The sequence below is a fragment of the Dromiciops gliroides genome, chromosome 2, assembly GCF_019393635.1.
Source record: "Dromiciops gliroides isolate mDroGli1 chromosome 2, mDroGli1.pri, whole genome shotgun sequence".
NCBI lineage: Eukaryota > Metazoa > Chordata > Mammalia > Microbiotheria > Microbiotheriidae > Dromiciops > Dromiciops gliroides.
This window is the reverse complement of record NC_057862.1, coordinates 357,476,563-357,598,458: the sequence shown is the minus strand read 5'-3', so window position 1 is coordinate 357,598,458 and position 121,896 is coordinate 357,476,563. Positions and strand designations below refer to the sequence as shown.

The window sequence follows — 121,896 nt, the reverse complement described above, 5'->3', positions numbered from 1 at the left end:
GGAGAATAACCTGAATAAGGGAAAAGAAATTAATTTCATGTTTTATAGCTGACATCTTTAAAAGTATAGCAGTGGTGTTTTGTTATTATCATTGTCATTGTTCTTAGGTGGTCGAATCTGTCGGTGGAGCTTGGCTAAGCTGTTGCAAAGTTTTAAGTTCAATTAGATTAAAAACACAGTGGGAACCTCCTCACTTTATTAAGTCACACAAAACCCAAATCCAAAGCAAGGGAAGTTGGTTGAACTTTTTTTTTTGGACTTGCAGAAAGATCTGAGCTTTAAACAAACATCAAACACCCTCTTATCTTACTGAGCCTATACCAGACCCAGTCCTGGGTGGGTTTGATCATCTTCAAACAGAGATTGAATGCCTTTGATTCATTTGATGGAATGTCCTTCCTCCCCATCTCTGCCTCTTGGAATCCCTAGTCTCTTTCCTTCAAAGCTCAACTGTAGCCCACAATCATCTTTGACATTAAAGTTTCTGGATCCTCCCAGTTTCCAGAACCTCCCCAACCCCCACTTCCTCCAAATGACCTTGTGGTTATTTTCTATATACTTACTTATACACATCTTTTCTTCTGATAAAACTGAAGGCCTTTGAGGGTAAGAACTGTGTACCCTCAGAGCCTAGCATAATGTCTGGTCCATGTTGTTGTTCAGTCATTTCAGATTCTTCATGACCTCATTTGGGGTTTTCTTGGCATAGATAGAGTGGTCTGCCATTTCCTTCTCCAGCTCATTTGACAGATGAGGAAACTGAGGCAAGCAGGGTTAAGTCACTTGCCCAGGGTCACACAGCTAATCTAATCTGAGGCCAGATTAGAACTCAGGTCTTCCTGACTCCGGGCCTGGTGCTCTATCCACTATGCCATCTAGCTGACCATCATTAATTAATTAAGCAGGTGCTTCATTAATGCTTGTTGATTGACTGACATACACACTCAACAAGATTAGTCAGTCCTTCCTTATTCCCATCATCCCTCTATCATTTATTCTGGCCAAGTTAGACATGGCAGGATCCTGCTAGATAATCATGTTCATGACATGCACATTTAGAGGTAAACATATACCAATGATACATACATAGGGAATGGTAGAAAAAGTAACAAGGACATACATTGCTTGCAAAGGACTCAGTCTGGTCTTGAGGCAAGATCAAGGGATACCAGATGGAAAGCTGGCATGCTGCACTGTACTTATGAAATATTAAATGAATCAGGGGAAAGCCTCCAGTGCATTGAATTGAGTCTCTTTGGAGAGTGGGAGCTGAGAAAGAAGAGAAGCTGTGGAAGGGGCAGGCTCCGGGCCCCCTTTTCAGGCTTCTTACACCTGAGGCCCCAGCATGTACTCTGGGATACATCAACACTGACCTTTGCTTTTCTAGGCACTGTCTCTGACTGTCTCCAGTGTCAGGAGTGCTCTCCCTCCTCATCTCTGTCTCTTGACTTCCTTCAATCCTACCTTCTACACAAGCTGATTTCGAACCCCTTAATTCTCCTTCCTTCCCTCTGTTGATTATTTCCAATTTGTCATATATCTCTATTTCTGGATCTTTTTGTACATATTTGTGTTCACATTGTCCACCCCATTAGACTATGAGCTCCTTGAGAAAAGGGACTGATTTTTGTCTTTCTTTGTATTCCTAGCAGTGCCTGGCACATAGTAGATACTATGTAAATATTTATTGACTGACTGACTAACTACTCTTGCAGAAGGAATGCCTACTTCATGAAATTAGGGATTTGGAGGGGAGAGGGAAAGGAAATAAGCCTTTATATAGTGGCTTTTCCCAGTCCTCATTCTCCTTAGCCTCTCTGCAGTCTCTGACACTGTTGAGCATTCTCTTCTTTTTGATACTCTCTTCTCTCTAGATTTTCAGAATACTGGTCTCTCCTGGTTTTCCTCCTACCTCTCTGACTGTTCCTTCTGAGTCTCCTTTGCTGGACCCTCTTCCAGGTCATGCCCTCTAACTGTAGTGTTCTGCTCTAGACCTTCTTCTCTTTTCTCTCTACTACTTTACTTGATCTCATTAGCTCTCAGGGATTTAATGATCCCATATATACTGATGCTTCTCATATCTACCCATACTGCTCAAACCTTTCTCTGATCTTTAATCTCACATCTCTAACTGCCTTTTCAGACATCTTGGAATAAATGTTCAAGTAGACATCTTAAATTCAGCTTACACATAACTGAACTCATTATCTTCCCCCCTAAACCTTTCCCCATCCTACCTTCTATATTCCTGCTGAGTGAAATACCATTTTCTCAGTCCCTTGGCCTTAAAACCTGGGTGTCTTCCATGACTATCCCTCACCTCCCACATCCAATCTGTTTCCAAGGCCTGTTGATTTCACCTTTGCAATGCCTCTCAAATACATCCCCTTCCCTTTCTTGATACTGCCACCACCCTAGTGCAGGCCCTCATCCCTTGATGCCTCAAGTCTCTCCCTACTCCAATCCATTCTCCATTCAGTAACCAAAATGATTTTCTTAAAGTCTGACCAAGTCACACCCTTACTCAATAAACTCCAGTGGCTTTCTATTGTCTCTAGGATCCAATATAAATTCCTCTGTTGGGCAATTCAAAGCCCTTTATAACCCAGCCATCCCACCTTTCCAGTCTTCTTATGGCTTCTCTCCCTCCCCTCCCCCAACCTGCATGCCTTGATCCAGGTCTTGGCATTTGGTTCCTCAAACGAGACTCTCCATCTTTCAGCTTCACGCGTGTTCTCAGCCTGTTTCCCATTCCTGAAATGCTCCCCCTCTTCACCTCCCCCTCTTGGCTTCTCTGACTTCCTTCAAGGCCTGAATAAACTCCTGTCTTCTACAGGAAGCCTTTCCCAATCCCTCTTAATTTTGATGCTTTTCCTCCTTTAATCACTTCCTATTTTTCCTGTATTATAAAGCGTTTTTGTATGTGTTTGCTTGCTATGTCCCATATTAGGTTGTGAGATCTTTGAAGCTACCCCTTGCCTCTTTTTTAATCCCCAGCACTTAGTCCAGTGCCTGGTATGGGTCAGAAGCTGACTGTCTATTCTCTGAGGAAGTGCCTAGCTTAAGTTGGCATTTTCAAATTTTAATTGACTTTTTAAAAGTTTTGAACTTAAACACAAAAAGAACATTTCCACCCACATAGAAGAACATACATAAAAAGAGGATTCTATGTGAAACTATGGAACCTGGAGTTTGGAGAAGCTCATCAACAACAAGAAAAGAGAGAATCAGGTCTGGAAGTCTTGAAACTCATGGTCTCCTTCATGACTTCCCATTGCCTTGGGCCTAGGTTGGATGAATACTTGGAAACCAAGGAAAACAGGCTCTCCTCCAACAAACCTGGGCCCTCTGCCTGCCCACATCTAGGATTCAGCCTCCCACCTTCCTCCCCATTCTGACCCTAACACGAAGGCTTCCCCTTCAGAGATGGACGTGAAGTCTCTGTAAGGGGAGGGTTGAAGCAAACTCTTCCCTCTGGGAAATCATGACCATAGAATCAAAAGTCTTGGGCTAGAGTTTCTTTGGCTTTCTAATGGACCTTGTGGACCAGTTAGCTGTTATCCTGGAAGCTTTTCCTTCCAGCCTCGGACCTCAGTTCCTTGACCCAGGCTTAGACTACTGCATCACAAGTATGATGCCTAGTCAGACCCAGTAATCTTGGCCAGCCCAACCACACCCTGGGTATACTGTACCCTTGCCCTGATGGGCACCAGGAAAGGTGCCCAGGACAGGGCAACCTCTCCTTTGCAAACCCAATAGCACTTTTCTCCTACTGGATCTGGTGCAAAATTTACTTTCTAGGGGCGGCTAGGTGGCGCAGTGGATAAAGCACCGGCCCCGGATTCAGGAGTACCTGAGTTCAAATCCGGCCTCAGACACTTGACACTTACTAGCTGTGTGACCCTGGGCAAGTCACTTAACCCCCATTGCCCCACAAAAACAAAACAAAACAAAACAAAACAAAATTTACTTTCCCTGGGAAACCAACCTGGGAAAAAAACCCATGGCACTCAGGTTGGCCTCACAGACATTGTAAAACCTGGGAACCTTAATTTTTATTTTAGGGGCAATGAGGGTTAAGTGACTTGCCCAGGGTCACACAGCTAGTAAGTGTCAAGTGTCTGAGGCTGGATTTGAACTCAGGTCCTCCTGAATCCAAGGCCAGTGCTTTATCCACTGTGCCACCTAGCCGCCCCCTGGGACCTTAATTTAAAAGGTAAGTTCTTCATCTTGATGTGTATCTTGTCACTGGACCCAGATGGCTCTGGGGGAGAGAGTAAGGTTGGTGACCTTGCACAGCCCTCCCTCACTTAAATCCAATTCACCTCCTGATGTCATGGTCCTCTTTGGGAATGAAGGACTCAAGTGGTGCCACACCCTTCAAGATGTTTTTCCTAACTCCTTCCATTTTAAGTGCATCCTCCCCCCATACTAAGTGGACTTATCTTTGAGCATGTAGTATCTTCCTATATAGATATTAAGAAAGTTACATATGGAAAGAAACATAGAAAGTAAGCATCTTAAGGTCAGGGACTGTCACTTTTGTATTTGTATCCATAGCACTTAGAATTGTGCTTAAGAAATGCTTGCTTGATTATTGGTGGAGTTGTGAACTGATCCAACTATTCTGAAGAACAATTTGAACTATGCCCAAAGAGACACTACTAGGTCTATATCCCAAAGAAATCATAAAAAAGGGGAAAAGACTCACACGCACAAAATATTTATAGCCACTCTTTTTGTGGTGACAAAGAATTGGAAATTGAGGTGATGCCCATCAATTGGGGAATGGCTAAATAAACTGTGGTATATTCCATATGGAATACTATTGTGCTATAAGAAATGATCAGCAGGAAGATTTCAGAAAAAACCTGGAAAGACTTACATGAACCGATGCTGAGTTAAGTGAGTAGAACCAGGAGAACATTATACATAGTAACAGCAACACTGTGCGATGATCAGTTATGATAGAATTAGCTCTTCTCATCCTTATGATGATCCAAAATAATTCCAAAGGACTCATGATGGAAAATGCTATCCACATCCAGAGAAAGATCTATGGAGTCTGAACGCATATTGAGACATACTATTTTCACTTTTTTTGTGTTTTGTTTTTTCTTTGATTCTAATGGACCTTCTGTTGATTCTTCTCTTACAACATGACTAATGTGGAAATATATTGAATATGGCTGTAATGTATAACCTGTATCAGATTGCTTGCTGTCTTAGGGAGGGGGGAGGGAAGAGAGGAAGGGAGAAAAATTTGGAACTCAAAATCTTATAAAAACGAATGCTGAAAATTATCTTTACATGTAATTGGGAAAAATAAAATATTACGTGAAAAAAATTGTTAAAAAATTCTTGCTTGCTTGTTTCTAGTTCTGTTCTTTGAGGACAAACAGAATTAGTCTACTCCCTATCCCACATGATAACTTGTAAGTATTTGAAATCATTCCTGTGATGTCCCCTCCCCCATGACATCCATTATATCTAAAATCAGGCCAATCCATCTCTAGCAACTGAATATGGCAGTCATCTGCCACCTTCCTGGTACAGTTCTCAGGAGTACTGAAGGGTATACTCAGGATGTAGAGATGGATGGGATGGGATGAATCCAGATGGGAATCCCCTTGAAAATAAGAGTATAGAGAACCTGGAGGCCTGACATTTATATTACTGAGGGGTAGGCAGTTGAATCCTAAAAACCAACAAGATTTTAAACCTTTCAGTCCTCTTGGGGCAGGGATTCAGTTTGTTTTGTGCTCCATGCCCCCTTCTCAGTGCCTGTCAATCCCTAATGAATAAATTTCAGATGTAATGGGCTGCCTATTAGCCAACACGTCTAGATTCAGGACTTCAAAGCTTCGTCTTCTGTGCTTCTGCTGAACCATTCTGTATCCAAGGCAGGCCTATGTGGCCCAGGCTGCAGAAAGGCAGGGAAATGTCTGGAGACAGTGTTCTTTTTTGTAATGCAATGTGTGTTTAACATTTTTATTTACTTGAGTAAGTATCACATGCACGTCAGGGGTGATTATATTGAGCAAAAGACTGACATTTCTATTTTACTCCAGACTTTGATTTAGAATGAGTAAGACCCTTTAGAATGAGTAAGGCTGGTTTTAAATCATAAGGGCTTTCTTGATCTTTGCTTCCCTATTCCCAGCTGATAGTCCCTCCTCCCACTTTTAACCCCTCAACTACTCAAAAATTATCTTCTATTTACTTTGTATACATATTGGAAAATATATTTGTTGGTGTAATGGATAGAGAACTGGCCTCAGGGTTAGGAAGACCTGTCTTTGACACATACTGTGTGACCCTGGGCAAGTCACTTAACTTCCAAGTTATCTTGCAAAAACTATAAATTGCAGAACAGGTATATACCTGTATTGGTAGAGGGAGTTTCCTCACCATGAGTTCTCTGTACTGATGAAATCACAGATTTGTTGATGTCCCTGCTCCCAAGTATTTTGTTTATTCCTATATGTATCCATGTTGTTTCACTGAATAGAAAGCAAGCTTCTTGAGGACAGGGACTGCTCTTTGTCTTTGTATGTCCAGTGCCTGTCACACAGTAGGTGCTCTGTAAATACTTTTTGTTCATCGTGATGGTTGATTATTGTTAGTTGAATACACTTAGGACTTTCAAAAATAGATGTTTGTATAAAGGTGATTCTTTCCCCCCACCCCCATCCCCACTTAGTACATTCTTGTGAATGTAAGTAGAAGAGGAGCTAACACCAAAAGGCAGCAAGCATGCCTTTAATATGTGTTTTGGAGAAGAAGGTCATCATGTCATTTTACCCACAAATCATCAGTGTCACTAAACAGAGAAAAGCTGTGCTTCCATTCCAGCAAACCCTGACTGTGATTAAAAAATGTCGTTTGTTGGGCCAATCCAAAGGTTGCCAATGAGTGTCAAAAACATACAGACAATGAGGGTTATAGACTCAGAATAAATGTATTCGATGTATTATAAAGTAAAAATATAATCTGGAAGAAGGATATCAGATATAACAAAACCCTTAGTTCTATACACAGAAGCCTGTCCTGCAAGCACTCATTATGGCATGGAGATTATGGGAGGGTAAGGGGAATATCTTCTGATAGGGAATGTTCTGGGATTCCAGGTGGGAAAAGACAAAGTGACAGTGGAGGAGATGAAAGAAAACCTGCAGAGTGTTTGTTCTCAAGGTCTCTCTGTGAATGGTCCTGGTGTGCTTCTGTAAAACCATTTTGTGATGGTTTCCTTGGTTCATAGGGAGATGAAGGGGAAAGGAGATAAGAAAGAGGTTGGGGAGAGAGAGGGGAGAAGAGTCTTGGTTCTCAGGATGGCTTTCAGAGACCTCTCAAGTTTCACTGGTTTCAGATTCCTCAAAAGAGCATCACCTTTCTGAACACCATACTGGACGGAGCTCAAGACATCATCCATAGGAAATGAGGCCAGAAGCTTGGCTGGGGCCTCTGCCAGTGAGGGATAACTTTGGGAAGTTCTTATTGGTATCCTGACTGCTAGGACAGATTCTTTCACAACAAACTCTGGAGTCTTTTGTTGTACTGAAATTTTGTTACACCCAGGATTACAATTTTTTTTTACATTAGAATCCTTTTCATTAGAAACTTTCATGTTGTAATGGGATTCGATGTTTTGTTTCTGAGTTGTAATAGCTCTTTAGATTCAGACATGCTTTTCCAGGCTCCATTTCTGCTCTGAAGTTCATTGAAAGGAAGCTCTTGGTTTTGTCCCTAAATTTGCACATGCAAAATTCCATCTCTGTGGATGGGATCTGTCTTCTTTCCAGCCAACATTTGTGACAAGTTAATGCAGTCTCAATTTAGCTGACTCTCTTTAATAACAGATTTGTCACTGCCAAGATGACTGTCCGGGTGGTAATGGGATGGCCGGTTGTGATATGAGTTAGCAGGGAGAACAGAGAACAAATCCCAAATATCCTAATTTGTCATTTTAAGATAGCAACGAAGATAGCCATGTCTCCTGTAAGGCAGTATCTCCTCATGAGAAGCAGTTCGGGTCATATACAAAAAGGATATTATGCTGGAGAAGTGGCTGGTGAATTTCAGAAGGCTTGGCTTATTTTACTGGATCCTAGAAAGGTCCCTGGTTTTCCTTGTCTGCTTGAACACTGTGGTGTCTGTTTGGGTTGTGGACATGCTATGTCAGTGCTGCCGTCTCAGAGAGTTTCTGGTTTGATTGTTTTCTGTTTTGCTGAGCAAAAATGACTCCCAGAGGGGAGTAATTGAAAAATTCAAGGAAACATTCCATCAGGAAGAACTCTAAGACAGAAAGGTTTGGCAGTGATGAGGTCTTTGCTCAGACTGCCTCCAAAGACTCCTCTCTCTTGTTCCATCTATTAGGAAGTCAAATAGTTCAATCTTAAGCATTTCTCCTCCCTCCACTGCCATTGCCTTCCTCACCCCGCTTCCCCCCCAACACACCCCCAGGTGTCTCTGTGGTCTGAGCTCTTCTTTAATACTGATCTGAGAAGAAGGAGGCTTGGAGGACTTGCGGACTGGCTGCCTCTCCTGGAGGGGTAGAGCTGCCATCCTCCGAGGGTTCTGACAGGTCCCCATATTCACTGTTATAAAATGTCTGACCGGCAGTTGGCGTCTGGTAGGATGGCTGACATCTGCCTCTCAGGGCTAATCTCTTCCCTGATTGATCCGTGTTTCTGCCAGAGCCTTTACAGCTGCAAAAGAAAGAAAAGAGGAGTTTAGGACTTGACTGATTGGTTCAGATTCATCTAAGTCTCTTGGATTCAAAGGGTAAGACACTAGAGTGAAGGGAATGGGCCTCTCTGTCTTCTCCCATCCATTCTTCATGGCAGCCAGTTTAATGTGACCACATTCCTTAAGACATCTGCTCAAAAGAACCCCCAAACTCCTTAGTGGCCCAGTACCTAGTACAGGAAAATGTCCCAGCTCCTTAGTCTACTTATTATCGCAGTGTCTTTTTTTTTTTTAAAGAAACTCTTTAGAAGGTGCTGCTATCTTGTGTTTACATTACCTTAATTTCTCATTTTCCCCCTTCCTGATCTCCTACCCAGAGTCATCCCTTATAATAAAGAATGAAAGAGAAAGGGAGAAAAAGTTCACAATACATCAACTGTACATGTGGTATAATATTCCATACCCATAGTCCCCCATCTCTGCAAAGAAGGAAGGGAACTGTATTTTCTCATTTCTCCTCTGATGTCAAGCTTGGTCATTGTTAGCACAAAGTGTCATTTCCCCTTTTTTCTCTTTCTCTATTCGCATAGCTGCTATCATTGAATTTCATAGGCTCTTAGATTTAGAGCTAAAAGGGATATTAAAGGCCATCGAATGTAAACCCTTAATTTTATCAGTGAAGAAACTGAGGCCCAGAGAGGTCAAGTGATGTGCCTACTATTACACAGTTAGTATCTCTTGTCCTGGTTTTTTCCTCTGTTTTTTTTTTTTAAACCACTGGTTTTTTTATGTGTTTTTTTTTTTTTTGTGAGACAATGAGGTTTAAGTGACTTGCCCAGGGTCACACAGATAGTAAGTGTCAAGTGTCTGAAGTAGAATTTGAATTCGGGTCCTCCTGAATCCAGGGCTGGTGCTTTATCCACTGCACCACCTAGCTGCCCCTTAAACCAGTATTGCAGACACTACAGATCAACAAATCCATTGTATTGATCTGAGTAAAGGGGAAAAATAATGAAGATCCTGGAAACAATGAAGCATACTTTCTTTCATATATTAGGTAGACAGAAGACTACTGGGATAAAATATTGGCCATCTGTGGTAGATGTTTTGCTTACTTGTTTTTATTACAGGGAAGGATGATTTGATTTTCCCAGTAGGGAATGACCATGATGAAAAGACAAAAAGCATAAGACTTAATTTTTAAAAAATTGTTGAGCTGAATTGAGTTACTCTCTTTATACAGTTGGAGAGAGGACCCCCATGCTCAGTAGATCCTTTGTAGTTCAGACTTGGAAGTCTATTACTCACTGTGATGTAGACAAAGAAGGACACATTCAGGGCTTGTGAATTGTACTTACCTGAATCCACCTTCTTTTCTGTGTCTGTTTTCTATCCTCTCAAATTCTTCAGAAGCCAAGACCATTCCACTATCAGTTTGGTTTTCCTATAGGAAAAGAGGAAGCAAGCTTCATTCTTCTCAGAGGTTTTGGTCCTCAAACACCTCTACATAGAAGTACAAGTGGGGAAGAAAGGCAAGGAACACCCATCCCATGAAAGGATCAGGGAATCACAGATCCACTGCTGGAGGGGCCTCAGAGGCCACACAGTCCAATTCCCTCATTTTATAGATGGGAAAACTGAGGCCCAGGCAGCTGTAGTGACTTTCCCAAAGTTAAAAACAGGGATAATAAGTATCAGAAGTGATATCTGAACTGTCTGTTGACTCCACAGTGTTCATTGATTTCTTGGGTCAGTCAGTCAATCAGTCAATCAGTCAACAAGCATTAAGTACTAAATAACAAGGCATTATGTTAAGATACAGAGAAAGACAAAAATCACCCGGCACTGTCAAATGACTGGACTTCGGAAACGGGTATAGTTTTTATCAATGTAGATGGTATAAAGATGCATTACCATCTGCTTTGCTGCCACACTTTAAGCACCATAGGACTTTTCCATTTGACTTGCAGCTGAACGCTACTATATATGAATTGTCCCTTTATTAGAAAGGGAACTCCTAGAAAACAGGGTTTGTCTTGATTTTCTATCTGTATCCTCATCAATTAGCACAGTACCTAGTAAGTACTTAATGAATGCTTCCCTCCCTCTCTCCCTCCAGGCCTCCCTTACTCCTTCCCTTTTTCCTTCTTCCTTCCTTCCTTCCTTCCTTCCTTCCTTCTTTCCTTCCTTCCTTCCTTCCTTCCTTCCTTCCTTCCTTCCTTCCTTCCTTCCTTCCTTCCTTCCTTCCTCCCTCCCTTCCTTCCTTCCTCCCTCCCTCCCTCCCTCCCTTCCTTCCTTCCTCCCTTTCTTTCCTGGACTATTGCAGAATCCTGCTGGTTACTCTTTCTGCCTCAACTCTGTCTCCAGGATCAAGTATAAAATACCCTATATGGCTTTTAAAGCCCTTCATAATTGGCCCCCTCCTACGTTTCTAATCTTATACGTAATAATACATGAGCTCTGTGCTTGAATGGTCCTGTCCATCTTGCTATTCCTCACATAATCCTCACTACATTTCCCAGCTGGGGCATTTTCTCTGGCTGTTATGCATGCCTGGAAGACGTTTTCTCTTCCTCTCTTCCTCTCAGCTTCCCTGGTGTTGTTCAGGTCTCAGCTAAAGTCTCACCTTTTACAGGAAGGCTTTCCTGATCTCTCTTAAAGCTAGTGCCTTCCCTCTCTCCCCTAAGATTGACCCCAAATTTTCCTCTCTGTGGATTGTTTGTAGATGGCTCTTTGAATGTTGTTTCCTTTGTTAGATTGTGAGCTCCTTGAGGACAGGGACTGTCTTTTGCCTTTCTTTGTTTTTTTAATCATAAAAGTATTTTATTATTTTCCAGTTACACGTAAAAATAATTTTTAACATTTGTTTTCATAAGATTTTTAGTTCCAAGTTTTTCTCCCTCCCTCCCTTCCCTTTCCCCTCCCCAAGACAGAAAGCAATCTGATATATATAAAATTTTTTTTTTGCAGGGCAATGAGGGTTAAGTGACTTGCCCAGGGTCACACAGCTAGCAAGTGTCAAGTGTCTGAGGCCAGATTTGAGCTCAGGTCCTCCTGAATCCAGGACCACTGTGCCACCTAGCTGCCCCATATCTGATATATTTTACCATTTCTTTGTATCCCTAGCACTTAGCACAAAGTCTGGCACAAAGTAGGCATTTAATAAATGCTTATTGACTTTACTTGATTCAGAAAGCTTCACCAAATCCCAGGTTCTGAAATAGTTTGGTGGTAACATAAGGGAAGGAGCTATTCAAAGGCTTAGGAACTCATCTCCCAAATGTAGCTGAACAAAAGCTTTTTCTGAGACAGACAGAGACACTTTCTGTCATAACAGCCTACATTTCTTTCCTCACAATCACTCTATGAATTAGGTAGTACACATATTATCTTTCCATTTTACAGAGGAAATGACTTGTCCCTAGCTAATAAGCTTTAGTGGGCTCTAACCCAGGTCTTCCGACGCCAAGGCCTCTGCTAGCTCCAACTAGATCCTCTGCCCTTCCCCTCTCTGCTGCCCTTATTTGTTAATACAGAAATGTCTCTTTGCCTCCCCTATCTAAGGATGTAATTCATCGTGGTGGAAGGAAATGGCTTTCCAAGACTGAGTTCTGATCTGAATGAGCCATTAGACTCCATCCTGGGAGTGTCTGGGATGATCATTTGAACTAAAGGCATCTTTAGAAATGAAGATTAGGACACTTAGTCACCAGTAGACTCCATTAGTGGGGCGAGGATGAGATACCCTCTCTGCAGGAAGAGAAGGCCACAGGGACAGGTTGAAAGACTGTTGTTTCCAGGGGGTTGCTTCTGTTGGGGCTCAGAGTACTCCAGAGAGACTAAGAGCTGGTGACATTGACCTTGTAATTCCTGACCTCCACAGCAGAAGAGGGTGCAGGCCTTTTGTAAATAGAAATCACCCGGCATAGCAGATCTGGGAACTCTGTTGGCAGTACTGTTTCCTTACTGCTATTTGGGACTTAAATCTTTATTTCCAAATTCTGAGACACTTGTTTGCTAGGAAAGACCTTATCTCTGTTCCCAAATAGGCATTTCCTGACCTTTCATAAATCTAAATCCCAATTTCTCCCCTTTCCGCCTTCACTTACCGGATGTGCTTTAGATGATGTATGAGTCATTGGAAATTCTTCAAAGGTTTTTATTCTGGATGGACACCTGATTTGATTCCCTCCAGTCAAACAACTCGGAAATGATACACAATTATAGTATCTGTTTAAAACAAAAATACATTCTCTTGGGCCAAAGACACTATTGCAAAACCCAAGTTGACCACAATACTTAATGCTCCCCCCCAAAAACCCTCCCATTTTTTTCCTTGCCCATCTGTGGGTAAGCCCCTGGCAGCTAAAGAGTTGTGCAGCTGGAGGAAGACAAGGGGGGGGCAGCAGCCCAGAGAGGAATAATAGGGGAATACCTTCCTTGGGGTCACTTTTCCATCCTCACAGTAGAAGGCAGAGCGTTTCTGCTCCTGGAATAATTTCTTCTTTCTCTCTGTGCATGTGTGTGTGAATTGGGGTTAAGTGACTTGCCCAGGGTCACACAGCTAGTAAGTTGTCAAGTGTCTGAGGCCAAATTCGAACTCAGGTTCTCCTGATTCCAGGGCTGGTGCTCTATCCACTGCACCACCTAGCTGCTCCAGGAATAATTTCTAAACAAACAGATTGTGTTCACTGTCCTGGCAGGCAGGATTAAAAGGTGAAGGATGGATGGTGATCTCTTTGGTGGACTTGGAGATGTCTTTGTTGGACTTAGGATGGTGGGATTTTAAAGATGGAATGTACCTTAGAGGTCATCCAACCCACCTATTTAATTTTATATGAAGATGAACATTTCTTGAGAAAGTTTTTTGGGGGGAACTTATTCAAGTTTGGGTTGAATTAGACACTCTTCAAGGCTTCTTTCTTCCAACTCTAAGATCCTGTGATTCCGACTCTTTGACTTGCCCAAGGTTGGAGAGATAACAAGTGGCAGAGGTGGGAGTCCGACCTGTGTCCACTGTCTGTAAAGCCCAGTGCTTAGCACAGTGCCTAGTATACAGTAAGAACTTAAGAAAAAATAATGCTCAAATGCCAAATGTTCCCTGATACTGACTGATTAAGCCCTTGGAACTAGAAGCATGTGAGGACCTGTCAAAACCCAAGAAATTGTCGTTATTCTCCAGGGTTTTATTAAAACATGTGTCCTCTTTTTAGACTCTTGCCATTTCTCACCCCATCCCATCCCCCTCATCCCTAGAGAGAGAACTGACCTTGCTGCTAAACTATGGCAATGCAGTCTCAGGTCATATTCTTCTGCATCCAAGTTGTGATGGGCAGCAGATGGTCCCTGAGAGAAGCCATCATCCTCTGAGCTCTGTGAGTCATTCAGGGGAATGTAGTCCTTTCCCTCCTGAAGAGAATGTATAGGGTTATGTCAAGGATGTGAGCCCATTGTCTGTCCTGATCCACAGACCAAAGCAAATGAAAGCCCTAGGCCAATACTATAGAAAGACTCTCAAGAAGTCAGTTAGCCTAGGGCTCTCTCAATGCCTGGGAGTTACCGACACATCCTCCTTGCTTCTTCTTTGCCTTTGGTCTAACTGTCCAATACCCCTTGGTAGTAGCACATTCTCAGGGGCAGTTTTATTTTGGTCTTTGTAACCTCAGTACCTAGGACAGTGCTCTGCACAAAGCAGGTAGTGCTTAATAAATGCTTGTTGATTGATTTCTGTGCTGAAATCTTTCACTTAGTACCAGAGCAAATGCTAAGCAAATGCTACTTGAATTGATGGTCTGAGGGATAGATAGCAGGCATCAGGAAAGGAGAGAGAAAAGGGAAAGCATTTAATGTGATCCTTGTAAAAAAAAAAAGCTGCCTCCCTTTCTAGATAAAGGTAGATTATTGGCCATCTCTCGATAGGCAATATAGAAGGAAACACATTCTTCTATATACATGCACATCCACACAATGACCTAAATATATACCAAGCCACTTATACAACACATGCACACACATGCACACTGATCAGAAAGTACATTTTCATCAATATGTATACTGTACAAAGGCACAAAGACATGCATATGTGTATATGTGCACAACACATGTACAAAGTATCCATTGATGAGCACATACATTTACATCAACATGCACATTCACTGACAGATTAAAGGTACACAGACTCTTCTTCCTTCTGAGAAAGTGGAAAAAAGTAGTATGTGTTGGGTGAAAACAGGATTCATCTCAGAAAACAGTCCCTAGGCAAGCAGGGTCCAGCAGGTCCAGGTATGGAGAAAAATATGCATTCACCTGCTGTACATTTTCCTGAAGCAGATCTCCCAGGATCTCAACCAGGTCAGAGAATGCTGGCCTCTCCTTGGGGTCTCCTGACCAGCAACTCAGCATGATGTGGCGACTGTCAAAGAGAAATCAGACATGTTTCCCCCATGTTTCTTGCCCTTGTTTCAGTGTGTGGCTAAATGCTCCAGAAAATGGGGATAAGCCTTGGGGCGGAGGTGGGAAACTCACATTTCTGCTGTGGCGTACTCTGGAGCTCTCATCCGCGTGCCATCCTTAAGCCTTTGGCAGAATTCTTCATTGATCTGCACACCAGGGTAGGGAGAAGCCCCTAGGTGGTCCCACACAAAGGTGGTTGGGAAGAGGAAGAGCAATCAAAACACAAGAATATTCTAGAAGCTTCCTCTCTAGATCAGTGGGCATTAAGCGACTCTCTTTTGCTCTGGGGGACTTGCTGCCACCCCCTCTTCCTCCTTGCCATCAGAACTCCTCCCATCCCACGTCATGGTGCTTCTGCCTCCCAAGCAATTCTGAGGTACCAAGAGAACTCAGACCCACCTCACTAACTTGGATTAACAAGGGATAAGTCAGAGAAGTCTGAATTATAATTTTTTCTAAAAACACTGCTCACATTTTCTGCCTTTCCTGACAAAGTTCATTCATTCAGACTGTGACCTAGAAAGGCCATTGTGGAGATGCTCTAATCAGGAGACCGCTTCATTACTACAACATCATTAGTTTTATGTAAATGAAGGCTTGGTGATATATGATGATTTCCTTTGTAACCTTGTTAATCATAGATTCATAGGTTTAGGGCTGGAAGGGACTTTGGAGATCACCTATTCCGACTTCCTCATATTATAGTTGAGAAAACTGAGGCCCAGAGAAGGTAAGTGTCTTGCCTAAAATCACATAGGTAGTAGGTGGCAGAGTCTGGATTCAAATGTTGCGTAAACTTTGCTTCAAATCCAGAACAATCTATACTTTATCATGCTGCCTTCCAATAATTCTATTAAAACTCCCATAGACTATATTCTTCTCACCAATGCAATGGTACAGAAGAGTTCCAGGGAACTCATGATAGAAGAGGATCTCCAAATCCATGAAAAAAAAAAAAAAGAACTGTGGAGTATAGATGCTGAATGAACCATACTATTTCTTTTGTTTTTGGTGCTGATGTTTTTCTATTTTGAGGTTTTTCATCATTGCTCTGATTTTTCTCTTATAACATGACTAATGCAGAAATATGTTTAATATTATTATGTGTATATATATATATATAAAACCTATATCAGATTACCTGCTGTCTAGGGGAGGAGGGAGGGAGGGGAGGGAGGGAGAAAAACCTGAAATTGGAAAGCTTGTATAAACAAAAGTTGAGAACTATCTTTACATGTAATGGGAAAAAATAAATAAAATCCTTTATTAATAAAAAAACAAAAAAAACCCCTCCCATAGCAGGGAAAGGGCTGGGTTGAGACTTAGGTTCTAGTTGTAGGATCATAGATTTATAACTAGCAGGATCATAGAGTCATAGATTTAGACCCAGAAGAGACCTTAGAGGATTCAAGTGCACTCAAACCCCTCGTTTCACAGAAGAATTGGAAGCCAAGAGAAGTAACTAAAGTGATTCGCCCAAGCTCACAATGCTCTTTCCACTCCGCATGTGACCCAGTTTCCACTATAATGCTATGAGACAGACTTTGTTTCCTCCTTTGTAAAATGAACAGGTTGGACTAGATGGTCTATGGGATCTCTTCCAGGTGTTTGTTTTTTTTTTTTTTTTGCAGGGCAATGAGGGTTAAGTGACTTGCCCAGGGTCACACAGCTAGTAAGTGTCAAGTGTCTGAGGCTGGATTTGAACTCAGGTCCTCCTGAATCCAGGGCTGGTGCTCTATCCACTGCACCATCTAGCTGCCCCCTCTTCCAGTTTTAACCTTCTACTTTCCATGTTCTGTCAATGGAGGAAGGGTTGATACTAAGGGTCAGGCCATACATTCCATGACTGTTGTCTGAATTCATGAGCTTTAGCTATTATTATATTAGCCTTAAATTCACTCTGGGTCTCTTGCTGTGTGACCCTGGACAAGGCACTTAACCTCTTTCTACCTCAGTTTCCTCACTTGTAAAATGGGGATAATAATAGCACTTAGTCTCAGTTTGTTGTGAGGGTCAAATGAGATAACCTATGTAAACCTTTGTAAATCTTAAAGCTCTCTAGAAGTGCTAGTTATTATGATTAAAGGCTTAGGCCTGTGGCCACACAATCCACATGATTGTAAGTCTGAACGAACAAGATTTAGCCATATCCTCCTTAAGCTTGGCCTCTTGGTTTCTTCCTTGAGGACTTTGGGTACTCACCCAGCCTTTGATACTTACCTAAGGAAAAGATCTCCCAGAGCAAGACTCCAAAGGACCAGACGTCACTTTGGGTGGTATAGACCTTGTCAAAGATGCTTTCTGGTGCCATCCACTTTAGAGGGAGCCGGGCCTGTGATGTAAAGGGACCAACCCTTAAGCAGGTAGGACTTAAGTTCATAAACTCAGAAGGGAGCAGAGGGCAGGGGGAAATCCCTCTCTTCTGACTGGATGATGCAAAGGTGAGGAGGGAGATGTTCTCCACATCTCTCAATATGTCCCTCTCTCTCCTCACAAAGCTACCACTTAGTTCCAGTTCCCCATCACCTCTCACCTTGGCTACAAAAGCCTCTTAATTGGCCTTCATCTCTCAAGACTCTCCCTTTTGTAATGCACCACATAGCTGTCCAAATTATTTACCTAAAGCCTGGGTCTGATCATGTTGCTCCTATCTTCTTTCTCCCCCTACTATCATAAACTCAAGTGACTCCCTATTTCCACTAGGATCAATTATAAACTCCTCTGTTTGGCATTTAAAAGTCTTCATGGCCCTCGCCTACTTTTTCACCCTTATTACATATTAATCTTTATGGGACCTCTATGGTGCAGCCATACTGACTTACTCACACACAATGCTTACTCTCCTGACTGTGCTTTTGCACTGGCTATCTCCACAGCTGGAGTGCTTCCCCTCCTCACCTCTGCCTCTTTCCTCCAAGTCTCAAGCACCCCCTTCTGTGTGAAGCCTGTCTGGTCCCTCAGCCTCTAGTGCCTTCCCCCACAAGGTTCCCCTGCATTTGTTCTTTGTGTTTCGTATCTATCTATCTATATGTGGACATGTAATCTGTACAGAAGCATGTCTAAATAGGCATCTGTGTATGAGTATATCCATCAAAATGTCAGCTCTTTGAGAGCAGAGATTGTTTCATGCTGATTTTTGTGTCCTCAGTGCCTAGCACAGAGCTTGGCAAACAGTAGGTACTTGCTAAATGCTTGTTGGTTGATTGACTGGTAAAAAACCAGACTTATAGTATAGTGAGCCTATAGAGCCTGTTCCAGGAGGAGCCTGCCCTTGGGGATGTTATTGTCCACACTGTCAGCAAGATTGCTCCTTTCCTGAAAAGGGCTGGCAGTGCTCCTGTCCAGGTACGGAGAAGGTGAGATGCACCGCAACCTTCTCCCAGTTTTGTCCTCCAGGGGCATCGTGCCTTTGTGCATTCCCAACTTTCATGTACCCTCCAGGCTTTGCTGCAAAGCCTGACTTTATTATCTTTGGGTGTGTTGATCCCCAAGCCTCACACTCACACTGCCCTTCCTGACATAGTCAGGGTCTTTGTAGATGTCCCGGGCCAGTCCAAAGTCACAGATCTTCACCACATTGTTCTCTGACAACAAGATGTTTCGAGCAGCCAGGTCTCTGTGAATGCACTGGGGAAGGAAAGGAGAGTGAGAGATCAGACTGACTCTCTGGTCAACGAAGTCTTCCTGATGGTGGGTGGGGCCGGTCATTGCCAGCTCAGGGCACAGAGGAAGCTGGCAGACAGAACTCAGGGGAGTTTTATGTTTGGGAGGGCATACACCAACTCTCTGAGTCCATTAATTGTCTTCCCAGCATTTATGGACCTTGTGACCCCATGACCAAACCCACCTCCCAACATAGCTCGGGCTGTATACCACATGCATTTGCAAAAACTTGTTGTACTTTCCCCATGTCCTAAACTTGTTCTGTGACATTAAGACCAAAAACGTAGAGGTTTGGGGGGAAGAGAGAGAAAGAGAGAGAGAGAGAGAGAGAGAGAGAGAGAGAGAGAGAGAGAGAGAGAATCATTTCATGGAAACATTGTCATAGATAGGCGATCAACTGGGGTTTTATATTTTAGTGGGGTTCGATGTTATAATGTATCATATGGTTACAGTTTGCCAATTATGATATTGCAAAAGAACATGGGTTTCGGCAGTGTTATACAGGGTGGGCCAGGCTGGGCTGTTGGCTGACAGCCAACTCTTCCTCTGTGACCATGGGCAAGACACCCTTTGTGGGCCTCAGTTTCCACAATTGAAAAATGAGCTTTTGGATCCAGATTTAAGACTCAAAAATCTAGGGTATTCTTCCATTCATTAAGAGCACTCAATGAATCTCTCAGCATCAGGGAATCAGTAAAGTCATAGAGCCATGCACTATGTCATTGCTCCTGCCCCTGCCCCTGCCAACTAGATTCTGAATTTGCCCATGGGGGAATGTGAGGCCGGTTTTTTTTTGGACTGGAAGGCTTAGCATAGTGGACAGAGCACTGGATTTAGATAATAGGTCATAAGGCTTTCACCTGGAAGGGATCTTAGAGATCAATTACTCTAAAACCCCAATTAGTCTAATGATTAGATTGTGAGCTCCTTGAAGGCAGAGAATGTCTTATACCTCTTTTTTTTTGTATCCTCAGTGCTTACTTAACACAGTGACTGGCATACAGCAGGAGCTTAATAAATTAATTTAATTATAAATTAAATATTAATAAACTTCAAAAACCCTCTATTTTATACATAAGGAAACTAAGGCCCATGGAAGGAAAATGTTTTTTGATTTGCCCACAAGGTCATACAACTAGTGAGTAGCAGAGCCAGAATTCAAACTCAAGGCTTCTGATTTCAAATCCACTGCTTTCTACTAGTCCCTACTTTTATGCCTAGGAGACTTAGGTTCATATTCCTGAATTACTCTGGAAGATTTTTTTTCCCTGTGTAAGTACTAAGGGGAACCCAGAGCTCCAACAGTTGACTAGGTGGCCTTGAATAAGTCATTTCACTTCTCTAAGCCTCAGTTTCCCATGTGCCCAAATAGATAATACTTGTCCTATCTCCCGCAGAGGACTACTATGAGGACAGTGAATATAAAAGACTTTGTACTGGAAAGAAGCAAACAGACTCCATCCAACATTATTAATTGGGTCCATGAAAACACAGCCCTAGGCACAATGACATCACAGTGGGCAACTGGGTTCACAGGAGTTGTCATTTTGTATGATTGGTTTAGTGGAGGGAGCAGCGCTGGAGTCAAAGAATCTAGATTTATATATTGCTTTGTGCACTTCCTAGCTGGGTGGGCTTGGACCAGTCATTTGACTCCTCTGGGCCTCCCTCTCCTTAACCATAAAATGAGAAGGTTGGACAAAATGCCTCTGAGGTTCTTCATGCTCGATCAGTGAGCAGCAGGAAAGCATCCCTGTGGGGCTTCATTTGGCTATCATGTATTAATGATGCGATGGCAAAATGAAACAGGTTAAAGTGGTGTTAAGTGGGGTATGTCCGCAAAATGGAGTTGTTGCTGTCATTACTCTTGTTTCTCTTGGCTTATTTGCTCCGAGAATCTCAGATGCTCTTCAGGAGCCAGCATCTTTCAGAAGGGTCAGCGAGGCTTCCACCCTCTCCTTACCTTTCTTGAAGCTAGGAACTCCATCCCTCGGGCCACCTGGAAGCTGTAGCAGATCAGGTCTTCCATGGTCAGGGGGCTTTGCCACAGGTCATCCTCTGTCCAGAGAAAACCAGCAGAAATATATGCTTGACCCTGGTCCGAAACCACTAGAGCTTACCTGGGACAGGTTTGTTCTCTTCAGCTCAAACTCCATGCACAAAGAGGGAATGATTAGAAGTCTTAAGTGCTTCTGAAGTGTGACAGATTGGGCTTTCCCTCTATCTGAGGGAGGTCATTCACTGCCAGGGGAAGCCAACATGGGATTCTGGGCCCTTTTAACTGCTAGACCCTTTTCATCCCCTACCTACCTTTGTATCTATAGGGTATCTTAATGCTGTTTTAAGCTTTAATAACTTCAGAAGTAGAAAAGCTATAAACTTACAAAAAATCATTAAAATGTGTTCAAATTTCTTTTACATGGATTTTGTCATGTGAATTTCAAATAATGAATTTTTAATTATAGTTTTTCATTTCATTCTCTCTTATGGCCAGGATTTTAAGGACTAGGATTACAAATGCAATCCTTTCCACTACCCAGTACCTGCTGATAAAAGTCTTTACAAAGTTTGGAAACTGACCAAAACAATGAATAGTGGGGCAGCTAGGTGGATAGAGCACTGGCCCTGGATTCAGGAGGACCTAAGTTCAAATTTGGCCTCAGACACTTAACATTTACTAGCTGTGTGACCCTGGGCAAGTCACTTAACCCCAATTGCCTCACCAAAAAAACCCCAACAAAACTAAACCAATGAATAATAGCACAAGATAGTGCTTAAATTGAATTTTACTAAGAAGCACATCAATATTTAAAAACAAATAATTAGCCTATCAAATGTTGTTTTTTTCTAAGTTTGTAACATATATACTTCTGAAGTTGTTAAAGTTTAAAACAACACTAAAACTTTTAGGACACCCTGTGATCCCTCTCTCTCTCTCTCTCTCCCTCTTTCCCTCTTTCCCTCTCTCCCTTTCTTCCCTGTCCTGGTCTCCCTGTCTCCATCTTCTATGGATAGTCTTTAAAGACTCTAAGTAGAGACTTTCAGTTTTGTCTTGTATCTCCAGCACCTAGCACAGTACCTGACACATAGCTGCTGCTTAATGAATGCTTGTTGTTTGACTGACTGATTGCTGGATTGATTAAACACTCCTGTGAATTGTGAGAGGAGTTGTGAGACTCCAAATTTCAAATTTCCATTGGGATACTTTGAGATGATCAGTGTTGGCCTATGGAGTGAGTGTTCCTGCTTTTCTATAGGGAAGAGGGGGATACAAGTACTATGTTATGGTGGAAAATGTACTGGATTTTGAATCGAAGGACCTGGGTTCAAATGCCAGTTGTGTTATTACATGACCTTGGAAAATCACTTCTCTAAGCCTTAGTTTTTCAGCTCTGAAATGAGTCTGTTGGTCTGGATGGCCTTTAAGGTCATGTCCAGTTATATAGCTATGATCCAATCCAGGCAAATCAAGGTTTCAGCGCTTCCAGAGGTCATTAAATCCATTCCCTTGCCTCCAGGGACAATTTACTAAACCACTTTAGCTTTCTAATCCCAAAGAGGCAGAGCCCATGAATACATCTTCCCCCCCCCCCCCGCCCCAGGGCAAAGAGGGTTAAGTGACTTGCCCAGGGTCATACAGCTAGTAAGTGTCAAGTGTCTGAGGTCAGATTTGAACTCAGGTCCTCCTGAATCCAGGGCTGGTGCTTTATCCACTGCGCCACCTAGCTGCCCCTGTCCAGTGGTTTTGTACTGTCCATGGTTCAACCAAGGTGACCCCTTTTTGATCAGGCATCAGTGATAACCAATCTCTGATTATCTTTTTATTAGTCTGAATAACTTTGGAGTCACTGGGTATTCTGGGAAGTTATAAAATTACAGATTTACAGCTAGGGAGGACTTTGAAAGTTACTGAGTTCAATGCTCTCATTTTATAGATGAAGAAATTATGGCCCAGAGAGATTGAGTAGCACAGCAATAAACAGCAGAGCTGGAATTCCAACCAGGGTTTTCTGACCCTACTTCCCTCTCAGGTCCCACATGCCATGGGACAAGAAGTCATTTGGTCCCCTTATCCCTAAAGATTTGCCTGTTCTTTGGATTGTACCTTTCTCGGTTCTTGTAACTGTGGCTGCCTCTCCTCCAGATCCAGGGACAGAACAACAGTTATCATGCTGATGACCTCAGAACTGTGGGCTCAGGAGATAAAGTGGTAGACTTCAAAGTAACCAGCTGCCTTACTTACCATCTCGGATAGGCTGGGCCCTAGAAGCAAGGCCTTTTCCCAGCAGAAAACGGGTGAAGATCGCACTGTCACTGGTTCCAGTCCGACTCCTTCTGTCTGCCTTCACAGCCTCCACCATGGAACGGACCTGATTTCGAAGCCTGGGGGACTTTTCCTGGGGAAATAAACAGAGGTGGGGGGTAAGTCAGATGGATTTCAGAAACCTTCAGCTTCCAGGTTCCTCCTGGGCTGAGGGATGATCAGGGGCCCCCAGGTGACTTGTCTTCCTGAGGGAGAATCCTCACTCTGAGCCTCCTTCACACTCTCCATGCTCCTTCTTCCAGTCCCTGGGCAAAAGGAAGAAGGAGCTGACCCTAGGCAAGGAGATAAGAAAAAAGGGTCTCTACACACAAAGTGCATGTGCATAATAAGTAAGGGGGGCTGAATGCACACACCTGAAGGTGGACCAAAAGTGCTCCTTGAGACCATCTCCAATCCTACCTTCTGTCCCACCCTTCTCACTGATACTCCTTGGGACTCTGTGTGTGTGTGTGTGTGTGTGTGCGCGCGGGCGCGCGCGCGCGTGTGTGCCAGGGGCAAGGCCTGTGCACTGTGGGGAGGCCCAGCCCCATAGCAAGTATGGACCCCTCTCCATCAGCCCCAGTGCCACAGTAGCCTATATTTATTTGAGCCATGTTGACCTTCAGTGGAAAGTAGAAACAATTATCTAAAGCTGGTTCTAGGGCTATAAGCACTAAGTCCCAGACTCTTCAAGTTAGAAGCGGTCTGAAGGTCCATCAAGCACAACACCAGCATGAACAGGAGTCCTTACCAAGTGACCATGCAGTCACTGGGCAGAGACCTGGGATGTTAACTGCCTCCTGGGCCAGCTCACTTTGGCAAAGCTTGCTCTGGTAGGGACTTTTTCTTCCTTTTGAAATCTGCCTTTGTGAGACCCCCCCCACCAATTACTCCCACATCTGCCCTCAGGGGTTGAACAGAACGAGTCTATTTTATTTTTCCCATGATAGTTCTTCAGATAATTGAAGAGAGTGATCCTGTTTCTTCCCTCTCAGCTCCTGCCAAATCTTTTCTTCTGAAGGTTATTCCTTCATCTGATCTTTTTTTTCAAAGTGGGGCAATGAGGGTTAAGTGACTTGCCCAGGGTCACATAGCTAGTAAGTGTTAAGTGTCTGAGACCGGACTTGAACTCAGGTCCTCCTGACTCCAGGGCCGGTACTTTATCCACTATGCCACCTAGCTGCCCCCAATCTGATCTTTATATAGTATGGATTTGAGTACCCTCACCATGCTGGTCACTCTTCTCTGGGATTCATCCTGGGCTTACATGTATTCATCAGGGCCTACATGTAGGTCAACCTGACAGCAGAGAGTGTCTGGTCCAAGGTTGTGGACAAAGAGGCCTCTGGACATTGTTTTAACATTTCCTCTTGTCTATTCCTTTTGGTTAGCTCATTACCATGGTCCAATGGCCTCATGGTAGGTTCTACAAGAACACAACGTCAAGGCAGCTAGGTGGTGCGGTGGATAGAGCACTGGCCCTGGAGTCAGGAGGACCTGAGTTCAAATCCGGCCTCAGACTCTAGACACTTACTAGCTGTGTGACCTTGGGCAAGTCACTTAACCCCAATTGCCTCACTTAAAAAAAAAAAAGAACCCAACATCAAGGGGCAACAAGAAGTTGCCCCCAGACATTCCCGAAGGGCTGAAGCCACATACTCTATAAGGGCTGAAGTCTTCCCTCTTGGTTCTAAGGTAGTTGGAAAGATTCCCATATTTGCAGAATTCCACAATCACCATGAGAGGGCCTGAAAGAGAGAAAGAGAGAGGAGATAAGGAAGAAGGATCATTGTGGGAGGCGGAGAGAAGGAGAAGAATCTGTAAATGGTGAGGGACATGCACATAAAGACAAATCATAGTTATTGGATTGTAATAATAATAATAATAATAATAGTAATAGTAATAATAATGTAATCCCACTCCCTTCCTAAGCCTGGGGATATTTCCTGAAGCACAGCCCTGTAACAATTATATATATATATGAAGAATGGAATTGGAAGAGACTGGTGGAGAGAAGTCCTGGACTTTTGAGTGGCTCATGGGAGCTCCCAGAGCTACAGACACAGAGGGGAGCCTGCCCCCCAACCTCTTGCTTCCCAGCTGCTGCCATGCTAGAGGCTGTTAAGAGTGCATTTCCTTGGAAAGGTTGTTGTTACCTTGGTTGAGCTGAGATTTTTATCTTGTTCCTCAATTGAAGAGCTCATTATTCTTTTACTTATTGTCTACCTGAATGTGTACAAGCTTCCCGATGTTTGTTTAATGCTTATTTTTTTTATAAACTATCTATTTGTAATTGTTAATTAATTCCTGAGTGTTTGGTGGGTGAAGCTAGACTGATGAATGAGCTAACAATCGCTCTCCTCAGCTAGAGCAGGTAGGTCTACTTCCCACCCAGAATAACCAGGGAAAGTGGTGTGATTTGAATCCCTAAAGAATTGTACCCTTAGGCTGCCAGTAATTGGTGTGGTAGATAGCTCTAATACCTCTCTTGGAGATAGGCCATTGAAGGAGAGAGCTCTCAGCCATACTTTTTCTCTTACTCCTCACAGAGACAGAAATTACCCTCTCCCTTGCAGACCAGGGAGGCCAGATCCCAGATCAGATAGCTATCTATCCATGCTACACATGGGCCAGCCATGTATATACTTGACAACAACAATAACTAGTATTTATATAGTGCTTTAAGATTTGCAAAGAGCTTTACAAATAACCTTATTTCATCCTCACAAGAACCCTGGGAGGTAGGTGCTATTATTATCCCCATTTTAAGGATGAAGAAACGGAGGCAGACAGAAATAAGTGAATTGCTTAGAATTACACAGGCAATGTCTGTGGCTGGATTTGTACTTAAGTCTTCCTGACTCTAGGTCCAGTGCTCTATTCACTGCCCCACCTACCTGGTAAGTACATGCATCATCCAACCCATATTACTTACGGATTAGGAAATGAAATCCAGAGTCTGGCTCCACTAATAATGCTTCACATTTATAAAGCATTTTAAAGTTTGCAAATTGTTTTACACACATTTTTTTTTATTTGTTCTCACAATAATCCTATTAGGTCAGTGCTATTATTAGTCCCATTTTATACATGAGGGAATTGAGAGAGATAATAATTTGCCAAGAGTCTCAAACCTAGGAAGTATCGAGACAGAATTTGAATCCAGATTTTTCTGACGTTTTGTCCAGAATTTCTATCCTTTAACCACACTAACTATTGGTCCTTCTCATCTCTGACTGCTGAGATGAAAAATTAGCATGTGCCACTCAAATTTACTGAAAGCTAAAGGGAGGCAATAAGAACAGCTGACACTTAGAGAGTCCTTTAGGGTTTGCAAACTACTTACATGTACTATCTCATTTGATTCTCAAAAGCATCCTGGAAGATAGGTGCTACAATTACTTCCATTTTACAGATGAGGAAACTGAGGCTAAGAGGTTAAGGGACTTGCTTAAGGCCACACAGCTATTCTGAGGCTGGATTCAAACCCAGATCTTGGTGACTCTGAGTCTGGCATCCTATCCACCACATTGGACGTGATGAATTGGCTGAATGTTCCCACTGCCTCAGGTGCAGTCCTGGGCTGCACATAGCTGACATTTTACTGAAGAAACAAAGCCCAAGATCATCTGGGGGGCAACACAGATGGTAGAGGAAATATTGCATATCCTCCTGAAGCAGGATTGTGTTCCCTCAGAGGTGAAAGATAAAACTACTGATGAGTTACTCGGATAATAAAGAAAATATTGTTCTGCTCAGTCTGAGAATGAAGAGGTTTGGCTGTGGGAGAAGATAGGAGTCTTAAAGATATGAGATATTTCTATTTTTTGTTTTGTTCTCAACTCTTATTTTGATTAATGGTTGTTTCTATAGGCTATCAAAACTAAAAGCTTATTCTAGATTCTTCTCAAATCTTCAACTTCTCCCAATCTCTCTCTTCCTTCCCTGTTGCCTACAAACACAGCTTGGTCTCCTGTCTCCTTAGACCCATCCCTCCCCTCATGTTGTCATCCTCCAGCTCTCTTCCATTTCACAGTCAAACTTCTAGAAAAAATGTGCTCTCTGCTTGTTGCCGCCACTATTTCTTTTATATATTCTCTTTCTCTATTTTTATTTTATTTTATTTTATTTTTGTGGGGCAATGAGGGTTAAGTGACTTGCCCAGGGTGACACAGCTAGTACGTGTCAAGTGTCTGAGGCCAGATTTGAACTCAGGTCCTCCTGAATCCAGGGCCAGTGCTTTATCTACTGAACCACCTAGCTGCCCCCTTCTCTATATATTTTATAAACATTCATCTTCTCCAATAGAATAATGGGAATAACTAACATTTGTACATCACTTTGAGGTTTGCAGAGTGCTTTGTACATCAGAGAGCTCTCAGCAGAGAGCCCCTTGAGAGCAGGGACTTTTCTTTGTATCCCCAGCACCAGCACTGGCACGTGACAGATACTTAATAAATGCTTGTTGATGGATTGCTTAAGTGGTCACTGAAGGACACTTTGTCCTTGGTTGCTCTGTGGAGTCACCTTTATTTGCTCTTTCTGAGGTGGCAGTGAAGAGGAGCATAGTGTCACAGACTAAGCCAGAGAAGAGAAACAAAGGGATCTTTCCCAGCTTGTGCAGTCTCAGCCCAGGACTGCATTTGAGACAGTGGGAACTTCCAGCCAAGGGCCTGTAACATGACTTGTTCATTAAAGAAATGGAACTGAATTCAAAGTTTGTCTAGAGGATGTTGTGACACTTCCACTGAAAACAGGGGCCACAGTGGGGTGTTAGCCCAAAAGGGTAGGAATCCAGTCCCCTCTTCCTCTACGTCTGGCACTGCCTCCCCCCACACCCATACCTCCCGGCTCCCTGCCCCCCACCAATATTGCCCCCTCCTCCCCCTACCTCCAATGACTCCCCCTTCTGGCACTAACCATTGGGCTTGGTGCAGGCGCCTAGGAGGTTGACCACATTGAGATGGTTTCCGATGTGTATCAGAATCTTCAGTTCCGACATCAGTGCTTTGTGCTCACTGGCAGTCGCCCCCTCTGGAAAGAGATAGTGCATGGAGCTGAAGGCTTCCCTGGCCCAGTCAGCCTGAGGTACCTCTTATCCACTTCTCTGCCCAGGGGCTTGGCTCAGCCATCCTCAGTCTCCCAGAGCAGCCTCTGGCCAAGCTCCAGGACCCTCTGAGGGGAGTGTGTGTGTGTGTGTGTGTGTGTGTGTGTGTGTGTGTGTGTGTTTGCAAAGCCTCTGAGTGGCCTAAGCCCTGCCATTGTTGGCCCTGGCTCCAGTCGCACTGGGAATCCCAGCTCCTCCATCATTCATTCCTCTTTGGAGGCTTCTTTGGCCAGGCAGGGGCAGCAAAGCCGGCCTAAGGCCACTCCCCTGCAGGGGCTCCTAGCATCTTCCTTCTAGACTCTGTCGCAGTGGCTGGGAAGCCAGGCCCAGAAGAGGGTGTGCTGGGCCTGGGTAACAGCAGAGATCAGCTTCTTTCTTGTCCTGACATCCTCATTGTGTGCAAGATGCTTCCTGTATGTCTGCCCTGCCTCCCTCCCTCAGCTGTGTGAGAATGAGCAGCGTGCATGCTCAGGTCCCTTTGTGTTCTGGGATCTGTCCCAGTGCTGTGCTTTTCAGATCCTGTCACCTCCCTCCTTCCCCCACAGGGTCATCACCTGACAGCTCTGGTTCAGGGGAAAGAACATGAACTCTGGAGTCAGAGGATGGAGGTTTAAATCCTGCCTCTGACCCTTAGTTAAGATCCTCAGTGGGATCTTGGGCAAATCCCCGAAACCATTTTGGGCCTCATGTCTCTCATCTGTAAAATGAAGGGGTACGACAGGATGACTATCAAGGTCCCTTCTATAGCAGGGTTTTGTTTTGTTTTGTTTTTTTGTTTGTTTTTTTTTTTAGTGAGGCAGTTGGGGTTAAGTGACTTGCCCAGGGTCACACAGCTAGTAAGTGTTAAGCGTCTGAGGTCGGATTTGAACTCAGGTACTCCTGACTCCAGGGCCGGTGCTCTATCCATTGCGCCACCTAGCTGCCCCACCAAGGTCCCTTCTAGCTCCAGGCTTCTGAACTTCAAGTCTGTGCAGGCCCATGTGACACTTGCCTGGGAGGGGGGAAGTTGGGCAGATTTTTGGTGAAACATAAGGAAAGCCTTGTTTCTCAGAGAGCTCCAGCCTCCCTCCTTTTGCAAAAAACATCAGATCGGGAAAGGGCCAGCAAAAGGGCCCTTTTCTTCCTCATCTTAATTGGGATTTCACATTTAAATGGTGCGTTAAGGTTTTGTTTTTTTTTTTGCTTTTTTTTTTTTGCGGGGCAATGAGGGTTAAGTGACTTGCCCAGGGTCATCCAGCTAGTAAGTGTCAAGTGTCTGAGGCTGGATTTGAACTTAGGTCCTCCTGAATCTAGGGCTGGTGCTTTATCCACTACGCCACCTAGCTGCCTCCTGCTTTAAGGTTTTTAAAAATTAAACAATTCTTTTTGCACTTTAAGCTTTGCAAAACATTGTTTTATTTGATCCTCAAAATAGCCCTTGGAGGAAGGTACCCATTGTGTACCCATTTGACAGATGAGGAAACTGGGGCCGAGGGAGTGTGACTTCTTCAGACCAGTGTCTGAGGTGACACTGGAGTATAGGTCTTCCTGATTTCAGGTCTAGCATTATCTGCTACGCCACCACCGCCAGAGAGTAAGTGACACCTCCCGTCCCTTATGTGACCCTCAGTGGTCATCCTACCTTTCAGCATTTTGACTGCCACCGTATCACAGCTATTGCCCTTGTTGATCCCAAAGGCAGAGGCTTCAACCACCTTCCCAAAGGCCCCGTGTCCCAGGACTCTCCCTGTTGGACAGAAGAAGAGAGAGGAAGGGAAGGGAGAGGGAGAAGGAGGGAACAGGTCATGGGGTCGTATGTGAGCAGAGGTAGAGAGCATGCAATAGGCTTGGGTTATGGGGCAGAAGGGAAGGGCAGTGAGGGGCCAGAACAGGGCAGGATGGTACAGTGCAGGCATGGGCCTGCGGGGCCAGAAGACTGAGCCCAGGACCGAGTGTCCCTGAGTCACAGCCATGGCGTGCCTGCCACAGCGTAGAGAGGAAGGCAGGGCCAAAAACTCAGATGAACTGTGGCCAAACAGGAAGGGGGTGGGGGTGAAAGAGAAGGACCAAAGCAGAAAAGGAGAGAAGGGAAGAGGAACATCCTCTCCCTCCAGGTGCTCACAGCCCTTCCCTAACCAAAGGCAGGGACGGAGGCAGGAAACAATTGCTCACTGGCTCTACAGACCCACTGTCCCGGACTTCTGGGGGGCATGGGAAAGGGGAGCTCTGTGCCTGGGGAATCAGGGGTCACACGCCCGGATGGGAGGGGTCGGGATGAGTGGACAGATCTGTCTGTATTTCCGGGATGAGCTTTAGGAATGGAAGGAATTTCACATGTCCTCAGGCAGGTGTGGAGGCTGAGGACTCCAAACTCTTTCCCCATCTATTCCTCCCCACAATCCCTTCACTGACCATTGTACTGATCTCTCCTTTACCCCTCCCCAAACCTCCTATCAAGCCAGCACTATTTCACAAGCCACATATTTCCTAGTGACTTCCCCACCCCTTTCAGAGTCCTGACTGCCCAGGGACTGGAGAGGTCCACATGGTGCCTTTGTCTTACCCAGATGGAGCCGTTCTCGGGGAAACTCCCATTTGCTGGAGTCATAGGGCAAGTATTCGCATTGGTCCTCCAGGGCCACCTCACCAGGGTCCATGATGATGGACAGGTATCCTGTCTTGATGTCTGCATGGGCAGGCTTCAGGGAGTAGGGAAAGGGGACAGGGGAGGAGTTATAATTTCTCTTCTCCCCAAAGCTGACCCTTTCTAACATTTTAAATTGGGTCTATGAACACACAGCCTTAGGCAAAATAACATCTCAGTGGGCATTTATGGTCATGGAAACAGATATTGTAATATGGATTTTAGATGATTGGGACAGTAGAAAGAGCATTGGCTTTGGAATTAGAAGACCTGGGTTCAGATCTTACCTCTCATGCTTGCTAACTGTGTGACCTTAGTCAAGTCACTTAATTTTTTTGAGCCTCAGTTTCCTTCTCTGTAAAATGAGGGTGTTGGACAAGATGGTTTCTAAGATCCCTTTTAGCTCTAAATCTATAAGTCTATGAACTCCCCTTCCGTCTACCATTCAACCATATTTATTTATTTATTACTTATCATTTATCTATCTATCTATCTATCTATCTATCTATTTGTTTGTTTATTTATTTAGGTAGGGCAGTGAGGGTTAAGTGACTTGCCCAGGGTCACACAGCTACTGTCAAGTGTCTGAGGCTGGATTTGAACTCAGATCCTCCTGAATCCAAGGCCAGTGCTTTATCCACTACATCTTAGCTGCCCCTCAACCATATTTATTCAGCCTTCTTTGTTCAGGGCCTCAGGGGGAGACTCCGTGGAAGAGGAAGGTGGTAGAGTCCACTACTGTCAAGGAGTTCATAGAGGGATAAGAATGGATACTATAAATTCACATGAGATCATTTGTACTGAGTTCTAGAGGAGAAAGTTACAAAGTGCTTTGAGGGTGGAGAGAATGCAAAGAGCAGCTCAGAGAGGGGTCTCAGGGACAGCATTTAACTTGGGCCTTGAGCACCTCAGAGGCAGAAGGCAGCTGGGCCAGGCCAGGCCAGGGCTGGGTGCGGTATGGTGTGCAGAAGGGAGAGATATCTTGACTTGAGCTCAGACCTACTGATTTCAGGCAGAAGAAATAAGCCTCAGAAACAGGCAATGTTTAGGAAATGGCTAGGTGTCTAATTTGGCCAAAGCATGGGTTGTATGAAGGAGGAAGAGATTAATCTAGAAAGGTACATTGGGACCAGAGAATGGAGAGTCTTGAAAATCAGGCTAAGGAGTTTAGAGAGGCAGGACGGTGCCTTGGAGTCAAGAAGAGCATTGTTCAAATCCTGTTACAGACTGTAGCTGGGCCACCCTTAGCGAGATATTTAACCATTCTGGGCCTCAGTTCCTTAATATGTAAAATGAGGGTGCTGGACTGGAGGGGCCCTGTTAGCTCTAAATTTATGATCTTGTGATCACTGTCTCTTCCAGGCAATAGGGAAACAATGAAGATGTGTGAGAGAGAATAGGATGGGATCTGATCTGGGCTTTGAGATGAGCAGAGCCATACCTAGAAATTTTTATGCCTTGGGAAAGTATTATACTCAAAGCCTGGAAAAAGTAGCATGAAGTGTGCCCTTAGTTGGGTAGTGGGGTGGAGACAGAGACCCTGGAAAACCAGTGCTAGGCCACAGGTGGGGAGGCAGAGAAAGGCTGAAAAGAAACTCACTCCAGCCATTTTTGTGGTAAGGGTCAAGCAGACAAATCAACAAGCATTTTTTGTTGTTGTTTTTTTGCAGGGCAATGGGGATTAAGTGACTTGCCCAGGGTCACACAGCTAGTAAGTGTAAAGTGTCTGAAGCCGGATTTGAACTCAGGTACTCCTGACTTCAGGGCCGGTGCTTTATCCACTGAGCCACCTAGCTGCCCCAAATCAACAAGCATTTATTAAATATCTCCTATGCATCAGATACTACCTACACTAAACCTTAGAAAACTTTTAACTAATTAGTCATATTAATTAGAAGTTAATCTCTGTTATTTCTACACTGAGAAAACTGCAAATCCTGCTAACTTTTGTTCCCTAGACAAAACCCTGATTACTCTGCTGTAGTTACTGCTCTGTAGATTGGCCTTTTTCTGCTTGGCTCCAGAAGGCAGAGTTGGGAGAAATAGGTAGACGTTATCAGGGGGAGGGGAAATTTCACAGGATTTAGAGCAACAGATCTAAAGGAAGAGTTCCAATCTGGCCTCAGACACTTACTAGCTGTGTGACCCTAGGCAAGTCACTTAACTCTGCCTCAGTTTTCTCATCCATCAAATGAGTTAGAGAAGGAAATGGCAAACCCTTCCAGGATCTTTGCCAAGAAAACTGTAAATGGGGTCACAATGAATTGGACAGGATTGGAATGAGTGAACAACAAGAACAAAGAGATCATCTAGTCTAGTCCCTTCCTTTTATAGATAAAAAAACCAAGACACAAAATGACTTCCCCAAAACAGGTCATCAGTGTCATAGCTGGTGTTTGGAGCCAGGTCATCTGAAGGATGAACGATTCTCTCCTTAAAGCTGGAGAATCCTGGAAAGGGAAGACTTTGCCCTATTTCTGTGGTCTATCTGAAGGTTTCTATCTACCTGTATTTCTACCTGTCTTTCCGTCCATCATCTTTCAGTTTATATCAGGCCTTCACAACTTCTTTCCTTTTAGAATGTGAAATGTGTGTGTGTGTGTGTGTGTGTGTGTGTGTGTGTGTGTGTGTGTGTGAGAGAGAGAGAGAGAGAGAGAGAGAGAGAGAGAGAGAGAGAGAGAGAGAGAGAGAGAGAAAGAGATGGGGGTGAGGAGAATTAATTACTACGTTGGAGAATGGATAGTTGGCAGAGGAAAGAAAGAGGTAAACTTCAAAGAAAAATAGACTCAATGATAATATCAAAGGAGAGAGATGAATGGTCAGGGGCAGGTGGGCAGGAGTGGATGGTTTAGAAACAAGCACTAATAGTTGCTCTGCCTTTGGTCGTAGGATCATATACAGGTTAGTTCCATCTAGATCCAGTATCAAGAGGAAATAATCCATCAGTCAACAAATATTTGTAGATCTTCTCTTGCATGACAGGGACTGTGCTAGGTGCTGGAGATACAAAGACAAAGATGAGGTAGTTCCTGCCCTCAAGAAGCTTTCATTCTATTGGTAGGCTAATAGGGGCCGTGCACAACCAGGGGTTGGGGGCATTTGGCACCTTCTCTGGCTCTGCCCACCTGCTGCACTACCTGGGGCTTCCTTCCACACTGAGCAGCCTTTGAGCAGAGGTAGGAGTGAAGAGCCCTGGTCTGCCTTAGACTCACCCGCTTCATGTTGCAGAAGATGAGAATGAGGAGGATCCAGAAGAACACAGCAATAACGCCGGTGCCAATGAGGATGACGATCTCCATGCTGCCTTTGTCCTCAGACCCTAGGGCATGGGGAAGGGAAGGTCAGCGCCAGCCCGCCCTCAAGGGTAGAATGCCGGGTCATGCCCGTGAATAAAGAGGGTGAGGATCCCTGGAGCCTCGGTCTTATTTCTCCACAGCCCTCTAGGTGGGGTTGATGCACCTATTGTCCCAGCTCAGGGCCTGCATTTTCCTTGTAGCTCAGAGGCCACAGGATCTCTAAAAAGCCCCGCATGCCTTCACCAGTCTCTCCCCCAGCCCAGTAATAATAACAATGAGCATTTATGTTGTGCTCGAATGTTTACAAAATGTGTTACACAGGTTATCTCCTCGAATCCTCCCCACAACCCTGTGAGAGGCAGGTGCTCTAAGTACCCCTAGTTTACAGTCAAGGAAACAGCCTGAGGGAAAGTAAGTGATTTGCTTCAGGAGTCACACAGCTAATATATATCTGAGTCAAGATTTGAATCCAGGTCTTCCTAATTCCCAATCCAGCCCCCTACCCATTGAGCTAACACGCTGCCTGAATATGAGGATGAGACATAAGGTGGGAAGAAATCCTATTGAATTTGGAAAGTCTGACGCTGGGCAGAGTCCTCAGGGCCTGTGCTGGGCCTATAAGACCCCAACCAGAGTCAGAAGACATTTAGGGCTCAACTCGAAATTTAAGTACTGTCTATTCTTCCACCTCTGACCCCCAATTTGAAAATTGTTCTTCCCAGGTATCACTGTCCATAGGAAGCTTTGAGTCATTGATGTGACACATGTGACATCACATTACAAAGACCTGCAGGCTGTGGAGAGGGGCCCTTTGAACATTAGAAATACACGAATTCATATTTTGGGGAGTGACTCATCGTACCACCTATGTTTTGTGTCCTAAATGCCTGTCCATCCCCACTTGTGGCTCTACTACCTTCCACAGACACACTGGCAGAGGAATTGACGCAGCCCTTGGCGTTGCAGACACTGCACAGGTATCGTCCTGCATCTTCCTCCCGCACCCTCTGGATACTCAGTCTCTGGTTGGAGTCAGCCAAGTCAATCCCTGGAAGAGAGGAAGGAAGGAAGTTAGGGATGGGAAGGAGAGGGAAGAATAGCTTCTCCCTCCTCCTCTCTACCCAGCAATATGTTCTTTAGCTATTCTCTTAAAGGCTCTCTCTCTGAGACCTTCAGGACTGATAACAGCTACCTCTAATCTTTAGAACCTCCTTCCACCCTGATAGCTAGACTGTGGTATAGGTCAAGAAAGGTCTGTCTTGTATTCTCTGTATCACAGGGTCCTGCAGATAGTGGTGCTCAATAAATATTTGTTGAATTGAATTTAACTGAATTGGTCATGGGTTTCAGATGTGTGCATCCTGTCGCCTCAATAGAGATTGTGAGCTCCAAAGGCAGAGGCCATGGCTTATATTGGAGTCACTTATCAGTCAACCTTGACACCAGAAAGGAAGCAAACAAGGCATCTGAGCAGCCAAAGTAGTTGTTGCAAAGTCAAATACTTTCCTTATAGAAGAGATCTTCATTCAGAGCCTAGTTATTCTTGGTTAACACACAATTCTATTCTAATTCATTACCTGGTTTCTCAGCCTACAAAATATTAAGATGAGCAAGATTATATGGGAGTAAGGATGGCAGAGCACTGTTAGAGAGGCAGGCACAGTGACAACAATGAGAAGTGATAGCTACAGTGAAGGAAAAGAGGGAAAACTATGTTTAAAAACCTATAAAAACAGACATGAGAACTCCTCAAGACCAGGGGGCAGGGGCCTGGAGAAATTCACTGTATCCAGGCCAAAGATAGTCCCTAAGGTTCATAGTGATGAGGTTAAAAAAAGAGGTTAAATTATGTTTATTATCCTCTTGTTAAGAAGATAGATATAAACAAGCTCCATTTTAGAAAGATTCCGTCTATGGTGGTTAAAATGAACATCTTAGTGCTGAAGGGATCCACACTGATATTTGTTCAGAGGCTGTCCCTGACAGTGCTGGGTAAAGTATGCCTCCCTTTGCTTCTCTGAATCTATCCTCAACCACTTCAAAGTTCAGAGCAGACTTGAATTGAATGGAACTGAAGGGGTACTATTACCTCTCCCTTCCCCCCACCTCCCTCACTCAGGACACGTGGACCTTGTCCTTGGTCTCTGCCTCTGGCCCATTCACCACATGGAACTTAGTGCTTTCCAGCCAAAAGAAACCACACATTTGGCTTAGCTAAGGGTGAGGGACAGAGACACCCTTTAAAGTATCCTCTTTTCCCAACCCTGGGGACAACAATTTCTTCCTAGATTTGACCCTATCCATGGACGGCTTCTGGGAGAAGTTGTCCCTAGCCTTCCCTGAGGATGGAGGAGGTACTTTTGGGCTTGAAGGTTGCTCTTTGCTGATGCTTCTCTCCTGGGTTTGCCCTCTGACCAAAAAACCCAACCAAACAACCAATCTAATCAAGGAGGGGAACAAATCAACCTCTTCCTTTAGGGAGGACACTGTGAAGAAATAGGAGGGGCTTTGGGGGCCGAGTTGTCTCTGAGACAAAGCAGTTGCCCAAGTGAGCCTTGTTTCCAATGACAGGGCCTAGGTCAGCTGCTGCCTAGACAGGGAATTTTTTCTAACCCAACCAGATCCCTGATTCTTAGATTGGCTTCCTTTCCCTCCGTTTCTTGGTAAAGTTCCCTTTGAAAGAGTCCAAACTTTGTCTGAACTAAACCAAGGGGAAAAGGGATTGTTCATTGTTCACATCTGGGCTCAATGGGCAGTGGGCTTGGGGGCCTTTAGGGAAGAGGCCATGAGACAGGAACTGACCCTCCCAGAGTCAGAAACAGTCAGGAAACAAGGGGACAAACGGCAGGGTGAGAACCTTACAAGGGGACAGCCAGGACTACGGCTCATATTTCCCTGTGTGGGACTTTCCTTCGGGTCTTCTCAGGGCCTCCCTACTGCCAGGGCCCCTCCATACCTGACTCCTCCTCCAGCGGCCTCTCATCTTTGTACCAGATGATGTCTGGCACGTGGGCCCCAGCCACCGGACATCGCATCTCAATGGAGTCACTGATGTTCACCGAGAGGTCAGTCAGGTTCTGTGTGAGCTGGGGTACCTCCAGAGCTGGGGGAAGGGCAATTTGTGGGGTTAGCTGTGGGGGATACCCCCAGCTAAGAGCCAGAGAATGTGGCAGGGAGGGAGTGATGCTGAGGGCAGGGGGCACAGGAAGCAAAAAAAAAGACAATCCTGCCCTCAGCTCCTGGTGAAAGGGTTTGATTAGGGCTGGGGGATGGGGCAAGGAAGGATGGGCAGAGAGAAGATAGAGACAGTGATGTTGTATGCATTCATGTGTGTTCATTCATGTGTGTGCATTAATGTGTGCAATTCATGTGTGTATATGTATGCATTCATGTGTATGTGTGTGCCTGTGCACTTTTCCTTCAGTTACAGTATAAGCTCCCTGAGGACAGGGGCTGTTTCCTTGTTGCCTTTATATCTCCAGCACCTAGTGAGATGCCCAGCACAGCTTGTTCTTCAGTTGTTCAGTCATGTCCAACTCTACATGAACCCCATGGACATTGTCCTTGAGGTTTTCTCAGCAAAGATACTAGAGCAGTTTGCCATTTCCTTCTCTAGATCATTTTATAGATAAGGAAACAGGCAAATAAGGTTAAGTGACTTGCACAGGGTCACACAACTAGTACGTGTCCGAGGTCAAATTTGAACTCAGGTCTTCCTGAATATGGTTTTATATATATATGGTTCTGAATATATGGTTCTATATACCATACCACTTAAGCTGCCCAGTTATTATTATTGGCTATCATTAAATACTTTCTGCTTTGAATTTAATTAAATGCCTTTTGAATTTGTGGTGCTATCCATGCGTCTGTATGTTTTTTTTGGGTGGATATTATTGGGGGGGAGAGGGAGGGAATGTTTCCAGGACCATGAAAATGGACCCCTCCCCAGAGAGCTATCTGAGGCTCTAGCTCTCTCCTCACAGGCCCCCCTCCCATGGGCTAAGCCCACAGCCAGCACTCCATTGATTCTGTTGCCTCCTGCATCCCTCTGACCTCTGGCCCCCGCTGCCCGCTGGGGCTCCTCACCCTGAACAGAGATGTATTTCTTGTGGCAGTGCTTCTCGTGGCTCCGCCGGTCTTGCACTTCACACACATAATCGCCCTCCTCATCAGGGGCAATGCGGGGCAGGGCCAGGCGCAAGGTGGCATGGCGGGAACCTGGCGTGGAGCTCAGCTGGCCCTCCAGCGGGGTGGCATACAGGTGCACATTCTTACAATCGAGCAGGAGTGGGTTTCCCTGAGCGTCATGCAGCGTGGACAGGTTCAGGCGGTACCACTGAAGATTCTCGTAAGTGTAGTTGTCTGCCTTGCAGCTGAGGGTCAGGTTCTGGCCCTCCACAGGCTCCTCTGATGGCTCTGACTCAATGGTGAAGCCATCTGGGATTGCTGTAGGAAAGAACGTGTGGGCTCCAGGGGCCAGGTGGGTGGCCATGCCTGCCGAAGCCCTGAGGCCTCCACTGCCTAGATGACAGGCCCAAGGGCCTTTTCTTAGTCCTCATACTCCTTGAGATCTCTGCAATACTTGACACTGTTGACCATCCTCTTCCTCATGAGGCTCTCCTCTCCCTTGGCTTTCATGACATTGCTCTCTGATTATCCCCGCCCCCAATTATGTGTTTTCTCCCCTCCTACAATCTAAATCTCCCAAAGTCCCAGTCATAGCCCTTTTCTCTCTCTGTCTCCTCTCTGTCTCTATCTCTTTCTCTCTTTTTTGCCTTGGCAATCTCATCCATCCTAACAACCTCAAGTATCACCTCTTATCTTCATTTTCACCTTCAAGTCTCACTGATTTAAGCATTCTCATAGAACTAGACAGGGCCTTGGAAATAATTTAATCAAATCCAAATAGAAACAGATCCCTGTGGGGCCCATTTTGACTTAGAAAAGCACAAATGAATATTATCTATGGTGTATTTGTATTTATTTTGTTAAACATTTTCCAGTGACATTTTAATCTGGTTTGGGCTTTATTTGAGAACTCTGGGGAACTTTTGGAGAGAGGTCTTGAGTTTGACACCTTTGATCTAGCTTCCCCCTTCCCCCTCCAGTTTGCAGAAGAGGAAACTGAGGCCCAGAGAGGAGAACTAATTTTCTCAAGGTCACAGACATGGATAAGCAATGGATCAGGGACCAAGCCCAGGCCTTCTAAGTTTTAGTCATTGAACATCATCATCTACCTTCTGGCATTGTTCTCGGATGTCCTGTAGGTATCTCAACTAAACATGTCATAAAATATAGCTTATATATTCCCTCAAACTCAATCCTTCTTCAGACTTCCCTGTTTTGGTTCCATCGGTTTTTCAATCTTAGAATCAACCTTGCCTCTTCTCTCTCCCTTATCCTCCCCCTCTTCCATCCAATCACTTTTACCTTGTTGGTTCTATCTCTACCAGAGCTTGTGAATCCACCACCTTCTCTCTACTCACACAGCCTCTACAGGCCCTCATCACCTCTTGCCTAAACTACTGGAATGATCTCCCAATTGGTCTCCTTGCTCCCTAGTCTCTCCCCTCTTCAAATCTGCCACAATGCAGCTGCCAAACAGATATTTCCAAAACAGAACTCTGACCATGTCACTTCCCTGTTCAAAAATGAATGGCTCCCGGGGCAGCTAGGTGGCGCAGTGGATAGAGCACCGGCCCTGGAGTCAGGAGTACCTGAGTTCAAATCCGGCCTTAGACACTTAACACTTACTAGCTGTGTGACCCTGGGCAAGTCACTTAACCCCAATTGCCTCACTAAAAAAAAAAAAAAAAAAGAATGGCTCCCGATAGCTTCACTGATAAAATACAAATCTTCAGCCTGGCTTTCAAAGCCCTGTATAACCCGGCTCTCTCCCATCTTCCCAGTAATTTCATTTAACTTCCCTTCATATCCTTTCCATTTCAGTCAGTGACTTACTAAGTAGCCATTTCCCCTACACAATTTTCCATCTCCTTTCACACTTTGCATAGCTGGTTCCCCATATCTAGGATTATCCTCTCCCCCTTGCTTCCCCTGCCCCTTACTCACTAGTTACGTAGAAGTAGATGAGTCGTTCATCCTGCCCCACTTTGTTGAAGGTGACACACTTGTACATGACAGAGACATTGGCCTCCTGGATCACCAGTTTGCTCACAGTCTGGAGTTGGAGAAGACACACAACTGAGAGTTCTTTTTCCAACCAATGTCCCTTTCCCCTAATCATGGCTTGTGCCTAGTTGAATGATGGAGAAATAGCCTGGGGGCATGAAGGACTCTAGGGTAACACTGCATAGGGAACCTTTTCCAGGAGTCCTCCTCTCTAGCCCTTCTCATGGGACAATACCCACCTGCTTTATTTCCTTAAAGAAACCAGGAGCAGCTGGGTGGTGAAGTGGATAGAGTGTTGTACTTGGGGTCAGGAAGATTTGAGTTTAAATCCCACCTTGGACATTTCCTAGCTGTGTGACCCTGGGCAAGTTACTTTAACCTTCATTGCCTCAGTTTCCTTATCTCTTGAAGGGTGATTGCAAAGATCAGATCAGACAACATGTAAAGTGCTTTGTAAACTTTAAAGTACTAGATAAGGCTAGCTATTATTATGATATTGGTGGAATAGAATGCCATTAAAAATAAAAAAGGGGATGATTTTTTGTTTAAAAAATGACAAAAAGGAACACCACTAAAAATAACAAAAGAGAAACCTAGGAAGACTTGTATTTACTAAAGAGTGAAGTGCCCAAGAACCAGGAGAACAATTTATATAATTAAAACAACATTGTAATAAGCAAATGACTTTGGAAGACTTAAAAGCTCTGATCAACACAATTCCAAAGGACTGATGGTGAAATGTTACCGATTGCCTCACCATGAGGTGATGGCTTCACAACATAGATGAAGACATACATTTTTGGACATGGCCAATGCAGGAATTTGTTTGGTTTGGCTATGTATATTTGCTAAAAGGGTTTTGCTTTTCATGATTTCTTTCTCAGTGATGTGGGGAAAGAGAGAAAATAAATGCTTGTTAATTGAAGAATATCAGCGAAAGAAATCAGAAATACGTAGTAGGCCCTTAAAATAAATTCTTATTGTTTAATTGACTGGTCAATGTCGTAGATTTCAGAGTGAATCAGGTTCAATGCTGAGACTAGAATACAGGTCTTTTGATTCCCAAAACAGTGGAAAATGCCCCCAAAAACCTTGTTGTGAGGTCTTCCCTTCCTGCTCTGGTGCTTATAGAGCAATGGTCTTTTTAGCCACTAGACCATTCTGAAGCAATATCCCAGGAATATTGTGGCATCTCAAAGTCCTGCTAAGTCATGGGATCATGGATGGAGAGCTGAAAGGGACCTCAGAGACCATCTAAGCCTATTCTCTACCCCACCCCTATTTTACAGATGAGGAAACTGAGGGCCAGAGAAGTTAAATGAATTGCCTCCAGTCATGAGGGTGGCAACTATCAGAGGGGATATTAGAACTTGAATCCTCTGACTCCAGAAACACATTCTACTGTGACCACACTAAGTTCTTCCTAAATGTTACCTATAAGAATGTATCCTCCTTGAGGGCAGGAACTTTTAAAAAAAATTTTGTTTTGCCTTTCTTTGTATTCCCAGGATTTAGCATAGTGCCTGGCATGTGTTGTTGTTGTTGTTGAGTCATTTCAGTCGTGTCCAACTCTTCCTGACCCCATTTGGGCTTTTCTTGGCAAAGATACTGCAGAGGTTTGCCATTTCCTTCTCTAGCTCATTTTACAGATGAGGGACTGAGGTAAACAGGATGACTTGCTTAGGGTCACCCAGCTAGTAGGTGTCTGAGGCCAGATTTGAACTCAGGAAGATGAGTCTTCCTGACTCCAGACCTGGTACCCTATGCACTATGGGGCCACCTAGCTGCCTCATTTACTACTGGAATGTAAGAAATGCTTAATAATTGCTCATTGACTGGCTGACTAGGTCCTTGCCTAGGACTCTTGCAGTGTTAGATTTCCTTGACATGCTTTAGTCTTGACGGGAAATAGGATGGGAGATTTAGGGGAAGTGAAGATGGCAAAACACAGTGAACAAAATGCAGGGATGGAGGGAGAGAGGGATGCCGCCCAAGGCATTGGAACCAGCCGAGGCTGCTGCGGCTCTCTGCCTTCCCCATGGCCAGAGGAGTGGGTGCTCTCTCTCTGCAGGTTCCATCCCTTCCTTTTCCCTCCCATTCGATTCCCATCCCCCCCTGGCCCTGAGGCCACTTCCCGCTGGGCCTTTGAACAGGAAGCATCTTTGGAGGTGTGTATGAAAACAGGAAGTGACTAGAGGAAATGGGAGTCCTTTGTTGTTCTGGGTCTCCATTCCCTCCTCCCCATGCGTTGCTCTCTGGGCACAAGCCCCATTTGGGGGCACTGAGTAGACAGAGCAGGCAGACAAGAGGGATGGGAGTGGGGAGCCATCCTCTCCAGCTATAGTTAGGGGCAGAAACCAGGGAGTTGGCCTCAAGCAGTTGGCCCGACCCAGGCACATCTTCCCCTACTTGCCACCGTGGCAACCCCTGGGTCCTCCCTCAAATACACGGAAAATTTATGGAGGGAAGTTGTCAAAGTTTAATATTCCTTCCTCTTCCTAGGAAGATGGACCTGGGATAAAGCAGAAGCTGCTTTGAGATGAAATGGCAAAAGTCTCAGACCTGGAGTCAAAGGGCCTGGGTTCCAGTCACAGCTCTGCTACTTACTACCTATGTGACTTTGGATGAGTCACATAAACCTCAGTTTCCCCATCTGCATAATGAGGGAGTTGGACTAGATGACCCCTAATATCTCTTCTAACTTGAAATCATGAGATCTTTTTTTTTTAATGTGAGAAAATTTTTATAAACATGCAAATTTATATGCCTCTACATGTATAGGTATAGGTATAAGTATATCCACATACAGGTACACACACAAACAAATGTGTGTATGTATGTTTATATATATATCTGTGTGCGTATATATATATATCTGTGCGTGTGTGTGTATATATATATATATATATATATATATATATATATATATATATATATATATATATATATACACACATATGATATCCACTTTTTCCAGGTCCAGTTTAGACTCACCTAGTACATATTTTAATGTTACTAATATTTTATTCTAAACAATTTATTCTATACTAATTAGAATATGATGAAAAAGAGAATATCTAGTGAGCTCTCAAGGGTAGATATAAATTTCAGGTGTTCAAATAGTCACATTTCCTTAAGAAAAAGTTTAAATAGTCAGAGTTTATATGTTATTCAATTTCAAAGTGCTTATGAACTATAAAAAAATTAAAAACCCAGTTCCTGGGTAGATGTTGCTATTAGATTCAAATCAGTACAAGAGTCCATGAGATCTTTTAAGTATCAGTCAGTGAGGTCTGAGTCTGGCCACTGGGCAGGGAGTCAGGGCATTGCCTCCCTACTTAGGGCTCCATCCCTAAAGTCAGAACTAGGCTGCTCTCCAGTATAGTAGATAGCAACATGTACATGTACACAGGAGCAGGGGATGAGACAAAATTTTTTTGAATTTCCTCCTGGGAAGAACCAACATTTACCCTGAGATAGAGGAGTATGTGGTTGGGTACTAAAGTTGGATGAGAAGCAGAGGGACTAGAAAGGCAGGGTGGTATATATTGTATATAAAGCAGTGGATTTGGAATCAGGAAGACCTGGGTTTGAATTTTGCCTTAGACACTTACTAGCTGTGTGACCCTGGGCAAGTCACTTAACATTTCTAGGCCTCAGTTTCCTTGTCTGTAAAATAAAGGAGTTGAACCAAGATCCCTTTTTGATTTATGACTACTAACCTACCTCAAAGACCTATTGTAAGAAAAGCGCTCAGAAAATCATAAAGCAGTATATAAAAATGAATTATTATTTTATTGTCATTTTGTCTATGGGGAACGTGAGGCCTCCAGAAATGTTTGACTTTATTGGTAGGAACGATCCTAGAATTCAGGTCTTTGGACTTTCAGGCAGGCCAGTGGTGGTGGTGATGACCTTCAAAACCGAGTGTTCTATCCTGTCTTCTTTTTTTTTTTTTTTTTTTTTTTTTTTTTTTTAAGTGAGGCAATTGAGGTTAAGTGACTTGCCCAGGGTCACACAGCTAGTAAGTATTAAGTGTCTGAGGCCGGATTTGAACTCAGGTACTCCTGACTCCAGGGCCGGTTCTCTATCCACTGCGCCACCTAGCTGCCCCTCTATCCTGTCTTTATCTCCACACCTCAGGACCTCGAGGTTGCCGTGGGAACCTGCTAAGCACTGGCCAGAGCAGCCTAGAGCCAGGGGTCTGCCCTTCTGGCCTCCCCCTTTCTTGTCAGCTGGCAGTCTGGGCAGTGCCTAAGCAGGCTACCTTCCCCTTACTCTAGGCTTTGTATCTTCTGCCCCCTCCACGGTGCCTGGCGCATAGCAACTGCTTACTAAATGCTTGCTAATGGCCCTCACCTTGTTTTTGCCTTCCACAGATTCAGTCCAGGTGTCTAGGCTCTCGATGGGGTTCACAGCATCCTGGGCTGAGACTTCCCTCCAGTCCACACACTGGGGCATTCCGTCCCCCTGATGCCGACCTCCTGTCGGCTGCCTCCTGTGCTTCCACAAGAAAGAGTAGGAGGAAATCAGTATTTGGGGGTGTCCTACCCCTCTCAGGAGCAGAGACAAGTGCCAGAGGGCTCCCCTCTTTCCCCTTTGAAGGCCGGAGCTCAGGACATGTCTGGTGGTCTTGGCATGTGTGGGAAGAGGGGCAGAGAGAGGGAGAGGAGACTGATTTCCCTTTATTCTCAAGGTAAGGTTTCCCACCTTCAGGGAGTCAGTCCCAAGTACATTCAGATTCATTCTCCAAATCCACTTTGCAGAGCTCATAGGTGATGACTCCAAAAAGATTAGCCCACTCCCCTGCTCTGGAGCCTATGATAGTTCCTCATTACCTGACAAACTAAGTCCAAACTTCTAACCTTGGCCCCAATAAACCTAACCAACACACACTCATCTTGGCTAGGGTCTTGTCTTTGACCCTCCTCCACACTAAGCTCAATGTCTCCTTTCTGATGCCAGGCTTGGTGTTGTCCCCTTCCCCATCAGGCTCTTCAACATCCCCTCCCCACACACACCAGGCTCACTGCTCCCCTCTCTATTCTTGCTCATGGGGCTCCCTGGACTGAAATGTCATGTCTTCACCTACCCCAACCCTATTATCCCTTCAAAGCTCAATCTGGTACTGTTCTTCTGTTTCCTCCAGACTGTAAGACTCCTGAGGGCAGGACTTGGCTCATTCTCTGCCTTCTCTACACTGTGGGCTCCTCTAAGGCGGGGGATGACTCTACTCCTCTCCAATTAGCCTGGGCCAGCTCTGGGTACTATCTATTTTTTGTTGTTGTTGTTGCAGGGCAATGAGGGTTAAGTGACTTGCCCAGGGTCACACAGCTATTCAGTGTCAAGTGTCTGAGACAGGATTTGAACTCAGTTCCTCCTGAATCCAGGGCCTGTGCTTTATCTACTGTGCCACCTAGCTGTGCCAGTAGTAGCTATTTTTAATGAGGATAAAAGAATTGAATTAAATTGAACGCAAATGAGGGAGTCATGGAGCTAGAGCTACAGATCTACAAATGGTTGTTTCATTGTGGTGGTGATGCGCTGCTGGGCATACAAACTGGGGACTGAGCCAGGTTCTGGACTTTGCTCTGTGAAGGGGCTTGTGAGTGGAGAGGTCCACTTGGAGCCCGTCTGGGTGGGAGCTTGGGCTCTCAGGAGGGAAGAGCTGAGGAAAGGAGTGCCAATGCTGGGCCACTGAGGCCTCACTAGGGTCTTAGCCCTAGGCAGTTTGGGCTCTGCTTCTACTTATCTTCCCTATTCCTCTCCCAAACATTTAGGGCAGATGTCAGAGAAAAGCATGATAGAGGGACTCTGGCATCACAGGGCCTGGATTCCAATTCTGGCTCTTCTATTTATTCTATTAGTGACCTTGAGATCAGCTAACCTCTTTGGGCTTCAATTTCTTTACCTGTAAAATAAGATGACTGGGACTAGATTATCTCAAAAATGCCTTTGAACACAAAATCTTTTATCTATGGCTCGAATTGGGGGTTCTTGAGAAGTGGCAGGACAGGGTCTGTTCCCCTGGATAGAAGCTCAGATTGTGGGATTGGGTTAGAGAGTTAGGGGCCAGGATAGCCAAGGAGAAGGTGATCAGCAGCAGGGAGTAGGAGAGGGAGCCCTGGTTGGGGAGAGACTCAGTCGGCACATCAGCATAAACAACAGGAAGGAAATCAGTCAGGAGCATCCCCGAGCCAGGACTCACTGGCCTTGGACACAATGCTGCTACTCATCACCCCTTCAGTTTCCTACTGCCAAGAACGCCAGGAGCACCAGCCTCCCCTCTTCAGCTGCCCTGAGTAACCGCTGGGGACCTTTATTCTCTCTCACCTGGACCACTGTTAACAGCCTCTCCCCACTGTCTACAAGTCTCTCTCTCTCTGTCTCTCATTCTTTGTCTCTGTCAGTCTCTCTGTGTATGTCTCTTTCTCTGACCATGGCTCATGCTTTAATGATTATATCCTTACTCCACTCCTCAAATGATTCTCTTGCTCTCGCCTCTCTTTTTATTTAAATTCTCTTCCCTCTTCAAGGTCCAGCTGAAGTCTTTCCTCCACACAGTCTCCTCTGATCACCACAAGGCTCAGTTAGAGAGGGTAAAAAGTTATGATGGAGGTTGGGGCTTGGGTACAGATTAGGGTCAGGGACAGGGTCAAGAACCTAGTAATGGCTAAAATCAGCCCTGGGAGGTGATACCCACAGACTGCGTCTGGAGAACATCTTGCAGGGAGTCCAGGGCCTCCACTGCCACTGGATGACATCAGGTGGTGGTGCCCCATACACAGTACAGGTGAGGGCCTGGCGGCTGTGGCGGGAGTAGATGCTAGGTGAGGATGCCTCCTTCTCAAGGATATGGGGAGGAACTGTGGACAAAAGAATAGACAGCTAGATGCAGGTGTCAGGGACACCTGTAGGCCTACCCTACCGGCTTGTGCTACCTCCCCTCCTATGCCCAGCTTCAGTCTTTCCACTATAACTTCCAGTGTCATGGAGGGTTGGCTGACCAGGGGAACTTCCAGAAACCAGGCAGGATATATCTTAGGGGTCACATGGTCCTGGGTATGTGTGTGTGAGAGGGGGGCAGATTTGATTCTGGGCTCTGACCCATATTCCTTTGGGGTATTCACTGCTCTCCCATCAAATGATGTCCCCTACCCCCACCCTGACCCCTATTCCTGTCATTTCCAGTTCCTCTTCTCCTGTCCTTCCCTTCCGTTGCCCTGTTAATTCTCATCTCCTTGGCTGCATTTCCCCATGAAGGCCTGGTTCTCATCCCAGCCTCTCCCTGCCCCTTACTCCCCTTTGTACCATCCATTCCCCTGCCTCTATTAATCCTGCTCCCCTGCCCAAATCTGGTTTGCCCCACGCTAGCCTGGCCCAGTCCCCCTCATACCATTCACTACCAGTTCCAGGCTGATTTCACGTCTCAGGCTGGCCTGCCTGTTCCACAATGCCAATGTATAGGTGCCTGCATTCTGCTCTGTCACCTCCTTGATGACTATTGAGTGTGGAGACTGGCGTCCGGAGACAGGCTTTCCATCCTTGTACCTAGAGGCACAGTGGAGTTCAATCCTGCGCCCACTGGTATCAGAGCCTCACTCTGCCCCCTCCTTGCTCCTGCAGGAGTCACGTTGAGTATGGCCCTGACTCCAGATGGGGCTGTGGGGAACCACAGGATCAGAGAGAGAACTGGAAGACCGAAGAAGGAGTTTAATTTAACCCCCTCATCTGACAGATAAGTGAAATCTGGAGAGGTAATGTCAGCTGGCCAAAATCACACCATTATGGGTGCCAGGGCTTTTCAGAAGGATGAGCCTTGTCAAAGTGGTGGCCAACAATAATCCCAGTGGCCCCAAATATGCACATGCATCTCCATTATCCTCTTAAGCTGGTGTATGACACTGCCGCTGAACCATCCAATTGTACTTCCTGCTCTCTGGGATAACTTGTCCATACACCACTTTCTTAGGAACTTAGAGGTGGCCTTGGTACTCAAGAAAACCCAGTGTAACTGGCCTAAATCAAAGGCAGAGTTATAAAAGCAACAAGAAAGGCAGCCTTCCTAAAAGAGGCCACTAGGTGGCACAGCGGATAGAGCACCAGGTCTTGAATCAGGAAGACCTGAGTTCAAATCTAGCCTCAGACACTTTCTAGTTGTGTGACCCCGAGCAAGTCTCTTAAGCTCTGCCTGCTTGAGTTTCCTCACCTGTAAAATGGGAATAAAAACCTTCCGGGGTTATTGTGAGTATCAAATGAGAGAATATTTGAAAAGTGCTGAGTACAGTGCCTGACATGTAGAAGGCACTTCATAAATGTTTATTCCCTTCCCTTCCCTTCCCTTCCCTTCCCTTCCCTTCCCTTCCCTTCCCTTCCCTTCCCTTCCCTTCCCTTCCCTTCCCTTCCCTTCCCTTCCCTTCCCTTCCCTTCCCTTCCCTTCCCTTCCCTTCCCTTCCCTTCCCTTCCCTTCCCTTCCCTTCCCTTCCCTTCCCTTCCCTTCCCTTCCCTTCCCTTCCCTTCCCTTCCCTTCCCTTCCCTTCCCTTCCCTTCCCTTCCCTTCCCTTCCCTTCCCTTCCCTTCCCTTCCCTTCCCTTCCCTTCCCTTCCCTTCCCTTCCCTTCCCTTCCCTTCCCTTCCCTTCCCAACACATCAGGCTTTGACCTCCATATGAGAGTTGACTTTAAAGGAGCAATGAGAAGGGCTCTGGGAGTTGGGGAATTCAAGTCCCAACTAAAGTCCTACTGAGTCCCCTTGGAGGTATGTGGAATGTTTGCCAAGCAGTGGGCTCATTCAGTCCTCAGAGGATAGGATTCTCCTGCTAGAGCAAACTCATCTTTGGTAAGGAAGGAACGACTTGCTGATTGCTCAGAAAAAGGAAACCTTTTAATTGATGGTGGTCTGGGAATATTTCTGTCAGGCTAAAGAAGGGTTATGTCTGTGCTTGGTGAGGGCAGAGATACTAGGAAGAACCACTCAGAGGATGGTCCACATTCACATGCCAGGAATTTAGAAGGAATTTTTCTTTCTTGGAGTAATCTGAGATAGATCACTCCTTTGGAGTCTGTTGAAGGGTGCTAGGAGCTGGCCTGAGCCAGAGTCCAGCCTGGGGAGAGGGTCTGGTGACCAGTGTTGCCTAAGTGATTAGGGCATCATAGGATGAATGTAAGTTCCTTGAGGGCAGGGATAGTTTTATTTTTGTCTTTGTATTCCTAACAACAGGTATAGTGCCCGGAGCATAGTAGGTGCTTAATAAATGCTTGCTAATTGATGGATGGGTATAAAACATTTATTAAGTATTTACTATATGCCAACCATGGTGGGGGGGGGTTAAGCACTGTATATACAAATACAGGCAGATAATAACTTATATTCGAATAGAGGAATCCATCCTATAAAGGGAAGCAACAACTGATTGTTTGAGTAGGGGCACATGCACAATTTAAACAGAGTAAGGCCAGATCTGTACCAAATGTCAGAGCTGGGAAGGCTCTTCTGGTGAAGCGGACATTGCCATTAAGTCTGCAGAAGTTGAAATTGTTAAAATGATCTTTAATAGAGCCACATGCAACATGGGTTGTCATGGCCAAAGACACACCATTGACCTACTAATGGAAGAACTGAACTCCAATGATATTGCTGTTCTCATGGTAAATGAACCAGAAGATAAAGAAGGTATAGCTAAATGGAAAGATGGCTTACATGGTCTACCTGAAGAGTTGATGGTGTTGGTTTTGTCTCACACTCAAGGCAATAAGAACCATGAGTCTTGATCTTGCCTCACAACACTGATGAAGAATATAAGGAAAAGACAATCATGAAGATAATCAATCATTGCTTATGCATCAATATCTGGTGCAAAGGATGAGGAAGTAGGGAAATTCTCTGAAAATGCTTCAAATTAAATCAACCTACAGTCTGATGTTCAATGATTTCAATGCAAAGATGGGCACAGGTGAAGATAACCAACAGGGTGTCAGAAAATGTGGTTCAGGTGTGAGAAACTAAAGACTCCAAAGCCTTATGAAATACTCAGAAATCTTACATCTACATAATATAAATTCTTTGTTCCCCAGGAGAGAGTCCAAAGGTGCTGCTGTTCAGTTGTTTCAGTTGTGCCTGACCCTTTGTGACCCCATTTGGGGTTTTCTTGACAAAGATACTGGAGGGTTTTGCCATCTCCTCCTCCAGCTCATTTTAGATGAGGAAACTGAGGCAAATAGGGTTAAGTGACTTGCCCAGGGTCACACAGCTAGTAAATGTCTGAGGTCAAATTTGAATTCAGGTCTTCTGACTCCAGGCCAGTGCTCTATTCACTGTACCACTTAGCTGCCCCTAAAGGTGTTAGATATAGTGAACTCAGGACATCATTATGAAAAAAGTTGATTATATCTTATGATAAAAGAAATGTTTGCTTATTGATGTTTATAGTCATATAGAATTCAGCAGCCTATGCAGTCCAATACTATGGAGGAAGAGGATGGAAGATTCTAGGGAAGATTGCCTATTTAACAAAAATTAAAAATTAAAAACAAAAACAAGTATTCAGAAAGCCTGAACTAAGCTGCATCATTCCAAGGAAACAATACAAATTTTTCTTAAATGTATCAGTCACTTACCCATTTTAAAATGTTTTGAACCTGTGAAAAATGAGTTTCCTTTAGCCATTTTGCCTTGCCATCCATTCAAAGATGAAACTGGCGTGAGAATTACAAAGTGAAACAGACATCATTGTTGCCATAAATGATCCATTTACCTCATCAATGACCATGGCATCAGCACATTCAGACCCTGACACTCCAATCTGCAATGTGGTACATGAGGAAGTGGAAATGGCTCTTAGGATGATGGAATTAGCAAGAGTGACTGGATTGGCTTAAATAAGTACACACCAATAAAATCTTTGCTGAGGATAACACAATCTCGAAAGCGTTGTGGAATTATTTTTACATGATATCTCATGAGGGGAGAGGTGCTCAAAAGCATGGGGAAAAATCATAGACAAGAGGATGCTAATAACAGCTAAACCATATGCCTACTCTCTCCTCTTTACAAAACCTTGATGAGAATGATCTATGCACATATTAAGGGTATCCCTGATGAAGACATAAGAAGGAAATAAGCAGGTTTCCTTGAATGATGTTCCATAGCATACCACAGCTTGACAGTCACACAGTTGACTGAAAGGTGCAAAGAATACAAGATTCCTTTGTGAGCCTTTACTTTTCACAAATTACCAAAAAAAATTTTGACTCAGTTGAGCAAAATGCAATTTTTAAGCTCTCTTCTAACAAGGAATTTCTCATACATATTTTTAACTATAAAATTCCTTAATAAATGCAATGACATAAAAACATTACTCAACAACCCTCTGATTATTAAGCAAGTATAGCTATACAAAAAGAGATGTATGCTATGTCTGCCACTGTTACAGACAAGGTTGTATGCAGGGTCCAGAGAGGTTCCCTATAGATGATGAGGTTCTCCAGATGACATTGTGCAGTTTACTGCATTGAGCTCCAGAACATGAAAAGAAAGAGCCTCTTTAATGGAATCCATGGTTATTCAAAGAAATCAGTCTATAGTAGGATGATCAAACTAGGCCTGGGGACCAAATCCAGCTCTCTCCTTGGTTTTGTATGGCTGCCAGCCAAGAAGGTTTTCCATTTTCAAATAATGTTTAATATAAAAACAATTCTTAGGGGGGGGGTAGTATACACAGAGGTGAAGAGCTAGATTCAGCTCTCAGGCCTAGTTTGCCAACTCCTTGGTCTATAGGAAAAAGGCAAATGTATGAAAATGCCCATTATCCAAACTATGACATGCGGTTGGAAGGGTAGTCCATTGAAGCCCTATCTCACTAAGGATATCTTCAGTCACTGAAGAAGGTCAACAGTTTGGGCACAGCATTGGATAGGAGAAAGAGAGCAGATTGGATTGCAAGCTTCTTTCCAGCATAAACCTCCCATCTTCTTAACATCAGTGGTCTTCCAGAGATGCAAGTGGATTTCAATAAAGACCCATGTGGAAGAAGTAGTAACAGACTTATGAAGAAAGAAAGGTATCAACAGTAAAGGCAGTGGCCCAGCCCTGAAGTGAGAGTGAAGGGTAACAGAAGACCTTTGGGAGGTCATAAACCAGAATCGTGTAGGATGAGCAGGTATGGATGTATCTCAATCTGTAGTGATGGAGGGAATCCCTACATTGATGAGATCATCGATCCCTTGAAATAAGCTTATATAGAAACACAAGGAAACGTGGTCACCCTGTCGTATGAAAGCAAAAAGTAACCAATCACCTGCCAAAACTATTGTCAATAAGTCACACCAGCTAAATCTCTGTTAGGCTGTGAGCTCTTCAAGGGCAGAGTTTGCATTGTTTTTCCATATTTATATTTCTGGAGTTTAGTTTGGAGCCTTGCATAGAGCATGTGCTTGATGAAAAATTTGTTGAGTTTATAGAAAGGATTCCCATACTGGGGGAAGGCTGGACTACTGACTAATTAATATTAGGCCTCATTTTATTGGTGAGAAAATTAAAGCATAGAAAGTTGACGTGACTTTCCCAAGGTCATTCAACACTTAGTAAGTGTCCAGTCTGGAATTTGAACCTGGGTTTCCTTGACTCCAAGTCTCATTCTCTTTTCCATAACAGATACCTCAGAATAACCTCAGAATAGCAAGAAGATTTTGGAGACACTGAAATAAACTCTGATTTATTTAGCAGTTTTAAAAGTCCCCTAGGCTTTTCAAAAACTTTAGGCAAAATAAATTCTTATTGTACTGAATTGAAATGGTGCATCGGCTACTGATTTGGCTTTTTTTTTTTTTACAAGAAAATTAATTAGGAAAATGGCTTTGTCTCTGCCACTTCCAGCTTTGGAAATTCCCACAAAGAGCAATAGTGTGGCTGGGGTTAAGGAGCTAAACCAAGGGGAATCAAAAAGTGTTTTTGGAGGTAGAAAGGAGGTTACCATTGGAATTCTGGCGGGGGGTATGCTGCCACCTTCACTGGAATCTTCACCAACTCATCTCCTGCTGTGGCCTCAATCACTGCACCCTTCAGCCAGTCCACACTAATGAAGGGTTTGTCTGTTAGATGGAGAGAACAAGAGTGAAGCCAAGACCTTGATCATGCCCAAACATGAATTCCTACTCATCCTTTTAAGGCCCAACTCAAATGCTACCTCTTCCAAGAAGCCCTCTTTGATCTTCCTGACTGTCAGTGACCTTCCTACTTCAGATCTCAAGTACTTCTTGGGTATACTTCTCTAATGTACTCATTATCTAATATGGTGGTATCTCATTCTCCACTAGACTGTAAGCCCCTTGAAGGCAGGGGACATTTTTTTATCCAAACTTCTAGCACTTGACACAATTCTCTGCATAAGTGCATCAATGTTTGCTAATTTGCTTTTAACGGCTGCCAAATTCCTCACTAGCCTTGGATTTTGTTGAGGTATGAAGGGCGGGAACACTGGCCTAGAGGAGGATCAAAGAGAAGGGAAGCAGGACAGGGAATGTAGACTTGAAAGCCTAATCGCTGGGAATGGATGTGGATTGGAGACACTAGGAGGAGACATGGAACAGAGACACCAAGCTATCTCCAAAGAGGACAATGGAACTGGAATGGAGAGTAAGCACATGGGATAGAGACACTGACTAAGCGGTGTCACTAAGAAGAGTCAGCAAGCAGGGACCCTATTCCTTTATGTCACTCACAAACATGGGGATCTATCTATCTATCTATCTATCTATCTATCTATCTATCTATCTATCTATCTATCTATCTATCTATCTATCTATCTATCAATCATCTATCTTTGTGTATATATGTGTGTGTGTGTGTGTATACGTGGACATACATGCACGCATACATACAAACATATATACACACACAGAAGCCTCAACAAAGACTTAAGTTGAATGAATGAATAAATAAGTAAATTAATTAATTAATTAATTAATTAAAAAAAAACCATTGTTGGATAGGTTAGGGATTTGTAGCCCTCATAGCTATGGGCAGCACGTATACCTGCCTTTCTGAGGTCTTGTAAGGGGGAGGGTTAGGATGGGGCTGAGGCTGAGGGAAAGCCTTCTCTGAGGTTCTCCCTTCCTTCACTCCTCTTCCAAATATTGCTCCCATGGGTCTATCCTTTCCCCCAAGACCCAGCTTGTGACCATACCATGCACGATGACCTCGGTGCTCTCCCTGAAGCTCTGGACACCATTGCTGGCTTCACACACATATTTCCCCAGGTCTTGTTGGCTCACATTCTGGATGACCAGGATGCTAGATAGTTCTGTGTGTGTCTGTTGGGAGCGTCGCTCCTGTGTCACTGCCCCAGGTCGTTCTGTCTGCCAGTGGGAGGGAACAGGGGAAGTCAGCATCTCATCTCTACCCCCCCTCCTGACTTCAATACCCAGTCTTCTTCCTGGGCGAGTGGTCACCAGGTAGTCCCCAAGCATAGCCCCACTGCCCTTAGATGAGTGGTGGTGAGGAGGTCCCTTGGTTTGGCTAGGATGGAGGCCTATGAGGGAAGGCCTAGGACAGCTGTCCTTTGTAAAAAATGAATACCTAAGAAACCCGTTACCTAGGATTTCTAGGGAGTCTGAATTCAGTTCTTCAAGTGCCCCTTGTATCATACCACCCACCAGCATCTCCTCCCAAATAAGTGTCCCACAGACTCTAATGGCTTAAAGTTCTATGGGAAAGTTGTCCCAAGAGATATAGGAAGTTCTTGATAATAAAATTTAACACATTTTTTACAAGAGGAAATTGCTTAAAAATACAATTGAAGCTGCACAAAGATCTCAAGTCAACTTAGAAAAGATAAATACACAGGAGATGGGAACAAGAACATGAATAAAATGAGAGAGTGAATAAAAATGAGTGGCATGGTCTTGTAAGAAAAGGCTCAAAGGTGGCAAATCTCAGAATGAGCTGAAGCTGGTGACAAATGCTAAAGGTTACAAAAGCAAATCCCTTTTTATGTTACATGGGGAATAAGAGAGCCAAAAATGGATAGAACAGCTCCTGCCTGGGGTAGATGATGAAAATGAATGATGAGAAGACAGGACTACTTAATGTTTATTGTGATTTTCTTTTCTCCTACTTAGAAAAAAATTTTCTGGTTGGAAATAATAGATTTCTCCTTTTTTGCAACTTGCCATATGACTTTTTTGTTAATATATTCATTTAATATTTTATTTTTCCCTACTGATATGTAAAAACTTTTAACATTTTTTTAAAATTTTGAGTTCTAAATTCTCTCCTGCCCCCACCCCCCTCACCAAGAAGGCAAGCAATAATATGGGTTATACATGTGTAGTTATGCAAAGCATATTTCCATATTAGTCATGTTGTAAAAGAAAACACAGACCAAAAACACCCCCAGGAAAAATAAAATTAAAAAATATGCTTTGACTTGCATTCAGCCTTCATCAGTTGAAAGAATAGATTTTTTTTGGGGGGGTAAGGCAATTGAGGTTAAGTGACTTGCCCAGGGTCACACAGGTAGTGTCAGGTGTCTGAGGCTAGATTTGAACTCAGGTCCTCCTGAATCCAGGACTGGTTCTTTATCTACTGTGCCACCTAGCTGCCCCAAAAGAATAGATTTTCAAACAGGTTTACAGGGAGCTAAATCTCAAGAAAAGTTACAAAATGGTTAAAGCCTCTAGTTATCCCTAATTAGTTCAAGTTACTAGACCTGAACCAACTATATCCTAGAGTACTAAAAGAGCTGAACCACTGTAAGTGATGCATCAAAAATTGTGGGGAAAGAGAGAGGACCAGAGGTGACAGACACATGTCATATATATGTCATGTACATGTATACCAAATATATATATGTATATATATATATAAACAAAGGGAAGAGGACATAGTATTTAAAATATAGTTTTGAAATTTAATAAATGCTAATTGGTAGATTTATTGATCTGATTGACCTAGGAAATCCTAGGTGACATGTTTTTTATTAGAGTATTATTAAAGTAATGACATGATTATTTAGAAAAGGAAGAAATAGGGGGCAGCTAGGTGGCTCAGTGGATAAAGCACCGGCCCTGGATTCAGGAGTACCTGAGTTCAAATCCGGCCTCAGACACTTGACACTTACTAGCTGTGTGACCCTGGGCAAGTCACTTAACTCCTATTGCCCTGGGGAAAAGAAAAGAAAAGAAAGAAATAATCACCAAAAATTGGTATAAGTTCATCAAGAACAGATTCATGAAGAACCTCATTTCCTTGGTTGGTAGATCAAGGGAGTGTCACAAGCATAATATACTTGCTTTTTAATAAAGCATTTATAAAAAGTTTCTGAAAAATGATGAGTAATTGAAAGGCACCAAAGGACTGGGGGGGACCATAAAGATAAGTCCTAATGGGGCATCAAAAAATCAAGCTATGTACCTCTAACATCCCATTCAGTTTCAGAGGCGTCTGGGGCCTTGGTAACTTTTCTTCGTTTTTCAGTTTCTCTACCTTCTCTACCTTGTTGGCCACAGTAAAAAGCTAAGAAACCCTCTCTAGGGATGTTTACTTGCTTAAGGAATGGGGAAGAGGAGGACAAGGAGGACAAGGAAGAGGAGGAGGAGGAGAGGAGAGGAGAGGAATGCTAGAGCAGGGGAAACTGGGAGGAAATGTCCTGTCCCTCAGGGATCCTAGGAGGATGGGGCTTGGGAAGGAGTCATAGCTATCAGCAACAGAGAGAGGAGCTGGGAGCCATATCCTGGACTTAGAGGAGGGGAGAATATCGGTTAATCAGGGACCGGCCTGGAAGTGAGAAGTGCTCTAGAGTTCACCTGCAGATCAATCAATCCACCAACTAGCATTTATTCATTGCCTATCATGCCTAGGCTCTATGCTAGGTGTTGGGCATCCAAAGACAGAATTGAAACAGGCTCTGCCTTCAATGAGATTACATTCTTCCAGTCCTTATACCATGTCTGCAGTCTGAGATACTCAGCCCTAGCTCTAGGCATCAGTCATTCAGGAGAGCATCAGCATCTCCAGAGAGTGAGTAAGGGAGTGCGTCCTGGACACAACAGAGCCGATGGAGGCAACCCTTATGGGCTCCCTGGAAGCCAACCTGGCCTGAGGTTTGGAGGTGGGCAAGGGATGAACGTCTCAGGTCTGCAAAGGCAGAGATAGTGACAACACTGAAAAGAGGACTCTAGTGGGCAGAGGAGAGTCTTTCAGGACAGAGAGAGAGACAGACAGAGAGAGACAGACAGAGACAGACAGAGAGACAGAGACAGAGACAGAGAGTGAGTCAGGATGATCAGAGTGATGGAGGGGGAGGCAGTGTGATCTAAGGAAATGAGCCGTGGCTCTAGAATTAGAAGACCTGGATTCACATATCACCTCTGGTGCCTACTACCTGTGCATTCTTGTGTAAAGTACTTAATCTCCTTGGGCTTAAATTTCCTCATCTGTAAAATGAGAAGGTTGGATAAGATGGCCTGGGAGGTTTCTTCTAGCTCTAGCATAGACGATATGAGACAAGATCAGTGAATAGTCAGCAGGAGATGAGAGGGACACTGAAGCAGAATCCCTGGCTGGTACTGCTGAGAAAACACAAATCAGCTTCCTATGCAGTAAAGTGTTTAATGGACATGGTAGTAGGGTGGGGCCCATGCCAGAGGAACAGTCATGAAGAAATGGCTCCTGGATTGGGGGATCTCTCTTGAAAAGGAACCTGACCATGAAGAAGCCTGGTTGAATGGATAGGAAAGTAGACTTGGGGTCAAGAAGACCTGAGTTCAGATTCTGCCTCAGATGCTTACTAGTTGGCCCTGGGCAAGTAATTTTATCTCTCTGTGCCTTGGTTTGCTCATCTGTAAAAGGAAGCGGTTGGACTCGATTGCTCTAAGGTGTCTTTCAGCTCTAACTATGATTCTATGGTGGATGTTAAGACTATGGTGGTTCCAACTAATACATTTCATGTTGGTTGGCATGGGATAGGCTATTTCTAGAATCCTCTAATATAATGAGAGGTAGTTTTTTGGTTTGTTTTAGAATGTTTCAGGGCAGCTAGGTGGCGCAGTGGATAGAGCACCAGCCCTGGAGTCAGGAGGACCTGAGTTCAAATCCGGCCTCAGATCCTTGACACTTACTAGCTGTGTGACCCTGGGCAAGTCACTTAACCCCAATTGCCTCACCAAAAAAAAAAAAAGAAAGAAAGAAAGAAAAAGAAAAGAATGTTTTGTCAGTGAGAGAGCAATTAATTGAGTTAGCCTTCCTTGATGAAGTAGCAAGGTATACTACTAAGTCTGAGCCTCTTGCCTGAGTCTCAGTTTCCTTACCTGTAAAATAAGCACATTAATCATTGCCTTAGCAAGATTGTTGTGATGTCGAAATGACATAATAGATATGCAAGCATTTTATAATCACAAAGTATTATGAAAATGTGAGGAATCATTATTGCTTTTTATTAATTTTGGGGAGGCATAGATCTGTAATTTCATTGGTATAAGACACTCCCAATGAGGAAACTCATTTTTACCAACATGAACTGGCATCTACTCTGCAATTTATAGCCACAAGCTATAGAAAATTGGTTTGGGGCATTGAGAGAGTGAGTGACTTGCCTAGGATCACACTGCCAATATGTGTCTGAGCCAGAAAAGGAAACTGGGTCTTCCTAACTCTGAGGCTAGCTCTCTCTGTCTTCTAGTCACCTTCCCCCTCATTCAGTCATTCATTAGGATATTAATTATAGAAACATAACTGCATCATAAAATAATTAATGTGACATCAATTATTAACTAACCCAATGTGGGTTACACTCAATGGACAGAACAATGATTATATCAGCTATATTAGCATTAATACCGAATTAATATAAGTCTATTAATTATTATTCCTATAACTTGAGAAATTAGAATCTGGGCTTTCCTCTGAAGAGCAAAAGTTTAATTTCAGTCTCTTTTGCTTCCTGAGACCCAGTGTTATGAACCACATGAACCTCTGGATTACTTTAAAGAGCAAGGTATTGGTGGACATGGGGTGATTTGAGGGACTTGAACAGAGTATTCCCAGATGATGGATGCTCCTTACCAAAGGGAAGACCGACAGAGCAGTAGCTGTGGGCATAAAAGGTGTGGAGGGAGGAGTTGGCAAGAACCCATGGGAACTAAGTGGAGGGGATGGTTGTGATAGAGCCATGGGGAGTAGAGCCCCATCTATTCCACAGAGACATGTCAAGGAAGGGCCAGCCCACTTTGGAGAAAGATAAACAAGGGGGTTCTGCTGGGCCATGGAGGGCTGGAAGGAAGAAGAGGGCTAACCTGCTTTCCAGGATAATCCCACTGGAAGATGACTCCTGAGTTGAACTCGGCCCACACAGTACAATTCAGGACCAGCTTTTCCCCTACCAGCAGCTCCAGAGCCTTCTTGGGATATAGCTGAATGTCATATAGCTCATTCCCTGGGGGACACAGGCAAACACATAACACAACCCAATAACACAGAGCATATAAGATGTCACATACACTCAATAACATAAAACATATAACACAACAGAGCTGATTCAGGAACACAGTGTAGTGCTTACAGAAGAGAGCAATATGACAGCTATAGCAGATACATAGAAAGATGAATGCATGCACACATGTGGTAACACACATGGATGTTCACACACACGGACACATACACTTACAAAAATGGTTCCCAAGCCCTAGCTCAGGTGCAGTCTCTGGGGCTGCCTCCCAATCCCTCCTCCCTGCCAGCCCCATATCTAATACCACCCGCCAGTGCCAGGGGCTGTGAGCCCAGCAGAAGTGGGGAACACATCTCCCTCCCTGGTTTCAGGGGTTGGGGGAGGTTTCATGGCTCTCATTCCGGTGGACCCCCACCAACAAGGGCTTGGGGCCAAGGCTGGAGCGAGCTCCTCTGGGCACCCCATGGTCTGGTAGGACTAGGCTTTTCCCACCGTACCAGTGATATGGATGATGAAGAAGTTGGAACGGAAGGTTCGGCCCCGGATGATGGTCTCACACTGGAGGAACAAGATGTCTCCGAGGAGTGGCGTGGGCACCAGCATTCCCTTCCTGTCATCCCACACGATCTCTTGTCCATCTGGCCGGATCACCCTGATTTGCTGGGGGTGGGGCGGATGGTCAGGGGCTGGCTGCCTCTCCCTTCACCACCATAACTGAGGGGCAGCTGGAGCCATGGCCCCTTCTTCAGGAATAGTCATCAGACACCTCCAGTTCTGATTCACTGGGATAGGAGTCCCTGGGCAGGGAGGAGGTATTTGGAGGAGGACAGGGGATGTAGGGGGTGGTGGTGAGAAAGGAAGAAAGGGAGTGGTGGTTCATACCGAATGCAGAGTGACGTTGAGGTCCGGGATGGACACCAGGCAGGGTACCCACGTATGGTCCTTGTTGACCAGGAGAGTGTCTGGCCTGTTGATGAAGGGCTGCTCGAAGTCTGAGGCCAAGGACAGCCATCCGCCGAGGAAGAGGGAGAGAGGAGAAATGAAGAAGTGGCGAGAAAAGAAAGTAATGGAAGAGGGAAAGAAAAGAAGGTTGAGGAGAAGGGTACAGGAGGAGAGGCAAAAAGAAAGGAATGAGGAAGGAATAAAGAGGAGAAGGACGGGTATGGAATGGAAGCAGAGGCAGAATGTAACAGGAAGGAGAGGAGGCAGAGGCAGGAGAAGAAAGGAAGGAAGAAGAAAAGGAGGAAACAAAGGAAGGAGGAAGAGGAAAGAGGAAAAACAAGACTTCCTGAGTGCCTGGATAGATGAATGAGGAGGCAGGGAGGGGGTCCAGGGCAGGGATAACATGCCAAACCTCAGATCATATCCCCATGTTCGGATTCCCATTAGCCATGGGCCTTCATGGGCATAGCTGGGTTTTCAGACCTGCTTTCTCTAGGTGAGTTCTGTCTTGCTATAGCCCAAACCTCACTTTTGTACTGACATAGGGAGGTTGGAGGTCTCTGGTTTGATATTCTAGCTATGGGATAAGTACTAGAGTAACCAAGAGTGTTTTCATTGTATAGTGACACAGAACTAGGTTAGCACTGTGCTATTACAGATAAGATGAAAGGAGAAACAAACAGAAATAATACTGGGGTAGGACCACCTATGCTACAGATTGCCCTTCAAGACAGCAGATGTGGAAGACATTTTCCTAAAAGCATATTATAGAAGTGGCATGGCAGCAGGACATAACTATGATAGGGTGCTTAAAATACTCAGACATCTTCTGAAAGTCTAAAAAACTCCTGCCATGATGAAAAGTTCATCTCCAAGAAATCAGATGAAGAGAAAAGGAGGAAGATTTACTCTGGACCTTTTGATTAATAAAGAGACTAGATTGTGAAATAGAAGAACCTGGGAGAAAGGGATCATGTTATACCAGCATTAATCATAGCAAAGAAAGAGAATACAATAATCTTCCTTTAGGAAAGCAGATTTCAAAAACTTCTGAGAAAAACTTTTATGATCATTTAGCTTAATTTTTAAACAGTTGATGTCTCATAAGAGAGTAAAGATTTTGGAAAATAATTCTGAAGACACAATTATAACTTTTCCAGATGAGGCAGAAAATGGGGAAGAGTATAGAAGGACCAATGAGGCCACATAGGGAGCTCTCAGGTGAGCTTAGGATATGTACAAAGAATGGGGGAAGGTGGGGCTTCTATATAAGGATGAATGCAAAATATTGGTATAGAAATATCATATTGGCCAGTCCCAGAATGAACTGAACCTTGTGAAAAATGCTAAAAAATAACAAAAAGTCTTTTAAAAAACTATGTTGAGGGGGCATCTAGGTGGCACAGTGGGTAAAGCACTGGCCCTAGATTCAGGAGTACCTGAGTTCAAATCTGGCCTCAGATACTTGACACTTACTAGCTGTGTGACTATGGGCAAATCACTTAAACCCCCATAGCCCCACAAAAACAAAAACAAAACAAAACAAAAACAAAAAACTATGTTGGGCTTTGAAAGAATTAAGACCTTTGATCAATACAATGATCCACCATAACTTTGGAGAACCACTGGCTAAGTAGCATCCTTCTCATTTCTGACTGAAATGTGATGGATTGGAGGTGCAGAATAAGACATGCATTGCCTGATTAAGTCAGTTTATGGATTTGTTTTTTACTATGTCAGTTTGTTACAAGATAGGCTTTTAAAATTTGGGGGTGGGAAGAAATTTTTTTGAGAAAGTACTAGTGATGGTGATAATCGAAGAAAAGATTTAAAAGCATCAATGAAACAGTTTTTTAAATGCACAACAGAAAAGAGAGAATGGGATGGCTTTAAAACTGTTGAATGTATTAGTTGAAACAAGTTGTATGTAATAGAAATCCATATTTTCATATGCAATCCTCTTTTCCTATCCTCTGTATATGGAAATGCTCATGTTATTGGTATCTGTCAAAATTAGGATAACAAAAAGTGAAAAAATTATGAAAAATGAAAAAAATAATTAAAGAAAAAAGAGAAATCAGAGAATGGGAGAAGTAACATGGGGCTGGTGACAACTGAATGCTATCTCAGTTTTTGAAAAATGGGAAAAAAAGAGGCAGCTAGGTGGTGCAGTGGATAGAACACTGGCCCTAGATTCAGGAGGACTTGAATTCAAATGAGACCTCAGACACTTGACACTTACTAGCTGTGTGACCCTGGGCAAGTCACTTAACCCCAATTGCCTCACCAAAAAAAAAGTGGGAAAAAAGGAGTCTGGAAGTTATGAAAAGGGGAAATCAATGTAAAAATCTAAAAGAAATCCAGAAAGGACTATATTAAATGGATGGTCTATGAGCAATTAGAATTCAAGGATCATTAGGAACCAGTATGGGTTGACTAAAAATAAGTCCTGCCAAAATAACCTCATTTAAAAAATTTTGTCAAATCAACAGCATTTATTAAGTACTTACTAGGTGCTGGGAACTGGGCTAAGTGCTGGAGATAGGTAAAAGATTAATAGTCTGTTAGAAAAGTAAGATAGTAACACACCTTGATTTTAGCAAAGGATTTGAATACTTTTGGGGATCATATGAGGAAATGTGGCCTGGATGATAGTACAATTAGGGAGATTTGAAGCTGGTATCTCTTCAACATATTTATGAATGACTTAGGTAAAGGAAGGCATTGCAAGCAGATTTATTAGTTCTGCATATGGCTCAAAGCTAGGAGGGAGAAACTCAAAATGATCATGACAAGCAGGAACACTGTTGAAATCATTCAGATGAAATTGAACAGGGCTGGGTTAGCTGTCACTGTGGTGCTGGACTCTCCCTTGAATGAATTACAAACCTGATGGGGCACAAGACCTGCCCTCACCTCCCAGGTTGCTGCTGGGCAGAAATGGGATATGGGAACCCAAGACTTTGTTAGAGGCAACTATCATATCATTTAGGATTGTGCAATAGCTAGACTAAACAGAAACTATTGACAAAGTTGGGGAGGCAGGGCAACTGAGTTCTGGAGGCAGAAGGCAGCAGCTGCTTCCAAGAACCCTAGGAAGGGCACTAGACTTTATATCACTCTAAAGCTGCCTAAAGAAAGCAGGGAGAACGAAAGACTCTAGGCTGGTCTTGGTAATAGCTTGGCCCATTAGAATAAGTTTATAGAGATGCTTGTCTGAGAAAGAGAGAGAAAGAGAAGGAAGATGAGACCTCTCTGTAGGACAGCAATGTGGATTCAGAGATCTGATGTTCCTGGGTGGCTTTCCTCATGTTCTCTCTTTCCCCCTGTATTGCGTGTTTTCCTGGAGAAGTCATGTGTGCTGGACTAAGCTGGGAAATACCCCAAATTTTGAACACAGATAACTTGAAGGTATTGGGCAATGATGACTTGGGTCATCAGGTCATGAGGTCAACAGCAGTTGGTTGCATCTTTGACCACACCCTTTGAGCTCTTCCCTGTCCTCTTAAAAAAAAAGTCTATTTTATTTCATTGTTAGTTCCAAATTCTCTCCCTCCCCTCCCCAACAATTTAGAAGGCAAAAAAAAAAAATACAAAACCCATTACAAATATGAAATCATGCAAAACAAATGTCCACATCAGCTATTTTCTGGGAGGAGGGGGAAGCAAAAAAAGAAAAAAAATATGCTTCAGACTATACTCTGAGTCCTCTATCTTATAAAGTGCGTAGCATCTTCTATCATAAGTCCTTTGGAGTTGTGGAGGGTCATTATGCTGATAAATTACTAAATCTTTCACAGTTGGTTATGTTTACACTAATTCTGCTACTTTGTAAATTGTTCTCCTGGTTCTGTTCATTTCACCTTGCATCAGTTCATATGTGTCTTCCCAGGTTTTCCTGGAACTGTCCCCTTTATCATTTCCCCTGTTTTTAAAAGTAAGTCTATGTCAAGGGGGCATGGGACCCTGACAGAACAAGGTGGAAAAGCTCCCACAGCTTTACTTATACTCTACCAAATGTGGTTTTAAGAATGCCCATCATATAAAAATCCACACTCAGGAAACACTTTTGAATAGGAGGCTGTTTCTCCATTCAAAAAATGATTCTGTAGGATTTTGTCTTTTTTTCTACCCACAGCAACCAAATTCCTATCATCATCTAAGGGAAATTTAGGAATAGAGTTAAGCTCTGCTCTGCTTGAGCCACACATCAGGACATCAGTGAAGCAGAGATAGAGGAAATTTCTCTGAATCCTCAAGGTCCAAGGAGTTTAGAGGGATGGGGAGGCTCTGACCAGTGTAGGGGGAGAACCTGGTGGAGAAACTAACTTTTTTCAGAGCCTGCATGTGAAAAGGGCCACACTTAGGGGACTGAACAATGAGTTTTGGCAGTGAGGGAATGCCTAATGGAGCTATTTTCCTCAGTAGACTAGGCTGTAATTAAGCAGTGTCCCTGTAAGTGCTGATTGGCACACTAATGCTGATAGCACCTCACTCTGGTCATTAGCACTGAATGACTGACTGAGGATGACACAGAAGAGATATAAGGTGAGGACTATGATTACAAGATCTCAGCTGGAAGAGGCTCAGTCCTTGTTTGGTATTCACAGACAAACACTAAAAAAAAGCAGGGGGCCCCCTCCTCCTGAGCTTTCTTCTCCTGTCTTTTCCCAGAAATTTGGGCAAGAAGCTGCCTTCAGGTTAAGGATCAGGGGAGATACTGGAGTAACTGTTATCTCCTACCTCACAGAACACAAAGTTCTGGCCTTGCAGCAAACCTGAGAGTGCCTTGGGAAAGCTCTCATAGTATCCTATGAGATCTCTGAGACTATCTAACCTCTTGCACTCCACCATTTTACCGTACAATAAACTGGGACTCTGGAAGGTGAAGTGATATTGTTCCTATTTCAACACATCTTATGTAGCAGAATCAGGATTTGAAGTCAGGTCTTGTTACTCTAAATGTGACTGTCACTCTTTCTACTGAACCATGCACTACTCTGTGCTTTCTTCCTTACGCTTCCCTCCCATCACCTCTTTGATAGTAGAGAGAACCCTGGGTTTGGCCCTAGAAGACCTAAATCCACATCCTGGCTCTGTTATTTGCACAAGTAACTTGGGTTTTTTGACTCAGTGTCCCCCTTTGTAAAAGGCAGATAATGCATTTGTACTGTATACCTTTCAGGGTTTGGGGAAGAACAACACTGAGTAGACTGTAAAGGTCTATGGAAAGGTAAGCTGGCTATTGCCTCTAAGTGACCTCCAAGGCCCCTTTAGCCCTAGATGTTACTGCTCCCGCCTCCACCAATTCCCTCAGGCCTCCCTCCCTCCTGCCCTCCCAGGGAGGTCAGCACCCAAGGGGTCCCCCGGCTGCTTCTCACCTCTCACAAACACGTAGGTGCTCACTGCAGTGGTGCCCTCGATTCGGGCTTTGATGTATTTGTAGTAGCAGGTATAGGAGCCGGTGTCATTAGCCTGGGTCCTGGTTAGCACTAGCACCTTGCAGTAGGGCCGGCTGTCGGTGCCCTCGCAGTCTCGTTCAGCTCCAGCTTCTGCTGGCCCCCCAGCTTTGCTCTCCTTGTCACCTGGTCTGGGTTCCTCCCAGCCCCGGGGCCACGTCCACTCCAGGGGGTGCTGTCCTCTGGCAGAGGGAGAGGAGGAAAAGAGGATAGTTATGAGTGTCGTGACACGGATCATTTCTGGACCCCACTTCCTTAGGGTGGATGGGATGGGAAGGGCAGAGAAGAAGAAGGGGAAAGAACATGGGAAAGGTGAAGGAGAAGGCCTGGGACCCTGGCCAAGGGGCTAGGGAAAAAGAGAGTGCTGGCACTTACTGAGAAGACCCGAAGCCTAGGTCATGGTTGGCAATGCCAAGCCTGGCCCGGGTGCCCTGCTTTGCTAGACAAGGGAGTCCTTTGTGGAATGTGGGGGTGAAAGTCTCAAAATTTTTAGGCAACTGTAGGACCTTGGGAGGGGCCAACCATGTATCTGTTTAAGTGTTTGGGGTCAGAGACTTCTGAGCCTGATGGATGGGGAATAGGGACTCCAGAAGAGAAAACTTGTCAAACTGTTAACAATTTGGCTCTCCTGGACCAGGCCAACAGATGCTACTTCTGTCCTGGTGGAAGACACCCTGTAGGAGGTCTGGGAACAGAGGTGGTCTGGGAGATCCTAAGCAAGACATTTCCTCCTCCTCTCTTGGCTTCCTGACTCCTGGGGATGATGGCTTTCCCTGTAAGGTTCTGAACAGCTGGGGTCAGGGCCCGCTAGCTTGAGTGCCCATTCCCTTTGACTCTGGGTGGCAAGGCTTTCTTTGTGTAGAAAGCAAATGCCTGAAGTGAAGACAGTGAGCTGGGGCTTCCTTCTGAGAGACAGGCAACAGACTTCAGCAGCCCAGGTGGGGACCAGCATTGTAAAGGCAGCAGATGGACCATCAGGTGTGAGGACAATAAGAAGGCCAGTTTGGCTGGACTATAGAAGGCAAGAAGGGAAGTAATGTATAATAATTCTAGAAAGATAGATTGGAGCCAGATGGTGAAGAGCTTTACAAGTCAAACAACAGGGTATTATAAACCATTCTTTACTGTCCATTAAATTGGCCTACCCTCTGTTCCCTGAAATTCGCCAACTCTATGTCTTTGCCCACGTTCCTTATGTCTTTTCCCAACTTGGCATTTAAAGTCCAATTCAAATGATCCTTCCTCCATGAAACTTTTCCCAGTCTTTCTTGTCTGAAACCATCTCTCCTGCATACAACATGTCATTGTACTCTCTGATGTACTTATGGATTTATTTGGGCCGGTCCCTGATTTTCTTGTTATAAGAACTCCTATGGAGATCAGTCTCTTCCCTATAGCATATAGTTTTAGAGAATCACCTGGGTAAAATGGGGGGATGAGTCACACCCAGAGTCACACAGCCAGTGTGTGCCAGAGGTGGCACCTAGATCCAGTCTAAGGTTGACTCTTTATCCACTATAAGATGCTGTCTACTTATGATGTCTACTTAGTATGTTTTATAGTGATCTGTGTTTAAATCTTATCTCCCTTACTAGACATTATTCAGTGGATAGGTAGCCCCATATCTTATCTAAACTTTGTATGTCCCCTACCAGTATATTCTTCCCTTAACATACTGTTCTACCCCCAGTAGGTACTTAATAAGTGTTTTTGTGAATTGAATTATAATTTATATTTGCCCATATCTATACCGCATCCTCCCAGTGAGCTCCCTGGGGACAGAGATCATATCTTCTTTTTCTTTAGTCTCTCCTAGTCTGGTGCCCACAATACGGTTCTAAACACAGTCAGTGCTCAGTAAATGTTTGCTGAATGAATGATTCATTGTGTAAGAAATTTCTTTCTGAAAGGTGTTGGAATGGGGGCAACTAGGTGGCTCAGGTGATAAAGCACCAGCCTTGGATTCAGGAGAACTTGAGTTCAAATCCAGACTTAGACACTTGACACTTACTAGCTCTGTGACCCTGGGCAAGTCACTTAACCCTCATTGCCCGGCAAAAAAAAAAAAAAAAAGATGTTGGACCATGAAGAATTGATCGAACATGGATTAAGTGCCTAATATGTGCCTGGCACTAAGCTAGTCTCTGGAGATCCAAAGACAGAAACTGAACCAACCTTATCCTCAAGGAGAATCTGTTCTTTGGGGGGAGGTGAGTAGGAATCACATGTCCATCTATGGGTCTATACAAAATAAATAAAAGGTATTTGGGGAGGAAAGGCACCTACGGCTCTGGTGTGATCAGGAAAGGTCTTGCGTAGAATTGAGGGGAGGTTGGCTTGGTAGGACACTAAGTTACAACTGGCACAGGAATACTTCAGGACTATGGCGAGGTAGAAAGTGTCCGCAAGAAGAAGGTTAGTGGGGTTCTACTAAAGGGCATCTAAGAAATTGACCCTCAAGGCTTTCACTTCCTTAGAGGGGGGACCCCTTGCTTTTCTCTGAACAGAGAGCGACAGAATAATTCCCAAGAAGCAAACAGCTTCTGTCTTGTTTCATTCCCGAATAATTTCCTGAAATTAGAGATGTCCTGTTAGGTTACATTTCATAGACTATAAACTCATCGAAGGCGAGGATTGGTTTCATTTGCCTCCGTATTCCTGGAACCTAATAAATGTTGGTTAAATGTGAGATGAAAACTGTGGAAAGATGATCAATTCTGTCTCCAGAGGAATGACTCACAGCATGTTTAAATGCAGCCCAGAGTAGGATCAACTAGTGAAATGACTGACTGCCAGACCTGTAATGTCCCTCTGGAGGTTGTCTTGTGAGGAACAGCTCAGAAAAGGCAAAGCAGGTACATTTGGGAAGGCGTTTAACTTTGTGTTGTTTCTTGCTGTTGTTCAGTCATGTCTGGCTCTTAGTAACTCCATTTGGCGTTTTCTTGGCAGAAATGCTGGAGTAGTTTGCCATTTCATTCTCCAGTTCATTTTACAGAAGAGGAAACTGAGGTAAACAGCATTAAGTGACTTGCCCCGGGTCATACAGCTAGTAAGTGTCTGAGGCCAGATTTGAATTCATAAAGATGAGTCTTCCTGACTCCAGGCCAGGCACTAGCTGTGTTATTTAACCACACCTTATTTCCCTCCACATATTCTCTACATCTTGCTTTTTCCTTTCACACAACACCCATTGCTGAATGTTTTTCTCCCCCTACTTTGCACAACTTGCTATTTCTTTCAAACATACAACAACATTATGATGTAAATTTCTTCTTCTTTTTTAATCTGAGTGTTTTCATTGGCTGTCCTCTATCCCTGGAACTCTCTCCTTTTCCACCTCTTGGTTTTAAGTTTCATATCAAGTCCCTCCTTCTGTGAGAAGCCTTTCCCAATCCCCCTGCATACTAATGCTTCCCCTCTGAGATTATCTCCATTTTATCTTGTGTAGATATCTCATTTGTACATAGTTATTTGTATGTTGTCTCCCCCAATTAGACTGTGAGAGCAGGGATTGACTTTTTGCTTTGCTTTGTATCCTCAGCATTTACTCCAGTTCCTAGAACATAGGAGATGTTTAATAAATGGTAGTTGATGGCTCCATCTGCCCTCCTTGGGAGGTCTGGCTGGTCCTCACATTAGAACCCCTAAATCAGAGGTTCTTAACCTAGGTTCTGCAGCCCCTCAAGGGGCCCATGGATCGATACTTCAGAGGTTCCGTGAACTTAAATGGGAACCTGTGCCGATCATTCAGCTTCGGTTTTCTTATATGTAAAATGAGGGGGTTGGGCTTGATGGCTTCTGAGGTCTCTTCCAGCCCTAAATCTAGGATCCCATGATCATATGACACTGTGGCAAAATAGCTGTGAGTAAGGAGAATTTGGTGCAGCCACCAAAGAACATCCTGATGGGGGTTGGGAGGGAGGAGGAAAGATGGGCATGGCAACTGTGATGGAGGGGTCTATAGCTTAGGGCCACAGATCACAGATTTAGAACTGGAAGGGACAAGAGAGGGCCATCCGGTGCAATTCTTCATCTTATTGGTGAATCATTGAGATCAGCAGCAAATGCCAGAGCTAGGCTTTGAACCCACATGGCCTGATTGCAAAGGCAGCAGTTTTTCCCCTGAACCAAGTTACAATCCTTGCCCTCAATGCCTGCCTACATTAGCCTGTGCTAGAAGGAAGTCTGTTTGGAGGGATGGACAGTCTTAGAGACTTCTGGCTTGTGCAGCAGAGAGCTCATGACTCCAGCTAGGCTGGAAGCTCTGGAAGGGCTTTGAGTGCCCAGCTCCATTTCCATTTCCATGAGCTCCAGAGGGATCATTTCTAGGAGAATCTGGAGGCTCCAGGTCACTTTAGAACTTTCTCTGTTTGTTTCAGCCCAGTTTGTTTCTCCTTAGTGGCTTTGATTATGAATCTGGGAAAGGGGCAGCCTGGGAACCTTCCCCCCGTCCATCAGGAGGTCAGGGATGGGGATAGCGATCACTAAGTGGTGGCTGACTGAGTGGGAGCCATTTCCCTGGAAGACAAGAGGATGGGGTAATTCTTGGAGGAGATAGCCAGAGGGGCTGAGACATCCTCTCCCAGGAGGTCCAGATGCTCATCTCGGCCTAAGCCACATCAACATGAATCTCTCCACGGAGGCTCGATCCTGGGACTCCCCTCTGCAACCCCCCACCTCCGCCACCCCGGCCTGGCCCATACCTCAAGATGCCCAACCACCTTCCCCTCAGTGAGATCCGGCCTTCCTGCCTCACAGAGATGGGAGCAGGTCAGGCTGACTGGGCCTGAGCTCAGGGGAGAGTCTTTACCTGCAGGTGATGGCCAGGGTATCCTGGGCGTCAATCACGTACTCTTCTTCGGTGATGTTCAGGGTCGGAGGAGTCATAGAATAGGTGCTGACAAGGCCTGGGGGTGGGAAGACAGTGGAGAAAGGAAGAAAGGGAAGGTCAGCTTGAGGCTCAGATTGGGAGATCAGAAATTTGTGGAATTTAGATTGGGAAGAAACAGGAAGATCATTTAGTTCAGAGGTGTCAGATATGCAGCCCACCCACAATAGTCCCCAGCCTGGCACAAATCAGGTTAAAATGTAATGGGGAGGGGCAGCTAGGTGGTGCAGTGGATAAAGCACCGGCCTTGGATTCAGGAGTACCCGGGTTCAAATCCGACCTCAGACACTTGACACTTACTAGCTGTGTGACCATGGGCAAGTCACTTAACCCCCATTGCCCCACCAAAAAAAAAAAAAATGTAATGGGGAGGGAGCAGCTAGGTGGCGCAGTAGATAAAGCACAAGCCCTGGATTCAGAAGGACCTGAGTTTAAATCCGGCCTCAGACACTTGACGCGTACTAGCTGTGTGACCCTGGGCAAGTCACTTAACCCTCATTGTCTCACCAAAAATACAAAAAGAAACAAAACAAACAAACAAAAATGTAATGTGGAAATATTTAATGGAATAAGTAAAACTACAATAAAACATTGATAATATTACCTTTTAAAACCAAGTTAATATGTGCACCACAGAGATCCTTACCTATGGTTTAGTGGCCACAGTTTTTGAATTTGACATCACTGATTTGCTCTAATTCCCTAGTTTCTGCTGCAGGGGAGCAGGGCTTGGTCAGGACCTTGTGATTTCATCAGTGTAAAGTCTCTTTCCACCCCCACCCCCACCCCCTGCAATGGATGCAGATCTTAAAAATCAGTATCTTAAAGAATTGTCTGGGACATGAAGAAGTCAAGGGACTTGCCAGGGTCACTCAGCCATTATATGCTAAAGACAGGACCTGAGCCCAGATTTTTCCTGACTTCAAGATAAATTCTATTCACTTTTTAACACTTTCTCCTAATTTTATGAATGAAACTATAGACCAGAGAGCTTAAATGACTTGCCCAAAGTAGTAAGTAAGGTAGTGAGTAGCAGAACTGGAATCTGAACCCCAGAGATGGTATACATTCCTGCCCTCAATGACCTCATAGAAGACACCCCCAGAAGCTGGGCATTATCACATCCACTTTTTAGTTTCCTTCCTTCCTTCCTTCCTTTCTTCCCTTTTGTTCCTGTCCCTATCTCCCCTCTCTTTCCTTCCTTTCTGCAATCTGTATTCCATCCCACCACTCTACTGAAACATCCTTCAAGGTTACTATTGAGCTCTTTTTTTTTTTTTTTGCGGGGCAATGGGGGTTAAGTGACTTGCCCGGGGTCACACAGCCAGTAAGTATCAAGTGTCTGAGGTCGGATTTGAACTCAGGTACTCCTGAATCCAGGGCCGGTGCTTTATCCACTGCGCCACCTAGCCGCCCCCTACTATTGAGCTCTTAAAACCTCAGTCTGATGGTCTTTTCTCAGTCTGATTTTTCTCATTCCTCATTCTCTTTTACCTCTGCAACTTTTGATACTTTTGACTATTCCCTACTGGATTCTCTTCCTTTCTTTAGCTTCTGTGACACTGCTTTCTTCTAATAAACATCCTTCTTCACTGACCACACTTGCTGATTTTCTATCCTCTTTTTTTTTTCTTTTTCTTTTTTTTTTAAGGGCAATGAGGGTTAAGCGACTTGCCCAGGGTCACACAGCTAGTGTCAAATGTCTGAAGTCAGATTTGAATGCAGGTCCTCCTGAATCCAGGGCCAGTGCTTTATCTACTGTACCACCTAGCCGCACCCTTCTATCCTCTTGCATGAGTAATATCCAAGGCTCTCTTCTGTACACCTTTCTTTTTTCTCTAGACATTTCCTTTGGCCTTTGTTCCCTCCCATGTTTTCTACTATTACTTCTTTGGCTCTACAATCTCAATTTCCCCCTGAGCTCCAATTCTCCATTTATACCTGGATGTTCTACCTGTACCTCAAGCTCATTATATCAAGAGCCAGACTCATATTCTTTGTTGTCCTTCCTCCTAATTTTCCAACTGCAGTTCATGATACCAATAACCTTCCAATCCCTCAAGTTCAAGACCTTGAGCTCTCTTTAACTCCTCCCTCTCCTTCACCTTCCACATCTAGTCAAATCCAAGTCCAATCCATATCATCTCCCCATTGCATCCCCCTTTTCCCTTCTTTCCATTCACATGGCCATATCCTACTAATTCAGTGTTTATTACTTCACACCTAGATTACTGTAAGTCTCCCTGCCTCCCAACACTTTCCTCTTCAATTCATCCAACAAGGAGAAAAATCTGTCAGAATAATCTTCCTAAAATAGAGGTGGGGCCACATCACTCCTCTGAAGAGGAGAAGGAGGTTGGATGGCTTGCCTTTGGGAAATGACACGCTACTTTTAAAGACCCAAACCTTCTCCCTGAAACAAAGGCTAATTAAAAAAAAATCAATAGTCATCTAGTGATGTTGTATGAATAAAAAATAGATGCCACAATCTCCGGATAATTCAAATGGCAACATTTTAAATTTGGGGGTGAAAAACTTTTTCAGCCAAAAGTCAATGCAGAAGCATGGGGTGGACATGAATAATTTGTATTTCCATTGGAATGGAAAAGTATTTATTGAGTACTTATTACAAGCAGAGCATTATGCTAAGTGTTGGGGATACAAATAGTTCAAATAGGATAGTACCCGATCTCACAAAATTCACATTGTAATTGTGGGGAAACAACATAGATATGGTGAGAAGCAGATGGAAAGGCCTGGTGGCCCAGGGGATTCAGCAGCAGGGGCAGATATTAAGGTTCCGTGGTCTTTAGGATCTGGTGTCAGGGCAGATGGTTTGGTCTGGTGGTCTTCCCTCTCGTGAGAAGCATTATAGTTGGTGACCCACCTCCTGCTCCAACAGATTTGGGTGGGAAGAAAAGCATAGAAGATATCATCAAGGAAATGCATTACCAGAAAAGGAGGTGAGGCAGCCCCATCACAAGAGTGAGGGAAAACCAGTGGGTGACTATGTACTCGACTGGGTTCCACACAATGTCAAGAGATCTGGCGGAAAGAGTTAGCACATTGGGTGGGCCCCCAGCAGCGGATTTATGGGAGGAAATGGACAAGTCACACAGGATGAAAAGGCGTGGATGGATTTCAGTCGACACTGGTAGAAAGATGAGATCACACAGCCAGTCAAGCACTGAGGCTCCCCTTTGCCTACACAATCAAATACAAAGTTCACACCCTGGCATTTAAATCTCTTCACAAACTGGATCCAACCTACGGTTATTCCACACGTTTTCCTTATGCACTTAGCCAAGCTGGACCTCAGGCTGTTCTTCTAAAATCTCCTTCTTCAAATCACAGATTTGGAGTTGGAAGCAACTTGAGAGGGCGTGGGCAAGGGCCTGTCCTTTCCTAAGCCTAGAACACAGCCCTTCTAGAACTCTGTCTATTGAAGCTTGTTGATTGACTGGCTCGCCTTTGCCCTTATCACTTTCTATCTTGTATTCTACTTATTTGAGCACTGTCATACCCTTTCCATTAGACTGTAAGCCCCCTGAGAGCAGGGCCTATGTATTTTTCCATCTTGGTGTCCCCAGCCCCTAGCATAGGATCTTTCATATTGTAGGTACTTAAAAATGTTTGAAATGAATTAGACGTCAAGTGCAACCTCCTGCCCTGTACAAAATTACCGTCTGTATCCTCTCTGACAGAGTTGCCCAACTTCTGCTGAAATTCTTCCAGAGACAGAGAACTCACTACATTACAAAGCAACCCTCTCCATCATTGTCCTATAACTAATAAAAATCTACCTTCCTATAATCTCCTTCCATGGCCTCAGTTCTGCTATTTTGGACCAAGCATAATAAAATAAGTTTCTCTTTCATATGAAGCCGTGGTGTTTTCAGGAGAGGAGAAGCTAGGCAGCCTGAGTGTGTTTGGGGTCCCTATTCCTTCCTCCCTCACTATCCACTGGGCCACCTAGCTGCCCAGACTCTTAAGTACCAACTGTTAAATTTTCAGTTTGAGCATTTATATCTTGGAAATCAGCAAGTGCTACAAATCAGAGCTTGGTTTATTGATAGTCATGATTTAAGAAAGTTATGGGGAAATGTTAATAATTCAGATTAAACTTAAAAGTATGATGTGCATATAATTTTTTTTCAGAGATGTGGTTGTTAAGCATGTATGAGCAAACTCCTGGTTATGGGGGGAAGTAATATTGGTAAGGGACAACACTGTATTTTTCTAAAAAGCCTTAATAAATTTTTTTTAAAAAGGGACTAGTGGGGGGTAGCTAGGTGGCACAGTGGATAAAGCACTGGCCTTGGATTCAGGCGTACCTGAGTTCAAATCCGGCCTCAGACACTTAACACTTACTAGCTGTGTGACCCTGGGCAAGTCACTTAACCCCCATTGCCGCGCAAAAAACCCCCAAAAACCAAAAAAAACCCAAAAAGGGACTAGTGATAAGGTTTGAGATTTATGCCTCCATGGTGGGGAGGTAGTCTTCCATCTCTATGACTCCATGGCAGAGGGGTCACACTGAGAGTGGCCTTTTCTGTGCCATCAGAGTAGAGAGAATAGGTCTCAAAATGTGCCAGTCAAGGCCACATCACCTTCTTAGAAATCAGCATTTGAAAAGAACAAGTATTTATAAGACCAGGGGTAATTTCCAAATAGAAAAATGGTCAAAGTATATGAACAGGCAGTTTTCAAAGGAAGAAAACCAAAGGCATCAACAGTCATAAGAAAAAAATGTTCTTTGAGTTCTGCCTGACACCTATCAGACTGGCAAAGATGACAAAAGAGGAAAATGACAAGTGTTGGAGGGGCTGTGGGAAACCAGGTCTTTAATATACTGTTGATGGAGCTATGAGTTAGTCCAGTCATTCTGAAAAGCAATTTGGAACCATGCCCAGAAAGTTACCAAACTGTGAATATCCTTTGACCCAGTTTCTCCACTATTAGACCTATACCACAAAGAGATCAAAGAAAGAGGAAAATGATCCATATGTGCAAAAATATTTATATCAATTCTTTTTGTGGTAGCCAAAAATTGGAAACTAAAAGAGGGGGGTCCTATTGGAGAATGGCTATACAAATCATAGCATATGAATATAATGGAATATTATTAATAGCGCTCTAAGAAATGATGAAATGGACAATTTCAGAGGAAAAAGGGAAGACTTTTCTAAACTGATGCAGAGAGAAGTGAGCAGAATGAGGACAATTTATATAATGAAAACAACTGTGAAAGACTCGTAGAATTCTTATCAATGCAATGATAAACTCTGAGTCCAAAGAATGAAGATGAAACATGCCACTCATGTCCTGACAGAGAAGCTCAGAATGCAGAGACATTTGTGGATGTGGCCAATGTGGGACTTTATTATTCCATACCATGAGCATATGTATGGTTCGATTAATTCCTCAGTGTGTGTGTGTGTGTGTGTGTGTGTGTGTGTATAGGAGGGGTAGTGGAAGGGGTAGATTAAAAAAATACCTGTTACCTGAAAAATTAAAAAAAACCAAACCAACAAATTATTTTTAAAAGTGCAGGTACCAGGGATGGTTAGGCTGGGGCTGAGGCCAGCCTGGGGACAGATTTTCTCCTCCTGTGGCCCAAGGCTAGCCCCAGCCCCCAGACAGGCCAGTTTTTAATGTGGCACACATTTCCTCTTTTTTCCCCATTGTTTTACCACTTCCTTCCCCAACAAGTCTGGGGAATTGACTGACCCCTCAGAAAGCAGCCTCGCTGGGGTGGTCTCTTCTGTCCTTGACAGACACTGGTCCTGCTATTATTCCCCAGCCTCCTGTTCCTGTACCTAGGGAGGTCAGCTGGGCTTAGGCCATTCTGCCTCTGGTCACTAGGCAGGGGTGAGAACCAGGCACAGGAGGAGCTGAGGAGAGCCCCAGAAACAGGAATAAAGGGCATATGTGCAAGCATCGGAGTGACTGATTTTATTTGTGGTTGAAACTGGATGTTCCCATAGGATCATCCCTTTAGAGTTAGAAGGAACCTCTGAGGCCAACTACTACAACCCCCCCCCCCCCATTGTGCAGATGAGGGAACTGAGGCCCAGAGGTGTAAAGTGATTTTGTCAAGGCCACTAAGGTGGTAGGGAAAGAGATGGGATTTGACCCAAGTCCCCTGACTCCAGAGCCAGTGTTAATTTCACTGGAACATGCTGTTTCTCATGAAATCACAGAAGTGTTTGGGGTTGTTGTTCAGTTGTTTTTCAGTCATGTCTGACAATTCTTTTCCCCATTTGGGGTTTTCTTGGCAGAGATACTGGAGTGGTTTGCCATTTCTTTTTCCAGCTCATTTTACAGATGAAGAAACTGAAATCAACAGGGTTAAGTGACTTGCCCAGGGTCACACAGCTAGTGTCTAAGGCCAGATTTGAACTGAGGAAAATGAGTCTTCCTGACTCCAGGCCCAGCACTCTGTGCACTATGGTGCCACCTAGCTGTCCCTTGTATTTGGATACATGTATGTTATGGATTGAAGCTTCACTTAGCTGCCCCCTAGATCAAAGCTTCTTAAACTGTGGGTCCCGTCCCTTTATGGGGGGGGGGGTTGTAAAAAATTTGCAACAGTAAAAGGTTATGTTTACCTATTTTCTATACTCATATATCCAAGGTCGCATAAAAATTTCTTGGGTAAAAAAGGATTGTGCGGGGGCGGCTAGATGGCAAAGTGGATAAAGCACTGGCCCTGGATTCAGGAGGACCTGAGTTCAAGTCTGGCCTCAGACACTTGACACTTACTAGCTGTGTGACCCTTGGCAAGTCACTTAACCCTCATTGCCCCGCCAAAAACCAAAAACACAAAATAAAAATGAAAAGGGATTGATTGTAAGTGGAAAAAGTTTAAGAAGCTTCTTTATAGATAACCCTTTATCTCTCAAGAATAATACAGATAACAGGTCAGGGAGGGTGAGAAAGGGAGGGAAAACTGTCTTTCTTTGGGGAAGAAAGAAGGATCTGGGTTGTAGGCTGAGGGGAGGAACTAGCAGGAGCCACAAAGGACTAAGGGACTCCTCCCCCACACTCATGGTCACTCTTACTTGAAAGATTTTAAGTCCATATGATAAACAGCAGCTTGTTTGGGAATAGGACAGGGGTGAGACTGAGATATCGTGGTGTCAGTCTTAGCAGATGAAGAGTTGGCCTTGGAGCCAGAAGACCTGGGTTCAAATCCTACCTCTGATACTTACTAGCTGTGTGACCCTGGATGAGTCATTTACTTTCTCTAAGTTTCCTCATATATAAAATGAGGGAGTTGGACCAGATAGTCTTTAAGGTGTCTTCCACCTTTAGATCTATGCTCCTATGACCCAAACCTCCAATGACAGGAAGTCAACCATACTGAAAACTAAGCGAATTCTTATCCAACAAGGCAGACGGGTCTCACATTCTCAGCTTCCTGGAACTCTGTCCTGGCAAAAGGACAGACCCTTGGACAGTCCTGCTAAGGCTAACAAAGCCAGCCTTTATCAACACCGGGGATTGCCTGTTGGGCATTTAAAGCTCTTTATACCTACTCTCCAGCCTTATCACACATTAGTCCTCTTCAGGAATTCAGCCAAAATGGCCTTCCTGCTGTTACACACACACACACACACACACACACACACACACACACACACACACACACCTCTCTCTTGTCTATCTGTCTGTCTGTCATTCTGTCTCTGTCTGTCTCTCTCTTCTATCTCTGTGCCTTTGCATAGTGTTCCTTCTCATCTCTGACTCTCAGAATCCCACCCCTTCTTTCCTTAAAACTTCAATGCCGGGCAGCTAGATGGTGTAGTGGATACAGCACCAGCCCTGAAGTCAGGAGGACCTGAGTTCAAATCCAACCTCAGACACTTAACACTTACTAGCTGTGTGACCCTGGGCAAGTCACTTAACCCAAATTGCCTCACCAAAAAACCACCCCCCCCAAAAAAAAACACCCTTCAATGGCAACACTACCTTCTAAGGCTTTCCTGATGTCCTCACTTGCCGGTACCCTCCACAGGCCATTCCCTGGTATTTATGTAACAGCCCTTAGCAGCAGCACCCCTCTTACATTTATATCTCTATTTCTCATGTGCTCACATATGTATGTGTTGTCCCCTCTGGCAGAACATAAGCAGCCTGAGAGCAAACACTACTTCATTTTGGTCTTTGTATCACCAGTGACCAACCCAGAGCCTGGCTCATAATAGGTGCTTAATAAATGCTTGTTGATTGGTTGCAGAGAGTAGACACTTAGTCTCTTCTCCCTTTTGGGCACATTCTCTTCCACTTTGGCTCGAGGACAGGGGAGTGATCTCACTTAGATTGTCCCAATGAACATGGTTGGATCAGCATTTCCCCTATTCAGAGGAAAATAGAGATGGAAGTGGGGCTCCCAGGTGAGGCCCCCAAGAGTCTTGGAAACAGCCACTGTGGGCGGATGACAACGAATTCCTGTAGAGGACAAATTCTCCATAGTCTGTCCATCCATTCATCCAACTGTATGGCAAAATGGGGGAGGGGGTATTGCTGAGTGGGTAGAGGTGACAGAAAAGCTCCAGGGGGCAGGTTTGGGCCTGGGGTTCCTGCAGATGTATCCTGCCCAGGACCATCCCCCAGACAACAGGAAAGGGAAGGAGGGCTCAGGCCGGATGGGCCACACCAGAGGCCGCTGTCCCCAGCCCCTGTCCCCAGCTAGGCAGTCACTGTCCTCAATGTGGATGGGATGATCTGCTCCTCAGAGGTATGCAGCCCTGCTGTGTGTCCCTCTTCCTGGGGACAACCCCAAGCCTTTGGGAGAGGGACCTAGGTCCTACCAAACTTTCTAATGATCTCTTTCTCCCCACTCTTCTCCTGCCTCATATCCTGATCCCATAGGTGAGCTCCATTGGGGGAATTGTTTGAACCTGGGAGGGCTCATCCTAAGTAATTTGGATTCATTATAATCATAGGATTGTAAATATAACTAGGACTTCAGGGACCATCTCGTCCAAACTTCTCATTTTATGAGGAGGAAACTGAGGCCTGGGGAGTTAAGTTTCTTGCCCAGGTGAGATTTGAACCCAGGTCTGCTGACTCCAGAATCAGTGTTCTTTCTACTATACCACTTGTTTCCACCATGACTTGAGCTTAGGGAGTGTCTGGTTTGGGAATGGGGAGAGATGGTATGTATTCTCTACTTTCTCCTGCCCCCTATCTCACCCCACAACTCCATTCGAGATGGTTTTATGCTCTGGAATAACCTGATGTGCCTCCTTCTAGTACCTCCTGCCTTCCCCTGATGATCTGAGACCTTAGGTCCCTCTCCTGGCTGTGATTTCTATAACATCCCTCCTGGGAGCAGGCCAGCTGTTTCCCAGGAGGATATAACAGGGACTAGTGGTCCAGCCTCAGAAGCCTCCATCTCAGCCTCCTCATCAGCTGCCAGGATTTCCTGATCACCCTTCCTATGCTGATCTGGGTAGGGGTCATGAGGGGGAAGAGACGGCCTGGACCTTGGGAAGCACACAGGACTGAGAGGGGAAGAGTGGGTCTATATTCATCCTTTGACCTTGTACAGCCCCTAAATGACACAACTTGGGAAACTGGGAAATGCTGACCATCTGATTCTTCCGCCCCTACTTCCAGACTGCTGATCATCTCTGGACAAAGTCACGAAATTGAGCAGAAAACCTATTATAAATTTACAGTGCATAAGCTCAGCTGGGCCCCCATTGCTGCTTGATAATCATTTTAACTCTCTCTTTTATGTTTCACAGCAGCCCATTATAAGTAGCATGGTATGGTGGAATTAGCCCTGGAGCTAGAGTCAGAGGACCTGGGTTCAAATCCTCCCTCTGATACTTATCTCTGTGGCTTTGGGCGAGTCACTTAAACTCCCTGGACCTCAGTGTCCTCCCCTATAAAACAAGAGGGTTGGCAAATGGCCTCTGAGGTTCCTTTTAGACCCATCATCCTCTTCCAAACCCTCTCTGGCTCCCAATCCAATCTGGCAAACGTTTCTTGTCCCCGTATCCCATAATTATCCAGATGACCTAGATTCCTTCTTCACTGGGAGTACTGAAGTCATCTGATGCAAACACCCTAGCTTCCCTTCTTCACTCCTCAGAATTCCTCAGTAGCATCATCATATCACCCTGCCTCCCGAGTCTCTTTCCCAGACCTGGAGGCTGAGGCATTTCTACTCACTTAAAGGGGCCTGTGCCTTGGATCCCAAACCCCTTCTGCTTCATTGAGGATCTTCTAGCAGATGTCACCCCATTCTCTTATCTCATCAACCTCTCCCTTTCCACTGGTTCTGTATTCCCGGACGTCAAATACATTCTGTTCACTGATTAGTTGTTTCTAGTCACGTTGAATGCTTTGTGACCCCATTTGGGGTTTTCTTGGCAGAGACACTAGAGTGTTTTGCCATTTCCTTCTCCAGCTCATTTTACAGATGAGGAAACTGAGGCAAACAGGGGGAAGTGGCTTGGAGTGTCACACCGCTACTAAGTGTCTGAGCCAGATTTTAATTCAGGAAGATGAGTCTCTCTTACAAGAGCCTTCCCTTGACCCTCCTATCCCATGTAGCTATCACTCTTTTTCCTCCCCTTCATGACCAGATTTCTTGAAAATGTTGTCTACACTCAATGTGTCCCTTCCCTCACCACCAATAAGGAATTCACCCTTTCAACGACTCCCTCCACTGCACTCTCTGGAAGCTGATGGGTAAGTCCAAAAGCCTGGTTTCTGTCATCTTCCTTAAGCTCTTTGCAACATTGGACACTACTTGGTATGTAGGATAGAGCCCTGGACTTTGAGGTAAGAAGACCTGGCTCTTCTTACAGTGCCTCAGCTCAGCTGGGCCCCTGTGGCTGCTCACAGTCCTTTTATTCTTTTACTAATGCCTTCTTTTATTTTTCACCACAGCCCACTAACCAGTAGCATGGTATGCTTGCCCTGCCTCTGGCACTTAGTCTGTGTGACCTTGGGCAAGCCAATTATCTTCCCTAGCCTCAGTTTCCTCATAAGTGAAGAGTAGATCAGATGGCTCTGAGGTCCCTCAGCTCTAGATTTATGATCATTTGCCTCCTCCAGGAAGCCTTCTCTGATTCCCTCAGTCAGCAGTGATCTGGCCTTCTCTGGAGGGAGCACTTGGTTATCTACATGTGTGTTATATCCTCTTATTAGGATATAAGCTCCACGTGTCTTGTCTAGGCCTTTTATCTCCCCGAGGCCTAGCCTGGTGCTGGGCACATTGTAGGCACCTGATATTTGCTAAACTGAACGGAGAATGGTACATAGGGTATTCCCCAGCCTCTCCAAGAGAAACAACAAACTTTCCTCGCTCTTCTTAAGTGAATCATACCCATCCTTCAAGGTTCTGTTTAGCCCTTCCCTCCCTCAGGAGGTGTCTTTCCTTAGTGACTTCCACTAATTATCAGCCCTCCCCAAGCTGACCATATAGAAACAAAGTGGGATGTAGTGGATCCAGGCCAGGATTTGGGGTCAGAGGACCTAAGTTCAAATCCCAACTCTTCCATTAACTACCCCTGTGCTCTTAGAAATCATCCTCTCTGAGCCTCAGTGAACCTCATTTACAAAATGAGTAGATTAGGTTAGACGACCTCTAAGGTCCCGTCTGTGTGGAAATCTATGGTTAGAGGATTTAGAGTTCAGATATAAACTTGGGCAAACTTCTTCCCCACTCTAAGCCTCAGTTTCCTCATCTGTAAAATGGAGAAAATGATCCCTGCCCTATCCACTTTATAGAGCTGTTGTGAGGATCCAGTGAGATCCTAGACATAAAGAACTTTGGAGCTATAAAGCACTCCAGAAATAGGAATTGCTTTTGATGTTATTCTTCCCAAATGGTCTGAGAACCTAAAAGGAATCAAGAGAAAGATTGTGGTCGGGTAAAGGATGTGACTGAATAAAGATGGTTCTTAAAGGATCCAGGGAGATCCTTAAACACCAGCAAGTCATAGATTTAAAGCCATTGAGTCCAGCTCTCTCATTTTACAAATAAGGAAATAAAATAAGACCTACAGAGGTGAGATGAGTTGCTCAGGGTCACAGAGGGAATAAATAATAGAGCTAGGATCTGAACCCAGGGCCTCTGATGCCAAGTTTAGCCCTCCTTCCATTGTACCAGGCTGCTCCCTCATTTTACATATAACAAAAATAGGGACCAGAGAAGTGACTGCATCATTTATTTAGCACTGGAAGGGGCATGGGGTCATAGATATAGATTTGTTTACTATGTATACCTATTTACTTAAAGGTCATCATGCCTTTTTTGTGTGTGTGGGGGGGAACGGGGGTTAAGTGACTTGCCCAGGGTCACTTAGCTAGCAAGTGTCAAGTGTCTGGGGTTGGATTTGAACTCAGGTCCCCCTGAATCCAGGGCCGGTGCTTTATCCACTGCACCACCTAGCTGCCCCAAGGTCATCATGTCTAATCCCTTCATCCTATAGATAAGGAAACTGAGGTTCAGGGAGGAAGTGACTTGACCAAGGTAACAGAGTTATCAGATGTCAGAGTCATAATGAAATCCCTTTTAGCTCAGATTCAGTGAACCCAGGTCTTCTGACTCCAAACTCAGTGCTCTTTCCACTGTACCTTAGTTGTTCTCTGTCCAGGGGCACAACATGGTGCTGACTGTGGTCACAGGGAAGTGGGACCTAGATCATCAGAGGGGAGGAAATCTACATCTTAGGGGGATCCTGCCCTAGAAGGCTGTTTACCCCGTGTGGGGTGGAGCAGGAGGCTAGTTTGGAAGGGAAAAGGTGAAGGAAAAAGGAAAGTCACTATAAGGAGTCTCCCTGGCCACATATTTGGCTTCTTCCTTTGGTTCCCACAGACATGGGAAAGAGACATCAGTAGGGAGAAAGGAGCATCAGGCATGGCCTGTTAAATGACATGGAGAAGAAGTAAGCAGCTGTTCTGTGTGTCCCCTGAAGACAGGTAAGAGGAAGGAGAATCACAATAGAGTAGGAGAGATTTTGGCCAGCTGTTAAAAAGAATAATTCACTTAGCAGGGTGAGATGTTGGAACATATTACCCAGGGAGGTTGTGTTATCATCCATGAAGTACAGGCACCCCTCAGTGATGAACACTCAGCTTCTGAACAGCCTAAACCATGTCTATATCTATCTACATCTAATCTATATCTATAGCCACACAATATATCGACATAAAAATATACCCATGTACACACACATCTATACACACATAGAGAGAGAGAGAGAGTTGGAAGGGTCAAAGATATATACTTATTTACTATATACACCTGTTTACTCAAGAGATCTTAAAGGTCATCGGGTCCAACTCTTTCATCTTATAGATAAGGAAACTGAGGCTCGGAGAGGGAAGTGATTTGCCCAAGATGAATATGTTATATATGTGTGTATGAATGTATACACACATATTATAGCACATGTCTGTATGAATACACACATGTGTATGTATATACATGTTATAGGTTATATATGTGATGTATGTAGATGTATATTGTGAATATCTATATCTATATAAATAATCCTCTATGCGTGTGTTTGTGTACTATCTAGAGGGTGCAGGGAAGAAACTGTCAGTCCCTAAATCTCTTCCCCTCAAACACTTTCCCTCCCCTCCCCTCCTCACTTTCTTCTACTACTCACAATTCCCCAGTTCTGCCTCAGTTGGCCTCATTCTTCTGCTCACTTAGCCTCTTTAGTTCTTAACCTCCTACACCTTTTGTCCTCCTCTTTCTCTTTATCCTCATTTCTTTCCTCTTTTCTTTATCCTCATTTTCCCCCTTCTTTTCTGAACCATGCAGAAGCTAAAATACTACCCTAAATTTGATAAGACAGCATAAGAAAGAGAAAAGAGTTTTGAAGTAAGTGTGACATAAAAATGACCCAGGACTATCCACTGCTGAGTCCCTGAAAGGGACAAAAAAGGCATATGAATGTAATGGAGAATTATCTCACGATTACAAAGGATGAGTATGAGGAATTCTGAAAACATGGGTAGACTTGAATGAACTGATACAGAGTGAAGAAAAGTAGAACCAGATGAAGAATATTTACAATGATTGAATTATGTAATGAAAAAAATAGTAAAAAGCAGCTGAAATAAATAAGGTTAATTACAAGGATCAGTCTTGGTCCCAGAGAAGAGTTGATGAAATACACATCCCTAGTCTCAGTGGAGGGATTGGGGGTATTAATATGGATGTAAACACTACCAGAGAGTTTGTATTGGTTGTGCTTATGATGCCAGGGATATTTTGGAAAATGGCTATCGTTCAAAAAACAAAAAGTATCAATAAAAGTTTAATTTGTTTTTGTTTCAAAAAATACTCCTTTAAGTTGCCTTCGGGAATTTCATAGAAGTCTCTCCTTAAGGAGTCTCAGATGTGGACTCTGTCACGAATTAGCTGTGTGACCATGGGAAAGTCATTTTATTTCTCTACATCTTAGTAAAAAATGAAGGTAATAATACCTACACTACCTACCTCACAAAGTTGTTTCGAGGAAAACATTTTGTAAACTATAAAGCATTGTAGAAGTAAGCAACTATTATTATTATTATTATTATTAATTATTTCTTCAACTAACAAATCCCCTTAAAGTCTCATCCTGACCAGAAGTTGGCTCTGGGTTCTCAAAAACTATGCCAGGGGCAGCTAGGTGGCGCAGTGGATAGAGCACCGGCCCTGGAGTCAGGAGGAGTTGAGTTCAAATCCGGCTTCAGACACTTGACACCTACTAGCTGTGTGTCCTTGGGCAAGTCACTTAACCCCAATTGCCTCACACACACAAAAAAAGCTATGACAGTGGAGGGCAACCTCTGGTGTGTTAATCAAATCTGGGAGGTCTGTGAATACAAGTCCTTTTCATGCCCAACTCATTTCTAAGTTGGGGGCAGTCTGTGCAGGACAGTTAGTGATTGCTTGGGGACAACTAGGAATCATAGAATCACAGAACACTAGAGCTAGGGGACGTTAGAAGCCACCCAGGACAACCTTTTCATTTTTCAGGTGGGGCAGAGAGGAGAAGGGGCTTAGCCAAGGTCACAAAGGCTAGCAAGGGAGAAGCAAAGGTTCAGGGCCCTTTGCAGATACCATCATGATACAGTTAGAAGCCATCTTGCCCCAAATCAGGAGAAAGGACTAGATGGCTCCTTATAGTTCTTCACATCCTGACACTGTGGACTGGCTGTGTCTACTCTGTTCCCAGATGTACAGCCACCCCCTATGAGGAAAGCCCATCCTTTCTCTGGTCCCTGTCTCTTCTTTTTGTCTGTCTGTCCCCCTGTTCCCTCAGCAGGAAGCTCTCTCTCATCCTCACCCTCCCACCCTCTGCCAGTCTTCCTGTTCCTCCTGCCAGGCAGACCTGGCTTTTTCCTTTCCCTTCTGTCCCTTGATGCCTCCCTCCCCAATTCCTCTCCCTATCATAGGTTGGGGGGAGGAGGAGGAGGCTGAGCCAGCAATAGCCCATCAGGATAGACAGTGTCTACCCAGAGGTCATCCAGGTCACTGTGCAGACCTCCTCTCCCATCTGTGCTGTCCCCGCCCAGCTTCTGGTCCCCACACGGCTGTGTTCTACTCCCCTGCTCGAGGCCGGGTGGAGGCCTCTCCATCAGGAACACACTCAGCTTCATTCCAGGCCAGTGAGTTGGGGGGCAGGGAGGCAGCCCCAGAGCTGCTTAGCTCCCAGGGGTGTCCTCATTCTGGGAGCCAACACTGAATCCTAGCTGGATGGGACAGAGCAACTTTGCATCAAATTCTCAGCCCTTGAGCCAGGACAGAGTGATAATGAGACTAGGGAGAGCTCAGAAGAGGGGCTGTTTTGTGCAAGGAGGGGAAAACTGTGAAATAATGGTCTAGACGCTTGGGAAAGTCATTATGCTGAAGCAGAGACCAATTTCCCTGGACTTCACTAAGAAGGGATGGGCCGAAACTACACTAGGAGGGGACATAAGGAAGACATAAGGAAGTATTTCCTGATCAGGGTATGAGACATTGGAATGCAGGATCATTTCTCATTGACTGGGATGGTTTATGAAGTACAACCCTTAATGGAGGCAGAGGGTTGACCCATAATAGTAGCCTCTGGCCTGAGAATCCAAGAGAGGGAAAGTATCCTGGACCTGAGCCAATCATGGCTATTCCTTCCTCCTGGGCCAAAGAGGGGCCCTCCCTCAACAGGGAAGGGCTAGAAATTCTAGATTCCAGAAGCAACATAGCATAGTAGGTGAGAAAAAAAGTGCTGGGGCAAACTCTTACATTATTGGTGGATGTGTGAATGAGTGCAATCTTCTGGGAGATAAATCTAATGACATAAGCTGAGCCATAAAATTGATGTATCACAGAATCAGAACTAGAAGGGACTTCAGAGGTCATCTAATTTAACTCTCTCCTTTTACAGCTGAGGGAACTGAGGCCATAAAAGTTAAATGACTTGCTCAAGGGCATACCAGTGGATAGTCAACAGAGGCAGGATTTGAACCCAGGTCCTCTGACTCAAAAGCCACTACTTTCCCTTTCTTTTATAAATGAGGAAACCAAAACCAACCGATAATAAGTGATTTGCACAAACAGTGAGTGGTAGAGCTAGGATTTTAACTCAGGGCTTCTGACTCCTGAGGAAGTTGTCTTTCCTTCATTTTATAGAGGAAGAAGTTGAAACCCAGAGAAGGTCAGTGATTTACCAAAGTTTGCTTAGGATATGGAATTTGAACCCAAGACTTCTGACTTCAGATTCAATATTCTTTCACCTATACTCCACTGCCTTTGTTTGGATAATGGATCCCTTTATTAGGACTATTTCATGAAGGACATTGTTGCCTGGGGTAGGGAAAAGACCTATTTGTACAGAAATCTTTCTAGCAGCTTATCTAGTATTTATAGTAGCAAGAAGAAATTGGAAATAACCTAAAAGCCCAGTCACTTAACAAAGCACCAGTAGTCCCCAAATGACTACTTTTAGAATAAAATACAAATTCCTCTGTTTGTCATTTAAAGTCCTTCACAATCTGACTTCCATTTTTTTTCTCCAGACTGATCACACATTTCTCCCCCTCCACACACTCTGCGTTTCTGCCAAACAAGCTTCCTTGGATTTTCTTGAATGCTACATTCTCACTCCTGTCTCCATGGTTTTGTACATATTCTTCCCTTGCCTGGAATGCTCCCATTTGGGGACCAACTCAAGTGTTAATCCCTGTAAGAGGCTTTTCTTAATTCTGCCAGTTTTTAAGGACTCCCCTTGCCCCATCAAATTCACTTTCTATTTATTTTTTTTGTAATAACTTATCTGTGTACCATTGTTTCCCCAAGAAGAATGTAAGCTCCTTGAGGGCAGGGACCAGTTTGTTCTATTCTCTGTACCCCTATGCCCACCACAATGCCTGATGCAGAGTGGGGGTTTGCTAAATTCTTGCTGAATATAATTGAAAAGTTTGTTGAATTAAATCAAAATCTCAATGCAGTGGTGTTTTATCATGGCATAAAATGGCAAATATGAAGATTATAAGGAAATGTCTAAAGACAAAATTAGAATATGCATATTGACTACAATGGCATCTAAAAAAACGACACCATGATTGAAACATTCTTTCAGCTTAAATGGAATAAGGAAAGATGAAAAGGAAAAATATTGTTATTGTTATTATTTGGTCAAAGTGTATATTTTAAAATTCAAAATAGAAATAGGTGGGAGTTTATCATGGATTTTACTTCTTACTTTATTTATATGCTTGTTGGTATTTGTTGAGAATTGTTTTTACAAAGAAATTGTTAGTGTTGTTGTTTTACATGAACAAGGGATTGTTGGCTTAGGAATCAGGAGACCTGGATTTTGCTATTAGCTTTGCCAACTTCCTGTGTGACTTTGGGGAAGTCATTTCCCTTCTCTGGGCATCAATTTCCTCAGTCTCTATCCCACTTAGGGATTTTATGTGGCTCACGTGAGCTAATGGATGGGAAGAAGCCTTGTATCCATTATAGAAGCATCAGGGATGTTAGTTAGCATCACTGGGACATGGTAAGTTGGAAAGGCTAAATGAGACTTTCTCTCTCTCTCCCCCCTCCCCCGCTCTCTTTCTCTGTCTCTCTCTCCCTCCCTCTTTCTCCCCCTCCCTCTCTCTGTCTCTGTCTCTCCTTCCCTCCCTCCCTCTCCCCCCCTCTCTCCAACTCCATCCCTATTTTCCTTAAGCTAAAAGGCCCAGAAGCTGTGGGGGCTGGAGTTAGCCACAGTCCCTGCTATCTGGAGCAAGTGCCTTGGGGGGAGGTGTCTATCAGACTGGGCTCACTCACTGCTCCATTTGTGTAATTCCTAGGAATGAGTCCTAAACTGAAACCCAAACTGGGGGAGCTCAGCCCGAAAATGCTAATGCTTCTTCACAGTCTCACCGGAATATCTGAGGCGGGGTGTGGGTGGGGGTTGGGAAGAGGGAGAGACTGATTCTTTGAAAATCCCTGGGTCCCCAGTCATAAACTCTCAGGTGGCAGGGCTTCTTGCATATCTGGCAGAAGGGAAAGGCCCTGGGATTCCCGAAACTTCTGGCTAATTGGTACGCCTGCATCCAGATGTTGGCAATACAGGAACCTGAGAGATAGCTCAGCTTAAAGCTGGAAGCCAGGCAGTACCTTCTTCTCTGAATAGCCTCTTTATTAAGGGGTGGCCATCAGCCCAGGCCTAAGACTCTTTTTTAAAATTTTTATTTGATTGATTGATTTATTTTGTGGGGCAATGAGGGTTAAGTGACTTGCCCAGGGTCACACAGCTAGCACATGTCAAGGGTCTGAGGTTGGATTTGAACTCAATTCCTCCTGAATCCAGGGTTGGTGCTTTATCCACTGCACCACCTAGCTGCCCCCAGACCTAAGACTCTTGACAAAAACTGGGGAGAAGGAGGTGGTATGGGAGATTCCTCCCCTTTATTAGAGAAAGGGGAAGGGGGCAGGGCAACTTCTACAAATTTTTTTTTTCTAACTCCCAGGGCTGGTAGAGAATGCAGACTCATAGGGAAGACCTCTCCACATACTCCACCCCTTCCAAATATCTCCCCTATAGTTGCTGCTCCACCCATTGTGATGTCCAGGGCCTGTCATTCACAATTCAGTAAAGGCTTATTGGAACACACTGCTTGCTTTCTTCTGGGCCAGGATGCTTTGAAAAAATAAGAGGTTTTTTTTTTGGGGGGGGGGGCGGGGAGAAGGGCAAATTCCTCTAGCTATTTAGGAAAATAATTTGGAACTAGACCCCCCAAAGTCACTAAACTAAGCATATCCCCTAACCCAGCAATACTTCTACTGGCCTATTCTTTAAAGAGACTGAAGAAAAAGTAAAGGACCTAAAAGTACAAAAATATTCCTAGCAGCTCTTTCTGTTGTAGCAAAGAACTGGTAATAAGGGGGTACCCATTCATTGGAGAATGACTAGACAAATGATGAGATACGGAAGTACTAGAATATTACTGAAAGAAAAATGATGAAAGGGATCATTTCAGAGAATCCTGGGAATACTTGTACAGAATAATGCAGAATAGAGGGGACAGGAGCAGAACAATGTATAAAACAGCAACAGCTTTGAAAGTCTTGAGAACTCTGGTCAATGCAACGGCCAACCGTGATTCCAGAATTCCAATCCCGAAACACGGCACCTGCCTTCTGATGAGAAAATGATGGACAGATTGCCGATGTGCAGATTGAGGCATTGTACTTTTGACATGAAGGTGGTATCAACCCATTCTCATTAACTATGCTTATTTGTTACTGTTTGTTTTTGTCCTTAACTGGGGTAATAATTGTGATGCCAAAAAGAAAATAAAATGAAAAAAAAAAGCCTTGGAACCAATTGTTGTTATTTTTTTAAAATACATAGAAGAAAACGTTCAGAAGAAAAGTACAGACAAGCAAGATAGCTTTGAAAGTGATTTTTTGGAACTTATTATATATACTTATAAATATTATATATGCTTAAAATCAAACTATAGCCTAGAGATGTAGGTTTATATACAGTCCTTTCGGTTCTACTTTGAATGTGGAAAATGCCTATTTGGGGGCATTTGTTAAATTCAGAATAAAAAATTAAATTACATGAAGAATAAAATGGGACTTGAAAGGTAAATGAACCACAAACTACCCTACAAGGCTGTTGTGAGAAGTTTCATAAGTCTTAAAGCCCTATAGAAATTGGGGGCAGGGAGAGAAAAAGAATTAATTTAGAACATGGGTCCCTATAGAGAGAGGATAGGCCTAGGTGAAGGGCTCAAGACCCTGCTCCCCACACAGCTGTAGCACAGATGCAGGTGGGGTCTTCAATTCTGCTTCAAGCTCCCAAAGCTCCCTATGGAGGGTTCATAGTTTTTTAGGACTACATGAGGCAAATATAAGGTAGGTTAGGCTAGGCCCTGCCCTGTTACAAGTGGGGAGATTTTGATCTCAGGGGGAGAGATTATTAAGCAGGGAGTGTTCTTTATGAGGAAATGAAAGTTCCTTGAAATAGGTTGTGTCCTGTTTCCCTAGGGGTGGGGAGAAACTCCTGGAGGATTTCAGGGGTGTCCTTGAAACTTTGTAAGGGAGGAGGTGATTCCTACTCACTTGGGTCTGTACACGAGCAGTGGGGGCCTGCTCACTTGGGTCTGTACATAGAAGTTAGGAAGCCTCAGGAAAATCCAGAGTGGGGGAAGGGACTAGAAGAAACCCTTCCCCCTCCTTGAGAGCCCTAAATTAAATCAATAGGAAATTGGGAAGCCTGTGTGTGTCTAGTCTGTCTGTCCTGGAGTCCCACATCCTCCTGTCACTCACACACACACCAAATGGGAAAATACCAGACAGTGTTGGGCTGCTTCCTTCCTCCTGATCCCTTCCCCTCCTTCCCTCCTCCAACTCTGTGCTGGAAAGGAGGAAGGGAAGGCCCCCAGGTTCGTCCCTGTCCAGTTAGAGATCTCTCCATCTCTCCATACCCTCACCTGGGCTTTTGCTGGGTACTCAAGGAGGCTGAAATGGTAGCCAGGTAGACTGGGAGCCACTGAGACCGAGCATACACCATTTTCCACTTGGGTCCAGGAAGCCAAGGATCCCCAAGATTCTTTTTCTTGGATTATGGGCCTGGGATAATAAGCCCTCAGGTTAGGGCCTGGGCTTAGGACTGACCCAATCATTCTGGAAGTATCCTAACAACGAACTGACTAATTTCAAGTCAGTTCTGTTCATAGAAGGCCTGCTCTGCGCGCGCGTGTGTGTGTGCGTGCGTGTGTGTGCATGTGACAAGTAGGTAATGAATAGGAATGGGAATGGACCTATCCAGGGACAAAATAAAACAAGGCCAGTGGCCTTTCCATCACAGTGGAGTATTCACAGGGAAAGGGTGGGAAGTCTGCAACTGTGTGGGGCCCCCATGTTGTGATATTCTCAACTTCACTGAGATGCTGGATGGAAGGCCTGAGGCTCTGCATGAGGATGTGGGGTTGGGAGATGTCAAAGTAAGTGGACAGGAGTGAAACAAAAATATTTGAAGAGCAAAGCCCAACCTGAACCTGTCCTGGTTCTCAGTGCCAAATTACCCAGAACATTTCCAGCTTGGCCATGATTAGCCATCAACCCTTCCCCCAGAGTCCAGGAAAAGAACAACGAGCGAGGCAGGGGCTATCTGTCTATACCTCCTTCCATAAGAATCAGTTTCTGAAAGAATATTTGCTTCAACATGAAAGGGCTAAATATAATCTCTCTCTCTCTCCTCTCTCTCTCTCTCTTCTCCTCTCTCTCTCTCTCATGCACTCGTGTTATCAAATGCCTTCCCATGTGGAGTGAACTTTTTCCTGTATAGTAGGGGAATCATGGCAGCTAGGTGGCACAATGGATAGAGTGGAGTCAGGATGACTCATCTCCCTGAATTCAAATCTGGCCTCAGACACATGCTAGCTGCGTGACCCTGGACAAGTCACTTAACTCTGTTTGCCTCAGTTTCCTCATCTGTAAAATAAGTTGGAGAAAACATCCAACCACTTCATTATCTCTGCCAAGAAAACCCCAAACAGGCTCACAAAAGAGTCAGAGATAACTGAAAAACCAACTAAACAAGGACAGGGAAGTCATAGGATTTAGAGCTGGAAAACAAGCATTATAGAATAACCACAGCATCATGGGTACAGAGATTCAGAACTAGAGGCCTCTAAGATCCATACCCTTATTTCAAAGATGAGGAAAGAGGAAGCAAAAGAGTGTTAAGTCACTTGCCCAAGGTCACCTAGTTGTTAAGTAATAGAGGTTAGAATTTGAACCCTGGGCCTCTGGACTCTTTCTGCTATACTTCCACTTACTTCAATCCTCAGAATGCTGAGTTGAATTCATTAATTCTCATTCGCTTCATTCAACTAGTATTTATTAAGCATCCACTCCACTTGATCTCAAGGAGTTTCCATTTTATTGGGAGAAACAACATGTATGCATAGACATAAATACAATATAGGTTGCAAGTAAGTACAAAATAGTTACCAGACAGTGTGGCATAGTGCAGAGGTCCCCAAACTTTTCAATTGTATATCCCTCTCAGCAAATATGTTTTGAGTATGCATCCCCAATATGAATATAGTTACTTATTTAGAAATTATATACATGTAACACTGGGCCAATAATTATATACATTATGAAACACGCAAAAATAGAATTTTAAAAGGGGAGAGATGAAGATGAAATTATATTTGATCCTTCAGTCATTGGTAGGTCAATGTACCCAAAAGCAGAATTAATAGGAGAGTACTGCAGTTAGATCTATACTTTGGGAAGATCACTTTGGCGCTGAGTGGAGGATGGATTGGAAAGGGGAGGATGCTTGAGGCAGGAAGAACCAATTAGGAACCTGCTACAATAACTCAGGTAAGACGTGATGAGGACCTGAACTAAGGTGGTGGTTTTGTGAGAGGAGAAAAGAGGGGACAGGTGGAAGAGAGGTCAGATAGAAACTGAAGATTTAGCAAACTGATGGCACCCAGGTTGTGAACTTGGGTGACTGGAAGGATAGTCGTGCTCTGAACAGTAGTCAGCAGATTTGGAAGAGAGGTGGTTTTGAGGGGAAAAACAAAGTAATGGGTGGGATCTGGGATCTGTTTAAATCTATCCATGACAGCTCATCTTGTGCAACTCACTTTGTCTCCCACAAAACAAAGAGGGAAGGTAGGGTTCTTACTTAGCAGTCATTAGCTTGCCCTCTGTTGTTTTTTTGTTGTTGTGGAGTCATTTCAGTCATGTCTGACTCTTTGTGACCCCATTTGGGACTTCTTTGGCAGATACTAGAGCGGTTTGCCACTTCCTTCTCCAGCTCATTTTACAGAGGAGGAAACTGAGGCAAAAGGGGTTAAGTGACCTGCCCAAGGTCACATGGCTAGTAAGGGTCTGAGGCTTATGTAAACTCAGGAAGATCTCTTTTTTACTCCAGGCCTGGCTCTCTATCCACTTGGCCAGCTAGCTGTCCCCCTGAGGGGTACCTAATAAAGGCACTAAGTGATCCTAGGGGCATAGGTTGTATGTTTTGGGGGCAGGGAGGATTTTCCCAATGAGATGTGTGCAGTTGCTGCTGTGGGTATGCAGGTAGTGGTTTAGGAGGAGAGGGATGGGGCCCATGGCTGCACCCCCAAGGATGGGTGGGGTGGATTTAGGGTAGGGGGAAGTTGCCTTCACAAGCTGAGGCTGAGTATGGAAAAAGGGGGGAAGTGAGTCCAAAGGTCTGGTGCGGAGAGAAGGCATAAGGCACCGAGCATGGCTTGACAGAAAGAGGGCTGGATTAGATGTCAGAAGACCCCAAGATACAACCCCAGTTTTACTCCTTACCTGGCTATGCTAGTCACTCTCTAAAGCAAAGTTACATCATCCATAAAACTACTGGGCTGGAATTGATAGCTTCGAATGTCCCTTTGAGCTCTACATCTGTGCTTGTTCAGGCCAGGGGGACTCGGAGTTCTTCCAAATCCCCCCTGCTGAGGGTTGACAGATACCTCACTCTATGGGGATCAGAGTGTGCTCAGAGCCAGCAGCCCAAGCTCTGACATTCCTGGGGCTTCCTACTCTTCTCCCCGATCCTGGCTCCCCCACAGAGAAGGGAAGGATAATAGAAAGAGCCCAGGACTGAGAGTCCAAGTTTCTGAGGTCAAATCTTGCAACTTATTAGCTGCATTAACTTGGACAAGTTACTGTATACGGTCAGGCCTCAGTTTCTTTATATGTATGAAGAAGTGGTTGGACTAAGATTCTATGTGGAGCCCCTGATTCTAGAGTGGCCAAGCAGGCAGCTCTCAACTCCCCACCTAAACATAGTAAAGACACTCAGGCCCAGAGAGAAGGGAAAGCAAAAGCCCCTATCTTCCAGGTCATTAATTCCCACACCAAAATGTTTGCAGAGCTCCGCCTCCACTTACACCTGTGTCTATCTACAACTGTAGCTACCTGAGCTGTTGGTTCCTGGCTTCGTTCCAGGACTGTGGGAGGAGCAGTCCAAACTGAGCTCTGAGGGGTCGCCCTCTCCATCCCTTATTTGGGCCCAGGGGATCCCCTCCTCTCTTCCTCTCCCCATCCAGGGCTTGTGCCCATGGGGGGTGGAAATGCCCACAGGCCTGCCTGCCTGCCCTGGGCCCACAGGGCTACCAGCTGTTATCAGTCAGGGACAGCTTCCGCCTCAGGAAAGCTAAATAAGGGTCGTCCCTCGCTCCGTGGCCACAGGAAAAGGGGAAACGCAGGCAGGACGTCCGCTCCAGCTGCCGACGATTCCTTTCCCATGAACCGACACTGACCTCACCAGGCCAGGCCCTAGGGGGCTGGGTCCACCGTAGCCACGTGGCAGGGGCACCCTGGCCTCATGCCACCTAGGCTTTGGGGCAGGGACGTGGGCAGACACCACAGATCTAGGTGCTGCACTGTGCGAAATGCCCCCCCACCAGCCGCAGCCAGAGCAGAGCTTTCCTAGGCTAGGCTCCACCCCCAGTTCCTGATGTGTGAGGTTAGGGGTATTGCAGGGGGAAAGACACACAGACGAGAGGAGATGAGTGTGTGCGCATGTGTGTCTGGGTGCACGTATATATGTGACATTTGTGTCCTCTATATGGGAATGCCTGAGCACGCAGTAAGCATATAATAAAGTCATTCTTTGATTGATCAAAAGTGCACACAAATCTGAGTCTGATGTGTCTGCAAGGGTATTTTATGTGTAAATACATGGTTTATGTATTTAAGGCTAAATGTGTGTGTGTGAGTAAATATTTCTTGCTCTGCCTGCCTCAGGACCGCTGTTCAGATCAGAGATAATGAACAGGCCGGATGCTTTGTAAACTTAAAGCAAGCAGACACATGAACTGCATGTATCTACACAGGGGAATTACAGGGGCATGCACATATGAACTACATAGGTATCTGTGTGTTAACTACACGCATTGATGAACTACATGTGTATATGCATATAAATACTACATTTGTACAGTCTAAATACAGGCATGTGAGACAGTGGCTATGAGTGTCCTTCAAGTTCAACAAGTCTGCAACCAAGCTTATTTTCCCTTGAAACCTGCTCCTCTTTCTGTCTTTCACTTAACTCAGGCTTGAAATCTTGGAGGCAAGCTTGACTTTTCCCTTGCCCTTGCTTACTCCATTGAATCGGTTGCTAAGTCTTTTCCATCCTACTTCCCTTATGTCATTTGTTTCTGTCTCCTCAGACAACCACCACCATCTTAGTTCAGGTCCTCTTCGTCCCTTGGCTTGCCTTCTAACTGGTCTCCCGCCTCCACTTTCACCTCTCTTTGATTCATTTTTTGCACAGCTGCCAAAATACTTTTCCTAATGTGTGGGTCTCCCCCCAGCACTCCCCTGCTCAAAGCCCTTCCTTGGCTCCCCACTGCTTGTGGGATAAAGTACAAACTCCTCAGCTTCGCATCCAAGGCTCTCCACAATCTGGAGCCACTTTGCCATTTCAAGCCTTATCTCCCACTATTCCCCTTTACTCAGCCTCTTTGGCCAAACCAGACTACTCTCAAATACCTCATGTTCTTTCTGATATCTGTACCTTTGCTCACAATGTCCCAACCTACTGAAAAATCCTAATTCTCCAGGGGCCCGTTCAGATGCAAGCTCCTTCACATCTTCCCAGCCGGAATGGCTTTCTCTGGCTCCTCAAGGCATTTTATTTGTGCACCTCTTACTCACAACACATCACATCCTGTTGTGTATTGTAGTTATTTATGTCCCAATCCTATTCTCCTTCAGGAGACTGTGAACCCCCTGAGGGCAGGGACTGTGTCTTATTGGTCTCTCTGTCCCTCGGTGCCCAGGACAGGGCCCTGCACAGCACAGGGTAGATGCTCGGCTTGCTAAATAAATGTAGATGTTGAAGTGAGTGATTCCAGAGATGTCATTCACATCATACTTTCCCCTGAATGGCCCAGGTTTTCCAAAAGTCTGCTACTAACAGCAGCATTTCCCTTCCCCCAGACTTCTCCCCACTGCAAAGACCGGAAAACTGAGGCCCCAGAGGAAGTCAGTGTCTGAAAAGGGATCTAAACTCAGGAATCCCTGGCTCCCAGCCCAGGACACTTTGCTCCTCTGGATTCCACGAGGTCACTTACTGGTGTGACTCTGGGCACTCACCCTGTTGGCAGGCTGGTCTGCCCTTTCCTAGGGATAGACTCTCAAGCAGGGGTAAGGGAGCTTATGCCCCAGGAAGTGTGTGTGTGTGTGTGTGTGTGTGTGTGTGTGTGTGGTGGGGGGAGGGAAACAGCATGGGGAGAAGGGAGAGATGTGGGAGGGAGCATCACTGAGAACTAAGAAGCAAAGACCAGAAATAGGGGCATGACCCCTTACCCAAGGAGAAAAACATCCCAGGCAACAACAGACTGTCCCAGAAACAAAGGCTCAACAGCAACAGGAGGGACCTAGGTTAGCCATGAAGAACTTTTTTTTTCCTTGACATTTCTGATCAGGTTTCCTGCAGGGTCAAGAGTGTAACAGGTCAGTGACAGAGGAACAGGAGGATGGCAGCTTTAATTAAGTGAGCACCTTACAGTCAGGCTTCACATCTAGGCCCCACATTCCTTGTTTTTTAGAGACTCCATGAGTGGCGTCCACATGAGACAGAGACGACAATCTCCCTGTTGGCCCCTCTTCCCATCGCTCCCTTTGTTCTCCCTCTCTGAGGGTCAGGGCCCAGCTCCGGTCTCCCAGGATGTTGGCTGGGGGTCAGTTAAAGGCTCTGACTGCTCCAGCCTCAGGACCTAAGGTCCATTTTAAAGAGCAAAGACAACCACCTAAAATTGGTGATATGAGAGGCAGCTCAAACCCAACACATCCAAAACTGAACGCCCGAATTTTCCTCTAAAACCCACCCCTCCTTTTCTAAATCTCCCTGTTTCCACCCGAGGTGCCATAACCCTCTCAGTCACCTGGGCTCCCAGCTGCTATCGTCCTCAGCTTCTCTCTCTCATTCACCCCATGTGGCCAACTGACAGACAAATCTTGTTTCTATTTCTACAATGTCTTTTATCTTTTAGAAACATCACTTTCTTTCTCCTCATCTAGCCACCAATCTACTTTCGGGCTCTTGTCCCTTCTTACCTGGATTACCATTATCCCTTCTACATCGCAGGGGTTAGGGGCACTGTGCCCCCCATGACCATGAAAAATCCACATACAATTTTGGCCCCTTCTTAGTCCCAAAGAAGAAGTCCAGATTTTTTTTCTTTTTCCTTTATGGGGTATTTACAATATTAAAAGATAAACAATGTTGATGCCATGCAATGCTATACTTATATTTTATGCATTTCTGAGTTTCTAAACTTTTTCTGTGTTATCTGCTGGCCTTTGCATGTCATCTGCAGCTTCCACAAAACTTCCCCAAAATTCCCATTTAATTTCTTATGCTGATCTGAGATATATCGAAACCATGATGGAGAAAATCGTGATGTGGAACAAATAACTATGTTGCAACAGTTTCCTAATTGGTCTTATCCCATTCTGGTCCATTCTCCACTTTGCTGCCAAAAAGATTTTCCTAAGGCTCAAATCTAACCATGTCATCTCCCTACTCAGTGAACTCCAAAGGCTCTCTGGGATCCAATAGAAATCCTTGTTTGGCATTCAAAGAACTTTGTAGCCTAGCCTGAACCTTCCTTTCCATGTGGGCTGCAATATAGCCCACAGTCTAGCCAGACCAATCTTCTTGCTGTTCCTCATAATCAAGATACATCTCCCCTCACAGTACCCTTGCATTGGCTCTCCCCCATGTCTGGAATGTTCTCTCTCTTCACTTCAACTTTTGGGAATCCCTGATTTCCTTCAAGATCAAATAAAGTGCCATATATTGTGAGAAGTCTTACCTGGTCTCCCCAGCTGCTTGTGCCTTCACCTACAAGGTTTTCAATCATTTTTTCAGTTGCATCTGATTCCTTGGGACCTCATTTGAGGTTTTCTTGGCAAAGATACTAGAGTGGTTTGCCATTTCCTTAACCAGATCATTTTACAGATGAGGAACTGAGGCAATCGGGGTTAAGTGACTTGCTCAGGGTCACACAGCTAGTAAGTGTCTGAGGACAGATTTGAACTCATGAAGATGAGTCTTCCTGACTCCTGACCCAGCACTTCATCTACTATGCTACCTAACTTCCCCTTTTATCTAATTCGAGTGTGTTTTATATATATGTATGTTGTCTCCCCCATTAGAATGTAAGTTTTCTGAGGACAGGTCCATTTCCTTTTTGGTTTTGAGTATTCAAGGTCCAGCACACAGTAGCCACTTAATAAAGGTTTGCTGATTGACTGAAAGGGGGAACCAACCCCTGGAGGCCAGGGAGATCTCCAAAGAGCAGCTTTACATCAAGGTAGCTGCAAGAAGTCTTTCATGGAAACAGAGGAAGGAATTCAGGGAAAGTTTAAAGCTTCTGCCTCACTCTAGGCACATGAAGACTTTCCATCTAATCTTCTAGGCCCTCCTTCCCCAAGAGATGTCTAAGCTCTTTCCCAATCTCAGCTGTACTTATGGAGGATGCAGGATGCTCATTCTATAGCCTAGTGACCCCAAGTGAGTTGCATTCTCTCTCTTCCTCAGTTACACCTTCTATGGAATGAGGACTGCTTCCATATTCCTCAATCTGTGGCCAAAGGGAAGAATTATTTCTATCAGGTCTCCTTGAAGTCCCTCATGGAATCAGAATGGATTGCCCCTTGGGTGTTGGCTGATGTATGGAATGGTCAGATTGATGAACAGAGAGGGTTGTGGGGCTAAATCCATTAGAACTGTGCCCTGAATGATGGGGAAGACCCCAGGGAAGCACGAAATCTCCAAGCTGGCAAGGATATCTTAGAGGATATCTAGCCTAATGCATCCCTTAAAAGGAATTCTCTAAAGCATCACCAATAAGTGGTCATCCAGCCTATGTTCACTCACTCTTTGGTCCAAGCCCAGCTTCACTGAAGGAAAGGGCCTTGGCATGGAGGGAAAGGGGGAGACAGGAAGGAATTCAGCCTCAGCCCTGGGAAATCCACTAGGGGGATAAACCACCCACAGATAATGGGGACAGAGTTGTTTTATTCAGAGTACAAAACAAGCGTCAGATTTTCCAAAGTGACTTCTCATTTAGAAAGTGACAGAAGCTAGACCTGGGTTCACTGGCCACGCATCCTGCCAGTTGCTCTGGCACACACTGTATTGGGATTCAAGGGCAGGTTCAGTGGTGAGGTTCCCTGGTTAACGGAGATCAGAGGACCTTCTTTCACCACCCCCCCCCACCAGCCGCCAATGGCTCAGAGAGAAGAGAGAGCTCAGAAGGACAAATTGATGGTAAGATAGCAAGCCCAGTCAAAGCTTGGAAATACTACATGAGGCCTTACACCCACTAGATCTCAGGATGAGGATAAGGGGAGGACTTTAATGGAACTCAGGGAACCATGATGAAAATCAAAGAAATAGAAAAGCATAGAAAGACAGGCTAGAAAGATGGTGGAAAGAACCAGCAATTTAGGAGAGCTTCTGGAAGACCAGTAGCTCTGATGTGGATTGACATAAATCTCTTTATGAAAGATGCCCAACAGATCACCCGAGGAAAACGGAGGGGACTGCGATGTCCTCACTCTGACTGGTGACCTCTGGGACAGAGACAGTTGCCTTTTCCACTTCCTCTTCCCTTTAGGCCTCCCTAGGAAGGAAGAAGGATTGTAAGTCAAGAACTACTTTCCTAAAGTAGCTTGAGTGAAACCCCAGTTTGAGTAGGGCTGGAACAATCACAATTTCATTGAGTAGCAATATGCTAATGTCAAGGCTGAGATAGACAAGAAGCTAGGCTACCCGGGTCTGAACAGATTGGGAACTGGCATGGGGTGGCTGGGGCTTTGCCTCAAATGCCAACTTGGGAGGCACTTAGTCCCCAGAGGGGCGCTGGGTACAAGATAGTTCCCTACCCTCCCCACCACCCTTCAGGAGCCCACAGCAGTAACATTCCTCTCTTGGGGTCCCATCTGCCCACTATGGGGTCTGCCTGCTGGGTCTGGTGCTGTGCATCATATAGCATGCCTAGATTGGTGGGATACACTACACAACCCTACCCTCAATGGTAAATGCTAGTTTTATCCCTTCTCACTCCCTAGCCTCCTCTGCCCTCCCTTTCCTTTGGAATCCCTCTCTATTGTTAACAAACTCCCTTTCTGCCTTACCGGTTTCCTTTCACATTCCTACCATTTTCTGGTGATCATTGAAACCTAGCTTCCTCCTCTACATAACTTCTGGCACCCTCTCCAAGGCTCTGGACTGCCACTCCTCATGTGTAGAATGCACTCCCTCCTTCTCCTCCTCTGCAGAGAATCTCTCTCTTCCCTGAAAATTCAGCTCAGGGACCATCTTCATCATGAAGCCTTTCCTAACCCCAATGCCAGTATCTTCCTCAGGTTACCTTGTATTGAATTATTTTGTCTCTACAAGGCGTCCCCAAAATCTAAGAGCAGCTTTAAGCTATTAAAGTTAAGACTTTTGGGAAGCTCTGTATTTTGCATGTATTCACTTTATATTTATGCTGCCTATATTTTATCCTCATCTCCTCCTTTGGAATGTAAGTGTTTCGATTTGGAACTCTGCCCCAAGAGTCACTAAAATGCCCATATTCTTTATCCCAGCTACGTACTCCTACTAGGTCCATACCCCCAAAGAGATCACAGAAAGAAGGAAAGGACTTTTAGGTACAGAAACATTTACAGTGGCTCTTTTTTGGTAACTAAAATTGGAGACTGAAGGGATATCCTCTTATGAGAGAACGGTTAAGCAAATTATGGCATAAGAATATACTGGTGTATTATGATGCCATATTAAATGGGGAGCTGGAAACTTTCAGAGGAAATTGGGAAGAGCCCTCTTTTCTTATCCAGAGAGAAGTGAGCAGAACTAGAATGATTTATACATTGACAAAAACATCATAGAGAAAAATAACTTTGAAAGACTTTAGAACTCTGATCAAGGCAACAAGAAACCACGAGTCCAGAACACTGAAGATGAAACACACCATTCCCCTCTTGCCAGAGAAGTGAGGAGCTTCAGATACAGAGAAAGAAGTGTGTTTGCGGGCAATGGCAAGGGTGGGGAATTCATCTTGCTGAACTATGCATGTTTATGATGAGGGCTTTATCTTTTTGTTGTTGTTCCACAGGGGAGGCAGTGGGAGGGACAGATTATGAATGCATGTAAAAACAGATAAATTTCTTTATTTAAAAACCCTGAGAGAGTAGGAATTGTTTGATTCCTTATACTTTCATCCCTATGACATTTTTTGCTGTTGTTTGATCGTTTCAGTCATGACCCCATCTGGGATTTTCTTGGCAAAGATACTAGTGTGGTTTGCCATTTCTTTCTCCAGCTCATTTGACAGATGAGGAAACTGAGGCAAACAGGGTTAAGTGACATGCCAAGGGTCACAAAGCTAGTACATGTCTGAGGTTAGATTTGAACTCAGGAAGAGAAGTCTTCCGGACTCCAGGCCTGGAGCTCTATCCACTGCCACCTAGTGCATAGTAGGTGTTTAATAAATGCTTATTGAGTCATACCTAATGATGAACAGGGCCTGGAAGAGGAGTTGATAAACTCTCAGCTCCTCACTGTCACTTTCAGACCCTACTTTTCCTGATATCACTCAGCAGCTGGCTCCACTTCCCACCAGTGTGTCCAGATCTTTGTTGTGTCATCTGTGGACACCTTCCTCCCCAGTAAACTCTTCTCCACTCTAGTTCCTTCCCCCTTTGAATATCCTGCCTTCCTACTTCCTTAACCTCTCCAACTCTGTGGCTTTGGTCTTCACTCTGCCTCAATCATTCTCAAGAGTGGCCTTAACTTAGACAATCTCTCTTAAAAAATTTGTTCCCCCTGGGCCAGAATTCCCAGTTATGGCTTGAGATCTAAGAGAGGTGACCTGAGGGCAGCAAGGTACAGTGGAAGGAGCAATGGATATGGAATCAAAGAGCCAGAACTCAAATCTCATTGACACTCAGTAGCCATGTAGACCTGGGAAAGGCATTTAAAGTCTCAGTTTACTCCTTTGTACAATAAAGGGGTTGGACCAGATGACCTCTGAGGCCCCTTCAGCTCTAAATCTGTGATCCTGCCCTGGTTAGAGGGGAGGACTTAGCATAGAGGAATAGGAGCCACAGGTTGGTGCTCTGTTGGATGGGAGAAACGTCAAAAGGAAGTAGAGAAACTCTTCTAGAGAAATGGAGGTGACAATTTTAGAAGAGGTGATCGATGAGGTAGATCTTGGAAAGGAAAGGGTGGCACTTTCAAATAATTTCTTAGAGCATATTCAAGCTGAGGTCTGGGTGGCTATGACTACAATAGGTTTTGTTTTGTTTTGTTTTTTAAGAAAAACATCTTAACAAAGAATTAGCCCCTAAGCTTCTTGACAGGAACCAGAGATCATGTTTTCTTCATCTCCATGTTGTCTTCGGGGCCTCTCCTCCTTGTATTTATTTTATACATATACATCTGTATAGCATCTTTCCCCCCATAGAGTGTAAGTTCCTTGAGGGCTGGGCTTGCTTTATTTTTGGCTTCATATCCCCAGTACCTAGCACACAGTAAGTGCTTAATAAATGTTGGTTTAATTGAACCCAAGATGGACCTGGAACGCCACCAGAAAGTTTCTTGTGTTCCTGTAACCAGGAGAGCCATGCCAGAACCAGGCTTCTTAGGAGTAAGGGTAAATTAGGAAGAAGAATTGAAGATGATTTAGAGGTTTAAAGAATCACTGCACACAAACTTGTCAGAGCTGGAAGGAACCCTTGGATCTGGAACTTGGAATGTCAGAACCGTAAGCAGAAGTTTGCTGGTAAATGTTTAACAACTGCTCTCCAAAACAAAACAAAAACCCCACATGACACACTTTTAAATTCACTCTGCATTATTAACCTTTTCTCCATCACAAGTCCAGGAAATCAACAAAATAACAAATCAACGCCTCATTTGTAGCATTTGTCGATTTCTAAGGTATAAATGCTCACAGTGACAATTTAATAGTTGCCTCTTGAGAGTCTGTATGAGCTGGCTTGAGCTATATAAAAGACCTTAGGACAGACACAGACCATCAGAATTGGGTTTTGGAGTATGGAGTCCAACCCCCTCATTATATAATTAGGGAAACTGAGGCCCAGAGAAAGAAAGTGACTTGCTCAAGGTCACAGAGCAAATTAATAGCAGAGCTGGACCTAGGATGCTGTTCCCCTAACACCCCTTTTATCTGTGATTTGGAGCCCACCTAACTGAGCAGGAGTCTGAGATATGCAGTGACATAGTTTCCAGTTCAGGGCCCTACCTAGTGCCCCCTTAAGCAGCGGGCAGGCAGGCACAGAGCTGATAAAATTGTAGCTGGGGACAATGGAATGTTGGGTGGTGTCTTGTTTGGGTAAAGATACTCACCTAGCCCCCACCAAGGTCCTGGGACCTAGGACTCCTAATGTCGGTGCCCTGGGTAGAGGCAAAACCAATAGCCCTGAGAACAGCAAATCCAGCAGCCTTTGCTAGAAACAGCATAGCCTTACCCATTCTGACCAGCAGGCAGCAAGGTCTATATGGAAGGAAGTCAGCATTGCAGGGGGACTAGAAAGGAATGCAAAAGCAGCCACAGCACAGTGGGCAAGAACATTTAATTTAGAACCAGAGGATGCTGGGATCGAAGTCTTGCCCTGCTACTGACTAGCTGTGTGACCTTGGAAAAGTCATTTCCCTTTTTGGACTGTGAGTTTCCTCTTTTGCAAAATAATGGGATTTGGTCTCTAAAATTCTTTCCAGATTGAAATCCTACAAGTACAAACACTAACTCCACTGGTTCCTAAAATAATGCCAGGTAAAAATCCTTAGGGGAACTGCTTTAAGAGGCAGGTTACTTTGTACCTGGCATACCACTTTTCAGGGAATAAATGATTTTTCTTAGAGTGTATGAAAGTTTGTTTCCTTAAGTAGGTAAAGTATGTCCCTTATAGTCTTGTTTGAGCTATGAATTTGCTCAGCCAACCTTTTCCCCATGGAAGGAGAGTACAGAGTGAAATCTAATTCTTCCCTTTTCCTTTTCTACTTAATTCTGAACGCTATTTGACCAACACTTACCAAGCTGCTTAGCTATGCTTTTCTTTAAGTGAAACAGAGTCTGTAAGACTTATTTTCTGCCTCTCCACCCCTCCCCCCTTCCCTAAAGCTCAGCCCACTGGAAGAATGAGGACATGAGGACATGAGCAAATGACATAAGATGACTGGTAGGTTGGTGGGGTTAGCTGGGGTGTGGCTTCTCCATCTCAGAGCACCCCTCTCTGGAGTCAGGGGCCCTCTGTTCAAATTCTTTTGGCACCCACATAACTTTGGATAAGTCACCTCTTTGGGCCTTAGTTTGCTCATCTATAAAATGGGAGGCCACACTGCTACCTGTAATGATTGGAATGACACCACCTGCTGGAGACTTACTGTAGAAGAGTCCCATCCATGAAGCGAAGGTCTTTGAGGGCAAGACCAGTAGTCTTTTCTTTGGCATCAGGAAGTGACTTTGGCGAGTAGGAGGAAGAAGGAAGGGACTAGCGCTCTTTCCTGAGGACGCTGGTGGAGAAAGGAGCTAGAAATGCTCTCTCCCTTTAATAGATAGGAATCTAGGCCTTTCCTTCTCTCTTTACCAAATTCTTATTCTCCTTAATAAATGCCTAAAAGTCTAACTCTTGCTAAAGCTTATAATTTATTGGCGACCACTCATTAGATTTTAGACAGTCTAGCTAGAATTTTAGCCCTTAACATCCCCAAAGGGTAAAACACAGTCGAGTCTTACAGGGTCTGTTGTTACAAAGACCTGGCAGAGACATGATAGTAAAAGCATTATTGTCAAGCTATCTCAGTGGAGGGAGAGGAGAGTAATCAGAGTCTGATGGGAACCAAACATTTTAATGCCATTAGGTTTTATATAGGTCAATGCTGGAACTGAGAATATGAAAGGGGTCAGAGAGGGATGGACTGTCCAAACTCCAGAATAAGAGAAGGGAGAAAGTAAGAAACAGAGGATGGATTTATTCCATCTGCTCTGGGCCCCATTTTCCCCAGTTCTCTTGTCCTTCAATACTTTCCTAGCTTCTCCTATCAGTTTCTTTCTTTCTTTCTTTCTTTCTTTTTTTTTTTTTTGGTTAGGCAATTGGGGTTAAGTGACTTGCCCAGGGTCACACAGCTAGTAAGTGTTAAGTATCTGAGGCCAGAATCCAGGGCCGGTGCTTTATCCACTGCGCCATCTAGCTGCCCCTCTCCTATCAGTTTCTCATCTATAAAAGGAAAGAGCTGAACCTGATGATCTTTAAGGTTCCCCCCACCTCCACCCTAGTTCTAAATTGATATCCTCTCAAGAATCTTCAGGGAGATAGGAAGCTGGCTTCTGCAAGAGTAACAGAGAAGAGGGGATCTGGGCATGGAAAACCAGTAAGTGACCCCTAGCCCTTCCCAGGCCTCTGGGCATCAAGCTTTGGGAATGATAACAACTCACATTTCTAAGGAACTTTGCAATTTAACAGACATATATGAAGTACCTACAATGCAAGTATCACTACTCCCCTTCTTTTTTAATTTTTTACCTGAACCCATGATTCCGTGGGCGTGCTGGTAAATGTTTAACAACCTGCTCTCCAAAAAAAAAAGTACCTATGACACACTTTAAAGCTTAATTTGCATCATTAACAGTTTGTCTATTACTGTCCATTAACATTTTGTCCCCCACTGTGATTTAGTGTGGGGGGGGCTCCCAAGAGGAACATCCTCTACCTTCTAAGCACCTCACCATCCTGGAGAGTTGCCTGTGGGCAAAGAGAGGTTAATTGGCTTACAGGTGGTCACACAACTACTACAGTTATCCCTTCCACATCCTGACTTTCCCCATCATGGTTTCGATACAATGTATTGTGGGTTGGCATAAGACATTAAATGGGAATCTTTGAAGAGTTTTGCAGAAGACATAGACAACACCTGAAGGCCAGCAGACATGTAAAAGTTTAGAAACTCAGAATCCATAAAATATATGTATAGTGTTGAATAATATCAGCCCAAATTATATATATATATATATATATATATATATATATATATATATATATATATATATATATATATATATATATATATATATATATATATATTGCGGGGCAATGAAGGTTAAGTGACTTGCCCAGGGTCACACAGCTAGTAAGTGTCAAGTGTCTGAGACTGGATTTGAACTCAGGTCCTCCTGAACCCAAGGCCAGCACTTTATCCACTGCACTACCGAGCTTCCCTCAGCCCAAATTTTACAATAAGGTACTGTACACACTCCATAAAAGAAAAGGAAAAAATTCAGACTGTCTCTGGTATAAAGGGAGGGTCAAAAAATTTTACATGGATTTTCCAGATTGTAGGGGTACTGCACCCTTAACCCCTGTGACACGGAAGGGATAACTAGTCATCAGAGGTAGTACCCATATCTTACTTGCTCTGATGCACACTGTTTTCATATTCTCTGTTTTATAGATAATGAAATGTATGGTCAAGGAGCTTAAATGATCTGCCCAGGTTCTTACAGGGAGATTTAAAATTCTGATCACTTGACTCCAAGTTCAGTGTTGTTTCCACTACACCAAGATGTCTCTCATCCACCATGTTTGGAAAAAAAAATTCTGCCTCCCCCTTACTCTTCTCTCCCTGCCAATCCCCTTTTCTAACCACTAAAAGTTGACATTACCAGTAGCAATACAGAGTTTCTGGGCAAATGACTGGTACGAATATGGAGACAGCCTTCCAGATGTTTCTGGCTACCTCAGGGACTTCTTTGCTCTGGTTATGTCCATCCCTAGTTTGACTGGAATCAAGCCTCACTTTCCTCCCACATCTCTATAGATGAGGCTGAGATTTCATTCTTTGGCATGTCCCTACTTTTTGTCCCTAGATCCTATTCTCTTGGGCCTGGTTCTTTTGCATTTAGGAAAATCTTGTTTCTTTTCCACATATCTCAAATCTTTCTCCTTTCTACTTACAAGCACCACTCTAGTTCAGCTGCTCATCATCTCTTTCCTAGACTATCACAACAGCCTCCTGTTTGGTCTCCCTAGCTCAAATCTTGTGCCACTCCCAATTCATCTTGCACACAGTTGCCAAATGGATTTTCTCAAATCACCTGTGAGAAGAAGTCACCCCCCCCCCCTCACTCAATAAACCCCAATGGCTTCCCATTGCCTTTAGGAGCTGATACAAATTCCTCTGTTTGGCTTTTAAAGCCCTTTACAATCTGGTTTCAATCAACCTTTCCAGTTATGTCACATTTTACTTCTCTTCCCCTATCCTGTGGTCAGTCAGTGATTTAAGAAACATTCATCACATGCTTACTATGTGTCAGGTTTACTATAGTGCTAGGGATACAAAGGAAGGACTAGATGTCTTGCTGCTGCTCCAGCAGGACCTTCTATTCCATTCTGTGCATTTGCACAGCTCATCCTCTCTGTTTGGAATACATTCGCTCTTCATCTCTGCCTCAGAGAATCCTTGTTTTCATTTGAAATTGAGTTCAAATGTCACATTTTATAAGAAGGCCTTCCTGGATTCTCTTGCCCCTTGCTGTTTTATCTTCTCCCCTCTCCCAAATCCCTTTTATTTCTTTTGTATATATTGACATACAGTCCCTCCCCTCCTCAAGAACAATACTTTCACCTTTATGTTTGTATCCCTAGCACCTGGCGCTGTGCCTAGATGCTTAAAAGATGCTTGTTGATTGATTGATTTATAGGGAAAGCTCTCGTTTTCTCAGGATCCCCTTCTCCCTCTCTTCCTAGTTCTCTCAGGTACAGACACCTATTTAGGGCTACCTACCTACCCCACTCATTTCTGGAATCCTGGGCCTGCTTCTAGAGGAATAGTGTTCATGAAAAGCCCAAGATAGAAGTATTACTCTCTAGATTGAGAGGCCAGGCTCTGACACTGGAACCTTTCCCCTCCCTGCATAGCAGAAAGGAAGTGGGACCTTTATACTTTCAGCCCTTCCTCCAGAAGAGAGCTGAAGAGATGGAGTCTCTGGATACTCAATCAGGCTATGATGCTTTACTAACCAAATCCCAGGAATGTCAGTTATTCTGTTTCCCTTCTGCTCAGCTCGGGGCCCCTCCCCCAAGCTCAGAAGCCCTTTCTCTCTCTCTCTCTCTCTCTCTCTCTCTCTCTCTCTCTCTCTCTCTCTCTCTCTCTCACACACACACACACACACACACACACACACACACACACAGGTACCACACCCTAGCCCACAACCATTCTTTGTCTTAATTTAGTGCCTGTTGGTTCTCTGGAATACCCAAATCTTTAGTCCCACCACTACCCAAAAACCCTGATCTAAATCCCACCCTCTTATATCAGTTTGTTCTTGTCTTCCTGAGTTCCTGAGGTGTGCTTTAATATCCCTAACTAATAAACTTTGGCATCAGCACAAGACTCTCTCCTGAGCTTCCCTAACCTTTCTACATCTCAATCAAACCATTGGGCATAAAACTGCTGGACAATCCTTTCTAGTCAACACACAGTTATTGTCCCTGACTACCAAGCAGCCTTTGATTTCAATGTGGAATGACAGGAAGCAAGGTTTATCCTCCCTATTTCCTTTTCCTCTTCCTACCCATAAAGTGGAGGTGTCCCCAAGGCTTCATCCTTAGTCCTTTTCTCTCTAACCTCTGATCCTTGGTGATCCCATCGACTGTCATTAGGTCAGTTATTTCCTCTATTCAGGTCACTGTCCAGCCCTCACATCTCCCTTGAGTTCTGGCCATCTTCATCTAGATGGCTGTCACAGTACACTGTGCAACCACGGACAAAGCATTCATCACCCAGTGGGGCTAAGCTGCTCATAAGGAACCAAACTATAGTTAGAGAAGCTGGTCCTTGAACTGCAAGCAGTTTGTCCCAGAAGCTTTCCAGCCTGCCAAAGCTTCCACTCTAAGGACATAGCTTTGAGAAGTCAAGGGCAATGCCACACCATTGTGAAGTAATGGAGTAGACCCCATCAGGGAGTGATATGTATGTTCAGAGAAGGAATAGACTCTGTCATGTGGAGAGGGTGAAGGATAACCAATAGCCTAAGTGTTGCATGGTAACCACATAAGATTTTTTTTTTTTTTTTTAGTGAGGCAGTTGGGGTTAAGTGACTTGCCCAGGGCCACACAGGTAGCAAGTGTTAAGTGTCCGAGGCCGGATTTGAACTCAGGTACTCCTGACTCCAGGGCCAGTGCTCTAACCACTGCACCACCTGGCTGCCCCATAGCCACATAAGATTAAAAGACCTTTAGCATGACTGTGGCTGGGGGTTGGGGAGTAGTGATTATGGGAGGACCAGGATGAGATCTGAGACAGCTTGGCACAAGGTAAAGTGTGCTGGATTTGGAATCAGAGGACCTTGATTCAATTCTAGCTCTTCTTCTTACTAGCTGTATAGCCTTAGGCAAGTCACTTAACCTATCTGAGCCTCACTTTCTTCATCTGTAAAATAAAGGAGTCAGACTAAATGGCTTCCAGGTGCCTTCCAGTTCTCAAATTATGATCCTTTCATCCAATTCTAGACTGGTCAGGGGGTGGAGGGAATATGGTTAAAGCTTCAACATTTGTTACAGTAATTATTCATCTGCATTACAGTCCACTCCAACTCCCAAGCATTTTTCATATTAATGGTTATTTAGGCACATCTCTCCAGTTTGGCACTTAGTAGACTTTGTCAAACCAAGTGTAAGCCTTGGCATTATCCCTATTAAATTCCATTTGACTAGATTAGATCTATTGTTCTGACCTGTAAAGGTCTTGGATCCTGATTCTGTCACCTAATGTGTTCATCTCTTCCCAGTTTTATGCCATCTGCAAAGTGTTGAAACATAGATGCCTTGGATAATCGGCTATGCTTTCCTCCTCTATGAATTCATGTGACTGTACCTGATGATTTCTAGGGTCCTTCCATCTCTGTGGCTATGACCCTTTGCCTTCATCCAGATCATTGCTGATAATGGCAAACAGAACACAGCTAGAGGCAGAGCTTTGTGGCACTTCACGCTGACACTGATCATTGCCATTTGAGTCTGCTCTTTCAACTAGTTCCAAATGTACCTGACCATATTATCATCCAGCCCATGTCTCACCATCTGTTCTACAAGGAGAACATAAAAGATTTCTTAAATGTTTGCTGATACTCTGTTTATGGCATCTCCTGATCTATCTATGGATGGTGCTAAAAAAGGAAATAAATGACAAATCAGTGGCCAAAGTCTGTCGATGCTACTTCAGTAACATTTCTCAAATTCTCCCCCTTCTTTCCCCTTCCATGTCCTCTCTCTCCCTTTTCAGGTTCTCATTCCCTTTCACTTGACATTATAAAAGCCTTCTTAACTTTAATTTTCATGATCTATGTGCTGCCTATAATCTTCCCGATGTACACATCTGACCATGTCACTCTCCTCAGAAATCTTCAGTAACTCCACAGGGTAAGTCCAAGCTTCTTAGCCTGGCATTTAATTGGGTTTCAATTTTCTCGTCTGTACAATGAGAAAGCTGGACCAGATAATCTCTAAAAGTCCTTTCCATCTTTTACATTCTATGGTTCTATGACCCCAAGCACTCGCCAAAGGGGTGCCACACCATCTTTCCCGACTCAACATAAGATTCCTGAACTTGAGTTCTGGTCTTGTTGAAGCATCCCCCCAAATTGTCCCTCCTGCTGTCACCTTCCACAACGTCCTTCGTTATACTTTCTGCCTATCCAAGGTAAATTCAGCCATCCAGATTCAACTGAAGAAATACCGTCTGGGTGAGCCTTCCCTGGTCATTGTAGCAAACAGAGGTCTTTTTTTCTCCTCTGAGCCCTCCCAGCCTTGTCTGTCTGCACCCTCCTCCGTCTGGCATAAAAGCCTGACCCCAAGCACCGTTCTCGCTGCCATTCCCCCTTGCCCTGCTTCTGCCTCAGAGCCTTCGGGGCTCAGGCGCCATCGAGACTACGCTGCCACAAAGGGATCTTACTGGAAAGCGGAGGCCCGACGGAGAAGAACGCGTGGGCACTCCTGTCCCAGTCAGTCGGGGGCACCGATGGTGGGCAGTGGCAACTTCCCCTCCCACGGCGCCCTCTGGCGGACAACTGGTCATGGGCTTTCGGCCCTGGACGGGATACGCGGGGGCCAGGGCTGGGGCAACTCTCCCAGAAGCCATTCGGGTTGGGGGGTGGCAGGGATGAGGAGATGCAGGGAGGGCCTGAACGCAAGGGTCTGGGCCAGGCTCGAAGTGGCGGCAGTAGTGCGGGGAGACATCCCCGGGCACTGTGCCTGGCACAAGCATGGAGTGGAAAGCGGGGGTGAGCAGAGACCGCCGAAAGGTCCGAGGCAGGAGACGAAACTAGCGAGAAGGCAGTCAGAGCCCATGGCAAAGCTGGGAGTGGAACTGAGCAGCCCGTCCCGTCCCGTCCCGTCCCGTCCTGCCCCATCTCGTCCTCTCCAGTCCTGTCCCGTCTAGTTTATTCTCAGCTGCGCTGAGCCCCGTCCCGTAGCGACTCCTCACCTGCCTCCCACAGGACACCGATGATCAGCCACAGGCTCCGGCTCCAGACGCCCCCTCTCTTCATTTCCAGCGGCCGTCAGCTCGGCGAGGCTGGGTGTGCGGCGCCGCCGCTGGCTGCGCTGCGCTGGGCTGCGCTGCACTGCACTGCTGTCCAGTCCCGTCCACTCCACTCCTCTCCTCTACGTGCCTGTGCCCGGCACGGGGCGGGGCCGAGGGCGGGGCCAGAGCCGGGCCGAGGGGGGTGGAGTGGGGAACTCCCGCCAGGAGGGGCAAAGGACGGAGGGAGTTTGGCTCCGGTTCCCGACCAGGCCGGGAGTGCCCCTGAGTTGTTTTCCCTGCCCAAGTGGCGGGGAGACAGGTAGTGTGCAAGGGAGCAGAGCTCACATAGCCTAGGTACCTGCTGCTAGAGGGAGAGGGAGGGGACTGCTATGCTTGAGGACTGGAGTCAACTTTAGGAAAGGCAAGGATAAATTGAAGCCGGTCCAGAGCGGGGCTGCCAGTATGGCAACAGGATTGGCGTTCGTTTTATTAGAGCTAGAAGGGACTGGGGTTGCTTAGTCTAGAGAAGGAAATATTTAGGTGGGATGCATTCTCTTTGCTCCAAGTATTTGAGAGACTGTCATGTGGAAGAGGGATGAGACTCATTCCAGAGGATATCCAGGGGATAGATAGAACGAGGAGCAAAGGGAGGAAGCTGCCGAGAGTCAGATTTCTGTTCAATGGCGAAGAACTTGCTTACAATCCGAGCTGGCCCACAATGGGCTGCCAGTAAGCTCGAATCACTGGAATTGTTAAAGCAGAAACTTCTTGCCCAGTTCCAGCGATGATATCCTTGGAGTTCCTTTAGACCTCTGACAATCAAAGCCGTTGTGCTAATTCCAGCGAAACGGGCAGCTGTCAAGGGCTGAGGTGTGCTCCCTCCCAGGGACAATAACAGTCTAGAATCAGAATGTGCGAGGGCTGAAGCTTTTCCAGTGCAGTGACTTGGAAGGGAGCAGGGACAGGGGATGATTTCTCCTTGTGATGGTGATTCTGGCTAAGGAAATACTACTGGATTGGTGGTGGGGAGAATCCTTTCTTCTCCCCATTCCCTTCTTTTTCAGCCACTGGCCACTTCTGATGAGCTGACATACCACAGGGATTCCTAGGTTGGGGAGATAGGACTAATAGCTGCTCTTCAATCTCTGGAAGTCTTCCCCAATAGAAGAGTAAAGAATCCCTACCTCTGGACCTTTTGCCATTGAAGAAAGGCAGCTGAAGGCAGCAAGTGACACGGTGGATAGAGTGCTGGGCCTGGAGTCAGGAAGATCTAAGTTCATCACCAGCTTCAGACACTTTCTAGCTGTGTGACCTTGCCGGCAAGTCACTTAACCTCTGTTTGCCTCAGTTTCTTCAACTGTAAAATGGAGATAATTGTATCACCTACTTCCCAGGGTTGTTGTGAGGATCAAATGAGATATTTGTATGTAAGAAGTGTTTGGAACAGGGCTTGGTACATAGGAGGTGATGTAATGATGTTTAATTTCGTTCTCTTCCCCTCCCAAAGCACCAACTGTGTGAAAACCACTGGACTCACTTGCAAAGGATAGGGGGAAGCTGTGAGGAAACAGAAAGGTCCCTTATCTCACCCTTACCTGGGAAGTCTGAGTCTAGTTAGGAAGGTGAAAAGGAGGCTGGGATAAGGGGCCTAGGTAGGTTTAAGCAGTGAAGGCTGTGAGATTCTGAGGAAAGGACACCAGATTTGTGTGTCCTGCACAGATAGTTGCTGAATCTTGCCTTAGATGATGGGTACCCATTGTTCTAAGCACTGAGCCTGGAATGTGAGATGCCTAGTCCAGCCCAGTATTCTGGAGAGGGGCAACTTTGACTTACCTGACCAAACCCAAGCCTGGTGGGAGTCCTCAGTTTCCAAGGAATTCATTATTTTCCTAATTTCCCTTTGTTGGGTTTCACCTTCACTACAGAGAGGATTCTGAGCTTAGAGTACTGTTCCATTTCCTCAATTCAATTCAATGTAATGAGCACTTATTAAGCAACTGCTGTACACAGAGCACTCTTCTAGCATTTAGGGGAGATAGAAAATGTAGATAAGATTTAGTCCCTACCCTCATGGAACTTACAGTCTAGTGAGGGATAATACATGTGGCTTACTATAAAACAGTTACATGAGAAATACATTAGAGAGGTATAAAATTGCTATGTGGTATATAGGCGGAAGACAAGTTTGTATTGATAGGTGGAATCAGGGAAGACTTACTGAATTAAGGAGGGGAAGGAAAGGGCATTCCAGACAGAAGAAAAATAGGAGCATAATTAGAGAGTGGGGAAAATGCTTTGGAGTTGGAGACTGGAATTGTCTAAGATTGTGAAGGGCATTGAATGCCAGGCAAAGGGGTTTGAACTCTGTGGCCGGGGCAATAGGCAGTCATCCAAAGGTCTTGCAGAGGGCTAATGTGACCAGGTTTATGTCTAAGAAAAATGAATATGAAGGATGGATTGGAGAGAAGATTAGAACCTGTTAGAGGGCTATTGCAAGAGTCTAGGTAGGCGGCAGGTGGCAGTGGGAACAGAGAGGAAGGGAAGGATTCAAAAGTAGTTGCAGACACAGAGTCAACAGAATCTGGTGACTGATTGGCTATGAGAGTGCAGAAGGGGGAAGTTTCGAAAATAACCTCCAAGGTTAGGAAGATGGGAGACAGACTAAATAGTTGTGTCACAGATAGAAATATCGAAGTCAGAAGGAGGAGCAGGCTTGGGGTCGAGGGAGAGAAATGAACTTTTTTAGACCTGGAAGGGATGCCTGCCTCTGCTCAGCTGCCCTCTTTAACCCCAGGTCCATTTTGATCAAGGTCAGCTCCACTAAGGGAGATGGCCAGACTACAGTGGGGGTGGGGGAGGGAATGTCAGAAAAATAAACCACTTTATTGTTGTACCCAAAAAGAAAGCCCAGCCCTCTCTTCCTTCCCTCTGTCCTTGGGCTGGGCGGAGGGGGGGGATTCCTGTAGGAAGCCCCCACTGACCTCTACACCCAGGCCTCCTTCCCTCTGCCTCTCCTTGCTAAGAGCAATGAATAGCAGCCATAGAAATAGCTCGAGTTGGTGGAGAAAGGAGTGGGGTGGTCCTGAGGGGAAAGGAGACAAAAAGACAATGACAAATACAGAAGAGAGAGGGAGGCAAAAACAGAAAGGGAGTGCGAGAAGGAGGAAGACAGAGAGACACAGTAACAGAGTAGAAGAAATACACAGGGAAGAAAAAGAAAAAAAAGGCAGTTAGCTAAACAGATGTAGACAGAGAACAGACAAATATAAGCATAGAGAGAAAGAGATGAAAACAAAAATGAGGAACAGTGTTGGGGGGTGGTGGCAAGAGACAGTGGAGTCCCCTTTCTGACAGCCCTGGGTGCCTTGAGGCTCTGCTTGGGGAAGAACTACTGTTGTATGAGCAGTGGGGTGGAAAGATGGTGGTAGAGGGAGGAGAAAAGGGCAGGTGGTTCTCCCCAAAGAGGTTACCTGTCTCAGTTTCTAGTTTAGCTCTGTGTTAGCAGGTTCGGTAGAGTGTGTGTATAGATGGCCTTGGGAGTGGCAAGTGGGAGCCAAATCCCTACCTCTGTCCTTACAGCAAAGCTTCTTAAACTGTGGGTCGCGACCCCGTATGGGGTCCTGTAACTGAATGTGGGGGTTGCAAAAAATTTAGCAATAGTAAAAGGTTATGTATACCTATTTTATATACCTTATATATCATATGGGTATATATGTGTATATATATACACACACACAAACATATATGTATATGTGTGTGTGTGTGTATATAATATACCCAGGGTTGTATAGAAATTTCTCAGGAGAAAAGGAATTGTGAGTGGAAAAAGTTTAAGAAGCCCTGCCCTATGGGATGGACCAAGTGTCTCCTCAAAGCTGCCACCTACTGGGAGAATGGGGAAGTAGGACTAAGATCTTGGATTTCCCTCTGTCCTTTCCATTAGGGGACCTGGTCACTGTCCCAGGATTGGGGAACAAATTCTGTCCAAGGGAGAGGGCTCAGAACTGCTGTGTTCCCCTGGACAACACCGTTTCCTCTCGTACAGCTTTAGATGTGAGAAGCTGTTAACTCTCCCCCTTCTATTCCCTCTACCCCTCACCCAGTATAACATTTGAGTACTCTATACTTACTAAGCAGAAGAAAAACTAGGCAGAGGACTCACTTATCGATTGGAAGGAAAATGGTTGTCATCACACCTTCCTCCCCTTCTTCCTTCCCATCTTCATCATCCATCACCAACCATATGAGAATAAAAGGGTGGCCTAAGAGTTAAGGGACATTGATTTTAGCCTGGCTTCGCCACTAACTTATTATGTGACCTTGGTCAAGTCACTTAGAGAGAGATAAGCAACCTATATATGGGGAAAGATATTTATCTAATTTATTAAATATAATGAGGAGATGTTGAAACATAGCATTGGATTATTAGAACTTGAGGCAGTGAAAATGAATATGGTAATGGGTTAATTAGCAGGTTGAGGGGTTGCCACCCCATATATGTTACAAGTGAGTGCATATTCATATGTAATCTCATTTAATCCTCACAATAACCCTGTGAGATACGTGCCATTATTTCCCTGTTTTAAAGATGAGGAAAATGGGGCTAAGAGAGGTTAAATGATTTGCTTACATACATACAGCTTGTAAATGTTTGAGGCAAGATTTGAACTCGGGTATATCCTTGCTTCAGGTCCATCATTCTATCCACTATGCTATGGAGCATAGTGGATCCCACCCTTAGGGAGTAATAGCTTCCCCAAGGGACCAGTAGATCAGTGACCAGAGGCCTGGACGAGATAACTATGATCATGGATGAAGGTTTTCTGGCTCCTTCAGACATCTCATGACTATTTACACTGAGTGATGGTGTAAAGTGTACATGCTCTCAGACAGACATGTAGGATGTGCTGATATAATACAGATACCACTGTTCTTCTGAAACTGGGTTCACTTGGCTAAAAGAGACAGTGAGAATGTGACCAGAGCCTTATGCAGAATGAATGACCACCTTAAACCTACACCATTTAATCTCCTATCACCCCCTGGGGCCAGAATGGTTTTGCTTAAGCACATTCCTACATTCTTTTCATAGCCACATTGGGTGTGAGGTAGGGGTGTAAGTGTGTGTAGAATCTTCTCTACTGCCTTGGGCTTCTGGAAGACAGTAGAAGTTGTCTTTGCACTCTGTCTGCCAGCACATTTTTCCCAATAAGATACCAGATCAGTCTGGCCTATCAGATGCTAGGAGATAGTAGGGCTCTCAGACACTTGGACTCCAGTCTCCATAGTTCCTGGACAGCCTTTGGTAATCTGTCCATTAATCCATCTTAAAGAATGCTGAGAAAAGTGTTGATACTTGTCCACATTTTCCCTGCTTCTATTAAAACTATTCTCCTGCTTGGCGACCTGGTCTGGCCTATAGGGCAGCTAACCTTGGCTGACACTCTTGATCTCTCCAGTAGCCCATTATTTCATCTGATTTTTCATTCTCCCTCACACCCCCTCTGTATTCAGTCATTGGCCAAGTCTTCCTCCACAATGTCTCTCTCATCCAATTTTTACTCTCTACTAACATGCCTACTACCCTCATTCAGGCCCTTATTAACTCTCATTGAGGTAGTCTCCTAATTGATCTTCCTGCATTCAGTCCTTTCTCTCTCTAATCCATCTTCTACATACAAAGAATAAGTGATATTCTTATAGTACAGGACTGGTCATGTCACTTTCCTATGCAAAAAACTCTGATGACTATTAGATTATAGGAACACAGATTTTGATCTGGTATGGACCTAAGAGACCATATAGTACAACTATCTCATTTTTTAGATAAGGAAATTGAGGCCCAGACTGGGCCAAGGTCATACAGATAATGGCCTAGACAGGATTTCCATATTAATTCTAAAACCTCCATTTCTACAGCACTTTAATGTTCACAAGGATTCAGGGCCTTCTCCAGGGATCCCAGCTTAGGACAAGTCCTTGTACCTTGCCCCTGTCCCTCATCCTGATCCAGACCTCATTTCTTCTTTTACACCTGACAGTTTTGAGGTAGGCTTCCCTGGACAGAATGTTGTCACCAGCCACCAGGCTGGTCACTCAAGTTGAACTTTCAAAAGTCTAATCAGATGCTTCCCTCAACAGACCTCTCTCCAACCACTGATGGTCCCACTGATAGTCTGCCTGGATTAATTCTTCAATGGTTAGCATATTCCTACCCCTTTATACTCTCCGGATCTCAGTGATTTTGAATTCTCAGATGTACAAACTCTAGTTTTCAAACCCATTTGCCTTCTCCTTTATTCCCATATACCTCAATTCTTCTATCCCAGTGTTTCTCTAAAGATTGGCTTGCTCCTTTTACTGTATCCTCTGGAATGCCTGCTTCATAATTAACAAACTTGGTTTGATCTTAAACCTCTTCCTTTCTTACTACATTTATTTTCTGACATCCATGAAGGCTTAACTCCCTCCAGATGACACTTCTTGGGGCAGCTAGGTGGCGCAGTGGATAAAGCACCGGCCTTGGATTCAGGAGTACCTGAGTTCGAATCCAGCCTCAGACATTTGACACTTACTAGCTGTGTGACCCTGGGCAAGTCACTTAACCCCAATTGCCTCGCAACCCCCCCCCCCAAAAAAAACAAACAAAAAAACCAGATGACACTTCTTTCCTTACCATCACCCTGTTCATCACTGGTTACACTTTCTCTCATACCCATCTAGCCCACTGAATATGCTAGGGGGATCAGAATATTCCTTATTTACCATTGCCATTTCCATATTTTCTCTCTTCTACTGTACTCAGGAACTTATCTTCCTTTGAGGTTATACTAGATAAATTTGCCACCCAATCTAGATCTTAGTGGCAGTTCCCTATTGGCCCCTAGAAAATTCTCCTTCCTTCCCCAATGAGCTCAGTATCTGGCTTACTATCTTCTTCTCCTCCCCATCTCCTACCCTGATACTAGGGAACTTCAACATATATACTGATTCTACATAGTCCATATCCCTAGTTCTCTAATCTACTCAGTTTCCATGACCTACTCCTCTACTTCAGTTACAGAGATGGTCATACTCTTGACCTTGCCATTACTCACAAGTGTTCCCCTTCCATTTCCATGTTCGTGAACTCTGAAATTGTTTTATCTGATCATAATCTATTATCATTCCATATTTCCCTATGCCTTACAATCCCTAACCCTATTCTTTTGTCCTCCATTTCTTTCATCTTTCAGTTCTTTCTTAGGCCATCATCCCCATACTGACTGCACTCACAAGGTGACAACACTCTCTCCTGATTCTCTTCCAATCTGTTTTATGCCTGCTAATTATGGGTGTTCACCAAGGCACTCTTCTGGACTCTCTATTCTATCCTCCTTAGTGATCTCATCAGTTTCGATGGGTTCAATTGTCCTCCCTATGTAGATGATTCCCAATTCTATGTAACCAAGTCCTAGTCTCTCTCCTGAGTTACAGTCTTGAATCATCTTGTACTGGGTATTTTGTAGACATTTCAAACTCAACAAGCATGTCCAAAACAGAACTCTTTAAAAAATATTTTCTCGGGGCAGCTAGGTGGCACAGTGGATAGAGCATTGGTCCTGGAGTCAGGAGGACCTGAGTTCAAATCCGACCTCAGACACTTGACACTAGCTGTGTGACCCTGGGCAAGTCACTTAACCCCAATTGCCTCACCCCCCCCAAAAAAAATATATATATATTTTTCTCCCCAAACCCAGACATCTTCTGCACTTCCCTATTACTGTTGAAGGCATTGCCATCCTCCTAATCCCTGTGGCTTGGAACCTTGGAGTCATCCTCAACTTTTTATTCTATATTATCCCACATATCTAATCCATTGCTAAATTTTCTTGTTTCTACCTTTACTACTCTTCTCATATACACTCCCTTTTCTCCAGTCATAGAATCACTACCCTAGTTCAGACTCTCATTACCCTTTGCCTGGATGATTGCAATAACCTTTTAATTTAAAAATAAAATTTTATTGTTGTCTCTTTTTATATCATCAAAATCTCCCTAATATCCCTCTCCTTCTGGTTCCAGAGAGTCATTTCATAGCAAATAATATTTTCAAAGACAAAGAAATAAAAGAGAAGAGAGAACAAATCAGCAAAAACTGATCAAGACATCCCCAAAGTCTGAAAATGTCAACAAGGTATTGCTCTCATAGGTATCCTTCCTCTACAATGGGATAGGAGCATCTTATCTCTTCTATGGAGTCATGCTTATTTGTAATTTTACATTCCCTTTAGGTATTTTTTGTGTTTTTTCCATTTATAATGTTTTCTTGGCTCTGCTTACTTTACTCTGTATCAGTTAATATAGATCTTTGCATGCTTTTTTTTTTTTTTTTTAGTGAGGCAATTGGGGTTAAGTGACTTGCCCAGGGTCACACAGCTAGTAAGTGTCAAGTGTCTGAGACCGGATTTGAACTCAGGTACTCCTGAATCCAGGGCCGGTGCTTTATCCACTGCGCCACCTAGCTGCCCCATGCATGCTTTTTAATACTCATCCTTCTTGTTATTTGTTGTGACTCAGCCATTCCATTACATTCACCTACTATTATTTGTTCAGCCATTCTCCAATTTAGGGGCATCTACTTTGTTTCTGATTTTATACTATCACACACAAAAAATGTGTTATACATATTTTAGTGCATATGGGGACTTTCTTCTTCTCAATGGCTTACTTAGAGTATAAACCTACTACTGGAATCTCTGGGTCAAAAGGTATGGACATTTTAGTCATTTTATTTACTTACGTAATTTACGTAAATTACTTTTATTTACTTACGTAAATAAAATAAATAA

General features: G+C 44.6%; 1 protein-coding gene across 1 annotated transcript; it reads right to left on the bottom strand.

Annotated features, from left to right (window-relative positions):
• Positions 1-6,746: 6,746 nt before the first annotated feature.
• On the bottom strand, positions 6,747-113,193 carry FLT4 (fms related receptor tyrosine kinase 4). The gene is made up of 30 exons (XM_043989523.1): positions 113,027-113,193; positions 70,920-71,016; positions 66,032-66,291; positions 60,591-60,700; positions 60,206-60,368; positions 59,557-59,696; positions 54,450-54,621; positions 53,238-53,355; positions 47,665-47,819; positions 46,972-47,134; positions 44,628-44,766; positions 40,209-40,317; positions 38,223-38,582; positions 37,090-37,236; positions 35,050-35,181; positions 34,050-34,156; positions 30,757-30,892; positions 29,836-29,940; positions 28,028-28,141; positions 24,767-24,855; positions 23,048-23,201; positions 20,768-20,862; positions 18,646-18,768; positions 17,362-17,473; positions 15,214-15,313; positions 14,995-15,100; positions 13,958-14,097; positions 12,798-12,918; positions 10,047-10,132; positions 6,747-8,708 (listed from the first exon to the last, which is right to left on the bottom strand). Exons 1-30 carry the CDS (start codon positions 113,088-113,090, stop codon positions 8,489-8,491), a joined length of 4,137 nt encoding a protein of 1,378 aa, XP_043845458.1. The 5' UTR covers positions 113,091-113,193; the 3' UTR covers positions 6,747-8,488.
• Between the last annotated feature and the right edge of the window lie 8,703 nt (positions 113,194-121,896).

Coding starts and splice junctions, on each gene's coding strand:
- FLT4 (XM_043989523.1), bottom strand. CDS start 113,090: ATGAAGAGAGGGGGCGTCTGGAGCCGGAGCCTGTGGCTGATCATCGGT. Junction 35,182..37,089: donor GCCGCTGGAGGAGGAGTCAG/GTATGGAGGGGC, acceptor CCTCTCTTCCAG/GGATTGACTTGGCTGACTCC. Junction 23,202..24,766: donor AAGACTTCAGCCCTTATAGA/GTATGTGGCTTC, acceptor TTATTTCCCCAG/GAAAAGTCCCCCAGGCTTCG.